The sequence below is a fragment of the Sycon ciliatum genome, chromosome 1, assembly GCF_964019385.1.
Source record: "Sycon ciliatum chromosome 1, ocSycCili1.1, whole genome shotgun sequence".
NCBI classification, from domain to species: domain Eukaryota; kingdom Metazoa; phylum Porifera; class Calcarea; order Leucosolenida; family Sycettidae; genus Sycon; species Sycon ciliatum.
In genome coordinates, this window is record NC_088643.1 from 81,251,127 (window position 1) to 81,395,006 (window position 143,880).

The 143,880-nt window shown below is 46.8% G+C and overlaps 9 protein-coding genes across 11 annotated transcripts; 5 read left to right on the forward strand and 4 right to left on the reverse strand.

Moving 5' to 3' along the window:
• The first annotated feature begins 8,427 nt into the window (after positions 1-8,427).
• On the forward strand, positions 8,428-10,269 carry LOC135805815 (uncharacterized). The gene has a single exon (XM_065319924.1). The coding sequence runs from the start codon at positions 8,700-8,702 to the stop codon at positions 10,119-10,121; it is 1,422 nt and encodes a 473-aa protein (XP_065175996.1). The 5' UTR covers positions 8,428-8,699; the 3' UTR covers positions 10,122-10,269.
• Positions 10,270-10,719: 450 nt separating this feature from the next.
• Positions 10,720-19,908, reverse strand: LOC135805816 (uncharacterized). 2 transcript variants are annotated; one of them, XM_065319925.1, is made up of 8 exons: positions 19,245-19,908; positions 18,457-18,506; positions 17,804-17,924; positions 16,956-17,001; positions 14,431-14,639; positions 13,027-13,285; positions 12,655-12,729; positions 10,720-11,583 (listed from the first exon to the last, which is right to left on the reverse strand). In XM_065319925.1, the coding sequence occupies exons 1-8, from the start codon at positions 19,535-19,537 to the stop codon at positions 11,326-11,328; spliced, it is 1,311 nt and encodes a 436-aa protein (XP_065175997.1). In that variant the 5' UTR covers positions 19,538-19,908; the 3' UTR covers positions 10,720-11,325. The 2 variants fall into 2 exon arrangements, with proteins under 2 accessions (XP_065175997.1, XP_065175998.1); XM_065319926.1 differs by having other exon boundaries at positions 18,457-18,501; positions 19,245-19,906.
• A 1,009-nt stretch (positions 19,909-20,917) lies between these two features.
• On the forward strand, positions 20,918-30,411 carry LOC135805817 (axin interactor, dorsalization-associated protein-like). Its single transcript, XM_065319928.1, has 10 exons — positions 20,918-21,436; positions 23,933-23,996; positions 24,897-24,956; positions 25,290-25,341; positions 25,637-25,703; positions 26,634-26,725; positions 27,825-27,953; positions 28,232-28,354; positions 28,786-28,903; positions 29,805-30,411. Exons 1-10 carry the CDS (start codon positions 21,309-21,311, stop codon positions 29,899-29,901), a joined length of 930 nt encoding a protein of 309 aa, XP_065176000.1. The 5' UTR covers positions 20,918-21,308; the 3' UTR covers positions 29,902-30,411.
• A 566-nt stretch (positions 30,412-30,977) lies between these two features.
• LOC135805813 (transmembrane protein 181-like) lies at positions 30,978-45,657 on the reverse strand. Its single transcript, XM_065319923.1, has 16 exons — positions 45,266-45,657; positions 42,166-42,340; positions 40,286-40,388; positions 39,514-39,650; positions 38,803-38,919; positions 38,475-38,555; positions 37,664-37,722; positions 36,831-36,871; positions 36,403-36,533; positions 35,684-35,775; positions 34,963-35,020; positions 34,559-34,652; positions 33,260-33,394; positions 32,376-32,465; positions 32,024-32,096; positions 30,978-31,771 (listed from the first exon to the last, which is right to left on the reverse strand). The coding sequence occupies exons 1-16, from the start codon at positions 45,271-45,273 to the stop codon at positions 31,711-31,713; spliced, it is 1,455 nt and encodes a 484-aa protein (XP_065175995.1). The 5' UTR covers positions 45,274-45,657; the 3' UTR covers positions 30,978-31,710.
• Positions 45,658-47,009: 1,352 nt separating this feature from the next.
• LOC135805818 (protein unc-50 homolog) lies at positions 47,010-58,621 on the reverse strand. Its single transcript, XM_065319929.1, has 7 exons — positions 58,153-58,621; positions 57,037-57,062; positions 56,577-56,642; positions 54,476-54,596; positions 52,660-52,796; positions 51,557-51,655; positions 47,010-47,573 (listed from the first exon to the last, which is right to left on the reverse strand). The coding sequence occupies exons 1-7, from the start codon at positions 58,326-58,328 to the stop codon at positions 47,434-47,436; spliced, it is 765 nt and encodes a 254-aa protein (XP_065176001.1). The 5' UTR covers positions 58,329-58,621; the 3' UTR covers positions 47,010-47,433.
• A 1,826-nt stretch (positions 58,622-60,447) lies between these two features.
• Positions 60,448-89,074, reverse strand: LOC135805819 (SWI/SNF complex subunit SMARCC1-like). Of its 2 annotated transcripts, none has more exons than XM_065319930.1 (34): positions 88,876-89,074; positions 88,644-88,715; positions 87,078-87,125; positions 85,915-86,000; positions 85,257-85,338; positions 84,797-84,889; positions 84,412-84,484; positions 83,861-83,927; positions 82,835-82,904; positions 81,384-81,498; positions 81,055-81,089; positions 80,111-80,138; positions 79,159-79,240; positions 78,192-78,281; positions 77,826-77,874; positions 77,247-77,274; positions 76,908-76,967; positions 76,649-76,686; positions 75,494-75,855; positions 74,943-75,014; positions 74,365-74,478; positions 73,933-74,089; positions 73,557-73,675; positions 72,974-73,064; positions 72,551-72,686; positions 72,211-72,336; positions 71,485-71,583; positions 71,130-71,152; positions 65,636-65,663; positions 64,643-64,737; positions 63,719-63,853; positions 62,514-62,643; positions 62,154-62,192; positions 60,448-61,796 (listed from the first exon to the last, which is right to left on the reverse strand). In XM_065319930.1, the coding sequence occupies exons 1-34, from the start codon at positions 88,984-88,986 to the stop codon at positions 61,381-61,383; spliced, it is 3,369 nt and encodes a 1,122-aa protein (XP_065176002.1). In that variant the 5' UTR covers positions 88,987-89,074; the 3' UTR covers positions 60,448-61,380. The 2 variants fall into 2 exon arrangements, with proteins under 2 accessions (XP_065176002.1, XP_065176003.1); XM_065319931.1 differs by lacking the exon at positions 88,876-89,074 and adding an exon at positions 88,809-88,827.
• Positions 89,075-95,551: 6,477 nt separating this feature from the next.
• On the forward strand, positions 95,552-98,693 carry LOC135805820 (putative sulfate transporter YbaR). The gene has a single exon (XM_065319932.1). The coding sequence runs from the start codon at positions 95,834-95,836 to the stop codon at positions 97,859-97,861; it is 2,028 nt and encodes a 675-aa protein (XP_065176004.1). The 5' UTR covers positions 95,552-95,833; the 3' UTR covers positions 97,862-98,693.
• A 7,497-nt stretch (positions 98,694-106,190) lies between these two features.
• LOC135807133 (putative sulfate transporter YbaR) lies at positions 106,191-109,103 on the forward strand. Its single transcript, XM_065321170.1, has one exon. The coding sequence runs from the start codon at positions 106,390-106,392 to the stop codon at positions 108,415-108,417; it is 2,028 nt and encodes a 675-aa protein (XP_065177242.1). The 5' UTR covers positions 106,191-106,389; the 3' UTR covers positions 108,418-109,103.
• Positions 109,104-134,759: 25,656 nt separating this feature from the next.
• LOC135805821 (sphingomyelin phosphodiesterase-like) lies at positions 134,760-139,281 on the forward strand. Its single transcript, XM_065319933.1, has 4 exons — positions 134,760-136,210; positions 137,148-137,314; positions 137,551-137,682; positions 138,496-139,281. The coding sequence occupies exons 1-4, from the start codon at positions 135,139-135,141 to the stop codon at positions 139,012-139,014; spliced, it is 1,890 nt and encodes a 629-aa protein (XP_065176005.1). The 5' UTR covers positions 134,760-135,138; the 3' UTR covers positions 139,015-139,281.
• Positions 139,282-143,880: the final 4,599 nt, after the last annotated feature.

Here is a 143,880-nt window from a genome sequence, read left to right on the forward strand (position 1 = left end):
ATCAAAAGAAGTGAGTCGGTCGCGGTCGTCTTTTTTGTTTGTTTTTCACAAGTAGATTCTACCAGTGGCAGTGCCAGTGGTCTACACACCACTTCCACGCTACAATGATGTGTTTTGTAGTGATTGTAGTTTGCAGTTTGTGATCTGTTGCATGTTGCTGTGGATCATGATGATCGATGGCAACAGTGGTCCAAGCTACGACTGTACTTGCATTTGACCTCAGATTTGTAGCTCTGGAGCCTTTTGTAGGTCACGGTATTGTAGGTGTGGTTTTGCGAGATCTTCAAAGTTTTGCTAGTTTTGACAGCTCTCAAGTTGTCATCAAGTTGACTATGCTAGTAGATTCCTTTCCACATGAGTCCACCATTCAATGCATTTTTGGCTGGGTTGGATACACTCCTTCCTTGAATACTTACCTGACATTGTGCTATCAAGAGTACAGCGGTGTACATAAGTATTATAATAGTTCCTGGAGCTCACTCATGATGATACATGTATACATGTACATTACTCTTGCTGCAATCCTATGAAAAGCTACTGTCCACGGCCACTGTGACGCTCCAAAGCAGCAGGGAATATTGTGCTTCTGTTTGCGTTCGACTTCCAGCAGGTCCGGAAGGGACTGATATGCACCTACCGCGGGCAGGGTTGGCATGTTGTACTCTCCTTGCATGTACAGCCGCCGTACAGCCGCCGTACAGCCGCCGTCTTGACAATGAGCCAGAACTCTAATATACCGGTACATGTATAAACATCCGTGATGTCAAAGGCAGGTGAACGTCTATGTACACGATAGTGAAAGCACCGCTTATTCTGAAGACCCAGACCAGGAACGACCCTGCACTGTCCACGGTGTGCCACTGCCATTTACTTTTTTGAAGTACTGTACCAATAGTTATGCAGTACTAATGACAATATGCCACAGTACCTACTGGTCACTACGAGTAGCACATTGTACGTGACTCCTGCATGAGGAGAAAACCGGAACATCTCGTTTTAATCCGGCATAAATGAGGTGAAACTCACAGTGACACATGTATGTATGCACATAACTGACACACACACACACACACACACACACACACACACACACACACACACACACACACAATAACATACACACACCGTCAATAACACACACACACACACACACACACCACACACACACACACACACACACACACACACACACACACACACACACACACACACACACACACACACAATAGCACACACACACCATACACACAATAACACACACACACTGGCACACACATGTCCACACTGCCAGGCAAAGCTACCATGCAAAGCTGCTCCGCCGCCCGGATAGTCCGCGATACACCATGTGACCTGAAGGGTCCAAGGATTCCGATTGGAAAGGCTTTATAAGTCTTTCCATAACGGCCAATATACGTGACTTCAGTCTACCTGAGGCCGGAGTTGTGGAATACTTTGGTGTACATGTATTACGCAGGCATGTAACAAGCGTGAGTGAGTCTAAATAACGATAGTCGATAGTTCATGATTTGGCTATTTCGAAGTGTTTCCAAGTACATTTGCAGCTATCTTGGAATCTAGAAGTGCAAACAACAATTGAGAAGCTGTATCATGACATGTTCACCAGTAATGGCAGTATCCTAAGTTTTGACCAACCAGCTCCCAGGTATTAGTCTACGCATGACTGACATCTTCCTTCCTGCTCGTCAACTAACTTGAGCGCGCTCACGGTTGCCTTGTGTGCGGGAGTATCTGGTTTATTCAAGACTGATGGCCTCCATCCGTGTATGGCTTACCTTACAAGTACAGGCTGGTGGACGGCTAGTGACGGTAGTGTGTGCACAGGAAGCGACCAGTACTAGTATATCACTGCGGTATACCGTTACTAACAATTATAGTTGTTATCAGAATAATTACTTGCAATGTTTGTCCAGATGTCTGCAATCACGAACTGCAACAAATCACTTGATATGCGTTGGAGCCAGACATGCAGCTTGTTCTTATAAAAGAAGCTTGACTACCAACTGCGATGAGACCAAACACTGTCGAAACAGCTACATATACATGTGGGTAGCTGTACGTAAACTGAGCAATTATTTGCTGCACATGTTAGTATGAGTGCACAAGTGCGAAGTGGGGGTTATGCACTCTTGATGCTAGAGAAGTGCAAGAACGGTGGTGGTAATTTGTCCTCATTACTTGACACAGTATCTCGCAATTTTTGGTCTAACCTGTGCTGTATAACTCTGACACATGATCCACGTCGCAGAATAGTATGCTTTACTATCACCTTTGCGAAGTCCCGTGCTTGTCTGAGCTGAACTCAGTCATAGTGCATTTTTCGTACTATAATTATGGTGGGGCTTGCCCCCGCACCCTTGCCGCTAGGCGCTGCATCTGCCACCGTTCTATATCAGACATGGTGCACCGGTGGTGGGCTGTCCCATGTGCAGGAGAAACTTCCCAAGCTGGTTGTATTTCCCAACACATTGTATATGACCGGTGGTAATCGTAGAAGTGCCAAGTAACAAGTTTACTTTCTTTAATTCTTTGTTGCCATCTTCAATAGCACTGTTCGTGCTGTGATCTGCAAGCGTCGTGTGGTCTCGTCGGGTCAAATGAAAAAACTATTTTACTTTCTTTGCCAGACAATAGCAGTACGAAATAGAGGTACCGGGTAGCAACTTCGGCGCTCACGGTTTGCGTCAGTGCAGGTGGATGTGTTGTTGGGACTTGTTGTGTCCGGTGGTACGCTCATTGCCGCTGTAGCATTTCAGCTTGGGTGGAATAGTTGAGCCGACCTAGGTCCAACTGATAACAAGACTCAAGAGTATATCAGCTCCTATACTCTTACTGATAAGTAGTGGAACCGACTACTCCTTCTGTTCATAGCTGAGATCCTTCCTGATTATAAAAGCATGTACGTGTCCGATCAATCAGTATTCCTGGGGAGCATCACAGTCAAAATTATGCATCACTGGGCAACCTGCATCCAGAGCCACACCCGGCCAACTGTCTTACCCAACTAATGTTACTTGACTCGACCAAGGGTTCTTTTTTAATATCAGCCTTGTAGTGCGCATAATTATGTGCAACACAATGTCCACTGTAGTACTGTACACGTGTGGCCATCTTCAAGTGGCAGTAGTAAATAGGAGCCTTGGTAAGCTACCGTTGAATCTGGAGTTCTATGAGCATCCGAACCTTGAAGCAATTAGCATCCAGGATCAGTCTGTCTGTGTATCTACAATACAGTTGTAAATGGAGTCCGGAAGCCAGCTCGGTGAACTAACTACATAATCATTGTACTTTTTTGGAGTTCTACGAACGAGCTTCCTGACCGCGAAGCATCCAGGTCCACTGTCACCAGTCTGTCTAGGTATGTGTACGTACAAGGCATGCGAAGAACAGTCGTTCCGGTATGACTGAGTCAGCACTGAGATACTACATGCATTGTACTTGTTGTACATGTATCTCACATGACGCAGTCTCCGAGACTCCGACTCATGACTCTGACTCATCATCATGTGTCATGCCTCTCCTATCCGGACAGCAGGCATCCCAAAGCTCTCCAGCGTTTCCTGGCTGGTGTACAGTATTCCTACCCATGCATCTTGTAGCTCTCCATAAGCTCAACGAATTGGCCCAGAAATAGAAGTAGTTAGTTAGTTGACAATTCCGGAAGGATCAGCTCCACCATTTCAGTAACGCAGGAAGTGTGCTTTATGAAACATGCACTTACCGGATCCTGGCCACATGACTTGTACTATTAAAGCAAGGATTAATGATAACTTGGCAAAAGCAGAATGCACAGGAGTGCCCGACACCGTCTCTAGTAGTTGCCATCTGGAGCCGCAAGGCCAAATACACTATAAAGCACTATACACGTACTAGTCTATAGTGCAATCATGATCTTGAGCCATTCCCTGCGGCAACCTTGATGAGAAGGGAACGAAAACGTTTGTTAGACTAATATAATAGTTGATACCATATCGCAAGTGTCCTTGACTGGATGTGTGGCTTTGCGTAGCTGCATGCGCTCTTTACGTAGTTACTCGAAGTACATGCTCAATCTCCGGACAGAGCTGTTTCGATCTTGATAAGGCAGTGCAGGAACGTTGGACCAGCTACTGGACTAGTGCTCAGTGTGCTGGGCGCAGACTGGCCTTCACTTCGGGCTTCACGTGGAAGACAAAAAAGGTGGAAGACCAAAACCATGCAAGGTTATCACTATTGTTGACTGCTACCATGTCCATGGCAATCAATCCCCAATCCTAAGTAGCTCGACGATTGCCATACCGTAACCCGGTATCCATAGTATCATAGGCATGAAACACTAAGTAGCAACATCTAGACGTCTCCTGTTCTTACCCGGTGTATTTCTTGGCTTCCATGTACCGGTAATATACCATAATTAATTATGTGTGTGTGTGTGTGTTTAAGGTGGCAGTCTGGGTTCGCGGCCCGACCGCATGAACACAGCCGTAACTTCCATAATAATTGATGAATTTTGCTCAAATCTTGACCACATACCCAGTGTATTTCACTAAGTCCAATGAAGTATAAATCAAGCTCACACATGGGAATCCGCAGGCACAATAGTCAAATCTGCGATTATGCCGTACCACCAATACCTTAGACGCAATATGCAAGCGCAGAAAGAAGCTGGGTAGAAACTGAGTGCTCCACAGGATTTCCTTCACATATACCTAGGTGCTAAGTGGAGCGGAATTTTGAAATCATATTCAGAACAAAGTACTCAAGCTGTCAAACAAAAATCATGCAATCGCGCAAAATTTAGGTCCTCGATCAGTAGCACTTTACTCAAAGCTACTACACAAATATAAAAATCCATGACACTTAGCACCTTGATAAATGCTCACAGTTTCCAAAAATGTATGGTTTATGGGGTCTGTGACTTACAGGTTCTTTGCTACGCTGTCTAAGAGGTACGGGACTCAGTGGAAAATGGAGAAAAAAAGTGCTCTGTGCAAGTACAGATGGAGGTATGTCTGTCCAACTAGAACTTACTAGAACTTAGTCGAAGCCACCAGCTTCATATGTCAAACCTTCTTCCTCTTGCTGCTCATCCTGGATGCCCTTCCTGATCCTCCTTCGCTTCTTTCGTGACCTCTTCCCTTCTTCTGACTTCTTTCTGGCAGCATGTGCCTGTCTCTCACGGTCTAGCAGCTTGATGAGACGTGTCGTATGGTATCCAGTAGGGAGGCCCATCTCGTCCAGAACGCGTTTCACTGCCACACCTCCATCATTGAACCAGGCCACGGCCAGGTAGACGCACATCTGGACAGTGGGAGCGGATGCAAAGCCTGTCTTTGGACACAACTGCCACACGAGTCCATTGAACGCTTCGTTGCGATTCTGCGTAGCACCCTTCTGGCAGCGCTCGAGCAAACTCCGGTCGGACAACCGAATGTAGACCGGCTTCAGTTCCTTCCATACTGCCTCTGGCAGGATATTGTGGTGGGCGTAGACATCACCACCTGCCTGTTGCTGCTGCCATCTACACCAGCTGTTAATTCCAGGCGGACAATACTGGTGCTGAGGTTTACTGTCGCTGGATGCACGATGCATGAGGGATGCCCATATGGCCCTGGCCATGGCTTGCAAGTCTCCGCTGTTGTTCCGCACAGCCATGCCATAGTAGGCTTGCAGCTTGTCGATCATGGCATCCGTGAGGCGACCACGTCCGCCTATAGTGCGCCCATCAGCAAGCTTCTTGCCCGCAAGGTTTTTCTTCAGCTTTCTTAGGCTGGTACCGATGCGTTTTTGAACGTGGCCGACACATTCCTCCTTGACTACAGGCACCTCGGGCCCATACGGACAAGCGTCACGCACAGCCTTAAAACTCTTGGTATCTCCATCACCAATGTAGGTGGTGTACCTCAGCTTGCGGCTCTCAAAGGACCTGGCCCACAGAGTCTTGGCGGCTGCACTCTCCATGGCAGGAGCTGATACAGTGGTGTTGACTGAGCAATCGTGTTCGGCAATCTGTCGATCATAGTCATCTTTGGTTAGCTCTCCCTTCTCTTTTCTAGACGCCAAGTGCGTGCACTTGTGGCAAAACTTTGAAAGCACTTCGCAGTCCACCACTTTGCCGACATCATATGCAATTATAGTGAAGGCTCCGAAGAGCGATGCGAATCCTCGGCGCATCCAGGTACCGTCATAGGAAGCAGCGATATCGCTACCCCCATCTGCTGCGGACACTGCTTTCTCAGCTGCCTCAGTCATGCTACGCTCAGCGACGCTCTTGGACGCGGAATGCAGGCCTTTAGCATGGCTGTAAAATGTCGACCGACTCATAGGTGATGGCATATTCAGTGCACCCGCCAGCTTTACCATTGATTGACGTCCACGGCCAATCAGTCGCATTCCGAATACTGCTCGTCTGTTCACCTCCCAGACCCGATTGAACTTCTTGGACATAAATTCGCTTGCTATGTCGCCGCAGTTAACACAGGAAAGCTCCAGGCATGATGCAAGGCCTCCCCGTTGCGATTCGCTGATCGTGACTGCGCCATTACAGCCACTGCAACAAACTGCAGCTGACAAAAGCTGCTGAAGGCACTCGAGATCAATCAGGCGAAATCCATGCGCCCCTTCCTCACACTCTTCATCCAAGTCACTGTCGGAGGAACTGCTGTCGACTTCACCGCCACTTCCATCACTATCGCTGCTTGAAGACGTGGCTTCAGCTGACACTTCAAGGTCGTCATCAGACAGTGGCAAGTCAGGAATTTGTTCTGCAGGCGAAATTTTACCAGAGGGAGCCTTCGGCGCCTGAGACACTCCATAGAACGTTCTTTTCCTTTTCTTAGATCGTCCGGGCTTTCCCTTGGCTCTAGACTTCCCCATAGTAGCCAACGAAGGGGTTAGCTCCAAGAAACAATTACTCCAAAACAATTACTCCAAAAGTTTCAAGAGCAGAGCGATCAGCTGAGATCATGAGAGTCGAAATTTGAATTTTTTTTGAATTTGCGCATGCGCAAAAGTTATCTTGGTTGCCATGGTGACAAACATCGTGCGCGGCTGTCAGTCTGCAGCGCAGAGGAGTACCAGGAGTCGCTCCAGAAAATTTTAATGAAATCGCTCAAAGATTGACGGTAAAAATCGGAATAGTGTGCAAACCTAAATTTTGTAGAAATTTGCTGATATTTCAGTATTTCAAAAACAATTGTGCAGACTTTGCGCGGCTATATCTCCGGAAGGAAGCACCCGATTACGCTCAAATTTTCAGGATAAACCCTTTGGACCATACACAAGACGGTGCCAGTGAAAAAATACAGAAAATCGAAACTTTGTTTTTTGACCCTCTGAACCCAGACTGCCACCTTAACTTTGCCGTCCGGAGAAGGATAGTATTACACATACTCTTACCACCACCACCATACCATGTATACGCCCGTCGCAAGAGAAACACGCAAATCTGCAAATCAATCGCGGCACTGGATGTGCACCCACAGATTGTCTCTTATACTCAGAGTCATACCATGGCATGAGTAGATCTACTAAGAGTAACCGCCCATATAGCCTAGGCATAGGTCCATACTTGAGTGTAGTTACGTGTGCACGCGGCTTCTTCAACCTTGGCTGAGGGTTGCGTCAAAGGAAGAGTCGTACACAACCTCGGGAGGGGGGGGGGGGGAGGTTTTATAATCTTGTGGAGATACCATGCAAGTAAGTTCATAACCTGGGGTTATGGACACTACACTTGATCTTGTTCAAAGGGTTTCCTGCCCAAGTGCAGAGCTCGCTGTATTTCTCCCAGTTCGAGCTCACTGCCTTTGCTTTGAACCATGGAGTCGCGCATGACTGTGCGGTTTCACCGCTTGATTTTTTCGGCGCTGAACACATTCGGCAAGTGCAACCTTTTTGAAGACGATACATTTTCACCACTGACTCCGCCGCCGAATGTTACTGAACATCTGTTAGCTCTGGATGCGAAATCAAATCCTTTCTCTTGGTGACTCAATCATGGACACTAATCCCGATTAAAATGGGCAAGCTTCGCGAGAAAACCCAACCTCGACCTCGTCAAGGAAGGCGCAGGGTTACGCGTAGATATACCGGCGTGCAAGACAAGCGAGGAAGAGACGAGACTGTTCATTGGAGATGTGAAAAGAGTCTGTCTCTGTGCACTGTCTGCATACTTACCGTAATAATATAATATAATTGTGTACTGCCTACTGGTCAGGGTGTCTACTACTGGTATCCGCACGGACCGCAGGTCGCGCGCAGCAGGCTCGCACTAGTCTACTGACGTGTAACGACGTAGATCTGCAGTGTTTTAGTAGACCTCCATCATTCACAGGACCCTGGCCCGACATGACAGTCATTACCGTTACGACATTTAGGACAGGAGTAGACCGTCCGCATACATGATTGTGTACAAGACTTGCCCTTCGCATTCTACTAATGACATTTCCATCGATGGTTTGATGGTCATTCCAAGCAACGCACATACATGTAGCTAATTTCTTGCTGACACGATATTGGAAGGACGGTGGAGGAATCATGGGAAGTTTTCAGAAGTGGTGAACCAATGCTGGTATTAAACAGATAGCTGAATCTTGGGTGAGACATTGCTGGGTGAGTCTCTCCTCCGAGTACCACCGGAAATACTATGGCAAAAGAATGAATGGAATGGTTCGTCTTGCCTTGTTCGAGGCAGAGCGTCGTTGATGGTGTTGATGGTGAATCTATATCATGTAGCTGCCTTGCTGGTTGCGACTGTGCTTGCTTGGTGCGAGTATGTAGGCCTACAGCGATCCTGCAAGTCGCCACCGGAATGGCCTTCAAGTCGACTTGCAGTCACACAACTCTCTCGTCTTTCCTCAAGTGGCCGCGCGCATCCGAATGCGAACAATGGCAGTGCAAAGCAAGGCAATAATGCTGTGCACGTGGTGGGCTGCGCGAACTTTTCCTCATTTCCGCCTTCTCATTCCCGCACGACGCGCTTTCTAACCTACCAACCGCCCGGGAATGGTTGGAACAACCAGAGGCAGGCCATGGAGTTGGCCTTGGCGATGGCATTGCTGCTGGATCGTACCCTGATTGTGCACCCGATGTCGCCACATGAGCTCGGCCTGTCGTTGAAGCGACCACGACCAGGACAGGATGGATCATTGACCAGTCTTTCAGGTTACCAGGCCTACAATGCCATCCAGGCCAAAGACCTCACCCCTATCAGCAGCCTGCTGGATCTTCAGCACATATCCCGAACAACTGGTGTGAGTATTGTTGAATGGTGTGATACACAGGCAGCACTGAGAAAGCACATGAATGCACTGCAGTGGCAGGAGGTCTGCCACAGCGGAGGACATGGATATTGGGTTGATCAAATGCCACGCCCGGGGTCAAAATCAATCGATTCCCAAAACGTACATGATCTGATGTACAGACAGCAATTCCAGCCAGTCGGGGGCTGGTTCTCTAAATGCGAAAGTGAGATAGTTGAGCAACAACGACATCTTTGGGATGAGCCGTTAGTACGTAGTGTCATGGGCCTGGCTTCCTCTAGTGCTGATGTCATCTATTTCTCCGAAGGCACGATGTTTGGAATTGACCTAAGGTTCATAGACAAGGATTCCGCTATGGCAGCACAGAATGCGCTGTTAGACGCAATTCGACTGGAGGAGTCGATCCGGATGAAAGCAAGAGAGGTTGCCAAGCGACTTAGCCCATTCAATGCGGTGCATGTTCGGCGCGGTGATCATCAGCTACGAAAAGCAGATGCTTCACTCTGGTTGGAAACAATGCAGGAGAGAGGATTTCTAAAGGCAACCAAAAACCTATACATTGCTACAGACGAGCAAAGCCGAGCCTGGTTTCAGCCATTTTCCGCGGCCGGCTACAATGTTGTGTTTGCTTCGGATGTCGAAGACATCCTGTTGGCCAAGTCTCTGCCAGCCGCTTCCTGCCAGGACATCACTGGTGTGTACGAGCAGGCAATTCTTATGGCTGCACAACAATTTGCCCCCTCACCACATTCAACGTTCAGCGCGTTTGTGCTGCGATCGCGCAACGAGACCGAGTTCTGGGACGGCATGTTGACGGCTGGGACTCGGATAAAGTGGGTTGGCCATACAATAAGGCATGTGTGACGGCGAAGGCGATCTGAGTTAAATGATTCTTTCTTGCTTTTTAAGACTAAATACATGGAGCAACCATTCTCATAATAATTATTATATTTTGTAAGTTTTTGGCAGATATGTAATAATTATAGAAAGAGCCAGATGGATATAAAATTCGTCTATGGAGTACTTTGCGAGGGGTATGCCGCTCACGTTGACTGGGCAGCAAACATTTCATTGTTCACACACCCAACATAATGCACTGAACAAAACTCCCCTGCACTCGTTTGCACACAGCTCAGGGCTCCAGCTAGGAAAATCTGCGGGAGAAAGGGTGCACTGGGAAGGCAGGATAGGCAGGATGTCAAACCTTGCCCAAAGACGTCCAACAACAAAAAAAGATTTGCCTGATGAGTCCAGCAGAGACAAAACGCAGAATCTACATCACAATCGAGCTAAGTTGTAGCTGTGTCATCATCTATGCATCAAGTGCTACCCGTTGTACCGTGACGCCCACTATGTCAGATACCACTAGCCACGCATCGACATGCTGCCATGCGCAAACTGATAATGGTGGTGATGAGAAGTAGAGCGCTATACCGGAGTGTAACTTTGCAGCTTGGAGAGCTTGTGCGGGCGGGGGTGTATTCATTTGCCAGCTTGTATACTGTCATATTATTCAACCATAAATACAGTTGCAGTGGAGTCTTCAACTTAATTCTCCAAAAAGGCACCATGCTTATAATTTAAAAGTGTTTGTCCATGCTCCAATGCTCTTACTGAGGACAAAGCATGCACAAACAATAAAATATAACTAAACATTCGATCCTGGGAAGCGCTAAGCCTACTTTATGACAATATGCGTTGCAAGAATGAGGGCAAGTACAGAGCATTCAGTTTTGTACTACTAATTCAGATGCACAGCCATATCCTCGTCCGTAAGTACTTCGAGTACTACGGTCTAAAATACACCTTGGGAGAAATGGAAATGTATATCACTGTAGTACATGAAGTCAATTTCTAATTGCATTCAGAACTAGCACGGACTTGCTTCTTGAGTTATGATAGATGGGAACAGATGCCACATCGAGGGCAGTTTCACGGCAAAGAGGGGCAGCATGCTGCCCATGACCTGAGCAATTATAGACCAACTTCCACAGCTACGTCAAAGACACTTTCAAACCTACTACAAACCCATTCACCGCTGCCCGGCGCTGCACGGTATGCTATCAGCTCAGCTGGACTCCTGGCACTCGCAGACAAAGAAGTCTTGATAGAAAGGCACCCTGTCTTGGGCACTAAGCTTTGCTGACAGCCCGCCCAGCAGCTGTAGATAGCGACCACCACAATCGGGCTTGGAAGGAGGATGCCGTGCGCAAAGGAGATTCCACATCGCAATACGGCCTCCAACGGAGCAACTTTTAGTCAAGCGGTTCATCAGGACATGCGCTGCCTCTATACTCATGTACTCAAAGATATCCGACAGGTTAGCCTGACATGGGGAAACAAACATGCATACACGCACACGCACGCGTATGCGTGCACACACACACAGAGAAAGAACTGCAGTTAGGATGGCTGGCACTTGTATGAGACTCCATTTCTACTTGACTTCCTTGAATCTCATTCGAGTATTCGAAAGACGGAGAAAAATCACCCACACGGTGGCTGGGGACTCCGAGTGCGCACACATGTCGGGGACAGGCCAAACACCTGCATGTAGTTGTGTGCATACATGTAATAGCATGATGTGAACATGAGAACCTAAATTTGTACTTTGTGATGACGCATCTGCATGCTATTGTGCATCGGCTGTGCATAACACTATGCCATGCAGCTTGAATAGATACCTGCTACATGTATATGATATGTGCACCATGCAGAGTCCCGATGCTGTTTCGGACATGTTACTACTTGTACTCATACATTGTATGGCTAACAGTATACGGCCAAAACATCGGGGTTCGGCGTATGAGCTTTAATTAAGTATCGCTTTTGAACGCAACTTTGCAGCACGTGCCTGACAACTGCATACCATCACCAATATCCCACACATGTACTAGCGTTCAGTCCGGACTAATATACTGTACACTGCTTAAACTCACAAGAAACCAGCCCAGTACATGCCAAGTCCAAAAAAATACTGTAATTTCACAAATTTTCGGTGTACTTTTATTTTCGGTACTTTCGGTGTGCCTGTTTCATACCTAAAATTTCAATACACCGAACAAACACTAACACACATAATCCAATAGGGAACTGCTTCTCTGTACCGAAAATTTCTGTTCACCTAATCTGGCATGTTGCCCTTATACCGAAAATATTGAGCACCGAAAATTACTGTCAGCTAAGTGACTAGCCCAGTTGAAGAACAAGAACAAGAACAACCACAACGACGACGACAACAACAACAACAACAACAACAACAACAACAACAACAACAACAACAACAACAACAACAACAACAACAACAACAACAACAACAACAACAACAACAACAACAACAACAACAACAACAACAACAACAACAACAACAACAACAACAGAAAGGAACAGGTCTTACCTTGTCGAAAACAAACTCGCCGCCAAGCTTGTCTTCAATAGAGCCGGAGTACACTTCTACACGATCAACTAGGTCCTGTGGATGGAAACAAATTGCGCAAGTATGCAATTAACGGCAACGTCTCACATGTTAGAGATCATGAGTGCAAGTATTGCTTGAATGTTTCCAACACGATGGTTGTACATTGAACAACACAGCCAGCAGTTGTTTAGACCACTACCCACAAATAGCAAGGCCCTGGTGGCATGGCTGATGGATGTTTTCTTTAGTTCTAACCTGGCCTCCAAGTGTTGGGTTTCTGAGAGAAAAGAGCAGCAGTGAAAGCTATGATTTTTCTTACACACACTTTGAAGTCCAAATTTTCGAGCTCACCTTCAATGCTTCGAAATTGCCTCGGTGTAGGTAGAATGGGAGGTGCTGGTCAATCTCTTCCATAGGTATCTCACAAATGCCCTCCAGTCCAAGCAGGAACGCGGAGAGGTAGTGGTTGTCACGGCACATGCTTGCCTCCTGGAGGAACCACTTGGAGAGGCGTGTAGCCAGTGCTACGCCGTACTGATTAGCACTGAGATGTACATACTTGAACTGGGCGCTGTCACGCCCGTGATCAGCCAAGGCATTGCATGTCTCCCTGAGACAACACCAAACATATCTCGGCTTGGGTAGCTGTTCAAGTGAGGACAGTGAATCACTTTGCATGCAACTTATTGTTTGAGACGGGCCCACCACATAAACTTGCCCAACTTAAAAACTTTACCAATGGAAGTGTCACTTTGCTGATGGTATGCTGTGGCAACGTGTCGAGGTAGGCGGGAGAGTGCAGTTGTGGTGTGGTGGTAGACGAGAAAACGACTTTAAAGCCGCACAAGAGGAAAACCTGTAAATTACCTTCCATGCAATCAGGGTCCATAATTCGACTCAATCCACTGTGGTTGTCAAATGGAGGCTAAAATGGTTTTCGCAGACCAGCAGCCATTGGCCAAAGTTCACATTCAAAGATTTAAATTGAAAAGCTAATTGCTGAGAGCAGAAAGTGCCCCACTATAGACTCTTTGAAGAAATTTACGCTTGTTCAAACCCTGTGGAATGTCTCCAATTTTCGAATTTTATAGCTCACCAAGTTCATGAACGACATGCTTGGTCATTGTCACCCGTAAGAGACTGTAACCGCGTGAGATTTTTCAACAATGAGAAACACTGGGTAGATATTGTTTCCTCTTATCTATGACTCCTGTCGATATTTCCCGGCACCCTGCGGTACAAAGCCACTTCCGGTTGCTGGTGGAAACGTGAGCTTTTTGAGGAACGCCCGCAAGACTGGCGTGTGAGCTAGCCACGCAACAAAACCCACATAAACACACTGTGTGTATCGCCGCAGCACTCCTAGTAGTTACACTGTCTGGTTTCTACACTGGTATAGTAACAAGAGCTGTAGTCTGTTGGCGGCTGTGATTCAAACCCGGAGTGGATCGTGAATCACCTAACGGATCCAAAGCATGCTAGAAGACTTTGTATCCGAAAGAACTTGTTTCAGATCATCCCTTACCTGTGCTGTCCAGAACCTCCCAGGGACCCAGCCTGGGGACCCTCATATTCCTTGTATGCAAAAAATAGTTGTGCACAGATATGAAGCAACACCAGCATGTGGGTGCCATATTTGACTTGGATCTACCATTCAGCATTAACTTTTGCTAACGTTTGTAGCCAAGTGACCATTCAAGTTTGATTGGGTTCAAACAAGCTTACGTGAACTATGCTATACACCCAATATCTTACCGATGCCCGTTGAATATCCGTTCCAGTGGCCAGGAATGGAGAATCTCAAGTCGAGCTTGTGGTGTGCTGGCGTTGAGAAAATCCTTCATGTTCTGCGTTCCTTTTCCATCTTGACAAGCCTGACGTAACTTTGCAATGGATCCTTCAAGCAAGCCATTCAGCGCAAGACCCTTAGCAATGCCATCAGCAAGTTGGGTCACTAGTATACCCTGTCAGCAGTGCACAGGACAAGGTGAAGGCACAAGCCTAGAAATCATTGATATGCACATCATTACATACCCTTCAACACCTTGATACTACCTTGGAGTAAATGTTCCACGGTACACCGTAAGACTCTGTGACGATCACAAGAAAACATTCTTGGACCCTGATGAAGTGTGATGAGCATCCAGTTTATTCTTTTCATAGCTATACCGTAAGGGATCGTCCACAAATATCGATATTTTTTTAGAGAAAATATTCGTTCGTTTGGGGGGGGGGGGGGGGTTGGACCCTGTTCGTCTCGTCTGAGAGAAAAAATATCGAACTCTATCTATGGACGGGCACTGTTCAAACATTTAGTTTATGACCTACACAAAGTGAAAGTCAACCTCGTGAACATAGCCATGGCAAGGTTGTGCGACCGTGGCAACGTTAACCTAGGTGTAGATCTATGGTGAAATCAGAGTTGCAGCTGGTCACGTTTCATGAGGAAATTGCACTTCATTAAAAAATATCGATTCTCTGCATAAACATGTGTATGTTCGTTTTGAGGGGGGAGGGTCTGGGGAGAAATGAACAAATGTCGTCTTGAAAAAAATATCGATATTTACGGACGGCCCCTAATGACGCGTATAAAAACAGGTGCTTACGGCTCTATAAGTCAGGGCTCAAGCCATGCTTCTACATAGTGCACGCTTTGTACCAGTTGCATGCAGTGATGCATTCCTGCACCGTCACGGAACTACAATCTACCTGTACACCGTACAGTGCGTGCTGTTACGCATGTCACAGTACTGTGCAAGGCTTCTATTCAAAGCGTGCTTCTATGTCATGGTTCGCTTTGAAAATCAACTCTATTCGAGTTATATTCTACAAGTATATGGGTCATGCTTTTACACGCGACATTACGGTATTTAAATTGCCACCCCCATGCATTATTATGATTCTTTATTTCACTCCAAACTGATAATAAATAAATCATTGAATTGGAGGTATTACATTAACTCACCGGAATTATCATAGCCAAAGGTAAACAGCACAAGATAATATAAGGGAAAAAGTAAGGTGGAGAGAGGGAGTAGGGGGTATAACATCACAGGCTTTTTAAAGCTCATAGGTATCATAACAACAGGTATTGCGGCAAACGGGGAGCATCAGAAGTTGGCAAAAATAATGAATCCATTATATGTGGTCTATTATTATTATTATATGCACGTACACATTGCTGGGGCTCCCATTGGATGGAGGTTGCCCAGGTTCGCATGTGCCAACCTGATTATGCCAACGCCTCATGACGAAAACATACAGAGAGAAACAAATCGTGGCGAAACGAAACAAGAACAGTATTCGTACAAGCAAAGCGGTCTATAATTATATTAACAATGTGCACCTGCTTGAAAATGTCCAAGGTGAACACATATTCTCTTTCTGAACTTCCCTTGTGCATGTTAAATCTGTCTGTAACATCCTTTAAAATATGGCAACAAGGAGGACGAGCTGAAGTGACATTTGGATTACTTTATTTAAAAAACAATGTAAGCGATGGAGACGATGCAAAAACAATCTAAAAGGTAAGGAAAATACATGTAAGAAGAAAAAAAGCGGCGATCACTTACAATGTTTAATAAAGTAATCCAAATGTCACTTCAGCTCGTCCTCCCTATTGCCATATTAATAAAAAAAAAACTGTTGTCTCCTCGTCGAATATTTAGTAACATCCTTGCGCAACTATTTTATTGCTACTCTGTATTCAGTTCGATGACATCAAGACTAGGGCTCAAACGGTCACGGTTTTACCCCTGACGGTTAACTGCTAAGCTAACGGTCGGTTAACCGGTTATAACCTATAAGCCACGGCAATCCTACGGGCTCTTTTTTAACCGTATATTTGACTATACTCATTCAAAAAATGTACCCTATTCAGTGCAACGCACACTTGTACATTCTCTTGCTTGCTCATTCATACATACTCTCACACCAAGAGACCAGATATGACCGAGTTGACAGCCCAGAAATTGCGTACGCGTGCGACTGCCCGCGAAAGTGCACACTTTGCAACGACCTGATACTTGAAAAATTGACTGAAAAGTTACTGCGTAACCGTTATCTTTATCGGTTAACCGTTAATTCTTCGTAACCGGTCTGCAACCGGTTAATCGGACTAATCGTTTGAGCCCTAATCAAGACCCAATCAAACAAACTGAACGATACATCCCATAGCACTATGTGACACTGTGCGCATGGTAACCTCGTGATACTGCTACGCTAGGGGTGAAATACACAACACAACGAAGAGGCAAGCAATCCAATGGTGAAAGAATTACCTTGGCATGGTCGGGAAGTGTCTTGAGCTTTTTCAGCAGAGCTAACCTGCAGTGACATATTTGCATGCATGGAAGCACCTAGTTCAAGGTTGGCACCAGCAACAAAATGGCCGACATGTCATTTATTAAAGGCCAAAGAAAGTGTCCTGCCGAATCCTTTTAAACACCCAAAACAGACCCGGGCACCTGTATCGGTGCCATCGGGTGTTTCGCCGTACCACTGGTGGTTTCAGCACCCTTGCCTCCCCCCCCCCCCCCCGACCTTTCTCCGTCAGGGTCTATGGCGGTGATGAACAATCTTGGCAGGCGACGTGCCCCACCGGAATCAGTATTGCCTCCAACATAGGAATTACCAAAAACAGTGTCTAAAGTTCCGCTTTAATACCATGCTACTGGTGATGATACAGCTTGACTCATAGTCTGTTTGTCGGAGCCCCAAGGAATTTACTACTTTCGTTGTTTTGACTCGCTTGCACTTCCAAATCAATGACAAGACATTGCACTGCGTGCGTTCAACAGTTAAATGTGTGCGTAATAGATTGAAATGCTTACATTGGAAATTCAAGTGAGCAAAACGTATTGAGTTTTCCTGGGCCCTGAATAGCGGAACAAACTTCACATGATGATCTTGACACACTCATGAACCTTTTCGAAATGAAATAAGCAGCAGTATGGAATGTGTAATGCTATGTGATCTCATTGAATGCATACTTTATGCAGTTATAACTGCATTTCTAGGCAGTCTGGAGGACAACGACCACAAGATCTGACTAGAAATCTGCACTCAAACGTGACCAGCTATACATTTACTCACAAACTTTGAAAATGGTGATATTACGCAATCTTACCGCTCGTCCGGTGTTCCCAAATAGCCCATCAGCTTGATAGCTTCTTCACGCGTCAGTTCTTTGATGGCTGCAATCTTCAAGTGCAATACGGCATTTTGTGTTGGACTAAAATCCACAGCAACTGGGCATGGGAAGAAACACAATGGTCATTAGCACTTTGGCCGGTGTTTTTCGGTAATTTGCTTGTATTACTAGCGCCAGACCTGCTCCCCCCCCCCCCCCCCCCCTGCCATATGCCTGTAAAAAGCCAGTCCACGGATCTCGCTTTTCTTTTACTCTTGAGAGAGAAAGACCACCACATTGAATGAGTTGTTAGATCTCATCCACCGATAACTTGATTGGGCCTGAAGGTTCTGCAACTCGGGACTTCTTGGTGCTTTTGTGTTGGCCTTTTTACTTGAGTGTCCGGGACAAGAAGAGCACATAAAACGTTGTGCAAGCAGACTTGGGGTACTTGATGAAGTGACGATTAGCAAGCCAGTACACACGCATACCGGCCAATTCATGGAAGCCCACGACGCCACCGAACTCCTACTGCAACGTGTCCAATTCAAGCCACAGCATGGCGGCATGCCTTCCAACAGTCTATTTGTTACATGTGTACTGGGCTTAGCATGTACTGTACTGGGCTTAGCATGCCACATCATACGTACAGATCTTCTTCGGCTTTCCCAAGAGCATGTGGAGGACGTTATCACCTGAACTGACATACACAGTACACACAGAACCAAGGTACACACGCCCAGCTAAAAGAATTATTTATAATTTCTCCTGCACTACTAAGCGGCAGCAGAGCCACTAGCTTGCAAGTTGCAACGGAATCAGTTCTTGCAACACCAGTAGCACTCGTCCTCCCATCCACGCTAGTAAACTATTGTGTTGTTCTTGTTGGTGTAGTTTCATTTAAAAGTCATGTCACAAACAGGCAGCTACACCTTCTTATGCCTGGCTCGCACTAGGCCGACTTTTCGGCCGATGCTCCAATGCCGACACCAACTTGAAATCGGCCGACTGTGTCGGACAGATTCGGACTACCTCTACACACACAAATTTGTCGGAAACATGTGCAACAACAACACCGTCCACAGCAGGCGGTTTTCATGCCGATCTTGAGGATTCTTTTGTACCATGGAGACGTATAAACCACTCCCTATTTTGTACGATTCATTATTGGCCAAAAATCGGGCTAGCGCGGCCCAGGCATTATTTCTTACATGTATGTACGACTATGACTGTAATTGTGGCTTGGTATGCAGCATAGCAGGGACACCCTGGCTAGACTTCCTGTGCCCCCCCCCCCCCCCACACTCAGGGTTTGACGTCCGTCTTAAGGCCCATATATGTACATAAGCATCATCCTGTCATGGTCTTGATCTTCTCCTAACCCGCAGGTGATGCACAATCATGTACACGTCGTACAATAATTACTTGTAGAGTATACCTGGTTATGGAGAGGATTGTATCCGTGTCTTTGATGTCCAGTGCTTCGCTCAGCATCACAGCATCCTCCCAGACCATGCTGTAACGGAGCTTGGACAGGTCTAGGTTTGCCTCAACTTCGCTCTTCATGTCCGAGGAGTTTGTGCAAGATCCACTCATTGTTGACCGCGTCGTGATACCTACACATGTAAAGCGTGGCAGTGTGCAAGCCGGAAATCTGACGCCACAGCGTTCTGCCAAGTGCAAATAACCTTTCCTAGTCAGATAGTGGACAACCGATGCCTGTCGAAGCATCTGAAGAAAAACGTTTCTGGTCCTCGTCCCGGTGAATGCCCGCCGGTGAATAGCTCCTGGCCAACGCTTTTATACTGGCGTGGACTCTGGCGCGGCGGACACCGGTACGCAAATACCGATCCACGACAGTATGCAGATGCAGAGCTAGAGAGACATGCACCAGTATTTTGTACCGTCTTGTTATCACTAAACTACTCACTAGTGCCTAGTAGTGGCGCTAGCGATCGATGAAGCGACAACGCACCACAATCTTCATGCGTGCAACTAGTACTAGTAAGTAATTACTTCAAGGACTAATAATTATTTGTACATCTACAAGGACTTCTTTAGCTTTGGGGGAAGTTTGGTGATCGTCCCGTGGATCGGTATGTAATGATGTAGTCGGCCAGTCATTCATTGCAAATCAATCATATTAAAACATGACGGTACGTATAGCCGTGTTTGTTACACTCGCCGGAACTACAGGCTCCGGCGGGCTACGAATGAGTCTATGTGACATGTATATGTCGACAGTGTGTTTGGCCTCAAATCTTCGCTTTTCAAATACACACACACAGCGACTTCTTCACTTCACTCTCTTGATGGAACGGTTTCTGGTCGCTTCTCCTCTAGAGTAGGCGCTGTCGTCATCCTTTGTATGCAGCTGAGTGCTACTACTAGTATTATGTCATGTACTTGTTACAAAAATAATTGAGAGGCTTTGAATCGTTTTTATCAAAATCTAAATATTTGCCGGGTTGGAAGGTGGGGCTAGTAGTAGTAGATCTACTACTAGTACGTGTGTGTCGGGCAGTATGCCTCTGCTGAGGAGACCTTATAAGGACTTAGGTTGTAACGATCATGTACTAGTAGTAGTACCATGTAATTTCTGTAAATGAAAATACATGTACTGCCATTCCGGCAACAGGCTCTCAGCTGCACCAAATAGAACTTTGCCAATACAGTATTTCGCCCATTGCCATTGGGCATCATCAGGGCATTGAGTACCATGTAAATCTAAGGAGAAATAAACTGAAGAGAAATAAACTGGGAAATAACGTGACTACGAGTACTAAGTAGTAGTATTGTTACTTTCTTCACAAAGCAGCGACCGATACTGTCTGGTACATGTATACCGGTACGCGGTGGTGATGTACAATGACTATGCAGTATGGTGATGTACAGACAGTACACGGACATCCAGATCCCCCAGATAGGCGTTAGCCGTAACGGTTTCGGGTACTACTAGTACTACTAGTACTAGTACTAGTACTAGCAAGACTGCCAAGAGTACATAAACTTTATGTACTCTTGGTACTAGTACTAGTAGTTAAATCCTGAAATAAAGACGAAAGATTTCGTAAACGAAAATAATAATATTTATTTTGTACTTCTACAGTGCAGTGTCAGTAGAGCTATCTTTGTCTAGCCTTCAGTAAGAATAAAAATACTAGTATAAATCAGTATTCCACTATTTTCCCACCAGCCCGCTGCACAGCGTCTGCATATCGCATGCAGGCATTCGGAGGAACAAGCACTTACTATTATTATAAATTCTAGCGTGTCATTTCACTAGAACAATCGCAGGAAATTGTTGTAGACGGCAGACTGGATTATCAACCGAGCACCACGTCCAGCACTACATGTAGATAATTCCAACATGCTACTGGTTCGGTGCTGATAAGTAAATGTGTACTGTAGCCACCTGCCTACGAGTACTAGCGCTAGCCTATAGCGTGCCAAAACATTGCGTAACGCCCCAGTGGTGCCTTTGGTCTGACGTCGAACAAGCATGGCTGGGCGCTCATCAACGGCGGAAGGACGACATGATCTGCTGGTGGCGTGGAAGAAGAAATTCAAGGAAGGCTGTGACTTTGACAACTGGGGACAAGCTGTTGAGGCTGGCGAGATCTATGCACTGTAAGGATTCATACCTCCTACATAATTACTAATTATTTACTATGCAGCATGCACAGTAATGAATACTAAGGATACCTACGATCTACTGCACTGTACACAGGATACGTACATCACAGTATGCAGTATGCACTACTAGTACTACCAATACTGCCAACAGTCCAGAACCCACAACTTACTTAGTGTGCGACTCTGATCTCCAAGTTATGGGTGCTCTGCACGATGCTCTGATCTCGAAGTCATGGGTGCTCTGCACGACGCTCTGATCTCGAAGTCATGGGTGCTCTGCACGACGCTCTGATCTCGAAGTTAAGGGTGCTCTGCACAACGCTCTGATCTCGAAGTCATGGGTGCTCTGCACGACGCTCTGATCTCGAAGTCATGGGTGCTCTGCACGACGCTCTGATCTCGAAGTCATGGGTGCTCTGCACGACGCTCTGATCTCGAAGTCATGGGTGCTCTGCACGACGCTCTGATCTCGAAGTCATGGGTGCTCTGCACGACGCTCTGATCTCGAAGTCATGGATGCTCTGCACGACGCTCTGATCTCGAAGTCATGGGTGCTCTGCACGACACTCTGATCTCAAAGTCATGGGTGCTCTGCACGACGCTCTGATCTCGAAGTCATGGGCGCTCTGCACAACGCTCTGATCTCGAAGTCATGGGTGCTCTGCACGACGCTCTGATCTCGAAGTCATGGGTGCTCTGCACGACGCTCTGATCTCAAAGTCATGGGTGCTCTGCACGACGCTCTGATCTCGAAGTCATGGGTGCTCTGCACGACGCTCTGATCTCGAAGTCATGGGTGCTCTGCACGACGCTCTGATCTCGAAGTCATGGGTGCTCTGCACGACACACTGCCTTCATGATGTACAGTGCTGTCGGGCGCCGAGGAAGGGGGGGGGGGGGTCAGACTCAGGGTTCTAGCCTAGCCCATTCTTATTTTTCGCGAACACATCCGTTTCAGGAGCACTCTCGCTTATAAGAACATGCACTTGTAAGTGAATGAAAATCACAAAACCACACGAGGTTCATCATGGTTCCATTGTACTGGCATTAACCAATAATATGTGTACTTGCACATGTACAGTCAATGCGATGTCTCTCGCATATAAGACCATGGTCTTATAATCTAACGAAAATGTAGTTGTGAAAGGACCGAAAACAGCGACATTTCGATTATAAGACCATGGTCTTATATGCGCGAGATTACAGTAATAGTTTACATATGGATCGTATGCATGTACATGTACCAGTACATGAATATTGCATGGTGACACACACTGCACACATTGCAGTTTACATGCTTTGACTTATGAAACTACGGAAATATTATCATCCAAACCTGCAGATTTTTTTACTTCTGAGTGTACATTATAGTGTAGATAATCATTACAGTGTCAGTTCTTATCTGCAACAATTCCAGCCTAGACCGTTCTTAAAAATTGGTAAAATTCTAGCCTGGCCCTTCTTGGGCACTCCGTACTTAGGAGCCCGACAGTACTGTAATGGGATGTCGATCAAGCTGACTGGATGACTGGATTTGCATTTACCTACAGTTTAGAAGCAACGATATCACGATAATATGGGAAATCAGGAGGTACAAAAAATGCCTGTGCCGTGACAGCGCATCATGTACAAAATTATCCGAAACCTCAGAGAAAACGTACTCCGAGGCTTGAAACCGTAGCAGGTCCATTATGATGCAATGCACCAGCTACTTCCCCCGTCCGTGGCTATGTAATGTGGGCAGTGCACCGCGCTGGACCGCATGTGCAAAGCTCTTGGGGTTATGGACTTTTGCTACTATTAGTAGCGACTTCAGTCCCAAAAATTAATTGTAGTCGGAAGTATGAGTCCTTTATGACCAACGAAATATGCAACTGGATAGAGGCATCATCGCAGAGCATACATAGAAAAATAACATGGGAATGCCTCGTCCCATACCAGATTATGAGGCCACAAAGTTGGTGTGCCGTCGGCGATCATAATTATACCATATGTATGCAGTTGTATGCAGAGTGATGGCACAAAAGTGGGTTTCTCCGACCTCATGGATATCACGCACACACAGTTACACAGTGAATGCACAAGTAGAAAGCTGAAGAGGGCTGCAGTGCCAAGCCTTCCGATTAGCTCCACCCCTGCTCCCTGTGTCCAGTCAAGCCGACATTGAGCATGTACATGCATGCTGGTCTTACTGTTATAAAATCAATTTTGTTCACACTCAAACTTCAGTACTAAAGTACCTTGGCGGATGTAACATACTATGGGTTGCAAAGTGCTATTGTGAGGACCCTTCATTGTGAATTATATACGAGTACACGTACCAGTCATTTAAAACCTTGGCTATAACTGAGCTTGTATAAAGTACAGATATTTACAGGCCTTGGAGGTTCATGTACATTATACTGAAGTTTCACTCTACTTACTATAATAAGACTAGTGTATCTGTTGTGCATGCTCTTCTCCTGTTTGCACTGGTGTTGAATATCTCAGGCTGAAAAGGAACATTGAGGCTGAAGTTCTCTCATCGCAACACCAGTTTGCACACAGCGATACGGTAATTCAAGTTTGGAACATTGTTTGGGGGGGGGGGGTACCGTTAATGCAGTGTTTGGAAAAGGCGAATTTGCTTCATCAAGGTTCATTGCCGAATCATTGGGTTTCCTTTCAATAGCTTGTGGCTGTGTTCTTTGAACTGTGTGAAAGGCACATTCCTGAGCATAATTAGGAGGATTAGCAAGACGAAATTCGCGTTCGCTCTCCAAGGAAAGTCGAACTCAGTGACGGAATTCGCGTTATGAGAAGGATTAGCAAACAGAACTCGCACATGCATGACGCTGACACGTCGTCCATTGTGTACAGACAGTACAGCGTAGTAAATTTATGACTGTCCTGACACGAATCCGCGATTCGTGTACCGACTACTTTTCGGAACGAAAAATGCGAAAGTTCGCAATCCAGTTCGGGAACTGAAAAATGTTTGCGAACGCGAACGCGAATTTCGTCTTGCTAATCCTCCATAATACCGGGGCGGCTCCGCTTCTATCGGATCGTGGGGTTGAACCGTTCTATAGGTGAGAGATTGAAGGCCCCTCCCCCCCCCCCCCCCCCGCCATGTAATGGTAGTCTAATTGAAACTTTTTCTTAAATTAATGTGCGCAAGCTCCACTGCAGCCACTTGAATTGAGGGTGGTGTGTGTAGGGTTTTTCATAGTCTTATTGAAGTGAAAACACTTATCCAAACCTGCTCAGTCCCTGTGTGTATCATAATCATACTACACCAGTAGTCCGGTATCTGTGTTATGCTTGCCACTCTCCACACTGATATTGAGTGAAACTAGAGTGAGGATCTGATTGTGTCACGCTGATGATTGACTTGCTCCCGCCTGGTCTCAGAATCTGTTTTACCCGCTGCCATCTGTCACTTTTATCTGCCTGTCCGTGCCGATCAATTCAGGTTGTTCTGAAAAATGTCTGCCGAATTATTGCATCACGGTATGCATACCTTGGAGCACCGGTAAGATTTGTGGCTGCTGCCTTGGTTTGCTTGTGGATGCTAGAGGAAATTCAACTTCGAATTGTAACAGTTGTTATTTGTAGTTGTGCTGGTAGCTGGTGCCTGAAAAGAAAGTCGCATCATCGGTCGTGAGAAAAAGATCGTTGGCCTGACAGTGTAGCCTCATGGTGTTGCTTTTGCCCCCCCCCCCCCCCTCTACGAGTTGCATGATCAGACTTGACTGCTATCACTTCCTACCGGCATTGGGTACTATGCATGAAAGCTACAGGTGACTGTGCCAGAGAATTTTCTTGTCATGTTCTCTGTCCTCTGTTGCATTTCTGTATCTCCAAGGACCTGAATGATGTGGGATTTGGCATGACAGAGCTGACCAAATTGGTTGAGGGTAAGCTTTTAGTTTTCTCAACATTACCTTCCTTTCTGATGCATATGCCTTTCTCCTTTGTCACTCACTAACTGCACACTTGGCACTTACCAACTACAGTAAAGGAAGCTATGTTTGAACTAGTGCCACACGGACACAAGGCGATGGAACTGATATGCTATCAGTATGTGTTATGAACACCCTGCCATCTCGGATGTGCCCATTGGTGAGGCATATACCTTTATCTGATGCAACTGAAAAACTAACAGGTCCAAGCCCTGCACTGATAACATGTCTGCTTGTCTGCACCGTGCAGCATTCTGCAGCTGGACAGAGGGCTGTGATCTGCCAGAAGCATCAAGAATCGCTCAGCGCTTGCCAAGGTTCGTGGAATCATTTATGTATGCAAGTGTAGTGAGGACACGTGTTTTCGGCGTTCTTGCATTTGATTGTGCACAGGGGGTATCCCGCAACTCACACCCTGACCAAAGAACACCACACCGCCGCAGTTCAGTGGTACTACTACTACACTGCACCTCAGCACATGCATGTACAGTGGTCACCGATTACCACAGGTTTCCAGCCTACTGCAGTCGTGCCGGTAGACAGCACTCGCTTGCTGTTGCCATGTAGTGTGTGTGTGTGTGTGTGTGTGTGTATGTGTGTGTGTGTGTGTGTGTGTGTGTGCGCGTGTGTGTGCGTGCCACGAGTACCACAACCACCTTTCCTATTTCGATTATACAATTTCTATCTCCACGTCGACTTTTTTTGCTGTACAAGAGGCTTTGGAAATCGTCATCTTTCAGTGGTGGGCAGCAAAAAATGTGTGTAAATCTGGTCCCATCTTGATGGCACATGCTTACCAGAGTTCTACCCAAAGGAGGGCAGAGGGGGGGGGGGGGGGGGAGTGCAGCCTCCCTCCCCCCCCCCCCCCTTGAAAATGCGGTGCCTCTACTCGTTTTCAGGAAATTCAACGAAAATACAGTCGATTGTCACTAGCAGAGGGGTCATAAAGGCACACTTGTCTGGGATTAAGTGGAGGGTTCGCTTCAGTACGTTGGGTTTTGCATGGGAAGACAATTTTGGAAAATGAGATACGGGGTAACTGTATCCCTGCCCCCCACCCCCTACTATTTTGACCTGGCTAGAACCCTGCTTACCAAGGCCAATACCTGTGAACTCAGTCCCGCCTTGGCGGTACATGCTTACCAAAAGGAGGATACATGTAATCACGAAACTGCAAGGTTGTTTTTGCTTTCCCTGCTTTGTTCACAACCGACCGAGCGTGTCTGCTATCTTGTTTTGTTCGCTAGCAATGGAGCGGAATCCAGCAGGCTAGGACATTCCTCCGCACCACATGGTGAAGATGACGATGATGACGAAGGATACGAGGCAGGACAAAGCGGTGCGTAACTAGGTCACTGTGCCCGTGGGATCTGTGCCCGTGAGATCTGTGCCCGTGAGATCTGTGCCCGTGGGATCTGTGCCCGTGGGATCTGTGCCCGTTGGATCTGTGCCCGTGGGATCTGTGCCCGTGGGATCTGTGCCCGTTGGATCTGTGCCCGTGGGATCTGTGCCCGTGGGATCTGTGCCTGTGGGATCTGTGCCCGTGGGATACATGCACGTACATGTGCACACCTAGCACATATTGCTAACACTTTGCTCATAGCAGGCCACACTACAGTCTACACAGGTACACATACACTCTAGTGCACCTGTGCAAGGTGGTGTTGGGGTCGAACCTTCGGCCCCACCAGTCTGTTTTGAAAAGCGTTTCTAGTACCTCTTCACCAGCATCCCTTACCACCTCCCCACAATGGACAAGATTGCACTCAGCGAAAACATGGCAACCACTCGGCTTCGGAACTCCTACCACCTCATTCTGCGCATTCTTCCCTGAACTCCTTTCCGTTTGCAGCCATTGATCATTGGGGAACCACCGCCCCGCCATAGCCTCTCTGAACCACCATCCCTAAAGCAGATCCAGTCGTTTCCAACAATACATGTATACGCACAAGTATATTGGGCCCAGCAACTGCCGTGGGCTAGTATTGACTAACTGTGATTATTAGCTCAGTGTCCTTCTCACACACTCACTCACGTTCTCTCTCTCTCTCTCTCTCTCTCTCTCTCTCTCTCTCTCTCTATCTCTCTCTCCTCTCTCTCTCTCTATCTATCTCTCTCTCTTTCTCTCTCTCTCTCTCTCTCTCTCTCTCTCTCTCTCTCTCTCTCTCTCTCTCTCTCTCTCTCTCTCTCTCCCTCTCCCTCTCTCTCTCTCTCTCTCTCTCTCTCTCTCTCTCTCTCTCTCTCTCTCTCTCTCTCTCTCTCTCTCTCTCTCTCCCTCTCCCTCTCTCTCGTTCTCTCTCTCTCTCTCTCTCTCTCTCTCTCTCTCTCTCTCTCTCTCTCTCTCTCTCTCTCTCTTTCCCCCCTTGCTCACGTGGCTGCCGGTCATGATTTTTCTGCCGTCTGCTTTGTGTACGATTGGTCCTATTACGACTCTGCAGACACGTACAAACTTGTTCAAAAGCCAACATTTGCATCTGGCAAGACTCTCCTAACAATCAGATTGGATCGGATCGGCCTGAAAGATGCACCCCAACACATTGACCCGTTCTTTTCAGTGCTGGTTAGAGGTATGTGTGAACGTGGCATGCACCGCGGCCTGCACCCGTAGGCTACCAAGTGTGATTGGGTTCCACTGTCCAGAATGGGTTGTGGGGTTGCTTGTAGTTTGTGGCGACGATGATCATTACTGGTAATAGTGCTGTCTGATAGGAGACTGGATTTCTAGCTCCTCGTATAACTTTCTGTGTGACAGTATCCATGCCAGATTGAATTAGAAGTTTGACACTTCGTACTGTTCCCTGTAGTCGTTGAAGGAATCCTGTCTATCCTGAATGTGTTTCTACAGATGTTACAGGTACTGACAGGGCAACACCGCAGCGTACCTCTGTAGCAATAGGCCGCAGTGATCTCTACCTTCGCTTTGAAATGGACATCTACATCGATATCCCACTGGAAGAGTTTCCTCAAGGTGCGTAGTAATACCGTATACTATAATCGGAACGTAACTTTGATTGGTGCCATGATGTGGCTTTACAGAAGAGCATGCAGCATGGCCTGCAAAGTCCAGGCTTAAATCAATGTGCTTGAGCCAGAGTTAAGGAGACTACACAAAAAAGCATTACAACATCATCAGTGTTTCATTCATCAGTAGCCAATTATTGCTGGTGTTGTATAGTACAGCTATCTGCCCTTACTGTAAACTCATATCTCTCTTATCTGGGCAGTCCACCGCCAGGCACTGCCCATAACTTTGAAATGTCCGTAACTCTGAATCACATACATTTTGATGGGGAAAGGCCAGAGATCTGGAATATGACGTTACGATGTCAACAGTAATTGTCGGAAGAGTATCAATTATAAAAAATTTGTTTGTGCCGCTGCGGCGTGCTGCCTTTGCAGACTGTGCCATCTTCTTCGAGCTGAACCACTACAAGCAGAAGAAGGGCAAGCACAGCACCAGGTGCTTTGCTTTCTTGGAACATGACGAGTTCAAGCCGGGTGAAAAGGCACTGGAGCTGTAAGTACAGATTGTCAGAAGCGCTCTGCACCGCCCCCACAAACTTTAAAATGTGCTGTGTTCCATCTGCGTGCTTCCGAAGTACATAATTGTTTATTTCCAGGCCAATAATTTTTTACTTCTGAAGTATTTATTTGACAAAGTCTCCTTTTTTCCACTAACCTGACTGACAGCATTTTTGAACCCCGACTGAAACCTTCTTTTCTCCAATGTGCATACTCACATGTACAAAAGCATGAAGCGTTGGGAAGCTTTCAAGTTTTCGGCAGGTCATCATTTTGCTGATACGTGTAGTTGTGTTAACAGGGCCTTTCACAAGGATCATGAAATGGGGCAGCAACACTTTCTATACTTCCAGCTGGTTGACCATGTGTTCAGTAGAACTGACGTAGACAGCCAATACTATGATATAATTATATTATGGCAATAGAGTCAGGAGTACAGGGGGTTAGCTATATGCTATAGAGATGATCTCTTCAAACTCATGCATGTGACTCATACATACGAATAGTGAAACCTGTCTAAGACGACCGCCGCTCAAGGGACCTTCTAGACGTGCTCTCTGTTACCAGGTGGTCTCCTTATCCAGGGTTATCTGACTGGAAATGGTATCCCCTGATCCTGATCCTGGTGTCAGTGGTCTTCTAGGACAGGTGGTCGCCCTATTCAAGTGGTCGCCTTCAATGACAGGTTTTACTGTACATCAGTGCTAGACCTAGATATGCATGTAGCACACATTTCTGCTGGCAGAAGTAGGACTACGGTATGCACAATTGCGATGGGCAATGCTGTCCAAATTGTCATGGGCATATCTCCAAAAGGCACACAGAAACTAATGTGAATGTACCGATACAACCGCTGTATCTTATCATTTCCTGTTCTGTTCACATCCCAACTATAGGTACAAGAAGCCAACCAATTTCAAGCGACGGAAACTGAGTTTGCTTACCGTCAAGCCGCTCTATCTTCATCTTGACCTCCAGCTTACCAAGTTCTAACTTTCTTCTTCCGATGCATTCATGTATGTTTCTCTCCGTGATGTTGTTGACCTCAATTGTGCTGTGCACACGACTTGAGTTCTTATAGGAGATTTGTTGATTTGAACTCTCTACAGCCCCCCCCCCCCCCCCCCCCCTCCCCTTGTCCTCCCCATGCACATTCTTGAGTTGGTGTGCAATTATACTCTTGATTTAAAGACTTTTTTAAAAGAGGGCTCTGTTGTGATAGGACATTTTTTCCTGTAGTATCCACTTGCTATGTTTTATTTTATTAGGTGTACATGTACTTGAGTGTTTAGTTTTGTGGCCGGTTCCATGCTGCTTCTCAGGTACCCCTCTTTTTTCTATCTGCTCAATGGTTTTCTATCCTATAGGCCTAGCTCGTTCAATGCTTCACACTGGTGCTAGAAACGGAATCGGATGTAAGCACGAGTGCCGTGACAATAGTGTCTAGCTGCAGTCGATGGGGTCTGTGCCCAACAGAATCGTTATTAAAATGTGTTCACATCACACGACCGATCGACCTGTACACATCTGGCTGCCTGTATCCTGCATGGTGCAAGTACAGATACATGCAGTAGCTACTGAGGTGGTCCACTGCACTGACCCTACTGAGGTGGTCCACTGCACTGACCCTACTGAGGTGGTCCACTGCACTGACCCTACTGCTTTGTCCACTGCACTGGCCCTACTGAGGTGGTCCACTGCACTGACCCTGCTGCTTTGTCCACTGCACTGACCCTACTGAGGTGGTCCACTGCACTGACCCTACTGCTTTGTCCACTGCACTGGCCCTACTGCTTTGTCCACTGCACTGACCCTACTGCTTGGTCCACTGCACTGGCCCTACTGAGGTGGCCCACTGCACTGGCCCTACTGAGGTGGTCCACTGCACTGGCCCTACTGCTTGGTCCACTGCACTGACCCTACTGCTTGGTCCACTGCACTGGCCCTACTGCTTTGTCCACTGCACTGGCCCTACTGCTTTGTCACACTTTGTCTACAACTCTCAGGTGATCACTTTACACCGTTTGCCAGCTTTTAACCCCATTTGAACAATATCACTCAAGTAACAGTTGATGTGAAACTCTGCCACCGCAGCACTGGGTAGAGAAAGTGCAGGCAGTTACACACTCTTGGGGTTATGTACAGCAATGCCTCACAATAGATAATAAAATTATCAGCCACATTTCACATCGTGATGTTTTATATGAGCTAGCCGGGATTCGTTTCACATGTGACAAGAGTTATAGTGTCAAACCGAAGCATTAGTATTCCTGCACTAGCATACACTTAGACTCAAGGTGGCTGGCAAGTAGCGAAAAATATAGTGTGTGTCAAAGCTGAATCAACTCTGCCGCAGCAGAGCACCAGTCCTTCAGAAAATGATGAAAATATCCACACATTTCTACCAAGGCTGCCGCGTCCTTGCACCGCACCTCAACAAATCATGAGCCAGCTGCATCCATGCTGCACACAATTATCATAATATTACTATTAGCATCCATGATAGCTTTCTAGTTCTGAGAAAATAGATAATCAACAGTTGTGTGTGTGTGCCAACTTGACAAGGACGTGTACATGACTGTATTGGACTAGTGCTGGCCACAGCTACTTAGTACTGTCAAGAACGGCAGTGATCAGGTACTGTCAAGACCGGCAGTGATCAGGTACTGTCAAGAACGGCAGTGATCAGGTACTGTCAAGACCGGCAGTGATCAGGTACTGTCAAGACCGGCAGTGATCAGGTACCGACAACGTAGGTGGCAGCTACAAAAAACCAAATGCTGCTGAAAAACAGGCCATTGCTCAACGATCACTTCTTTTCCACATGGTCTCGTCGTCGTCGTAGTCGACTAGCTGTTGATCCCTGAGGGGGAAAGTGGGACACGCGCACCAGGTAAACGTTGAGTATCTTGCCTAATACCATTCTTATTGAGAAGCGGCATGCAATCAAAATGCAGTAGACAGATGCCTTACCTGGCCAAAGCAGAAACGTGCATAGGTAGACATGGTATAGATTGTTACATGATTGTGCTGTTTGCTTTCATCTTCCAGTCACCATCAGAATCATGCCAGTCAATCACAAAGGCATCGTAGGCAGACTCTGCATAAATCTTACATGTAAGCTCCATCTTCATCCGCGTCCAGGTTGTATAGTCTTGAGAAGGAGTTCTTACCCTTCATCTCGGTATCTAAAGGGCAATACCAAAGTGATGACGACACCGCCGCCGCCAGCAACAACAATCATGACAAGAAAATATTAGCAAGAATACAAGTCTACACACGTCTATGTACGTTTTATGAAAACAAATTCATGCAAACAACAACAAATGTGATTCAGATAATTGCTGCAAATACTGCACGTTCCACTTGCCTACTCTATTATGATATACTACAAGTAGTAGGACTCAGTTGAATTTTGAAACTTTTTAGACTCAGTATTTTAGCACCTCAATAAGACAAGATCTTACCCTTGACGGCACCAGGTGATGGTGAGTAGACATATGCCATGGTATAGATGTAATAGTTGAAGACACCGATCAATACCAGGAACTCAGCAGGTGAACAAAATGACTAGTCAAGGAATGCACTCAGCCAACCGTACACACAGTACTTATATACAATACGCACACAGTTGAAACACATTCAGAATCATCCTGATTATGTCTATGCTCCACTATGCAGACCGATTTGAGAGGGATGGGGGGGGGGGGGGGAGCAAAAGCAAACTTGAAGCAGATTATTTTAAGTTATCATTATACATCTGACATACTATGACAGTCATCAAAAGAGAAGCCCTGACAGGACATATTTTATGCAGGCTAACTGAGGCTGAAACCAATGTTTGCTTTGTACCACTCACATCCAATTCATGTAATATTACTTGACAATTGCTGCATGCATATAAATACTTATAATAATTTTAGGATGGTGCCTGCTGATATGCTCAAAGTATTAGCGTTTTCCTGCCATAATATTCTGTGCACCAAGGGGCATGTGGACGCAAATTTAAACCACCCCTGCCCTGTCTTTATCAGGGTCTGATCCTTAGGTCGAAATATTTCCGCCGGTAAGTTAGTTAGTTCCTGGAAATCAGTCGGTAACTGCCGGCCTAGGAAACAACCTGAAGCATGCCCAGGTGTTGTGCTTTTCATCTAAATACTTCAAGTACAAGTATGAAAGTAGCATACAAACACAAAAGTATCGGTGTTTTAAGTGGGTAGATTGTAGGTCAGCCCAAGCCCTATCACAGTAGCCTCCTCACATTGGTACATACATGTAAATACACCATAAAATGGCGTAACGCATGCTAGCCGATTGAATGGTTGATCATTGCGTGTGTGAGAGAGGATATTATTCCGAATGTTTGGTGAATAGGACGACATGAAGTTAGGCTGCAGGGTTTCAGTGCCGAAGCGGACAAACATGATGGTGCAGCTGGTGATGACGACAATAGCCATCAGGCTGGTGAAGAACTTCAAGCGGATATCTGAGAATACAAACAATGCATCCATGCTCATCAGTCACAGGCTAATTAGTGTAGTACAGTCATGTGTCATCAGACCAACCGTTCGAGCTACACATACATGCATTGCATACCACACGAATAGCAGGGGTTTGAAAAAGAGGTCCAATCAGGTCAGGAATACAAGATCTAAAGACTGAAACAGCAGTAGTAATCACTGAAATGAATTGTCCTAGGGTACGCAAGAGGTACACAAAAGGAAGTATATAGGGCTGTTTTTTTGTTGTAACTCAGAGTTTCATGGCAAAAACCAATCATCAGACAACATAAGGAGATTAGAAAAACGCAGGTATATAATGGCAAGCAGAGGAGATAGAATAATTCAGTGCAGACGATATGATAATCATTCAACACCTCCCAGAGGCAGTACGCTCTGACCTAGGGTACATTGTTGCTGTCCTAGGCTAGGAGGCACTCGTCACCGTCCCGTCAGTCTGTTGCTATGGCACACAGGCATGTTTTAGCAGTGTGTAGAGTGCTCTGCCCAGGGACTAGTAAAACACCTACTCCCTGGATGTGCTCAAGTGCTGCACTCGAGTCTGTCATAGCATGCATCACCATGAGACAGCTTACTTGTGTGTGTGTGTGTGTGTGTGTGTGTGTGTGTGTGTGTGTGTGTATGTATGTGTGTGCTTTGCTGCGTGGAAATCAAGCCGCCATATCCCCCCCCCCCCTCTCTCTCTCTCTCTCTCTCTCTCTCTCTCTCCCTCTCTCTCTTCCCCAACTTCCCGGATCAGGACCATGTAAACCGTGTGGCAGTGGCTCAACAGGACAGGACAGGACAGGACAGGACAGGACCAGACAGGACAGGACGGGACAGGACAGGACAGGATGGGACGGGACAGGACGGGACAGGACAGGACAGGACAAGACGGGACAGGACGGGACAGGACGGGACAGGACGGGACAGGACGGGACAGGACGGGACAGGACAGGTGTGCGTGTGTGTCCACACGTGAGTGTGTGCGTTTATGTATGGTGTGTGTGTCTCTCCTCATACTAATACCTTAGCACACTATTAATCGGCACACACACACACACACACACACACACACACACACACACACACACACACACACACACACACACACAGTCAAGCCAGTATACTACAGTCAGAACAGTACTTACCGATCGGTGACTGTGCTCCAAACGCACGGAAAAGAGCATATGCCAAGTAGAATAAATAGGCACCTATTGAGACATAAAATACGATTTTCCATGCCTGCAAACAAGGCACAGTAGAAAACAACGACAATGGCAGTTCGTTGCAGTGGTATTCAAACAATAGCACTGGAATTCGCTAACTAAACTTATCAACATGTGTCAGACTCAACCACATGTACACACTCACACACACACACACACACACACACACACACACACACACACACACACACACACTCACACACTCACACACACGCGCGCGCGCGCACGTGCACACACACACACACACACACACACACACACACACACACTTACACACACTTACACACATGCAGTAAAAACGGCTAACGCAATGTGTTCTGTCTAACCTGGAAACTATCTGTGTCCAAGTGTAGTTGGTAGCTGGGGTCACTCAATAAATTGAACCTTCAGCACATACAGTGCACAGACAACATACAATACAGCCGCACATCGTGACAGTGCACAGACAACATACAATACAGCCGCACATCGTGACAGTGCACAGACAACACACAATACAGCCGCACATCGTGACAGTGCACAGACAACACACTATGCCAGAGTCATTGCGAGGGAGAGCATAAGCATAACGCAGATGACGGTGAATGAGTTAGCAACACTAACAGATAAAGCATGCAGTATTCGGTATAGGCTGATTGTCCAGTGCAGTAGGAGAAAGGTACGCAAACACCTAATTCTGCTACACACTACATGTGCAATACATGCAATTCAGCTAGACCGTAAATACCATTCTGAACTGGGGTTGGAGGGTTTTCTTGTGCGGAGAGCAGCTTTGTTCATTCACCATGAAGTACACTGTGTGGCAGGTCTATTTCATTCTGCCCCAGGTGCCGTGTATCCAGTGATGCATAGCCCTAATGGCATTGTAACCCTGTACTAAGTCCAGTAGCTCAGTCTATCTGGGCTGGTAATGAAGGATGGCGAACATATTATATTGATATTGTATTTTCAAAGATTCTCCAGAGGCAAGTGGATGCCCATCAAAGGGAAAGGGGGAAAGGAAGTGAACATGTAGCAACAGTCCCGGTGAGCTAACAGTTGACTTACTCCTCCCATGCCAGCAGTGTTAGTGACGCCAGCCACACCAGCCCAACTACAATGACTTTGGGCAAGTAGAATGTTGTCAGCTTCCTTGGACTCTGAGGGACAGAATAACCACAAATCGAAGAGAGAAACTTGACGCGGTGAACAATTGCCGTTGAGACGCCGACATGCAGGCTGCAATGTGTGCACAGCACTAAATAACCCGTTCAGGATAGCAGTGATGTGGACCGCGTGACTTGCCACGGTGTAACATGGTGCATGCTCAGTGACATGTCTCCGCATTCACGACAAAGAGAACAGGTATGTGTACTGCGATGGGACGAAACAAATCTGATGTTTTACAAGTGCAGTCTGCAATTCAAGCACAGGAATGAGGCATACTGGTATATGTAGTAGGGTAACTGCTCCCAAAAGACGCATGCTTAGCATGATCAGAGGAAAAGCAGTGTGCATGTGATCGCCTGGCACGGAGTTCATCTGGCTTCTTTCACAACAGTAAATACCAGTCATGAGAAAGCCAAACAACTGAGCTGGCTCAGCTATCTACTGTTGCCGGTACTCCACAAATCTTCTATGGTGTAGCTGAGAATTTGCTGGTGTGTCATTGCATGTACGGCCAAGCTCCTATACCGGTACCATCAGCACATGCCGCGGCTATGCTTTAGTAAGACAGACGGTAGAGTAGGCTTCAGTGTATTGACCAGCAATGGTGGGTGACTCACCACATTGACTGCATGCAGGTTGCACAGCCAGAAGAGCAACATTGCACACACAAACGTTGACCTGAACAGAACCTCAAAGAACCTCTCTCCCCACATCTGATTGACCAGGAAGTGCAGGGGGTACAGCGGGTCTATGAACACAACAGACGGAATGGAAGATTAGCCGTTGGCTTAGCAGCAAGCCAGTACATCACGGTACGGTGACATACACAGCTCAATGCAGCATCTTGTTGTACGCTCCTGTGGAGCACAGAAGACTCAGCGAAAGATGGATACTCCACACAGCATGGCACCAAAATGCATTGTAGATTGCTGGCGGCATGACTCAGTCCATTCGTCAAGTATATGCTGTGCCACATACAACACATCTACTTGTATCAACAGACCCATGTGCCACGCACCAGTACATGTCCTTCAAAGTGACTTACTGTTAAAGAGAATGAGCAAGACTAGAAGAACAGATATCCACCTGGAAATGAAACACCAGAGCGGGAAATGTAGTACATAAGTTCTAAACGTACAGTCAACTTGAAGAGCATTGAATGCACTATCGTAACAGTAGACTGATCACGGTCACCAAAGTACAACTGTAATCCGGCATTACAGCCTGTGCAACATACACACACACCTTTGACCTTTGACGCCCATCGCCGGAGGCGATGATAGCAATGCTACGGCAGAAGCCATAGCAACTTGTGCTGGGATTGCACCATTCAACAGCTTGCAAGGCTGAAGAATTGACCATCACTATTCAGCCTGGTCTACACCATACAGCTATTTGAAGTGACTTTTTCTGGCCAGTGAATCCCACACACACACACACACACACACACACACACACACACACACACACGCACGCACACACACGCACACACACACACGCACATACATATACACAAACGCAAACACACACACACACGCACACACACACACACTATTAACGGCTTAAATTTTAGGAATAGAGCAGAGCTGAGACCCGTTAACAACAGGTGCAGCAGGAGCAGTAACAGACCAGACCAGGCCATGACTATCTCTAAGTCTGCACTAAAGAATGTTTGGCTGTCTTGCACGCATGGTTAGACTGCCAGCGGGCTCCATACGACTGAGATAAAGTTATCACAAGTCTCCTCTTTGTTCACTTGCTCTGTTGCCTATTTTTTGAGAAACGCTTGGTAAGGATCAGACTCCATTGGCCCTTGGTAAGGATCAGACTGCATTGGCATAGTGTGGACATGCTGTGTGCATTCGCATCCAAACTCACTTCTGTTCCAGGCACCAATCCCTGATGCTGAAAGGACGCACAGATCGCATGAACTGAAACTGCACACACACACACACACACACACACACACACACACACACACACACACACACACACACACACACACACACACACACACATACACACACACACGCACCCATACACACACATACACACACACACACACACATACACACACACACACACACACACACACGCACACACACGCACACACACACACACGCACGCACACACACACACACACACACACACACACACACACACACACACACACACACACACACACAACCATACAGATAATGTTAAAAACAAATGAAATATCGCTACTGGCGAGGCCAGGGTGACAAAGAACCTTTTTTTTAAGGAATACACTGGGTGTTTCATCACCATGACATTTCACTCACAAATAATTCCTCAAATGTATATGTATGTATGTATGTATATTTTATTTGAATTCGCAAGTACACACGGGCTACAAGCCCAATTACATGGAAGCGAATGCCATAATGAGGCCAATTAAGAAAAAAAGGTGGAGGAAGGAGGAGGACGGTAGCAAAGCAACAGGGAGGACAATTCAGGACCAAAATCAACAATTGCACAAATGTGAGAGCACCTGAGACCGAGGGTACCTGTGGAGCGATAAAATGCCAAGCAAACATCGATTGCCTGCAGTCCATCGAGAACTTCTTGCTGAAAAATCTGAGTTATACATGTTTTGACCAGGTAGACTCCCTCTTCAATTTTCTAGACAATGTCATGGCAGTGACTCCTGACAACGAGAGTGACTTACGGCAGTAATGAATGTAAAAATGATGTAGACAAACTGGCACCAGATCTCCATCTGCGTGAACTCAGGGCTGAAGAACTGCCACTAGAACAACACAGAGAGACAACACAGGGCAACAGACAAATGATGTAACATAGAGTGATGAACTGACGAAACTTACCGAGCAATTCACACCCACCCATGCATGCATGCGTGCTTGACTAAACTCATGCATACGCAATTGCAAGTTATCCAGCACCAGTGGTAGAGCGGTGAAGCGCAGCCTACGCTGCCATCCAAACTCTTTCCATTCACTACCCGGCAGTTATAGTTGGCGCGATTGTGAACTAACCTCAAATGTCATGTTCTGAATGGATTCTGGGTGATTTGCTTCTTCAATCGCAAACTCCACCTCATAGCGCGTGTGATCCACACTGCCGACGTGCAGCAACACAAATGGCTCACAAGTCTGAAAGGAAACGGCAGCATCACATCCATATCATACAACGCAGATCAGCAGATCAGCAGATCAGCATGCTGAGCTCCGGGTTATGCTACTACTACTACTACTACTACAGTGAAAGCGGCTGCCGAAGCCGACCGTTCAAGTGACCTTGCAAACGTGATGCCCGTCACGGTACGGGACTGGTGGTCTTCTTATCCAGGATCAGCTCAGTGGCTGCCATCCCTTGGTCCCAGTTGTAGTGGTATCAGAGTGGTTGCCTTGACAGGTTTTACTGTAATATCAACTATAATCATACGAGTATAGTGGATTTACTCTGCATCAGCAATACCCCGGCAATGAATGCAGCCAAGTGGAATCCCCCCATCCTCTCCCACACATGCACCACTGTCTGCATAGGGCTATGGTTACAGATTTTCCGTGGCAGTACTGATCGCACGATGAAGAGCAGTGAAGCACACAAACATCACTGATTCAGTGAGTCACATGACTCTATTCACAAGCTGGTCACAGTGCGGCGTTGATAGGTATGGAGCATGTATGATCATGACCAGCAGCAGCCAGTTATTACTGGCAGAGTATGCATGACATGCGCCATACCTTCTCACAGTGCAGACTCTTGGTATGCTGAAACCGTTCGATCCCCAAGTAGATGCGACTCCACACCTGACTGCCGTCTTGGGCACGTATCTTGAGGACACGCATCTTGAACTTCAGTGAGTCCTGGTCGGCATCGCCTGTGAACAGAATAAGAATACACAACCCAATGGTCAGGACACGAGAACGTGTGTACAATCCGTGATGCAATGCACTGTGCACAATCCGTGATGTAATGCACTGTGTACAATCCGTGATGTAAGGCACTGTGTACAATCCGTGATGTAAGGCACTGTGTACAATCCGTGATGTAATGCACTGTGTACAATCCGTGATGTAATGCACTGTGTACAATCCGTGATGTAATGCACTAAGTGAGTTACACAGTACTACTGTACAAGCAAAGAGAGTGTTTACACAGGATACAGTGTAGGGGTATCGTGAAGATGTTGAATCATTCCTAGGGTACCGTAAAAGTCCGTAAATAAGTACGTATTTACTTTCGAATTTAGTGACCACACCCGTACTAACTTTCGGGCGGGTACTGACTTTCGGGCACGAACTAACTTTCGGACCTGACTAGTGTGTAGTGGAGAAGTCATTTTCATGTTGATGTACATGCTACGTGCTGCATGTGCGCATCGTACCGGTACTTATTTCGGGCAGTATGTTTATCGGGCTTGACTTGACTTCAACAGACAGAGCCAAAAGAATGAAGGGGGTATTTCTTTCGGGCAGGTACTTATTTACGGACTTTTACGGTACTTTCCCATACCTGATAACGGCTGCTTGACATGGATGATACACTTTAGCCAAAACTCCTGACTGAAGCGTGACCATCCCGGAGGTGAACGGCCAGAGTACACAAGCTCCGCATCCTTCAAAGCACAGGAACAAGGCAACAGCAATCATGACAACATTGAGTACATATGCATACACTGCAACATCCGGCTACGCCATCCGGCGCGTAGCCGGATGGGTCTGTGAGGGGGGGGGGGGGGGGTTCAAGATGGGGCTCCGGGGTGTCCCCCAGTAGGGGTGACGAGGGCAGAGCCCCGCCAAAACTGAGCTTCAGGGTAGCTTCAAATCAGTCAAAGCTTTTGAGAGGCCCAATCTGGGACCATTGTCAATGTGTTATGGTTCATTAAACACATCTGAGAATTGTGTATTCAGCATCTGTGCTGCACCCTCGGAGGGGAGGGGGTTTGTGAGCAACCTGGAAACAGCGATGGCTACGCGCCTGAATATAAAAGCTGACCGCACAGTGATGAACAGAATATCCAATTTAGCATACATAAATCTACATGTGGGCTTTGCGCAGCAAAGCCTAGTTAGCCCATGCACACGCATGGCATGATGCTGGTGGAGTGCTGCGAGTGCGTGTCATGTGACCACCTCGTGATTAAGCCGTGTGCGCCGTGTGTGGCCTGGCAAAATTTTATGGACAATCGTGGATCCGACGTCTAATTATTTGGAGACGTGTTTTGCTGAGCTGTCTTTGTGCGAAGGAGCGTTCTTTGCAGTTGCAGTTTCGGCGTCAAGTCAAAGTTTTTTCCCTCCCTCCCACCCCTTTTGAGGGGGCATTTTGTTTCTCCGGTTGGGGGGGGGGGCAAACGGGCCTCCTATTATGTCTGTATGTTGTGACGCCTGATGCCAGGCAGTCGTGTGAGCCCTCGGTGGGCGATTGGCTGGCCTCGGTGGCCGTTTGTGTGCCCTCGGCGGGCAAGATGATATCGGCCCACGGTGGGCAGTTTGCTTGCCTCGGTGGCAATTTGCGCACCCTCGATGGGTTGTCTGCTGGTTTAGCCCTCGACGGGCGGTTTGCTGGCCGCGGCGGCCATTTGAGCGCCCTCGGTGGGCAGTATACTAGTTTATCCCTCGGCGGGCGGTTTGCTGGCCTCAGCGGCCATGTGTGCGCCCTCGGTGGGCAGTATGCTAGTTTAGCCCTCGGCGGGCGGTTTGCTGGCCTCGGCGGCCATTTGCGCGCCCTCGGTGGGCAGTAGGCTAGTTTAGCCATTCGGGCGCCCTCGGTGGGCAGTATGCTAGTTTAGCCCGCGGCGGGCCGCGGTGGCCATTTGTGCGCCCTTGGCGGGCGGATGCTAGTTTCAGGCATGCATCTTTACTCAATCAATTATTATCAAAGAGCATATTCTTGAATATTTGAATTGTCCAAAAGAAATCATGGCAACCCCCAACCCAATGTGTCTATTGTATGTTTGTGCACGCCATTGTGAGCGGTACGTTGTGCAGGTGTCTGCGTGTCAGAGCATGGGTACACCAGTGGCGTGTGTGTGCATGTGTGCGCGTGCGTCTGTCTGCATGAGTGCACGAGTGCCCAAGCTGGGCGTGCGGGTGCACTTGGAGGTGCTTGCATGTTGACGGGTGCAGGGGCTAATAGCGTGTTAGTCAGATAGCTCTCATGGTACCGTGATGTGACTAGAATTTGATAGCAGTGCCCATGCATGTACCGGTACGAAGGACACCCCAAGGTGCACCACATCAAGCTACTTTATGCCGGTAAAATCCGGATACACTTGATGAGAATCACACAGCAAACAAGAACACAATCATGTACACGTACTATGCAATAGGCATTAGTTCGCTGCACATGGCTCATGCAACGGCATGAACAAGGCGTAGGGTGAGATTACGTACCGTTTCATTCAACCTCACTGCCGACCACTCCACGCCCAGGTGCTGTGTGGACGATGACAGAACCTTTGGCCCGGTCACCCCTATCGTGATAGTGATGATTAGCGCCACAAAGAACGCCGAGAAGACCAACAAGTACTGGCGCTTGGTTAGCGTGTGAAGGCGCAGCTGAATACATCTGTAAAGAGAACACCCAAACAGCACAGAGCACCCGTGTAACACACACGTGCAGTCACACTGATCATACTCAACAAACCGGCTCTGTAGACTCTGATGTTAGGGATTTCAGTCACGTGATCTGCGGGGGCAAAAGTACCTTGACACGCATGCATGCATTTTGAATGCCAGGCATGGCACAGCTCAGAGCAGGGTCTTCGGCGTAGATTTTAGGTAGGGAGAGTGAGTTTATCGCCATTTTTATTGGCGCACCGTTGAAGAGTAGGTTTCAAGCTTTCGTTTGGTGCCTCACACGGCGAATTCGTGCCGATATTACGCATCTCGATAGATTCTTGTAGATTTCAAAGTCGCTTTTGAGGTGTTTGCCTTGGTTCCACACTCAAGCATCAGTCAGAATCAGATTCTACGGCATCGATTTAGTCAAGGTAGGTTCCTTCAGACGGCATGAAGGGTCGCGATCGGTAGCGGAAATTGTTTTGAAGTTGAACGCCATTACACAGTATGGAGGTGGAGAAGAAAGACGATTGGCTTCCGCCTTCCTCTGTGTTCATGGTGTTGTCCCGGGCAGTAGTTGAACTCTCGTTGAGGGCGAGAAGCAAAAATTATACCAAGTAAGTTAGCATAATTTGATTTTGCTAGTTGCAGCCGTGGATGGAAAGGATTTCGAGACGATGTGAAAATTGCCAGGAACAAAATCGGGCGTATCAGACAGTGGAGAAAAATTTGCTGAAGAACAAGGCAAGTGACGACCTCAGTGAATTACTAAGTCATCCTTTTGAACTGCCTCTCAATCAAATTGTAAAGCAGATAACCACACACTGAACGAAAAATCGTATCTTGTGTCTGATTCTTGTCCAAGAAAGAAACATTGAACTGCAAGGACAATTGTGGGCTGCAGGGATTGCAAATTGCATGGATTGTATAAGTTTGGAAAATTATATCAGTGTTATCAAATTTCCACACCTGAGCAGTCGTACGTGCTGAGGTGTGGACATTTGCAACAGTTCATGTCCACGCTGGACCAGCCGTTGATGTCAGTGCTGAAGCAACAGTTGATGTTGATGCCGGCGCAGCAAATGATGGCGCTTTGGAGCCCGCACCCGGCATAGCAGGTCTTGACCCTGTGTGTGGCACCAGACTTGATCTTCCATGTGTCATACAAGTGCGTGGTTGTTCCAGGCTGGTATTTTACTGAACTTATCTCTTATAAATACTCACCGCTGGCTGGCTTCTGTGTACAATACTCAATACGACAATAGCCTCTAGTATGATCGTTGTGCGGCTAATGACATTTTTATGTGCGTCTCTGACACGTTGCAGCCGAAAACGGGCCCTGTGTGACATCAGAGCTTGCTGGCTACTCGTCTAGTTTCCCACATGCATACTATATAACTTAAATGTTGTGTTTGCCGTATTTCTGTCATATTCCACCTATTACCATGTTGAATTATGCGTGAAATATACTGTTGCTAGGGCCGTTGCTAAGGACGCCATTGCTGCGGTCATTTGGAATTTTGAAAAAAAACTTTTATCTTCCGTTCCGTCACAACCAGGGCCATCCTTGATCCAAGTTTGGCCACGATCGGATGAGGTTTATTTGTTGCTATGGTGTTGCTAGGGAGTATGGGAATTCCATTTTGTGCCATCCTGCAGATCCAATTTGTATGTGTGTTCATCAAGGTTGGTGCGCTATGTTTGAATGCTCATAACTTTGGAAATACTGCTTGGATTCCGTTCAAATTTTCTGTGGACAGTCCTTACACATAGATGCTTCAGGAAAACTTGTTAGTTGGAGCAAAGCGCTGCTCAGAAAAAACCGCCTGAAATCCCTACTGATGTTCTGATATGTGCTGCTGCTGCTGCTTCCATGGCTTAGACAATACCGGCCTATTCCCATCTGACCGTCCCCGGCACTGTGGCAACACTACCCCAGCATTATTACGCGCAAAACAGCGACCTCATTGGATCACGGTAACAAGGCAACTACATCGTTTCTTTATTCATTTTATTTTCTAATCCACCTCCCAGGCATGTACTGTTGTGGACATTGAAATCCGTTGAGAAATCGAGCAGCCACGGAGCGCTGGCCTTGCAGCCGTGAGCACTGCTGGTCCATTTTTTTAAACAGTGTTCAAGTGAACTAGAGTGAGTGTACACGCTATGGGAGTAAGGGTGCCGGCCCCGTTCATTCCACTGGATTTCAATGTCCACGACAGTAGTTGCCAATCAAAGGGGAGGGAGTGAAAATTAGCCACGGATGAAAAACCATAAGAAGTCGAAAAATGGGAAGTGAAGAAAAAATCATAATAGACAATTCACACATACACCCCTAAGGGGCCGGTCGCACTGAGGGAAAATTTGGAAAAAATCCGTGGTTACCATGGATATTTGCTGCTGAGCAGGAGATTTCAGAAATTTAATCCACGCAAAGAAAATTAGCTCGAGGCCCCGCTTTTCCGCCGAAGATTATAATCACCAGCGGCTTCCACTGGATTTCTTTGAGCTTCCTTGTTTTTTTATCGCGTCATGAATTGGAGCGATACTCGTAGAGGCTCTGCGGATGCAGCTCTGGCCCAGGAGCGGGGCTGACAGACTGCCAGAAGCGAATGGTGCCAAAACAAATAGATCGTGTGGGTGAGATTTTTTTCATCGTGCGTATCCAGTGTAGCCGTGATGAAAAGTAGAAAAAGATGTTCCCGGTTTATAATCTGAGGATTGTTCCCTCAATGTGACCGGCCCCTAAGCCTAAGGCTAAGGCTAGGCCCTGACACAGACCATGAAATATACCCTTACAGGTTGCTGCTGACTGTCTGTATGTGTGTGTCTAGCCAGCACAGGCACATTGTATTATGTAGCAGGTCCCCACACTGTAGTCTACCTACTAGTAACCGTTTTAGTTAGGTTAGAGAATGGTACATGTACTCACTGTTCCATGCTTGCACCGACCACCAGCTAGCAGCTACCAAGGGTAAGGGAAACAGTGACACTGCACCACAACACTCGACTGGCTAACGACTGAAGTCTGTGTTCGTATTCCCGAACCATGCACAATTCACATCTTGGCGACCCTGCGCCGGTCGTTACCGTGCGCACAGTCAAATGCGGACTGGACGTGGGTAAAGAACTACAAGTGCCGGTAGATATGGTGACAATGAAGACGGTAAGCAGGTCGCTGGTCGGCTCTTCGCCGTCTTCGCTAGCCTCACGGAAAACAGCAAAACCAAAATTAGAGCAGCAGACTTTTTTTAGTCTTGGTATCCAACAGACCTTTTCGACTTCGTTCGAATTTTCAGTTTTGCTTGGAAGGGCTGGCCGTGAAGTAGTAAGTCACAACATGATAAATCCGGTGCATGCATACGGCTATGCTTGCACGTGTGCTTGTCAGTTGTCATCGGTAGTTGAGTAGTCAGTAGTTGTGTCACTACTGACTCACTACTAGTACTACTACCTGCTAGTACTACTGGTGTAGCTGTAGATCAGCTCATTCTGCACAAACTGCACGGCCATGTGCGAATGGCAGACTAGCTGTTTCCGGGTTCAGACCCATCGCATCCAGTCACTATCCTGTTTGGTTTGGTAGAGCAGAATGTCACTACCGGATACGAACGGTCGACATCGATCATCAAGTCCCGCACTGACAAGTGACCGGCTCGTCGCCTACAAACACACTGCCGGTGTGCTGTGACACCGCGCCGGTAAATCTGTAATCATCGCCACACTGCACTGTCCAACGCCCAATACATGTCCATTGTATTGTTTTATGTCCACGGATTTGACGACACCATGAGGCAGTGGCTCATGCATGGGATACTAGTAGTAGTGATGCTATCATGAATTTCTAGAACAGAAAGTCTGTGACTTTGCACCGTATGTCCGCCCTTTTAAAGCCATGGAGGTATAATCATTCGATTAAAGCCAGTCTCAGTGAGTTGTAAAGCAATGGGCTTCATAAAATTAATGAAATGACATTTGAAGTATGTTTTGTAAAAATGAAGGACTACTATACTAACAAACTTACAGCACAGCAGGAAGGTTGAACAAGTGGATTTAGATTGAAATTTCTGTATGGACTTTGACTCTTATGGCATGGAGTAGCCGGTGAGCCATTTTGCATCTAAAATAGCTAGGAAAGCTGCGGTGTTTCGAATTATAAGAGTGACCATGGCGTTAAAGGAGCTGACATACGGCATGCACCATCCGTTCTGTGCCCCACTGTCAGTCTGTCACTACAGGCACCCAAGAGTACAACTTGCAACTGCGCTTTAGGGAGCTGCATAAGTCATTGCATATAATTATTACTAACTTATTGGCATAATCCGTACTAGCACAAAAGGACTACCCCTCGCCGCACACATTGTGACAAACAAAGACATCCAGCGTTATTCCAAGAGACTGTGATGCAATGCACGTTTGTGCGAGATAAGACCGTGGACCCCCCCCCCCCCCCCCAACTATTACTTCCCCATGGCCATGGATGCATGGTGGATTCGTATGAATTATTTCTGCTGCGACAGCACTTCAGTACAGGAGTTGTTGCACATGCTGTCGGGGTTGTGTTCTCTTGCCACCACCAGCAGGTAACAGCACTGCGCGACATGGTGTCCAAACTTATCACCAAACAATGCACACGGGCGCTGGAACCTGGACCACGGTAACACACTCATCGTGAGTTGAGAGCAGAGAATAAAATGATAATATTCAGCATAGGTTTCATGATACAACAGCAGACTGTCAGTGTGCACACTGTACAGTGTTGCATTGCGTAGAGTTATTATCGGTGTCAGTGAGAAGGAGATAATATCAAATAATTATGGCATCCCGATAAAGGCAAACGCTGGAGTCAAAGTCATGCAGACGTAAAATAAAATCCCAGTATGTACGGCCTAAGGCTGTGTACAGTGTAGTAGGTTTAGCCCACCGGTACTAGTAGTAGTATGTACAATCTGCAAACAGCAGTGTATAAAAGATAGCAATGAGAGTGTAGTCAAAGATCACGTGACCAGGGGAGGGGGATTTCGTGCCTATACTCAAGTGAAAGCATGGTACTTGCACAATCAGTGGACTGCAGGCAGAGAGACATTGTCACTGCCGCCGTCACGTTCTTACCCGATAGGTGACAAACACATGCAACGTCTTGCTGAAATGCCACTCGAAGACCAGCGAGAGAACAAAGATAATAGCAAATAGGCCGATCGGGTAGAGTATCGCGACTGTCCGATGTGTGAATGGCAATGCTGGAGAAGTAGAAAATAGGGAGAGAGCGAGGGAGAGAGAGAGAGAGAGAGAGAGAGAGAGAGAGAGAGAGAGAGAGAGAGCACAATCAATGCCCAGCACTGAAAAATACTCGTACAAGCCTCGGTACCCTTTCCAACGGCCAAAGAGAGTTATTGTGGTGGGTCTGATCTACTCACCTCCCACCGCTGAGGGAAATTTTGAAAAAAATTCGTGGTTACCATGGATATTTGCCGCTGTGCGGGAGATTTGAGAGATTTAATCCACGCGATGAAAATCAGCTCGAGGCCTCGCTTTCCCGCCGAAGATTATAATCATCCGCGGCTTCCACTGGATTTCTTTGAGTTTCCTTGTTTTTATTACATTATGAAGTGGAGCGATACTCTAGAGGCTGTGCTGATGTAGCTATGGCCCAGGATCGGGGCTGACAGACTGCCAGAAGCGAATGGTGACAAAAAAATAGCTCGTGTGGGTGAGATGTTTTTCATTGTGCGTATCCAGTGTGGCCGTGATGAAAAGTAGAAAAAAATTATATTTCCCGGTTTATAATCTGAGGATTGTTCTCTCAATGTGACCGGCCCCTTAGGAGCTACAACTGCACCTTGATCCTAGAGGGTGGTGGCGTTCCTATGGATGCGGAAAACTCGGCTTCCAGCCGAGTCTCACGCGAACCGTGATTTTTTTGTTTTTCTGTGGGTAGCTCCAATGTTTTTATTAGACTACATGCAAAATTGCAACCATTTTGGGACATTCCTCATATCATGATATAAAAAGTTTGTTTTCAGCAAAATGCGGTGCATCACCACATCCCTGCCGTTGCCAAGCTAGCATGCTCATACCAGTGTATAATAATAATAATGTTGGACTCAGTAGCCAGTCGTTATCCTATAAACAGTCGGAAGTCCAGTAGTAGGGAGTCGAAATCAAGATCAAGTAGTATAAGTAGGACTCCCCTGGACCTACACGATTTTCCCTGTATTAAGTAATAACGTATGAAAATCCGTATGTCGTATGAGCCGGGGAGCGAGGGCAACTTTGATACGTAAATCTCTCTACGGATTTCCATAGGAAAGCTCTTTCCTACGTTCGGTCCTCCGTAGGACTTTTTAAAATATTTTTTGCATTTTCCGGATTTATCCATGGCAACGGTCAAGCCGCGTGAAACACAAGGTACACACCCCGTGGAAAACAAAATGGAAAACACGGTTTCGGTTCGTGGTGCACGCGGTGGGCGCATGCAGCCAACGCGTCTCCAAAGCAACAAGGCATGCTGAAGTATGTTTTGTAAAAATGAAGGAATAAGTACTATGCCACCAAACTTACAGCCCAGCAGGAATGGTGAACAAGTGGATTTAGATAGAAATTTTTCTGTGGACATTGACTTTTATGGCATGGCGTAGTGGGTGAGTTATTAACTTATTTTGCATCTAAAATATCTAGGAAAGCAGCGGTGTTTCGAATATAAGGCCATGGCTTTAAAGGCACTGACGTCTGACGTCACAGCTTCTTGACAACGCGTAGTTACTTGGCCAAGTGATGACAAACAAAAGTCGCGTCACCTGCACGTGTCTTGCTTCCAGTGGCAGCAGCATGCAGTGAACACAGCTACAGCAGACCATCTGGTAAAAGGAGAGCGATCGCTCTCGCGCGCCTTCGCTCTCCTTATTTTATTTTGGGCGCACTTTTCGTCGCGCGCCTTGAGAATTTCGACCTTGTCCGTAGATTTGTACGGTAGCTGGTCGTCAGGTCGTCAGTTCATCCACAGTCCTTGATCTCGAGTGCACGGCATCAAGAGTGCATGGGTTTCATGTACTCTTGACGGCGCGGCATGCACTATCTGACTGACCGCTGCTTTTACTAGTTTTAGACCGCGCGCGGGGGTAGGATCTTTGATCTCGAGTGCACCATGGTGCACGCGTGCACGGCATCAAGAGTGCATGGGTTTCATGTACTCTTGGCGGCGCGGCATGCACTCTACTCGAGTAGATCTACTCTCTGACTGACTGCTGGTTTTAGTAGTTTTAGACCGAACGTGGGCGCAGGATTGTTTTTTTTGCCAGCCAGTCTACTCCCGGTCCGCGATCTGTTTAGTTCGCTTTCAGTTAGAGTGCTCGTCTTGTCCTGCCCATTAGCGACCACTTTGGGATTGAGGCCATGGATGTGGAGGCGCTGAAGCGCACTACTGTCCACGAGTCGGGAGAAGCCCTGCAGAAACGCTTCGACTCATTCTCCCTGCCTGTCTTCAAAGCCATGCATTGGGCCAATCCGGCAAATTGGCAGACAAATAGCAGCAATGAGTTACAGCAGATGGAGGTTCTGGCAAAGCATTTTGCCATGACTCTGGCAGTGCACCGGTTCGACGGTACGAAGCTAAAGACAGAGTGGCGGAGTGTCAAGCATTTTGTCAAGTCTTACTATGCCTCCGTGACGTCTGCCGTCGAGCTTTGGGAACGCCTCCTGCAATACCGCAGGAAGGAGTTTCCCAATGTCTGCCTGCTGGCCGAGGTAATAATTGCTGTTGGCGTCAGCAATGGCACAGTGGAGTCAACCTTCAGCTACCTGACGGCAATGCTCACTGACCGGCGCCTGTCATTGAGCCACGACACCATGTCTGATCTACTCCTGATCCGGGCCAATGACGCAGTGTGGACTGAAGCTGAGAAGTCTGCGATCATTGAGAGCGCCCTCACGGAGTACCTCCAGAAGAGACGGCGGCTGACGCTTCATTCCGTCAGTGCCTCAGCAGCTTTGGAACCGGCAGCCAAGCGCTTCCATGCAGCTTCCAGCAGCTCATCAGCCGAGAGTGACAGCGAGTCAGATGGAGCCAGCGAGGTGGACTCTGACGTCTTAACACGATTCCAAATCGCGGAGGACTCCGAGGATTCCAGTGATCAGGAATTAGAAGACTCGGACGTTATCGTCGTTCACCACTTGGGCAGCACTACGGACACGCCTTCCAGTTCTGATTGTGATTGAGCAGCTCCAGGATTCTAATACGCAGTCAGTGACTTGAACATATGTACATACTCATAGCATACAATAACGACACCCCATTAATTGATAATCCATCATGCATCCATCATGCTCAGCAGCTGTTTGCTGCAATTGCAAAATGGTATGTCATTGTCTGTGATCAATATCAATTGATGGTTTTGATGGAATTGATTGAGTCAAAGCAGATGTTGTAATTTGAATCCGATTGAGGTATAGCAACAATTGAACACGTTGGAAAAACCCAGATTGTAATTTGTATTGTGCTCGCCTTGGACAGATAAGGAGAGCGATATTTTGGGGGGGGGGGGGGGGGGGAGGGGACTGCTCTCCCACCACTCTCCTTGAGAGGAGAGCGATTGTTCACTCTCCTGGATTTTTCTTACACGAAGGTCTGCTACAGCATCATTTTGACTGAGGAGCGCGCGAGCGAGACTATTATTTTATTTCAAATAAAATGTCGCCGAGTTTGTAGTTTTCGCTTTGTAGAGAAGAAGAAGCCATAGCTGATTTTTTTGCTTGGCCGCTGCTGTGCCTGTACTGTCGTTCGGCTTTACATGTAGTCGCCGGCCAAGAAGCAATGATGGGTGTCTCTGTTATTTCTATCGCAGCGAACGCTGATTTCTTTTAGTTCTGAGACCAACCAACTCTGGGCTCGTTTCCTTGTCCAGCGGCAAGCGAAAATCAGAACTCCTATATCTCAGGTGCTGGTGAACACTCAGCAGGAAAACACTGCACGATGGCTTGAGAGCGAAAGAGAAACTTCTTGAAGTAAAACAAAATTTTAAGTCGCGATCTTGCACCAGCGCGCCCCAGTCAAAGTGATGCCGTGACCATTGGAAACACGACAAGTGCAGGTGACGCGATTTTTGTTTGTCACCACTTGGCCTTGTTACTACATGTAACTACGAGTGTTCAGGCAGCGTGACGTGGGCACTTTGACAGCCTATTACGTAGAGCGAAACCTCCCAAATAGCAAACATATGCTACTTACAGAAGTATCCCAAGAATGTGATGTAGAAATAGTAGCCAAAGGCAACCAGCCACAACGCGTTGCTCAGCAGCCGAACAAATCCAAACTGCTCAAGACCAGCTGTGCATGTGGGCACAAGGCACACAAACACACACATACACACACACACACACACACACACACACACACACACACACACACACACACACACACACACACACACACACACACATACGTGTACATACAAGTACAATCATAGACAGGGTACACAGTCAATGCACATACAGGTGAACACATGGATCTAGCAGTGGCTAAAGATATCACCAATGCAGAGTAGGAGTTGGCTTTAGGCAGCCATGGTGGGGAAAGAAAGGAAGAATACCAAACAAAATCCTATAATTAGAAAGGTTGCGCACAACGAAACTTCGTAAGATTTTGACCGTCAGGGTTCGAGTAACGAAAGTTGCTACGAAGATCCGTCCAAACGCGTCCGAAACAGAGCAGATCTACGAAAATATTGTTCATCACTTGGAGTACTAAAATGCTGATATTTAACAACTCCCTGTCTTGACTCTTCGCACCCGCCCGGCCGCCGCGTCGATCCACTACGAAAAAGTTCACACGTTGTGCGCAACCTCACATTTTACGAATATTCGTTAGCTTTTTTCGTTACAATTTTTCGTTACGACGCTACGAATTTTCGTTGTGCGCAACCTCTCTATTAATGATCCAACACAACTACATGACTGTACAAGGCATGAGAAAAATGAATTGGATCTGACAATGATGCTGGACGAAGGTCCTAATTTAGATCAAGAAGAAAGCAAAACTACAGAGCTTATTCGAACTCGAGCATTTTATAGACCTCCTTACATCAAGACCGGTAGACCAGCTACATACCCCCCCCCCCCCCCGCTAATACTAACTTGACAAGTCCACCCAGGATGAATCAATGCAGTCCACAGTAGGAGTGATGAGTTTCCACACTGAGATAGTTACTTTGTTGCAAACAAATGCTATGTGGTGTAGCGCTATGCATCGCGTCACTCCTGCACTAGTGCTAGGCAGGGACAAGGCGAAAAGTCACACAGCCAATTAAAACGCAACTCTAGAGACGCACTTACCATGCATCAACAGAACTTGAACGATGTGAAGAATGACTAGGAAAGGCAGGAAAGCATTGAGGTGGACGTCAAACGAGTATCTCCACTCCACCGTTGCATCACTCTCGGGCCGTCTCATAAACTTGTTCACACAAAACCTGGCCGCAATAAAGTGAAACGCCAAAAGGGTAGAACACAGGCATGAGCACGGAACGTCACGGCGTCGTCAGAACAGAGCAATACACAAGCACTACAGGAAAACTCAAGATGTAGGTATCAGATATGCTACAGATGATAAGCAGACGGTATTGTTAGCTTGGTCGCACATGTCGGCGCTCAGTCTAGTCTCCCTGCAGGATGCTGGTCTATGCCATGCCGTACACAAATCAGTCCACGCAACGGCTACATGTACACAAATCAGTCCACGCAACGGCTACATGTACACACGTACTGCCATGCCAGTACAACTAAAAATAATTCCAAGGCAACAAACAATACAGAGCCAGAGTCAACACTTGATTTCTAGAGTAGCAGATACTTAGGGCGTGTTTGGTTGGTGCGAACTAGAACAGGATTCACCAGAGCAGCGCGTTTGGTTGGGACTGCACCTGTTCTGGGTCGGCCAGAACATGTTCTGCTTGCTCCGGCCTCGAGCCGGAGCAGACCGAGCAGTTTCACTTTTTCACAGTGAAACCTGGCGGGAACATCGATTTTGGTCCCAAATGATCACGTGCATACGCTTTGGGGTTGGATTCGTTGTACCGTACAAAGTGACCATGGTGACCCATACGCATTTTGAAGAATGCACCAAGTTTGGCACATATTTCACAAAAATGTGCTCTGTTTCTGGAGTACCGTTTGGTTGACATGAGGCTGCTCCATGTGCACCAGCTGTTCGATCCTGTTCTAGATCGTACCAACCAAACGCACCCTTAGGCTGTGTTTACATGAGAAATTTCAACCCGGGTCGAGTTTAACCCGGGTTGAAAGTCTGTACGATAGACAAAATAGGTGAGCGTTTACATGAAGACAGTTGACCCGGGTCAAATACTGATATGCCGCCAAAAGTCCACTTCTAGAGTCCTGTATGGTTACGTGAATCCGTTCGCGCGAAATTATTTGCATGTGCAGTGCTGTTCAAACCTGGCGCGAGAAACGCACAGAAGTACGTTTGTACGATTTTCTTGACCCGGGTTGATTTCAACCCTCCCCTTGGGGGGGGGGGGGGGGGAGGGTTGAAATCAACCCGGGGCGAAATTTCAACCCGGGTCAAGCGCAATGCGTCATGTAAACACGCCATTCATTTTGTGTACATGGCGGGTTGAAATCTGACCCGGGTTGAAACGCCTTATGTAAACACAGCCTTAGGGCGCGTTCAAATTGTCACTCTTTGACTTTTCGAGGAGTTTCGTTTTTCTGAAGAGGTGGCCTTATTGGCCTCTTCAGAAAAACGAAGCTCCTCGAAACTCCACAACCTCATCCGATGGGAGAGGTGGATTAATTTCGAAGAGTTTGGAATAGCTACGTCATGTAGTACATGGAGATGGTCGATCTGATCGGACGTCATCATCGCCATGACAATTCCACTGAAGAACTCTAAAATGATAGAAACCGTTCTAGCGGGACACTTCAACTAATCTCTTTATAAAATTTGTTTGAGCAGTTGATGAAGACAATTCAAACACGCCCTTAGCATACTGTACTAGGAAGAGCCAATCAAAAGTTGGGAATACCAAAAATGCATGGGTGAAGAGTTTCAAGGTGTCCATTGCTTCTACTTCACAGCAATATAGAGTGTAACGCAATACGGATGCGGATGAGTGCCGGGCGGTCTTACCAGAATGCAGTAGCGATGGCACATGCCAAAATGATGTAATCAAACACAAGCACCCACACCAGATGCAGAATGAACTCGTGAAATGCCAGCTTCAGCACAATCGTGTACAGCACACAGGACACTGCATATAAGAGAAAGAACACAAGACACAGCGAATCCGGGGCTCATCAGAAGAGTCCATGTATGAATGAAAAATGAATGTAAGTGTTGTGTGATGACTGTACATGTGTTACTTTGAAGTGCAAACATGCACATGAAACATTGAGTAATAACGTACGGGGCATAAAAGCGATCTGACTTTTTGTTACCACACGCACAATATCCCTTTAACCATCTTGCCAGATAATAATGGCAGAAACTACACTGTGGCATTTGAGCACTTCCAGCACAATGTGACATGGTCTGCATCCCTTGTGTATCAATGAAATATGACTGAGTGAATCCAGGCGGCTGTCTTTGCACAAAGCTCACTGTGTTTTTCACAGTTAGAGCACTCCGACTTCGATCCTTTTGAGCTGGTTTTAAGTGCTTTGCCCACTAGACAGTTGATTACGATCGGCTAGGCCAGTCACTCTGAGCTGTGCTCATGGGACCTTACAAGGTGGAAACAGCTAGCTGTCCAGAAATTGAGTGAATCCAGAAGAGACAGACATATAGATAGATAGATACCGTATTTTCCGGAGTATAGTGCGCACTTTAGATGTGCTATTTTAGGCCCTAAGTCACAGGTGCGCACTATGCTCCGAATATGAAATGCATGTACTTCAATGAAGATTGAAGTGCCCACCCCCAATGAAGATTGGGGGTGCGGGTTATACAAAGATGCGCACTATACTCCGAAAAATACGGTAGATAGATAGATAGATACACCAAAGGCACAATGGAGTTTTACAGAGGTGTCGCAACTCGGAGTTTCTTGCTCAATGCAATCATCAGGCACCTCTGTAAAACTCCATTGTGCCTTTTGTGTGTACTAGTGCACCACTTTATTGTGTCGAGCCCTCTCCGCTGGCAGAAGGAAGTTTTCCTCCTTGTAGGTAGATAGATAGACAGATAGATAGATTGATTGATAGAGAGTGTGAGAAAGAGAGAGAGAGAGAGAGAGAGAGAGAGAGAGAGAGAGAGAGAGAGAGAGAGAGAGAGAGAGAGAGCAAGTGCCATCAGTATGAGCATCAATATACCCAAACTAATGTTCAACACTGCTGCAACGTGAGAAACCTCTCCAACAGATCATACTGCAGGGCATGCGCTAAGGATTAAAATATGCTCTGACACAATGTCCTGCCAGTTGCAAAAATGGCCGGACATGTCCGGACATGCAACTTTCACATCAAATCACACAATGTTCAGTGTAGAATTAATACCATCGAAATGTTATCACGACGATGCATTTCAGAAGCAGCATGATCTTTGAAGGCTGACGTTTTCAGGTTCCTTGAGCCAACGACGAAGGAGTCAGAAAAATTCTTGCTGCTGCGAATTTTATCAACAAAACGGGAACACATCTTACGCTTCAAATTTTCGACAACGCTACGATTTGAGGGACTGCGCTCATAGCTCAGCCAAACAGAATAAGTTGAAAGCTCCCTATCATAATCGGCGACCCACTTGTCACAAGTGGTCGTCTTGACTCCTCTGGGCTTCTTTCCAAGAGGAGGACCCGCATCAGCGGTGCTTGGCTTTCTCTTGCCAGACGACATCACTAATGACTATGAGACAAAGGATTGAAGTGCCTTTTCTTTTTTGTACTTTGCAAAAAGGTGCGCGGACACTTTGTCCGGATATGTACAAAACATCCGGAAATTGACCGTAAACGGTCGGAAATTGTCCGATGTCCGACCGTTATTTCGCGCCCTGATACTGTATACGTAGAAAGTTTCGTTTGGAATTAACTTTCGCTATATTCGTTAGGGGGCACGAAATAACTAAAGTGTGTACCAAACTGAAGTGACCCCTTCTGAACGTTCGGGGTGACAGACCTCGACCAAAAACGAAAACTAGTATGTAACGAACCTGCTGGAGGAGTGATCTAACGAAAGATTTCGTGAACGAAAATTTGTACTTCTACGGTATGCAGAAACATAGCACACTACTACTGTACCTAATACACATGCTGCTCCAAGAACCAAGAAAGCAGGGTCATCGCGAGCCCACTGGTGCTTTGTCTCTGCATGACACGAGAGGTAAGAATACAGACGTTACAACTTGGTGGGATAAGAACGGCAATGGAAACAGAAAAGATGAGTAAATGTAAATAAATTTCACTATAACGTACAGTTCTGGTCCATGAAACTCACCCTCAAAGAGTCATGGATGGAAAGCACTCTCATGAACACACCTTAGTATGTAAAAGAATCCACTGTAGCGACTCACTTCATCTTGCTCACAAATCAATGAAATCATACACTGCCACCAAATACGGTCATGCGGCTACAATCATTTGGGAAGAAACAGTTAAAATCCAAATTATTAACAGTGCAAATTCCATTGAAAGCACTATAGTAGCGCCAACTATCATACCCTAAAAGCAGAAGGCAATGGGACAGGAAAATGGAACTTACGACTGTGGTAGTGGAAGTTCTTGTACCTGGAGATACAGGGACAGTAAAGATGAACAAACGCTATGAACTACATGGTGAAAACTGCGCGTTTGAAAGTAGTCTTGTTGGATTTTTGTTGGATTTTGTTCGACAAACTAAACTAATAGCAGTACTACAGTGCTGGAAACCGAAATCCGACCCCCTGAGCCCCTGAGCAGTGCGCTGACATCGCAAAGACCCAACACAGGCTAGTAACACTACGAAATAGAGACCGCTAGAATGTGAAAGCACCGCTCAGGGGGTCAGGGGTCGGATTTCAGTTGCCAGTACTGTACTTTCTCCCTTTTGAACTTCCTCAAACTGAAGAATATTTGAATAGATAATACCTGAGCATCTCTTAAAACTGTTTTCAGGGCGCGCAAACTCCACTGCAGCCAACTCAATTGCCAACAGTTCTTTGAACTTCGTGCAGATTGTAATTTGCAAGTGCACCGTGTTTTTCCTACATGTACCATCAGTGTAGTCTTCTGGCCTGGCATAGTATCCGTATGTATATACATGTACTGGTACTAGTACCAGGTTCACCTCGCTGTTTGTTTCCAATCCTCATGACAGCCCAGGGCTGAAATATTGCTTGATGTTTCCCTTTCTTTTTCAAATGCAGTACAGAGCCCAGTTTTGTGGCGTGGATGATTGACTCAGCTAAAAGTGATGTTCCGCTCTACGTTACAGGAACGCGTCGCGAAGAATCCCGGGAACTCTCAGTGTTCATCACAGACTAACACAGTTGGCTACCGGTACATGTACTACGGGCCACTCATAGTAAGTACTGCACTGGATTGTGTTTCTGGTCTGCCCCCCCCCCCCCCCCCCCCGAGTCCAAGTACCGGCGGCACACACGGTGAACACACAGAACCGGGAAACACGGGACCGTGCCGGGAGGTACGGTGCAAGGGAGCAGGTGGCAAGTCCTAGGCTAGAGACAGGTCTAAGGTCACTCGGCAGGAACATCAAGCGCACGTATCCAGGCTGGAGGGAGTTGCACAGGGCCCAGGCGCTATTTTAATTAAAGAAGGGAACTTTTTACTCAAGATACGCACTATTGTGTTGTTCAATAGACACACTCATGTAACTCACACTTTTCGCGGAGCAATAAACAAGTAGAGCATCTGCCAAGCAGCAAATTCGAAATCCATGTGTTTGAACTTGTACAGGCGTCTGAGGAATTTCCAGGTCTGTTTGCTGGATGACATCCCCGAATCCTTTCTGCTGAGCCGGCCATTCGCAGAGGTAGGTGATGACACCGGCAACATCTTCCCGTTTTACAACACTGCTAGATACTAGTATGTCGGATATCGTATTGAAGACCTCAATTCAAACAAATCACTCGATGTCGATGACGAAGATACCACTGGATATCAGCGCGGGGACTAATGTTGATCGTCCACAAAACTGAACGTGCTCACAACTCAACAAGAGAACATCACATGAAGAGAAAAAGCAGCATCGGGTGTAGGGACGCTCTAGCAAGTTTAGAAATGTCTGTGTCTAATTCTTTCTGACGAAGGAGTATGCATAACACTCGCATAATACTAGTAGTAATACAGTCATGCAGAATTTCGTCAATTTTTGTTTGTTTTGTTCAACGTTGAACGCTTTGCGTAACTACGTCAGGGCTACGTCATCGTGGGACTAGTAGAAGAAGAGTAATGAATGAGTCTAAATGACTATCCGGTTTACCAAGAGTTCATAACCCCCATGAACTCTTGGGTTTACCTATGTCCTTCCCAATTAAATCATTTGGTGTGTGACTTCGAAAGTTTGTAATAAAAAGCAAAGTGAACAATGCAGTTTGTTTGCTGTTTGCATGCTGCTCGCACCAAGAGTTTAGTTTGTTCATGTACTTGCTCGCACTCACAAACAGGCAGTGGACTGGCAGTGGACTCCCTGCTCACAGACAGGCAGTGGACTGGCAGTGGACTCCCTGCTCACAGACAGGCAGTGGACTCCCTGCTCACAGACACAGAAAGATACCCTACTGACGATTGTGTACAGTAATCAGTTGTTGGCATTGGAGTGTTGGATCAGTGTGCGTGGTTGTACATCATGTGGATCTACAAGAAGCGTGTGTGGTATGTAGTCTACTCTTGTCTTGATATCATTACCCGTGCACCGCGTAATCTTTCTTCTTCTTTTTACAATGACATGCTTTCAACCCATGAACCAACACTACTGCAATCAGTTACATTTTTTCTTTCTTTTAACGCAAGATGTAGGCATGGATGGGGCAGGGGACTCACAGAACATGGTTGCATTTGCGGCTGAAATCATAGCGGCATCACAAAGCAAAATAAGTTATGTCTTGACCCAGACCCTTGATCATGTTGATCCCCTCTAAAAAGGAACCTTGGAAATGTCTATTTATGAACCGCCCAACGGCCAATGCCCCTGACCTCCCCAGACTCTGGCCCTATGGCTGAGTGGACTTGGTGATTCCACTTGGGGGCCGTGGCTCGCCACAATCCAATAAATGGATGAGGACAAAATGTGCAATGCAAAAAATCAAGAGATGTCAGGGTATTCCTCCCAGGAGCCGACTGCATTAACGGCAACCCAGTGAAGGCTCTGGTATATGCAATATCGGTAATAAGCAGTGTGGGTTGCCGCTAAATCAGGATGCATAGGTATTTGTGTGACAGGCTTCACTAGGCTAGCAACATTAAATCACTCACACACACGCGTGCACACACACGCGTTGTGTCCTCAACACCACCATTTCGCCTTGTAATTGTTGTAAAGTGTAAAGCCCTTGTTCTAACCAGGGAGTCGTAAAATACTTTATTTTACGACTCCCTGGTTCTAACGAACCGTATAAATAACAATTTCCTAAAATTGACCGGTTTACGTGTACCAAAGGTATCACTACTTCTCAATGCTCAATAGCAACAGAATTATGTATAGATTTCTGTATAACGTTTTCTATTTTAGCGACATATTTCTCCAATTAGCACTAGCACTTCTAGTAATGATACCTGTATAAGGCTTTTACAGTAAATACTGCATGTAGCGGGAAAGACAGTAGACTGGAACAATGGACAATCCTTAAATATAAATCAATCAATCAATGATCTATACTCTACTAGCAAGAGTAGATAAACTATAAACTATTCTATCTTCTCTTGCTACTAGCAATATACATCGATTTGTGACCGCATTCTCGTTGTGTAAACTGAAAAAATCCTCAAAATATGATTAGGGGCGGCACTTTTCGGCAGGGTGGGGTGTGTGCGCCATCAGAGTGGGTCAGGGGCTGTGCCCCCCCCCCCCCCCCCCCGGCTAGAACCCTGGTGAATAAGGCTAAGATGGAGCTTACTCTTGCCAGTATACTTTAAAAGTAAACGCAGACACCACACACTCAAACCATAGTTACAATCCAGCATGGCAAAGTGAAAGTCACTGAGACCAACATAAAGCAGGCAGAGATAGAACGGACAAGACAAATTGAACTGAGTTGAACAAGAATGTAACAGCCTGAACAGCCACAAAGCTATGCAGGTCAAAGCCTACGGAAATGTAACAATGCAAGAAGAGCAAGCAGGAGGCTCAGAATTCTAGCTAGAAACGAAGGACCCAAAGCTAGAAACACATACAATTTCAAGTACTTCAGAAACAGCGGCGCCGGTGAAGAGAGCATGGCAATAGTGTTTCACGTTAATGTGACACTGATATCGCCACCACATAGCACAACAGCAACAAAACACAATACATATTGGTGGTCTAGGAGCTGGAAAACACATAGATGACACACACACACACACACGCACACATCTGTTCTGAGTAAAGGAGAATAAAAACAAAACAAACAAAAACGGACAGCTACGGCTACACGGGAAGGAAGCAAGGGTATTATTCAAGAACGTGTTGGCAGGAAACACAAGCAACACAGTGCGAGAATGCAAACATGAGGAGGGCATATGAGAAGTACGTTGTCGGTGAACACGTGAAGCAAGCATGCATAAATACGGGGTGAGTTTTGTGAAATACGACACAGTGCCAATGGCTTACTACTTTACTATGAAACTAGCCATGATATGCAGAAAATTATCTACTGCTTCAGTTCACATGATTACGAGGTATGTCGGTGCCTGTCAGTCTTATATTTATAGTCTTGGTCCACTGCTTCAGTCTTATCACTGCACAGAGTCAGCAAGACAGCATGTGCAGGAATACGGAGTCAAATTGACTTTGGCATTCAAACAGCACACCTGAGCTACCGTCACAGGACACAGGCTAACGCTGCATCACAGCACCAGGCTGGTCTCACAGCCAGTATTCTGTTCGGCCGCTGTAATGAAAGCGCTCGATCTAGCTCTGCATTGCAGCGGGATCAAATGGCTGCTGCTGTTGCTGGGACATGGCTGCAGCGCCTCCTGCCGCCGATGCTGCTCCTGCTGGTGTAACAGCAGCAGCAGCAGCAGCAGCAACAGCAGGCATTTGCGGTTGAACCGCACCAGGCATCATACCCATGGCCGGGGGTATTGACGACTGACTGCCGCCCAGCGCAGACATCTGCTGCGATTGCGAGAGAAGTGCTGCCTTTTGCTGCTGCTGCTGTTGAAACTGACGCTGCTGCTGCTGCTGCTGTTGCTGCTGTTGATGCTGCTGCGCCTGTGTTAGGGCAGCTGATCGCTGTTGCAGCTGTTGCATGGGCGATGTTCCCTGCAGCTGGCCAGCACTGGACACCTGTGACGATGATGAGCCTATACGCAGCAGCGATCCACCTACCAAAAACACAGCACACATGCACAGGGCTGGTTTAAAGTTCTGGGCAACATGGAAACAGTACCAACAAAGTGGCATTCAAGAAGTTAAGATAGGATACAGGTGGCAGAAAGGTTTCGATAGTGACAACACTATCAAAAATAATAATTATAAAGCACGCATTTGTCAATATTTCTGAGTGTTTTGAACTGGTTTTACGCAAGACAAATGCGCTGCACTTGCACAGTGGTCCTTTACTGCTGAACAGGGAGTCACCAAATACAGATACTTTGCTACTCCCTGCTGCTAGCAATCCGAATATCCAGGTGCCTTTAACAACGGAGGCTGCCACCATAAGATCAGATTAGTCAGCTTACTTGTTGCTGGTGGGGCAGCTCCAGTGACAGGAATAGCACCTACAAGTAACAACACACACCCACATACATACACACATACATACACCCACACACACACACACACACACACACACACACACACACATACCCACGCACGCACGCACACACACACACACACACACACACACACACACACACACACACGGTCACACACACACGCACGCACACACACGCGCACATACGGTCACAAAACAGGTGAATTTAAACACATGGGCCACAGGTTAAAGTGGACATCAAGACCAATGCAGTGAAATACACCTACAGCAGCGGGAGGATAATACATATTTCTCTAAAACAGTAAATATTTCAAGAAGTACGTACATGCTGCTCCTGCAGTCACAGGAGTAGGTGTGGCAGTTGCAGATGCCGAAGCCGCTTGCTCCGTAGCCTGGAATTGCTGTTGCTGGAAGAGTTGCCGTTCAGAAAGAAGTTGCTGTCGCTGCACTTCCAACTATGACACAAAGATAGTAACAGCAGCAACGGAACAGAAAGTCACACAGTGGACTCAGTGTATCACGGCATAGCGAAACCAGCACATTGCTCAAGCACTGTCCGAATTCTGCCCTAATACACTTAGAGTGGAACGTGTCCAGCTAACACTGACAGCTTGACAGACATTGCATCAAGGAATCTGGCATGCTCCAAACATCAACTATTCTGCCCGAAGTCCTTATCGGTTTCCGAGATTAATGTCACCAAGAGCAAATAAGCTCCCAAGAGGGTTCAACTCTGCATATGGGGTCTCCGACGGCAAAACCCAACATTGCGAGTTTCAGGTACGTATTTTACCGGTTGTAAGTCGACCCCGGTTATAAATCGACCCCCCTATCTGGAGGTCTCAATTCTGCGTTTTAAAGTTTTCACCCAAAGAAGCACTACTAACCACCTCCTGCTACTAACACATCAACAAATCATGTAAACATTTCTCATTGGAGGATATAACGTCCCAATCCTTGAAAAAGGCCAATAAACTGGCAAAAATGTGTAAACATGGTGCACGCATGCAGTGCAGGTCATTTTGTGTAAGATACTGATAGTTCCGGTTATAAGTCGAATCCCGGTTATAAGTCGAATCCCGGTTGTAAGTCGACCCCCACCCTTTCTCCTTCTATTTTAAGTCGTAAAAGGTCGACTTACAACCGGAAAAATACGGTACGTTTCATAGTGCGTACCAGCATGCATGCAGTCCGGGTATCTGCCATGATCATGCTGATGACTCGCATGATCTGAGTGAGTTCCCGTCAAGGAGTGCCATTTTTACTAATCTGCTGCTCGCTAAAACAGGCTGGGAACGCACAACGTCAACATTAGATCACGTGATAAGAGTTTTCGCCAATGGCGGACCCCACCGGAAACCCATACAGATTTGCCCACTCTTATTTTACTTTTGCAGATACCCATGGCTGACCTGACAACAAGGCCATTTCAGAAGACAAAAGAGTGACTGCACATACTTGCACACGAACGCGCAGCCAATACAAATTCACCAATGGGATTATTCATTTCATACAGGGGCTTCAACTTACAGATTGACTTTCTTCCTCGAGTAACCTCTCCAGATCCTCAAAATGCTTCATCTTGATTTCCATCTTCTTGATTTGCAGGTCAATGAGTACCATAGTTAGCTGTTGCAGTTTTCTCTCCTCAATAAGTGCTAGTTGCTGTAGGGAAAACAATGACACACCAGCAAGGATGTACACAATGTCATGTACACAGGGACGGAGACTGAACAGGAAGAGAAGATGGTAAGATGCCAACACTGCAACAGAAAGATTTACTAGTATTCAGGATATTGTATCCATACTTGTAGTATTCCATACATATAAGGCTGTGATCGTTTCGTCGGATCCGGATCAAGATCCAGATCCCACATCTACCGGATCCCTCAGAATCAATCGATCACATTTGGAACATACTGCTACCGTGATCATGTTGAGGTAGAAAACGACAATCGAGAATCTTTTACTCCAGGATCGTACTCGTCGTACTCATCTGCTTGGTGCACCGCCTTTCAACTTGTATGTGTACTAAGTACGTATAACAATGACAGTTACCCGCCAGACACATACAAAAAGTATTGTTCGGCAAAAATGAATCTGTTGGGTCCAGTCAACCTTGCTCCCAGGGCAGGGTTGCTCGGATCCAAAAATCCGATGGATCTGATGATCACTACAGATCGAGTGGATCCTATGGATGTGGATCCGACCGAACGATCACGGCCTAATAAACACGTACATACATGGACGCCAACGTGCAAACTCAACTTCATTTATACATGCACACACCACTTGAATAAAATATGCACATTCAAAACACACGCACACGCACACTCACACACACACACACACACACACACACAAGCGCACACACACACACAAACACACACAAACACACACACACACACACACACACACTTACGAATTCAAGCAAAACCATCCTGGTATTCCTACCTTTGCCTTCACGGCTGACGCTGCCAGTGCAGCCGCGGATGCAGTTGCAATAGTTGCTTCATCAGCATGGGCATTGTTCAACTTCTCCTCCGCAGCTGTTAGAAACCAATGCAACAAGCCAACAAGATAGCATAAAAGATGTTGACAAAACAGCACCACACACCTTCTACAACCATGGGCCTTCACACACACAGACACACACAGACACACACACACAAGTAGGAAGCAACGAGCGGGTTCTGGTGCAAGGGCGCTCTGCCCACAAATAAAGGCGGTATTATGGTAAACATGCATTGTGGGTTTGAGTAAAAAAAAAAGTAAAGTTAGCCGAATTCGCGGCCGCATCAACTGACGTGTTGAGGAAAGAAAAAAGAAAGACATTCGCATCGGCGGGACACCATCATCTTTAACGGTTCGCGCTAAACTCGGCTGGAGGGCGAGTTTTCCGCATCCGTAGGGACGCCACCACCCTCTATGGATCAAGACGCAGATGCAGCTCCACTTCGCCCACATATCCTCAGTGCTGAGTATCACTTTGTTATCTTTTTTTATGGATGGGGTTGTGCCCTGCCCTAAACAATAAGGTATTATATTATTATCAAGAGCAAATAAGCTCCCACGAGTGTGCAACTCTGCATATGGGGTCTCCGATGGCAAAAACTCACATTATTTGTCTCAGGTACATATCATACTACGTACAAATTTAGGCAAGGGAACAACCACCCCCATCTCTAAAAAAAGATTTATTTTATTTTATTTGGGCAGCCCCCCCCCCCCCTGCGCCAGAACCCGCTCGTTGCTTCCTACTCAGGCACGAATGCATGCACCCACACACAGGCACAGATACATAGCAAGCACTGGCAGCCAGCCCAGAGTGGCTGGCCCATTAATATGGAGTATCAATATCACCAATACAGTCTGCAGGCTACAGTTTCGTCAAATACGCACATGAACAGCAGCTCTAGTCTAGGTTTCACTACAGTCGTCATTTACCTTTCAGCTGTGCCTCTGCAGCTTCTCTCTGTTGAGAATAAAACACAAACAGCACAACACAGGAATTTAAAGCCTATAACTACTAGTGTTAGGTCCCACTGTCTGTACATTGCTTCCAAGTACTTCCTGCACTCTAGTGATCCCGCGCATCTAACTCTCCCCGTACCCCTCCACCGCATGTACCCCGAACCCCGCGCATCTAACTCTCCCCGTACCCCTCCACCGCATGTACCCCGAACCCCGCGCATCTAACTCTCCCCGTACCCCTCCACCGCATGTACCCCGAACCCCGCGCATCTAACTCTCCCCGTACCCCTCCACCGCATGTACCCCGAACCCCGCGCATCTAACTCTCCCCGTACCCCTCCACCGCATGTACCCCGAACCCCGTACTCATAGCTTCCACATCCCCATCCCTGAGTGATACCTAGTCTAGATACCCCACACCAAGAGGTCTTCGGTTCCCGGGGTCCCGTGTTGCACCTTACCGTTAACGTCCGTAAATAAGTACCTGCCCGAAAGAAATACCCCCTTCATTCTTTTGGCTCTGTCTGTTGAAGTGTCAAGTCAAGCCCGATAAACATACTGCCCGAAATAAGTACCGGTACGGTGCGCACATGCAGCATGTAGCATGTACATCTGCATGAAAATGACTTCTCCACTACACACAAGTCAGGTCCGAGAGTTAGTTCGTGCCCGAAAGTCAGTACCCGCCCGAAAGTTAGTACGGGTGTGGTCACTAAATTCGAAAGTAAATACGTACTTATTTACAGACTTTTACGGTATATCCCGTTGGCCTGGGCAGCTGCTTTAATTCGCCATAGTAAGTTATCCAGGACCTATGTCTAGACTTGTTTTACACTCCCTCAAACTCTCTGTGCCCATAACAAGAATGATTCCCACTCTCGCAGTACTGTTGTACTTTGGTGAGCTTGACAGTTATTTAAGAGTGGTGCCCAACACTTAGGCCATGGTAAAAAATATCTTTGATTCTCAAGTACGCGCGCACCGATTTTTGGCGGCGCATCGACGATTTTTTTATTTCTATACATGCATACGCGCGCATGAAAACGGTCAATGCGAAAGGCATGAATCAGGGAGTAGTAAAATACCGGTATTTTCTACTCCCTGGCCTGAATAATAAAATTATAATTATGAACATGTGACCATGTACATACATGCATGTGTGACCCTATCTTTGGAAATAAAAAAATTAAGGGAAATAAAATAAAAAATCGCTCGCTCGCACCGATTTTCACAGGCTCATGACCTGAGAATAGGGGTGAAACGATTATAGTCTGTTTCAAAAAGAAATGCAATCAGGTTTGGGTCTTCACCCTCTTTAGTCGCCCAGAATGAGTATGGGTGTACAAATAAATTCGTATCTCCACTTCTACACACAGGAGAGTTACAAACGACCACTCTACGTGTTCAGGAAGACCTTGGCTATCGACTCATCACATCGCTTTGTGTCCGTGGGGATAGATATCGCCAGGGCGAAGCCTGAAGTGCGCGCGCTCGGACAAACAATGGTCGCGCGTAGAAAACATGACGTATGCGCATCGCGGGTTTCTCTATTTCTTTCGCGGCAACCCATGCGTATTGGGTATCAAAACATCGAGATTTTCAGTGGCTTTCGGGCCAACTTTGTCCGAATTTCGTGCGTTGAAAGTTGACTGCACTGCGATCGATCGCGCGCGTGAGAAAGTGCAGATGCTACGAAAATGCAGAAAACGGACTTCGCTCAGGCGCCCTAGCGAGGAAGACTATTTTCGCTGCATTTTCTCTTCACAGCTGTCTGCCTGGCCATGATATCTGTCCAGAGAGCCATCGTTTGTAAAGATCCGTGGATATACAGCTGAGCTATGAAAAATTTGAGTTCGCCTTAACTTAGAAAAATTTGAATTTTTCTGACCCCCTTGGCACTGAAAGGGTTAAAAAGTATGATAAGGGAAATTTGGACAACAAAGTACATAGAATGGCTTGTTAGGACACGGCAAATTGTTCTGTGAAGGTTTCGTTTTCGTCACACGGCGAGTAAATTGCATCGCAGCTCAAAGAAACTATTTTGGTCACAAAACGAATTGGGACCCATGCCGCTCGTCAACATTTACAACACTTTCGTTTCGACATGTCCTCTCTGACTCTATTTATCGATACGAGGAAGAACTCGTTTGTTGTAAACCAGACGTACATGACTGTATCAACGTGAGTGAGTTGTCATTTTTCCTGCTTTCGCGCGGAATATTTCTTCGAGTTCACAGTGAGTTTTTCCAGGCAGCGCTCGAGTGCTCATACGGTAAGACACCAAATTCCGCGGGCGATCGCCAGGATTGCAAATCTTTTTGAAACGGACTGTAGTTCGAATATTTCAAACGAGCGAGTATTCGAAATTTTGCACTCGATCGTTTTTTAAGTTTTGTTTTAAAGTTTTTTTAGTATTGGCATTCTATTTTTCAAAAACTTCTGTTGTACCGCTCGTCGACTGGTATGCATGCGTTATGCATGCCTTTGAGTCAGTATTTTATGACTTGGACGATGCGATCACCACGGCAAGTAAACGTTAGTTTGTTATGAGATAATGAAAGTACCGGTGAAAATCGTTACTCAACACGCTGTACAAGACGTTGGCGACTTTTGTTCTATGTTCACAAATAATTTCTTCCGAATTGGTCGAGAACTCACAAATCTAGCGCTTTTGAATTTTGATAAAATACTCGAAATAATCGGATACTTGATCGAATATTATGAATGAGTGATCGGTCGGTCAAAATAGATACTCGTTTCACCCCTACCTGAGAATCAACTTTATTTTTTACCATGGCCTTACCACCATCCTGAAAATCACAAGTACATGTACCCTTGTATTCTCTGATTACATGGGTACAATTTCACCACGTTTCACCTCATTTCTCGTTCGCACTCTTGCCCTGTAAATAATTCTCTGTACTTCAGCGGATTTTTCTAGTATCTCACTCAAAATGATGATCGGTCCTTGCCGTATTCCTGCCGGAGGTTTTCTGGGGCGCCTGAGGAAGCTCTCTGAAGGCTTCTTCCGCAAAACTGCACTTGCATGATTGTGACGCCTTACGATATTGTTTCCTGTGCAAGTCATGGACAACGGCGCCTTAAATTGCCAGTATTCGCCACCTCCATGCTTAAGGCCTGGAACATGTTCACTCTCTGTTTCTCATATGGAAGGACGGAACAGTTGCCTTGCCTGCCTCAATGGACCACTGAAGACTGAACAGCAGTGATGGAAGAAGATTTGCAGTGGATCTCGTTCCGCATAACCAGCCTGTTCAGTTGCTGCCCTAAGTAGTTGCTGTAACTGCTACCTGACACTGACAAGATTTGCACAGTTCTGAAGTAACCCCATATTTGCCAGATATAGAATTTCTCTGATAGCATTAAGAATATACATCACTACACGAGCGCTTGATAAAGCTCGCTACTGGCGTCCGCCCCGTGACTGCGCGAGCATATCCGACGGTGACAACGGACTTGTTGACGATATGCTTGATGCAGGTCAGCAAAGAGCTCTTGTCATAGAGATGAGCCTACAGAAATCAAGCACGGTCCTAGTGGTGTACGTAGTTTAGCTGCACGCTGTTCACACGCTGATTGCATGCTGTCTGCACGCTTTTTGCCTGGTTACTGCTAAGATTACGTGTCCGTGCCTGGCTCCGTTTGGGTTATAACTCGTGGCCCTGCGCCGTTTTCCTGGTCTTCCATTTTCTGTCGTCGTCGCAGCTCCTCGTGTTGGGTCCGTTTTATTCTCTCTCTCGTGGTTTTCTGCCCTTTTGTTACTCTTATCGTTTCCGTTGTCCTCCTGAGCCCTGCTCCTTTCCTTTGTCCCCTTATTCGTCGTTTGAGGCCAAGTAAACCGTATCAACCCGAACAATTCGTTGCTCTGTCTGACTGGTCGCGGTGGCGGCAGACAATATTTGGCGCCCAATTACAGCTCGAACCCTCGACAGTTCTCTTCTCTACCGTCTACGATGCAACGTGTTTATTACGAACCGATGCCAGCCACTCTCCAGCTCCTGTTCGAGTAAGTACCGTTTTAATGTTCCGAGTTTTGTTGTTTTTTTGCCGATTTTTTTGCGCCGTCAGACAACACTAGCAGCAGCTGCCGCTGCTGAGTTCGTATCAGTGCCATCACAGGATTGCTCGCCTCGGAAAGAAATGAACGAAGACGATCTGGTAGAGCCAGTCTCTCAGCGAGTAAGCAGGATTGCTATTAGAAAAACAGAGTGGTGGACACGGACAGACGAGACTCGCAACATCACTCTTCAGCCTTGCGCAGCCCGAACCATGAGCAAAGATCAAACCGTCAGATTTGGATTTCCGCCGCCATGTCCATCCCTCTGCGTAGTGTGGCACCGCCGGGAGGGCCTCGACCTCACACTGCCGCAATCCCTCACAAAGCGTCAGTTGTTCAGCTGGTGTGGCCGCCTGACAGGTCATGTTCCAGTAGCCGGGTGGCTGCGCCCGTTCTGCAGCTATCTGAAACGGCTCGCTAATCTGTCATGTCCAGGCTGGGATAAGCCCATCTCCGACCCTGCCATTCTTCGGTTCTGTGCCGAGCTCCAGGGGAAGCTTTCTGGTGATGGTGATCCAGCCCATGGTGTCTGGCAGTGTGCGTCATCGGAGGCCTGGTCATGTCACCTGGTTTTTTCTTCTCTGCCACTGTTTCTTTTCCTTGGTGTTGTGTGCAGTTTCTCCTGTTGTATTTGTTCGCTTGCCTGTTTGTTTGTCTCTTGTCCTTTTCTCCTTTGGTGTTTTGTGGGTCTTTGTCCATTTGTCTCCCAAGAATGTTTTCAGCATGATTACCAGGCTCTTGGAGCAGGGTATGTTTGTAATAGATGCTATGCCAAAAAACGTGCAACTAGACTTGAGAGGGCATCGCACACAAGTTGCATACACACTATACTACAATGTGTACACGGTAGGCTTTGCAGGAATACTAGTCACAGGTACCCGTACAACTTTGAACTTTGTATGCAACTACTCTGCAATGCCCTCCCAAGTCTAGTTGCACGTTATTTGGCATATCATCTATTGAGTTATGGAAGATTGAAGTGGGTGAAAAGGCTAGAACCTTTTTGTGCACAGACGTTGCTCTTTGCAGGAGGCCTAACTACAGGAACTAGAGCATTATATTGGGCTATGTAAAGCTCCCTTAGGACCCTAACAAAATAGGCCCTATGGAGAAGTCAGTGTAAGTCACCTGACATTTCCGCAAATCGCAAACTTCGACATTTTCCAGAGCAGCATACTAAAAGATGATGCCCAGATACCCCGCCAAAAAATGGTCATTTCTTGCTCCATACATCTGTAGAGAGTTGCTAAAGACAAGAAACAGACTAATCTTCGGGCGAATTATTTGGTATTGAGCTACCTCGAGGCAAGCGCACGTGCAGGCACAAGACAAATGCGAGCAAAAATGCTCCTAGCACATGCATCATGTCGTAGGACAAAGAGGTCTTACCTCCTCTGAGCTTGGACCAGTCTCTGTGAATCCAGCATGGCCCAGTCAGCACCACCGTCACAACAGGAAAGGACGAACAAGAACACACCAATGCACGGGTGAGCAACATGGTTTACAGCAATGACACAGTGAATAGAGACCTCGTATGTACATGCAAACAGGTACATGTGTACTAGGAATCCTACCAATGTCAATCAAACATGACCATCAGTGTGCCAATGGCTAACAATTAAAGTCACACGAATGATCACAACTCACCAACCAGCAGAGCTCGGCGATGGAACTAGACCAGAGCAGAACAAAAAACAACAGAAGAGCATGAACAGCCATGCTCCAATCCCAGAACAAAGCGTACCTTCACCATTCTCATTGCTAGATGACTTGGCTGTGGCAGATGCAGCTCCAGCAGCTTTCTTCTCTGTATCCACTTCATCTTTCATGTGAGAGAACTCAGCTGAAGGAAGACAAAGATACGGGTGAAAAATTCCAGACACGGTTAAAACAAGCGGAAACGCCTAACAAAATACATTAGTACGCCTGGTGCCCGGCAAGCTAACGCTGATGCCCTTCCCCGTATCGACATAGCTAAACCCGAAGGCGCAATTTTATTCATGGCAGATGAAATTCCTTCGGAGGCCCATGTTGGTGCAGTCACCGTGCGGTCGTATGGTTTCCCCTTTCCAGCCTCCACATGCGTTTTTCTCGAAGACTTCAGAAGGTATGTGTGTGTGTGCGTGTGTGTGAGAGAGATGAGATGCATCAACGGGGTACAGGCATTGCCTGCCTTTGAACCTACGGTGTTATGTAAAAAAGCCCTGTGCCTAGTTTGAATCAAGTCCGCTTAACCTCCATTTCACTAGGTAATGAAGGCAGAGCGCCAAGCACAGACCCCATAGCTCAGAGAGCAGAGGATTGGGGTAATCTACTCATGATGATAGCATACTACGTCAACCAGGCCGGCACTTTACACTGAAGGTTCACTGTGTGCAGCAAAACTTTGACATGAAGCTTTTCCCGCAAAAGAAGTTTATACCCATTGGATGTAGCATGTTTCAAAGACTAACATGTGATGGGTACGTACCTAAAGCTGCCTTTGCAGCAGCACTCGCTACACGCGGGTCGACAACCGAAGCCAGAAAAGCCACGGTCGACATGATTGGGTTACCGCTCTGACTGAATGGGATTGGCTGGTGGGCAGAGAGGCCACCTACATACATTCAAACACACGCACACACACGCGTACACACACACACACACACACACACATCAACCAAACAAATATCAATTCACTGATACAAGAATAAATCATATCAGCATATTCTGATTAGGATTAAAGTGGCAAGAACCATCTGGGTATGAGGATATAGAACATTCAGCTGAGAATCACAGAAATTGATCAGGTCTGCCAAGTTCAAACTCACCGACAAGTTTCGTGTCCTCATCCAAATATGGATCCTCGATGGGCAGCTGTAGAAAGTGCAGGATGCACTCATCCTGCGTTCGTGTTCCGACCCGCTCGGCGACCTTGTTCCAGTCATCCTTGTGCTCTTCCAGGGCCTGCAGCAAGGTAGAGGGGAAAGCCAAGGAGCATGGGTTGCAACTTAAACAGCAGCAACAGTGATCTCACTGGGGTACATGGAGAGAAAGGCCAATGGATGTTCACAATAGTTGGTCATTGCCATGCTGGCAACGGACTCAGCAGAATGTATTTACTACTTCCATGTAGCACACAATGACAAGCAACGACTAATAGGCCATACACGTGATTATGTACTCTTCAATACTGATACTACGAAGACATAATGACGAAGGAATGGAATAATGCAGCCACAACGGAAACGTACAGCGAGGAGGTCTTGTGTCTCTTTCGGCGTCCATGGTTTCGACGACGGTCTAGTCCTGCCATCCTTCTTGCCAAACACGTCTGTTCGTAGTCTACAGCAGCAGTCACACAAACACCACAGCACGCAGAGCACAATGATATCCTACCATGATACACTAGTAAATCATTAGTGCAGACATAGGGAGGTATGGTACTGACCAGAGACGTCCAACCGCGTGAATAAAACAGCGCCGGGTGATACGTAGCCCTAGCACCACACACACCCTGTTCTGTGCACTCAAAATACGGTGCTACTATAGTCATGAGGTTGAATTTCTCCAGTCACAACTGTAGGTGCTCTAGATCATGCTGGATTACGCTACATCTACGAGCACATGCACTTCAAAGTACAGCCAGTAACACAAGACACGACTACACAATGCACTGCACTGCACTAGGTGTCAGCTATCAACCATATTGACCCTATGGGTACCTTCAAAGATACGGTTAAAGACCCATCCTGTAATACACGACCAGGAGGGCAGCAATCAGAGCACAATCAATGTAACAAGAATCCATAACTCCAGACAAAAGCATGCCCTTACCCAAACGCCTGCACCGACGGAGCCTTGCCACTGTCACTGCCGCCAGTAGCGGCTGCAGCAGTTGCATTGTCCCCAGCACTGCTGGAGTTTGGCAAGTCCAAAACCTGCTGCATTGCACTCTACAAGGACAATGAACAAACAAATACACAGTATACAGTAGATGAAGGCAACATGGTATCCAATGAAAGACAGGTCACACACACACACACACACACGAAAATCACCAAACTTATCCGACAAGAAAAGACCACATCAGCACTGCTATCATTGGCAGTCTATGCAAAGCTCCATGAGATAATGAAATAAATATACCGGTACAAGACACTAGCAAAGACTCCAACAGGGGCCATCCAGCGGGCATTGCAATCAAACCCACCGTTGGCTTAGTGCCTATCTGCAACGGCTGAAGACCTGGCTGTGTGTCGGCCAAGAGCATGAAGTGGGATGTCGGAGGGGGGCCCATGGCAGACGGACGCGCATCGATGTTGACAGAGTAGTTGATCAAGCCCCATTGCTCCAAGAAACCATGCACCCTGCAGAATAGAACACAGTTACACACACAAGTGATTCAATTGAGCGAAAGCACGCAGACCGCATAACCCTGGTTACGGTAGAAAGAGCTACATGAGGAAAAGCACATCACACAACAGGAGGAGGAGACATCAAGGAAACTATCTACTAAATCAGAATAGCATGCAACAACTATCCAAAGCCTCATGAACAATCATAGCTATCACACTAACGATAAGTCTAACCTAATTCCTTAGCAAAGAAGCCATCTTCATATCCAAAGCGAACACTACCTCACCTTATAATGGCGCATACGTCACCGGAGAGATTCCGCCTGCATGCCGTGGCAGTCAGGTACTCGCTAGGGTTGAGTCGATGAGTGTCGACCATGAAGTTACGATAGGCATAATACCTATGAAGGGACAAAAAAACGACGAAACAAACTATCGAAATACTTCGCGTACACACACACACACAGCCTCACATATGGTTTGGTGGTGTACAGACTGGCAACCACTAGCCACCCTCCAGCCATCCTGCACGTGGCAAGTTGACGGGGAAAAACACCACAAGTACGACCATCACACATAATGAGCCAAAATTAAGTACACAGAGTATATATTATACTGCCTTACCCATGGCTATTTGGTCACAGCAGTATGTCGCTAATTCCTGGAAACACTTTGCTTAAGCTTTAGGTTGCGAACAACGGAATATGGTACCCATAAAACAGAGAGGTTGCATAAGTGCTAAATTACGGCTCATTGCATTGAAAACAGTAAATGCTGACCATTCTTAGCCAAGAAAAGGAGTACGGTGTAAAGACCAGGGGATATTCAAAGACTGAGAGTACAATACTTAGCAACTCATACTCACATCTCTGGTGTCTTTGACTTGTTCTTGCTACTGAAGAACTCTGGCAGGGCACGGCGTTCAATGGCATGAATGCTGCAGGCACGTATCCACCACACATACACGCGCGCGTGCACACGCACAAGGCAAATTCACAGAGTTACGAGCAGTCACCATGTCACCAGTATTCAACAAAGTGAACAAACTACACATAGCTAGGACCGAGCAACCCAGCAGTTCTTTAAGAAAAGGTTCTTTCAAAGGACCCCCAAGCAGGTCACCTCTCTGCTCCCTTCCGGAGCTTGCCTGCATAAGCACAGAGCTCCAGTGAGCTTGAAACTTGAATAAGTCGATACAAACAATGTAAACAATGTAATAGAGGTATTCAATCATGTAAATGTCTTGCCATACACTTGGTATGGACTCTTCATGTAATCATAGCTAGCCCGGGGAATGGTAAATACTATCATAGCTAGCCCGGGGAATGGTAAATACTAGCATAGCTAGCCCGGGGAATGGTAAATACTATCATAGCTAGCCTGGGGAATGGTAAATACTATAGCAATCAAACTCACCTGTGGTAGTCGAACCAGGCTGCATAGCTCGGAACAACAAGATGGTGGGTCTGTTCCACCACGAGGTCTTCGGCAGACTGTTCGTCGGACGGCTTCTCGTCGTCGTCATCACCATCGCCATCCTCCTCTCCCCCTTCTCCTTCCTTTTCAGCGGCAGATGCATTGCTGGCCACATCCTCCGGGCCGTCGTCAGACTTTGCCGCTGCCTTTCCGGATTCATCGTCTGCCGCCGCGGGTGCATCAGTTTCCGCAGTATCCATGGGTGACTCGGCAGTGCGGTCACTCTCAGCTCTACTCTGTTGAGATGAAGCAGCAGTGTCCGATGCCGTCTTGGATGCTGCCGGGCTAGGACTGCTTGGCTTCTGCAAGCGTGGCACAACACAAATGTCAACTTCTTCAGAACAAATGGCACAGGTCATACAAAGCAATAGCAAAGCATGCGCTGGCCACCAACGTTCAGTGCGAGTCTGTCTATTCGCCATTCTTAAAAGCGAAACTTATTTCATTTCCTTTTTCTCCCTCGGCTGTAGCATTTCATTGTAGTGCAAGCAGAAACCCTGCAACATTCACGCGGCCACGGACCCGAAATGCATGCCTCACACTGGCGTGACTCATGCTCTCCAGAAACCCCGACGTCAACAAAAAGTCTGCCGTGGGCCAAACCAAGCAGAGTTGCACACCCTAGTGTGTGTGTACTCTTTATTCCATGTTTATACAGTAAAGCTCCCCTAACCCTGGCAGGTCGGGGGCCGAGCAAGGAATTTCCAGTAACTCAGAACATACAGTACTTGCTGCATGCACAGAAACATTTGTGATGCCAATCAATATTTTTCGGGGGTGCTTTTCGTTGAAAAGGCAATTGTTGTGCCTCTAGGTGGGTCAGAAACGTGCCCGGTAGACGGATGTGCCCGAATTAGGGGCGTCCGGTTCAGGGGAGCGTTACCGTACAACAGTGTGTTCCTGTTGATCCATCCCTCATCAAGATGAGGACGATCATGATAACGGTGATGAATGATGATAATTCCTAGTGATAGGGATGATGGATATCACACAAGAACAGCACCTGAATTCGCACACTGAACCTACTCCTCTGCAGGCACGATACGACTGCATGCATTCAACAAAGAGACCAGCAGTATGCGTTCTAGAACATACCTCCACGGGTGGTTCCGGGAGTGCTTTTGGCGTATAATCTGAGCAAATCACCAAATACAAACAGCGACAGTAGTAAACCAAAATGCATGGAGGCAATACAAGGGTGCTTCAAGTTAAAACTGCGTATAGGAACAAGCCAGTTTCAGCCACCACATTGCAAACGTCTCAGTTAACAAGCATCGTTCAAGAAAACAAGTCTCATATTATACTAAAGCTGAAAAATGTCGAGAATGTACACGCATCCATCAGCAATACACACCTGAGATATCTTCCAGCTGTGCCCCTCGGATGGGAGCCATCTCTGATGAAGGTCTACCAGCTGTAAGAGAATACAAATTATACAGATAGGACGAACCTAACTTGAACAGACAGCGTGGGAAACATTGAAATTATTCGAAGGAAGCCAAAGATCGTATAGTACGAAACACACATATGCACAAAACAATGGCCCTGGACAGCGGATCAATTTCAAAAGAAAAGACAACCACCCAAGTACCAGTCGGTACTCACAAACAAAACAAGAGCTATCGTAGCAGCGCAACACCTACTAGTAGTCTTGCTGCAGCACAATCAATACCAAGAGCCCAACCTCACTTACTTGTGACTGGTATGTGTACAGGCGTCAGCTGATGGGACAAACGTTAATGCGCATGCACACACACACACGCACACACACACACACACACACACACACACACACACACACACACAAAGAGAAAGGAGAAAAGTCAGCCATGAGGGACAGGAGTAAATCGACGGACATGAAAGTGTACAAGTTGCAGTATTCCGGGAACTAAAGCAAAGCAAAAAAGAAGTTACCGTATGTTGTTGTTGTTAATACTTTATTTTACTTCACCAGAATAATTCTGAATTACAGGTAGTAGAATGCCTTCTCACTAGACCAGGTCCAGTTCTCACAAATGATGAACACAGTTTTCTTTCTTTTCTTCTAGCTCTTATCTCACTCTTACCCCCATTCTTTTTTTCTCTAGAAAGGTTGGTTTAGTTCCACTAAGCATGAATCATGGCTGGCGGTCACACTCTCACTCAATATCAGCCGATTCTACCCGCCAAGAGCTTCGATAAAAATAAATTCAATGCATAAAATACACCCGACGTGTTGCCAGAGCAATAAGATCTAAGCGTAACAGCACGGGGACAGTAGCTCAACACATACCTTCTGCACAGGGTCTGGGTCAGGCATACCCTTTGTCAGGTCTTCTTCCCTGAAAGCACACAAACACAAGCGCGCGGAATTACACGAACTCTTCACAGCACAACAGATGCCCACAACAAGTACAAGATACGGTCGGCTTCCTACTAATTTGCAAACTTGAATTGGACAAAGATGTTCACCTACATCTTGATCAAAGTCTCACAGTGTACAGAAAGATTGTTTCAAGCTCTTTCGAGTCTCTACAGCCGGGTATCAGAGTACCCAATGGAACGATCACAACAATCAACCAAGGCATTGTCAAAAGTCACAAAAATCAACCAAGGCTTTGTCAAAATAGCTCTGGAAAATCACATGAGTACAACATACTCAGGAACTTCAATCTTGGACTTTCTTTTCGAAGAGGTTGGAGTGGCAGTGGAAGGTGATGGTGGCACTGTGGCAGTAGATGAAGCTGTCCTACAAGGGACAAATGACAGAGGCAGTGCGAGTACAGAAATGACAGAGGCATTGCGGGCACACAAAGGACAAATGACAGAGGCAGTGCGAGTACAGAAATGACAGAGGCAGTGCGAGTACAGAAATGACAGAGGCAGTGCGGGTACAGAAATGACAGAGGCAGTGCGGGTACAGAAATGACAGAGGCAGTGCGAGTACAGAAATGACAGAGACAGTGCGGGTATAAAGTGACGGTGGAAGCAAAACATGACAAGACTGGGTTGTTGTTGTTTTTTCAACGAGAGAGAACATTTGCATTATAGCCTGCAACCAAACGCCAATCTGTACTCAGGACATGAGCCAAGACGTAGACACAGAGCAGTCTCCATGGCCAGGCATACTGGATTAATTGTGATGGATACAGAACTCACAGCATGCATGTGTTCACCCACTCTGCACCCTATACAATACATGCACCCATGCAGTGCGAATATCAATGACATGGACGAATTCGCCACAACACATATGTAGGGATCAGCAATTCAAAAATACACACGGGAGCAAGTCAATCTGTACCAATCCGTACAGTCAGAACTCGCTTAACCGCACACATCCGTTTCCACAAAAATATCCGGATAGGCGAGGGAACCGGATAATCGAACACACATACTGTATGTATGCATGGCATATGCGAGGGATGCTGATAAAAAAGGACCAGATAAGCGAGGTCTGACTGTATGTTCGCAGCAACAGTAATCAAAATCACTGGCACCGACTTACCCTCAAACGCCACAAACAAGTATACACACAAAAAATAAACTAAAGAAAGCCTGAAAAAATGACGAAACTAACAATGCTGTGAGTATTGACAATATGACTAGTGTTGACAGCCACTAACCTGGTCTTCTTTCTCCTAGGAGTGGTAGGTTCCGGATCTGGTGATTCATTCCTGCGTTTCTTCCCAGATTTGGACTTGCGAGCTGTAGTGGAGAGAGAGAGAGAGAGAGAGAGAGAGAGAGAGAGAGAGAGAGAGAGAGAGAGAGAGAGAGAGAGAGAGAGAGAGAGAGAGAGAGAGAGAGAGAGAGAGAGAGAGAGAGAGAGAGAGAGAGACATTGGACTACATCTCATAGAGAAAGTGATACCCCGATGACACCTTGGTGGGGAAGTGGTGCATGAATACTAGTAGTCAGTGCAGTAGTGTGGTGGAAGGCAAGAATGTTGCAGTGATTAGTGTGATGGGTGGTAGTATTGCGTGTTGCGTAGGGGACGTTGGGAAGGTGTAGTTTTCAACCTGTGTAGAAGTAGCTGAGTGGGGTGAATGACTGGTGATAAGTTCACTGACTCATCTGCTATTATCATTTGCTATGTACTGATGTGGACATCGAAATCCGGTCGAATGACCGGGGCTCGCGCCCTAAGTGCGCACAGAACGTTGCATGCAGTGCACATGTTGATCCGATGCGACCAGCGCTTCAGCGCATAAATGAATGTGTGTACTGTATGCGTACTCACGGCTCCATGGCCAGCGCCCTAAGGCCGCTTGACCGTCCGGATTTCCATGTCCACGACAGCATGTATGCTAATAATGCGTATGTTATGTAAGGCCCAATGTTCTGTCGATGAAAACTAAAATGTACCGTGTCAAGTTGTGCGGAAAGGCAAGCAGTGGTATGCATACGCACTGCATGTGAGTCCTGCAGCCGGCTGCCTCAGCAGATTGCTGTTCTCAGCTATGTCCTGGGGGAACGCGCTATAGCATTTTATTCTCTACTAGAGGGAGCGGGGGAAAGTGGGTGACAGAAGGATATGGTCTGGGTTATAATTTATAAAGTCCAGGGGCATAAACTTACAAGAACTTTGAGTTTCCAGAGAGGCATCCTAAACCACATAAACAAAACAAAGACAGCCAGCAGATACAGCAGAGAGCATGTACATTTGCATAGGGGAAATTCAGCAGAACACATTGGCTCAGCTTGTGGATATTCCACTTAGTTCGTCTCACATCTACCAGTCACACAACACAAAGAAGTGTTGATGGATCAGCACGCAGCCACAGTAAGTGGCAACATAGCCAAGCCGAAGTTCTCTTTTAATAGTCGGATTGGCTGGGCCGGGGACCATCAGGTTGACAAATTGCCACTTTGATTCATGATGTCCGTGAGCTTCACGACAATCAGTGAGATAGGACAATACAGGAAGTCGATGCACACAGCATGCACTGAGATTAATCCTAGTATAATGTACACATGTGCCATTAGGGAGGTTTCGCTCTACGTAATTACGTATGAAAATCCGTATGTCGTATGCGCCGGGGATCGAGGGCAACTTTCATACGTAAATCTCTCTACGGATTTCCGTAGGAAAGCTCTTTCCTACGTTGGGTCCTCCGTAGGACTTTTTGAAATATTTTTCGCATTTTCCGCATTTGTCCATGGCAACGTTCAAGCCGCGCGAAACACAAGGTACACACACCGTACACCACGTGCAAAATAAGATGGAAACGCGGTTTCGGTTCATGGTGCATGCGGTGGGCGCATGCAGCCAACGCGTCTCCAAAGCAACAACGCATGTTTAGCAGTCGTGGAGAAATCACGTAGAGCGAAACCCAACAGCTCTGATTTTGAGGTATGAAAATTCCGTGCAGTTCCTACGTTATTTTCATACGTAATTCCGTAGAGCGAAACCTCCCTAATGCCTAGTAATAGTAATCGTTCTGAGAGAGACAATAAGTGCTTATTTCAGCAGCCTGCCAATATTACCAGACTACTCCATACTGTAAAGCCGCCAAGCTTACCAAAGACTCTCCACGAGAACTCTTGCGATTCTTGGCTGGATATAGCAAGAAAGACAAGCAGCAGGGCAATGGTTACAGAGAGCACAGGTTCACATACAATGAAGGAGAATACTTTTCTTTCTCTACATCTGCAAGTGCCAGCACAATGGCATAACATCTGACACTCCCTGCCTGTACTTGTAAGGCAACCAAAGCATGTATGCCCTAGACACAAGAGCACTTTTGACTTGGAAGATGGCATCGGAAGTAAGGTACAGAGTACAGAGTCTTGTGCATACAGTACCAATTTGGAAGACCATCCCTGAAGTACTGAAGCACAATATACATACCAATGAGTGCAGATGAGGATGACTGGGTTGTCTTGCCAGAGCTGTCCACCGCGTAGTCCTCTTCATTCATCCACTCGTTGAACTGCTCCATGTCTAGTAGCCAGTTGGATGTGACCTGTAAGGAAAGCACATATCGCATGCATACACACATACACACACACACACACACACACACACACACACACACACACACACACACACACACACACACACACACACACACACCCAATGACAGCATAGCAACCTATTAGTTGTGATCTGTCTTGACAGCAAGCAAGCACTGCACACAACCAATCACTTACAACTTAGCAACCAATGGGCTGTGACCAGTCAAGACAGCACACTGTCTGCATAGCACAGTAGCTAGATTAGTAAGAATCTTATTTATCCCCAGCTAATAAAATCTAGTCTATCCGACTAAAAAGCCTGCACATGCATACTGTACTTTGCTGCCTGTACTAGGCTGTAGTGGGCCATGTATCGCACCTTAGCCTTAGGAAACATACATTCCAAATAAGCGCTCAAAATAGTTTCCAAACAAATATTCTTTAATGACATACATGCATGTATTCGTACACAGTACATTTCATACAACATCAAGGACATCGCAACAGCACACTCAGCAATACCAGCGATAAATGTAGGCTACTCAAAAAGGATTAGCTGGTGAGGATCACTCACTTCCCTGGATACTGTTACGTGTGTAAGCTGCCATGTACCAGTCCTATGCACTGCAACAATGATTGCATTGTAGATGATACATGGCAGTGCATGTAGTACGTGTAGAGGCACTGCTGCACTGCACACAGCCATGAGGTATAACTGTATACTATATGTGCAGCTACTTCAAGAAGTACCTACTAGTACATGTTTTCCACATTCTGCTCCAGGCACAAAATGTTGTCCTCAAGCACTGGGTCTTTTTTTGAGTGCTTGAAAGTCCTTGGAAACACAAGTAGGCTGAGGAAATTACCTGAGTTCCTGTCTCCGTGCCAGTAATCCTGTTCATGCACTTAGTTTTTAGTATGTGAACATTACTTTCAGCTATAGATCCTTTTCAGTAATTTGGTGATAAAATCGTCAGGACCGCACAGAGAATGTCAACTCGTTGAGCAGCGTTCAATTGGCAGATGCTAGAGGCAATCTCACTAGTGGATACCCGTATACAAATCGATGGCTGCCTGAGGCGGCAGTGGATACGTAATACTTGCAGTGCAATACTCGGCCATCTCTGGAGAACTACTACTTCGAAGTAACACACCTGCGCAACAGCACAATGTGTGGATATAGCAGATTGGAAGGCACGTCATTGTATTCCCCACGCCGGCATGCATAATGCCATCGCTCTCAACCGTCAACTGGTGCGGAAAATGCTCTGGTTGTAGATGTAAAAGCCTGTTATAGCTAAAACGAGTTACAAAGGCCGACAGAGCAAGCAAAACTGATCCTACCGTCCAAACTCCGGAATGCTTAGGCTGCCGATCTGGCACTTCGTTACTTCCAGGCAACCAGGTGTTGTAGCTGCACACAAACAGAGGAGGATTCAGGAAATTAGACAGTCAGCTAGCCGCGACTCAGACAGCGTTCACCATGAGTGGCAAGGCAGTTCGATAGCTGAATAAGTATTTACTTTATGTCAGCGTTCTGGTATGTAGAGTTTCCCCGTACACACATAAGGCCACACGTTTTTATTTCTATGTTTCTCGTCACCCGCGCGCATACGATTCAGGAGTCTGGAAGAAAAAAGTAAAAAAACTGTGCTGCACTGACTGTGCATGTGGGGACCAGCACACGCATGCACATGTACATAATGTGGCCTGGCCTGCGCGACACATGATGCAAGGACGGCATTTTTTGTGAGCAATCTAGCTGCACATGCACAGATTGTGACAGAAGCTCCTACCACATACTAGTTGCTAACTATGGATGCTATTTTTCATGGTGTATTGGTGGATTTTAGTGTGAACAAAGGTCTAATAAATTTTTCGGTCATTTTTTTTTTTTTTCCACCTCTCGCATACGTTTTTAGATTTTCAGGTGACGAGAAACATAGAAATAAAAACGTGCGGCCTAATACTACAAAGAAAATTGCCAAAAAAAGCTGCCAAGCAGAGTTCAATGTAATGTTGACAGGGCCAGAGTTCTGGTGGTGGCAGTGATTTTTTTCAGACTTTTTCAAGTTTGCATTCCCTCAAACTGATGAACAAAAAAACAGGCTCAGATGCCTGGATTTCTTGCTTTGACCAAAGAAAGGACAGGAGGAAAACCTGAGAGATGAGCCCAGAATAGGCGAGAAAATAGGAAAGGCACATAAAAATTAAAATCAATGAAGGAAAGGAGAGTAAAACAAGGATGAAAGTCACACCAACCACGCAGCAGTAATGCAGACGATAAATGACCAACTCAACGAGGCAGGACACACAAATACAAAAGATACGAGAATGGTGCAGCACTGCTACAAGTGCAGCCACTAGTACCTGTCAGGGTAGTACCACCAATGCACCAGCACCTCGGAGCCGCGCTTCTCTATCGGGCGATACCAGTCTGCACAGGAACAACCGAAATATGCGAATGTCAACAAAAGAATTCGCGACATCTAGTGTTCAGGTAGTAGTAGTAGTAGTATTCTTTTATTTTCCATCGGAAGCCTCAACAGTGATGAACACAACTCTTAAGAGGGCCGATCACAGAGTAGAGGGGTGTACACGTTATAGTGTGAGGTATCTTGCCATTAGCTCTGAAAAGGCTAATAACTATGCGCCAGGTGCGCAATATGAAACCCATATGTCCCTTCCCTTCTACAACTATGTTCCAGTTTAAACTATTTACGTCGGTATTATGCAATGCTGAAAAAACTCCATTTATTGCGTGCATTTAATTCTATGTTGTCACATCTGCAAATCAGTCAGCAGGCGCACCGCTAACAAGGTACATGTACGCAAGCACATGACATGTAACGCCTATCACAGAGATAAATAAGGTAAGCCACTCGATGCCCACGCTTCCGAAAACAACAAGACAAACTCACCGCCAACAGTGTTGGGAACGTTAGCGGACACGATAACGTGCGACGCGTCCTCGCTGGCATCAACTTCAACACCCTGACAAGCAGCAAGAGTAAAGATCAACTTCAACACCCTGACAAGCAGCAAGAGTAAAGATCAACTTCAACACCCTGACAAGCAGCAAGAGTAAAGATGAAGCGTGAACAGGAAGTACATCAGTCCACTGAAAGGAAACTTGGCGCCATCACATGCAAGCTGCACCTACCACTGTAGTGAAGACAAAGTAAATAATAGGGGGGCAAAGACACGGAATGCAGAGGGAGAAGAAAGAAGCAAGTGTTGGCCCAGCACCGTTTTCAAAGTTCAGGCATTGACTACACCCAAGTTTGCACAAGATAAAGCACTGACCTCGCTACGTTCAAGGATTCCTCTCAGCGTAGCTAAGGTGTCCTTGTTGAAACCTTTCTCAAAGAACACCCTTGGTGGAGTCCAAAGTTGATTCTGGTCAAAGGAGACACACCAAACAGCAGACAAAGGAAGCTCAGGATTTCACTAACACATGTACTCACATATGCATGTACGTGCAAGCACACACTCATGCACACACACACACATGCACACATGAACGCAGGCACACACGCACACAAAAAATAATGCTTATTACCTGAGTGACATGCATATGCATCTACATGTACGTGCAAGCACACACTCATGCACACACACATGCGCACACACATACATCCACACACACACACACACACGCACGCACACGCACACACACACACACACACACACACACACACAGGAACGCAGGCACACACTCAGGCAAACACACACACACACACGCACAAAAAATAATGCTTAGTACCTGAGTGAGACCACGTTGAATATTGAGCAGAAGCTCAAGATTGGCGTCACCACGGGACGGTGATTGAAAATCAAATCTTCTCCTTTGAACAGAAACAAAAAGAGAGAAGAAAACTGCTAATATTACTGCACGCCCCAAAATGAACCACTCAAATTCATGGGCGAACGCAAGTGAGCACATGCACATGCACACACACACACCTTTTTGACGCCCATCGCCGAACGCGATGATAGCAATGCTACAGCAGAAGCCATAGCAACTTGTGCTGGGATTGCACCGTTCAACAGCTTGCAGAGCTGAAGAATCGACCGCCACACACACACACATAGGCTAATTTCCATAGAACACAGAGCAGTTTAGTGCAATCTGTGCTAATAAGCCCCAGGATCTGGTGATTTTAAATGGACTGAGTTGTCCTTTAGAGTTGGGGTGAGACTGCACAGCAATTCACATACATGTACCAATCTGACAGACGTACGCATGGAACACTTCTGCAGGTTCACACGTTCACATTTCGAAATGCATACTGGGTATCCATGGAGCGCTTATATCACTGTAACAACCTTGGTGCTTCCACTGCTTGCATGTTGCTGGCAATTGGGCAGACCACTTCACGTGTGACCATATCAACAATAAACCTCGACTGGTGTATACTTACCAGGACTGGCTGGCTTTAGTCTTGTACGCTGCAAGGAGGATATGGCACAGCGAGCCTCCTTCCGAGTAGTCCAAGAACAACTTCACCTGTCGAGAGAGAGAGAGAGAGAGAGAGAGAGAGAGAGAGAGAGAGAGAGAGAGAGAGAGAGAGAGAGAGAGAGAGAGAGAGAGAGAGAGAGAGAGCACAAAATGATACATCACTTCAATAAATAATCCCTGAGAACACGAGTTCAAAGTACATGTACAGTAATTCTGATTGAAAGAAGGCTAAAAAAGGTTTCCCATAAACCCCTCTGGAGCAAATTCAAACAAGCTTTAATGAACCCTGGCACAACGTGTGCAGCTCAGTGAAAAATGGCAGTGCTCATTATGTTTAATAGTACTTGTACCAAGAGTACATACCCCCCCCCCCAAGAGTGTGCAACGCCTGATCCAGCTCTACATAGGGTCTTGGTCGAGCATGATCGGATCTTTGCGTCATAATACCGTACACATCTGAGGGAAACCTGGGGAGTCGCGGGTACTCTCGGATCAAAAACAACGGTGCCCTGCCTCGAGACCGGCCTTGCACTGGTGTGGAGTGTACGCATGACATCAGAAGATCCGATTACGCTCGACCAAGACCTGAGCAGAGTTGGATCAGGAGTTGCACACTCTGGGGGGTTATGTACTCTTGGTAGCACTGTAGAGTGTACCATATTCTAATCGATAAATCCAGAGCGATGGCATTGAAATCCAACCCCTGATTCACACTGCAGTGCGAGCACACGTTTGCCTGGATTAAGTGTGCTTTCCACCACGTGTATGCAACACATGTGCATTTATTTGGATGCAATGAAGTAAACACACACCACACACACACACACACACACACACACACACACACACACACACACTCGCGTGCGCGCACAAAACATACACTAAAATCCAGAGCGATGGCATTGAAATCCAACCCCTGATTCACACTGCAGTGCGAGCACACGTTTGCCTGCTCCAAGTGTGCTTTCAACCACGTGTATGCAACACATGTGCATTTATTTGGATGCAATGAAGTAAACACACCACACACACACACACACACTCGCGTGCGCGCACAAAAACATACACGCACGTTGAACCGCAGCAGGGTGTCCACGCTTTTGTGTAGTCGCAGTCTAAACTTACCGGAATCTTGATAAGAGGTGTGTTGGAGGCAGCGCGACCCAAAGTTTCCTATTCGATAAACACACAATGCACATAAAGCAAAGCAAGAAGACAGCTATGAATGTTGTGACTGACTGTATCCTTTACTCCTAATAGGTTTTGTTCTGCTGATTGTTACCTTGAAGTTGAAGACTCCACTGCAGCTGTACTTATGGTTGATTCATATGCTGCAAAGCTTTGCACACCGCACACAACGTGGCTATCTACTGGTACTAGTAGATAACGCTTGGAGATTGAACAAGGGCTGACCCAGAACAATTTACACATATCAAAACTATGATGACGTTAGCTCCCGCAGGCCTTACACGACAGTACAAAGTCATGTAGTCCTGAAATACTTCATTCCGTACTGACTTATTTCATGGTGTTGGTTGATAGCATGTAACAGGGCGGAGACCACCGTGTTCGGAAACAGTGACCTTTCTACAACCATCCACGTTTGGATGTTTCAACAAAAACTAGGTTTATCTACAGTGCTGGAAACTGAAATCCGACCCCTGAGCAATGTGCTCACATTGCAAAGACCCAACACGGGATGGTAAAACTGCGAAACAGAGACCGCTAGAATGTGAATGCACCGCTAAGAGGTCAGATTTCAATTACCAGCACTGTACTACCTGGTTTATTTCATGTATCGAGACTCAACCAACCGTATTCGGGCATTCATATGCAATGCCAGCATAATTTTAAGGGTGCACAAACTCCACTGCAGCCACTTCGTTTCATTCACAAACCATCAAACATCCCCAGGCACCATCTGTACTGCACTCTTGAAGAAATAAAAATCAATCCACATTTCAGTCTAAGGGCCGGGCCATGTTCAGGACTGACGAGAAACAATGAGGTGGACACTAAATTAATATCGACACGATCTCAGGCGCGTAGCCATCATTGTTTCCAGGTTGCCCCCCCCCCCCCCCCTTCGGGGTGCAGTGCTGACACACCGTGCCTCACAGACGCTTGAAATTTGAAGATACCATAGAGCCCTTGGCGGGGCTCTTCTCACCGACACCCCCTGACCCCCATCTGGAACCCCCCTCACAGACCCTTCCGGCATACGCGTCTGGATCTACAATAAAATTGCGCAGACAAATATTAATTAGATGAAGGGTGGAGGCGCACTACCAGGATCACAGACAAAAAACGATAAAAACAAGTCACAAACATGTGTTATCCTTCCCCTGTGCAACAGCTATGAGAGAACTAAACTCGTGTTCAAATTACATGTACAACAACAATTCGGTACGACAAGGCCTCAACTTGCAATCCGGTCACAGCAAACACACAGAGCAAAGACACAGACAAGGACAATATGTGCCAATGTGTCTTTTCTCGTGAACCACTCAAATTGCAAAGTCAGGTAAACATTAGGATGTAATTCTGCTGAAGAAAAAAATCATGAGAAAAATTCAAATTCCTACAACACTCGAACGATGAGGCCATTCAAATTATTCATTCAATTTTTATCCCGCTGGGCATCCCCTTACGATCAGAGATAGTACGAATACTAGCAGTATCTGGACTTACCTCTTGGAAAAGCAAAATGGAATATACCAACGAGGCAAGTGTCTTCGAGTTGGGCGAGTCAGACTGAATATACTGAGACAAGAAATTTCGTCAAGCCGGTCGCAGATATCGATGATCAAGGGATGCATAAAAAATAAAGGAGAGAAACCGGGTTTTATTGCTCACCATCAAACAATAACATCGGACTGACTCCAGAAAACTAGAAAGCAAATGAAGAAAACAAAGTCTGTACCTTTTTCCAGTTTCTGCACAGCCATGTACTCACGACATCAAACTGGCTGATCGTCTCGACGCTTTCGTAGTATTTTTGATCAGGTGCGCCGTCTTTCTTTCTTGCCGCCATTTTGCCGTCGCGAGACCGACCACCACACTAGCGACTATCCCACACCGCTACCAGAGCTAGAGCTGCGATGACACAGTCAGTGAGATCAGTCAAGTCTCAAGACAAGTCTAAAAAAATCTGGCGATCACTGGTTTTGGTGCGCTTCACTCTGCAGATCTGACTGGCATGTACTGAGTCTGTGTCGACTGTACAGTCATGTACTCAGTCATACCAAGAGTACATAACCCATAATTTTCTCTGTGCTGCGCTGATGAGTTCAAAAAGAACGAAACAGCATGCTGTCCGCAGATTGAGTAACCTATATGTAGATCTAATCTTGGTCATACTCATACAGTCATAGACATAGTAGCAAGAGTACATAAACCATTTATGTACTCTTGATAGTAGTAGTAGTACTTCATCATGGCTTCACATTATGCATGTCTTTGGCAAAATTAATAATAATTATTATTATGCATGATCGATGAATGTGCTGTACATGTACTGTATACAATCATGTACTGATGATCAGATCTGGGCCGGATCATGATGACTGTACATATTATAGTCTGTACTGACTGACTCTTGCCTTGGCCAATTGGTAAGAACAAGATACATAATTATTATAATTATAAATGTACTCTGAGCTCATGAGTCTTGCCGTCTTGGTAGCCATTTCAAACTCCAAAAGGACCAACAGGTGCTCGCCCTTTTTTTGGCCCTTTTCCCAGTTTTTGGCCCTTTTCGAAAAGCCCGTTTTATTTCTTTCGCCCTTTATTGCGTTTTTTGGTGAATATCGCCCTTTTTGAGCTTTTTTAGCTGAAAAAGTGCTAAAATCCGAGAGTTCAGCTGTATTTCACTTCCGCAGTCCGTGTTTGATAGTATTATTTCTTTCATCACTCTGTATTCCAGCAAATTTCATTTCCCTGATCAGTCGTCGTCATCCTCTCCATTCTACAATACTTTTGATTATCCGCTTTATGGGCACTGTACACTTGCAGCCGATCAGTCGGCAGCCAATTTATTTTTTTAACCACTGCAGTCCAGCAACTGTCATTTTGAAAAAGCACTTTTTGCCTGCTTTCACTGAAAAACGAGCACTTTTTCCGAGTATATTTTGAGGGACGCGAAAAGCACCTAAGTGCGAATTAAAAGAGCATCTTTGGGAAAGGGCTAACTCTTGGTAAGACCAAGTACATGTAGATCTACAGTGGAACCTGTCTAAGACGACCGCTCATGGGACGGCTTCACGTGCCGTGGTCTCTGTTACCAGGTGGTCTCTTTATCCAGGGTCATTTGACTGGGATGGGGGGGGGGGGGGGATAGCATCCCTTGGTCTTGGTTTCAGTGGTCTTCTAGGACAGGTGGTCGCCTTATCCGAGTGGTCGCCTCGACAGGTCTTACTGTACATGTACATGTAATCAAGCAGTACATAACCCCATGGGGTTATGTACTGCTTGATGTAATCTATCAGGGTCCAGGGATAAGCATGCAGTGACTGACTTGTCAATTATTTAGTACTCCGTGGGCCCTGGCCTGGTACGAACTATGCATAATATGGACCATTAACATAGTTTTTCCACCACGTTGAATAAAATTTGCAGCGTCAACAACCTTTGGCTTTGTGTAGTGACTGATCACAATAATAATTATAATATGAATTGGCTGCAGTGGAGCCTCCGTGTTCTAAAAAACGTTAAAATGTTCTCGTGATAAAAAATACAGGTGGACTGTCATTAAAACAGAAACAGAACAAAAGTAAGGCACCCATTTTTGATAGTCCAGGGGATGGCCCGCGCCTGGTAAAGAGAATAAATAGAGAAAAGAAAAGACGAATATTTCACAGGAAGTACATGTACAATGGACCATAGTACCAGGCCAGGGCCCAGGGAGTACTAAATCAGTAATTGAAAAGTAATTTAAAATGTATGGTAGATGTACATCAGGTACTGACGTGGGGTGGATTTGTTTGACCACTAGTGACTTGGCAAGAATCACTGTCTGTGCACAATCATAATAATGGTGCATGTGACAATCATCACTGATGTCACATACTACAGTGGTATCTGTATACAGTAAACTAATAATATTATGAGCGTGTGTTCTAAGCCTAAGGTGAATGTAAACTTGACAGTGAAACAAAACCCGCCGCGTCTGCCGGGTGAATGAGCTTCAAGACTGGGGACAAGTCCAAACTTGCAAGTGATAATGATTAACCTCGGAGTCCTTGCACAGCTTTCTCCCCTGACTCTCTCTCTCTCTCTCTCTCTCTCTCTCTCTCTCTCTCTCTCTCTCTCTCTCTCTCTCTCTCTCTCTCAACGGTCCTTGCCGCGTGTGAGTTAAAGCGGGCCGCTGAGACTCACAACAAAAAAACGGGACAAAAGAATAGAAAGCAAAGAAAACTTAGTAGAAAGAAAAACAAACGTGCAGAAGATAAACGGCAACGGGAACCAAAACAGGAGATAGAAAACCCATACCATGCATTCATGCATGGACCAGAGGCCCCTCCCATTGACATCCAGTCTGGCCTGAGGGTCAGTGTTGGCGGCCCGCCATTAGAAGAGGCTTCACCAGCAAGGGGTCACGTTGAGGGACAGGCTCCTGTATTGAACACACTCTCCCAAGAAGCCGGCATTGATGGAGCCTCCCGGGCATGATGCCGGGTTGTGGCGGATGACGGGGAAGCCACATCACCGTGGCTGCAGATCATGGCATGGCTGGTGGTAAAAGGCACACCTCACAAGCATGTGTCAGGGATACCAAGAACCGGCCATCCGTAGCAGGCAGCATGAACTACAAATACTATATCTACAATATAATTACTCAAGTCTGTGGACAGCAACTGTTTCGCTCTGTTAGAGCTCCTCAGCACAGCTCAGAGGACCGAAGCGCAGCTCTTCGCAATGAAATACGTTTCCGTCACTGTGAAGCAAAGCATTTTTATAAAGAGCTGCAAACCCCGCCAAGAGTGCTACAATATAATTATATTATTGCCTTTGAGTAGTCTTCAAGTTTTCATCCTTCCCCGAGAAGGGAACGAACACGTTCGGCAACAACATTGTACTGGTCGGACCGGCCAGGGAGTGCTGTTTTCGGATCCTCCTGCTGCTTGGTTCTGCTGCCTCGGTGGATGTGTGAGTGTGACATTGACAAAAAAGACTTAGTGTACACTGACGCATGTAGAGTCAAACTCGTATATAAATACCTCAGCCCATGATAATAACAACTACTCCCGAATAACGACACAACCTTCAGACCTATAAATACCATTTAATAATAATAATAACTTTATTAGGATGACCCAAAGGCTGACCGCCTATCGTGGGGTCCGTCGCATTTAAGGATGATGGTACAAGAGAGTACAGATTGGGAAAGGGGTGGGGATGGGGCTATGATGAACAGTGTAGCGGCATGCCAGCGAGTAGACCTGAATACCTACAGGAATGTTTGCGCAGCTCTTTCTTGAATACACGGACAGAAGATTCCGAAGTCAATGTGGGTGGGAGAGTGACAATTCCATAAAAGGGAGGTTTTGAATAAGAAAAGTGATTTGGATGTCACGTTGTCTGGGCTAGGCATTTCCCAAATTGGCCAGCCGAAAAATTTGCCGACGACAGTGGTTTTGAAGAAATCACCGTTCTTTTCACCGAATACGCAACTTTCGCATTGCATTCGCCGAAAATCGATGTGTTACACACAACAACATGCAAATACAATTTCTGTAGCCATAATCTGCGAAAGGTGACTGCGACTTTAGGCAATTCCGAAAACGGTCAGCAGGAAAAGATACCAAAATCAATGGCTGTCAAGAAATCGCCAATAATTGCGCCGAATTTACAAATTTCGTGCTGAATTCGCCGAAAATGGATGGTTTAGTGCCTCTACAGCGTGCATGTACTCAGTAAATGTACATCTATACTGCGAGAGGTGACTTCATGATGTTCAAGTACCGCTTTGAGCCGAATTCTGACCGTTTGGGGCTAATAATATGGCCGAATTTGGACATTCTCTTAGCCGATTAGGCGAAAAAATCGGGCCGATTTGGGAAATGCCTAGTCTGGGCTTTCATGGGGAGGATAATTTTATTGGGGCGTCTCTCACTACGGAAACTATTAAACCTGAACTGAGCCAAGGTGTTCCGATATTTGAAAATAAACTTGTGGCTGTGCAATGTAACCAGGCTAATTGTCTACGGTACTGCAGTGATTCTAGCTTGGCGAATGCGTTAAATGGTCTTGGTCCGAGAAAGCTGAGACGCTCCCTTCCTACCTGAATCCCAATCGAACTCGCGCACTTCCACCGAAACTGGGTGACTGCGCCCTACTAGATGGGGATTTGTATGCAAAATGTCACTAAAAGCGCCATTTCGTTCTTATAAAAGCACGGATGACTGCGATTGGCCCATATTTTGTAGTCTTTTGGACGCTGAGTCGACTGGTTTTGGTCCGAAAAGGCTGCGATGCAGCGTTCCTCCTTTATTCCCAATCGAACATGGTTGAACAAGCGGTCACGTGCTCCTGGGTGCCCAAATCACCTGGTCACCACGCCAGCAGGCGACAACTTTCACACCAAGGTTCAACTCGAGTGACAGGACTGCACCCAAAAAAGGTCAAACAGGCTAGTAAGTTGTACCCTGCACTGGGCCTGCAGGCACGGTGACCAGGTGACTGGTGTACGCAGGAGCACGTGACCGCTTGTTCATCCATGTTCAAGTAGGAAGGGAGCGTCTCAGCTTTCTCGGACCAAGACCATTCGACTCAGCACCCCGAAGACTACAACTGGTGAAATTTTGATTTTTGCCTTAACTTCCCCTTTAAGATCTTGCTTTGGTGTGTCGAAGGCAAATCGAAACTTACGCCGTCGCAAGTATGACCTGATGAATCTTGCTTGGAGTTTGTCTAGCTCACACAAATCAGATGCAGGTAGCCGGTACACCCATACCACTACACCATTATTATTTTATTCCAAGCAATACATGGCTGGGGTAGCCAATGACCACTTTGCGTGGCGATTGCAGGGTTTTTATAGCCAACCATACTCTATGATGGGTCGAACATAGCTCTTGTAAAGGAGCATCATGGCTTTGGGAGTAAGGCGCTGGGCCATGGAACACAGCAACATGATTCTCTGTTTGAATTTTCCACTCATATCTAGGGGCATGTTCGATTGTACGAATCCATCAGCCCTGGACCCGGATTCGCCAAATTCGTACATGTTCGATTGTACGAATCCAGATCCCGAGAGCACGGATTCGGATCCAGTCAACCCACCTCCCAGAGACGGATTCGACGGATTCATTTCCATGGTACGACTCGTATCTACTCAAAACTCCCAATATGCGTACACTAGGTCAAGGGTTCACCATATTGCGTACAGATACTACGGGATGAGCTGTAGCAACACGGTTGCTAAGGCCTTGAAACGGATTATCGGCTGTACACATTCGATTGTATCCGTCCGATCGAAGTGATCTGGTCGGCGGGGATCGGGATCCAGTTTCTACAATCGAATGCAGCCAAGGTAATGCTGGTGGAAGTTCAGATTAGCGGTGAAGCGGATTCCCCGGTGTTTCAACACATCAGTACCGTTGAGAGGAGCCCCATCTATTTTGTATGCTGCAGCTGTTATTTGACCGTTCAATCTCATGAATAAAGATCGAGCTCGCGAATAGTGGAATACGCTCGTAGATCTGCCTTAGGCCTGTGGGGATTGCCCTATCAAAAATTTAATAATAATAATAATAGATCTACGGACACTTCTTTTCTCATGCACGATCGAGGATCTACTAATACAATGTACATGACTGTAGTACTATTTGTAGGGTCACTATTCGCAAGGTTGACTGTAGTGTAGTGTAGACCTCGCAGCTACACTATACCTGATAAGGTCGATCGAAGAAGGCTCTGGTCTAATGCTTGACTGGACAGCGAGTACTAGTACTGTAGTAGCCTTGCTTCAGCTTGTCGATCGAGTGCACCCAGTCAGCTGCTTTCACCATGCTGCCCAAGCGCACAGCATGCACGGCAATCCAGTTTTTCTCTGTACGTAGCTACGTAGACGTGTGGGAACATAGCCATTAAAAAATCATCTGGAGCTTGGGCTAGCCAGAGAACTGATCTATCTCCACTACAACGTAATGTCGTTACTTTGTTTGTAAGCACTAGGCAGTCGTTAGCATGTGACCAGACGACTCCCTGCTCTAACCTGCAGGCTGCACGATCACAATCTGGTTGAATCTGCTCAAACAAAAAGTAACCAACTTTTTACCGTTTATTGTATCATTGGACCGGTAGATGTACAAACCCCGGTCGACAGCCGGCCTGCAGGTTCGTTCAAAACGATGTGCATGATGACACCTGTCGACAGTCGTGCAGACGCGTCGACGGCATGGTCGACGGGCCGACGACGGCCCGACGCGGGCCGACGGGCTATCCGCTACGTAGATCTACAGTAGTAGACGAGCACTTGGCGGTACTGCGCGCCTGCGATCTGCAGTCTAGTCTGTGCAGAGTGCATTCAGTCATGTACCATGTGTACTGTACTTCCTGCTTGAACCAAAGCCAGGCCAAGGGAGTCGTAGGAACCCGGGTTGATCACAAGTCGAGTCCCGGCCCTGGTCTGACTCTGATCTGCCCGTGATCGGGTGATCGGCTTTTTCATGCAGACCAGCATAAATGGTGAGGTGTATCCTCGTGACACGAGTTTGAAAGTCAGTCTGGTTTGTGCATGTGCTCAGTACACACCCTATTTTCTTTCTCTGTGACCCACTTGCAAAATAGAGAGAGAATAGTTTTGTGCTTCCATGGTGGAACGTCGAATGATCTGTACTTTGGCAATACTACTACTAGTATAGGTGGACAGCAGAAAAATGGAATCGTCAGTTAGTGCTGACGAGCTGGAAGCAGTGGAGTCCAAAAAATCTCAGTCACCATCTAGGGATTCTGGAGTGGATGATGAGGCCAGTGGCAGTAGCTGTAACGATGGAGATAACACGGGTGGAATATTCTTCAACTTTCTTCTGGGTGGTGCTCTGGGATACAAGCAGATGAACAGGGGTGACAAATTAGCCCTATTCAAAAATGAATTGATCCTTGGATTCATTATTGCGTTCGCCCAGATCCCAGAGTCGGTTGCTTTCGCATTTCTAGCAGGGCTAGAACCGTCTATTGCCATTCATTCAGCTTGGATAATGGGATTGATCTGTGCAATATTTGGTGGACGGCCTGCAATGATTAACGGTGCAACTGGAGCGTTTGCTTCGATCATTGGAACGTTTATTACGCAGCCAGCCGTGTCGGGGCGCTCTGGTGAGGGAGTTGAGACACTCTTTATTTCTGTGGTACTGGCGGGAGTCCTGATGCTCGTTGCGTTTGCTCTTGACTTGGGCAGATTTGTAAGCGTCATTTCGTTCCCAATCATGCTGGGTTTCGCCAACGGCTTGGCTATTGTCATTGCTAGAGCTCAGCTGCATCCTTTCTCCTATGACTGCCCTGGAAACTACCGCTGCCCATTTGTGAATGAATCAGTGGACAACTTTACCATGCCGGATAAATCTCATCACTATGTGGGTGGTGCTGAGCTGGGCTGGATGATTGGAATTGTCCTTGTCTCAATGATCGTCATGGAATTTGTGCCCAAAATTCCACACAAGGCAGCCAAGTTCGTGCCATCTTCACTGCTGGCAATTCTGGCCGCTATCTTCCTTGAGTTTGTCGTTGTTCGCAATGCTGGAAGTAAGACCGACACCATTGGTGATGTTGCACCGTTCTCAAAAGACACGGCCTTCCCGATTCCGTTTTTCATCGACAAGTCTCGCTACCCGTCTAATGGCACGTTGAATGCTGACAACAGTACAGTGCTTGGCCCGCTCAAGTATGACTTTGACAACCTAGAGGGAAAGGCCGGGCAAATTGTTTTGCAGGCGTTCTTCCTCGCCATAGTTGGTCTGATTGAGTCCCTGCTGACCCAGGAGATTGTCGATAAGTTCACCAAGACCAAAGGCAACCGATCGAGGACCATCGCGGCCATGGGTGCTGGTAACATCATCTCTGGTCTCTTAGGAGGCATGGGTGGAAACGCTATGATCGGTCTGTCGACTATCAACTGCTTGAACGGTGGCCGTGGGCGCTTAGCACCAATCATTACTGCTTTAGTTGTGATGGTGATGGTCATGGGTGCCTATCCAGTCCTCAACTTTGTTCCAGTTGCAGCTCTAGTTGGTATCATGCTGGTTGTTGTCGGACATACATTCAAGTGGCAGTCACTGCCGGCAATCTTTGTTGCCTTCTTGCCGGAAAGGTGGCGGCTGGCGGGAAAACTACAATTCAAGATTGAGCGCACCGACGTGGTCATCGTAGTGCTGGTGACCGCTCTGACCAACGTACCAGGTCTCAACTTGTTCTACTCCATTGCTGCTGGCGTTGCCCTGTCAGCCGTGATATATACGTGGAGAAGTGCCCAAGAAATTTCTGTGAAATCTGACCACGTGTCTTCGGAACTCAAAGTTTACTTTGTTTCTGGACCATTGTTCTTTGGGAATGCATCCTCCTTCCCTGACCACTTTGATCCTGAGGGAGACCCAGCCACTGTGGAAGCCCATTTTTCAGACACAACTCTTTTTGATTCTGCAGCACTGAAAACCCTCAACACAATCACCAAGCAGTACAGCAAGGCGGAGAAGTCCTTCATTATACGACACCTAGACCCTGTGAGTGTACGCAGTGTGTCCAAAGCATCACGTCTTCTCCACTACATTGAACTGGCTGCCGGGGAGGACATACCGATGGGTGTCAGCGGCGAGGAAGATCCATCGCCACAGCCGCTTGTTACCAACGACGACGATCCTGTGGTGCGCAAGCGTTCAAAGGACGTTGTTAATAATGAATCATGTGTGTAGTTCTCACCTGCCCTACTCCCCCCCCCCCCCCCTCTCTCTCTCTCTCTCTCTCTCTCGGTCTCTCTTCTTTAGTGTTTTATCTGCAATCAACTCTGGCTGGGCCAGGTAGCACAATGTTCTTGAAACTTCCACAGTCTTCCATATTTGGGTGTGGATCAGTTGAACTCTGATAATTGTTTATTTTTTACGTTCAAGCATATTCTAGGTATTGACTTATTTTTCTACAGTTTGTACAATTTCCTTGAGCTGATAATTGCCATTTCATGATACAGCACCAGTTACTTCAACTAGGACTTTGCGGAATAGATCTTGTAACAAGTTAGAAAACATTTTTAACCCTATATACTTCTACAACCCTAGGAATTATATGGGCTTTTGGGGGTGTGTCAGTGTCCAATTTTTTCAACTATAATTATATTAATATATTCATTCAATGTTCATAAAACCTATTCATGATAATTCTGGCGTATTATGCATGTATTTTCCTTTCAGCATGAAACTCGACAATGTGGAATTATTATTTGCACAATTTGTGTGAAGATTTTTATTTCTATAACCTTGTTCTATCCCCAGAATCTAATGCCTCTATCTCTCTTTCTTCCTTTTTCTTTCCCACTCCATCTTCCACACGCACACACACACACACACACACACACACACACACACACACACACACACACACACACACACACACACACATACATACACACACACTCTCTCTCTCTCTCATTCCTGTCTTCAGGTGTGCTCTCTTGCTTACTAGCACGCACGCTTTCTCTGCCTCCCACTGTCTGAAGAGGAAATCCCGTAATGACCAATATTCTGTTCTTGAGTTGCGATGTGAAATGAGTGAGTTGCTTGATTGGGGCGGGGAACAACGAGCCTGTGTTTGCCTGTATTTTATTTCTGCTCGGCTCCCTTTCAATGACATGCTTTGAATCTCCGTGCGAGCCTGCAAAGTGCAAACAAACGGTCGCAGTGTGTTAGAGCTGCCCAGGCATTAGCTTTGGTATTGGCAGCGCCATGCGGTGAAGCTATAGTCTATACGAATGATTTCATGGTGGATTTTCTAGGGCTGAAACAATTACACCGATAACTCGCATATCGATCGTTTTAAAAGAGTGCAATCGATAATCGTTAGTGTTCAACTTCAAAACGAGTGCTAACGATTTTTTATGCATGCATATCAGCAAGAGTACATGTACTCTTGATATCAGTGACAGTATTCTAGCCCTTGCACTCCATCCGATAGTGGATACGAGTACAATCATGTACCGTAGTTTCAAGTGCAGTCAAATTGATTTGTGTCTTTGAAAGAGATCGGGAGAGAAGACTTTGCCTTTTCGGTTCATTCGTGGGAGAAGTCGGAGATGAGAACAGTTGCCAGAGGGTGATGACAAGATTCTTCGCTCTAATTGTAGAAACAACATGAAGCTCTCTACTTGAATACTAGTAGCTCATGTTGATAAAACCAGCCAGATATCTACTGATGTCAACAGTGCGGTGCCACAAATTTCTAACGTAGCAAAGGCATCATGGAATTTCTTCATAAACTGGTGTTCGATAGAGCTGACAAGAAAAGATAAATCCAATAATATCGATCATTAATGATATTGGTTGATCATTAGGAGTTATTGAATGATCGTTTCAGCCCTAGGATTTTCCAATGCCATGGGCGCTAAGACTTACTTCGAGTAGTATACCGTAACCGTGAGTCAGCGGATTTTCTAATGGGCATTTAAAGTACAGTATGCAGCGTGAGTCGCTAGTGCAAATGCACTGTTTTTTTAATTTTTTTTGCTTCTAAATAATTATATGTTGGAGTGATCAGCGCAACTACAATGTCCTGTAGTGTAGTTGTACATGTAGGTCTACTATACATGATTGTACAGCAATCATCATACATGTCATGTACATGTCCCTGTAGATGGCTCCAAAACTTGCAAAAGACTAGTTTTTTCATTTCCCTTCCAGTTCCATATCGACTGTATAGTTCCTTTCAATTGTAATATGAAAATGGGGTACACGTTGGCATAGAGCATGAAAAAAGCTTCAGTTTGATATGCGTGTCATACTATACAAAAATATGGGTTCACATACATTCAAATGGGACTTCGGGTATAAGGACACTTCGCGAATAAGGACATTTTTCCGATGCCCCGCCGAATGTTATATTAAAGCGAAGTTGACTGTAATCGCATAACCTCTATAGGATAGTAAAGGGACCGTTGTCCCTCCTCCTCACCAGGGACCTGAGGGGTCGTAGCCAGAGTTAACCAGGGCGATTGCGGTGTGCCTTGACCGGCTATCTGACCGAAACGCAACCGTCCAGACTAGCAATGCCATAATAATTATGCGAGCGTGCGAAAAATCAACTGTTACTTGAAAGCCCTGCACGAAGCCAAGGGCAACTGGAACGAACAGGCCAGGAACGAAAGTTGAAAACCCAATCTGAAGATACCAGCCTACTCCACTAGTGCCACACCATTGTAATGTGGAAGGCACTCATGGTGCTGTGGGCCCATCAGGCTTAGACGCGGACACATGGAGATGGATGGCAACCAGCTTTGCAGAGGCATCGGACTCTCTTTGTGATGCACTTTTTTTAAACTAGTCCTACTACAGTATGTGCTCGTCGTTTGGCTACCAAGGATGTGGATCCGATGGCCTTGGAGGCCTATCTTGCCTCCCGTTTGGTCCCTATGCCTATGGACAAAACACAGCGGTGAGACCATTAATTTTGGGATCGGTTAGGTAGTGTGCTGCATCATCGGTAGGAGCATCCTGTTCATCATCGCGAGGACATCCAGATAAGATTAGTAAGAAAGCAGCGGGAAGTTTGCAGTTCTGCGGTGGCCAAGACTTCGGCATAGAGCCAGTTAGTTATGCCATCCAGCAAGTCTATGGACGAGAGGAAACCGATGGTGGTCACTGTAAATGCATTCAAGCGCAATGCGGCAATCGGAAACATTCACCACCAGTGCTCTTCTCCTGCAGCAGTTGTCATCGTACCGGCACCCCATGCAGCAACTATTACTTGTATGTGGCAGGCGCGTGTATTCTCTCCCAGTCCCAGGAAGGCACCGCCCAGGGGATCCACTGACTAGTGACTGGTAATGCCGTGACGCCATCGGAGTTCTCCCGCTAGTGAGAGCAGTGGTAACTGGTAACCCCAGACACCTGCCAGTACTGCAGTAGCAAGAGTACATAACCCCCCAGAGTGTGCAACGCCGATCCAGCTCTGTGTAGGGTCTTGGTCGAGCGGAATCGGATCTTCTGATGTCATGCGTACACTTCACACCAGCGCAAGGCCGGTCTCGAGGCAGGGCACCATTGTTTTTGATCCAAGAGTACTCGTACCCGCGACTCCCCGGGTTCCCCTCAGATGTGTACGGTATTATGACGCAAAGATCCGATTCCGCTCGACCAAGACCCTATGCAGAGCTGGATCAGGCGTTGCACACTCTGGGGGGTTATGTACTCTTGGCAGTAGGCATCAGCGAGCACATGTGTGTGTGGAGCAGTACTGTCTTTGGATCACGCAGCGACGTGTCCTACACTGGCTACAGGGGGCTATCCCACCCTGAGGCACAACGCGCTGCGTGATCCTCTGGCTGATGCCATGGGCGCTGCTCTACCGGATGTCCGGATTGAGCCTCCTCTTCTGCCGCTGGAGGGTGAGTCGCTCTCTGGAGCCTCGGCCAATAGAAGAGGCGAAGCCAGGTTGGACATCTGTGCAAGAGGTTTCTGGTCTCGACAGCAGGATGCATTTTTTGATGTTAGGCCTACTTAGGGTGACTCACCCATCAGCATCCGTGTTGTCGAGGGGGCAACTTCTTGCACAGATCTCTAGGAATGAAAGCCAGAAGAAAAGAGCATATCTGCAGCGTGTAGTGAATGTTGAGAGAGGTGCATTCACACTTTTGGTCTTCAGTACCAATGGCCTGTGTGGACGCGAATGTCTGCGATTTGGTCGGCTTGATTGTTATCCATCATTCTGGCTTGCAATATTCTTTGGTCATGAATCACTTAAGATGCAAGATCTCTTTCGTTTTGGTCAGGTGGTTCGTCACCTGTTTCCGCGGTTGCCGGGCCTCATATTTGCGTAGGCGATCCGGGGCTTTGTCATTCCTGGATGAGTGCCGTCTACGGTCTTTGTAGACGCACCTTCCGGTTAATATCGACCTCCTTTACAAGTAGGGATGGTCTGTAATTTTGGCCGGCTTTCCTCTCCCCTTTTCACTGCGTACTCTGCGTGGCTGGCACTTCCCCAAGAAGCTAAGGACCTTTCTTCCCTCCGCCTTTTTAAGCCTTGTCGCACCTTGACTTTGATTTTGTGTTTCTCATTTTGTTGCAATCACTGCTTATCCATGCCGGTTCTTTTTTTCTTCTCCTCCCCTTCTCCCTTCCTTGCCGTGGTTGGCTAACACCCTCTCTCCTTGTATTGGCCGGTGTTCTCACTGTGCTATTAGCTGCTGTAATAAATAAATAAATAAATAAATATGAAGTTGATTGTTCCAACTAGGAACACACGCTTCTTGCCGAACTTGACACTTGACTGACTCAGGACTGCCATCCGGAGCACACGAGGAGCACGCCGCACCTTCCACTCGGCAAACCTGCAAGAAAGCACCACTCCCTGCTCAATACACAGTGTTTCGGGGAATTCACCCCTCATCAGTTGAGCTTGAGTAGGCTGAGGAAGATTGTGCCTGAAAAGCACCACTTATATACTGCTCTCCAGGCCAAACCATCACCAGGGATACAAACTTACAGAAGCTTACAGAAACTTACAGAAACACTGTGTATTGAGCAGGGAGGGGTGCTTTCTTGCAGGTTTGCCGAGTGGAAGGTGCGGCGTGGTCCTCGTGTGCTCCGGATGGCAGTCGTGAGTCAGTCAAGTGTCAAGTTCGGCAAGAAGCGTGTGTTCCTAGTTGGAACAATCAACTTCATGACTATTACCGCCGAAGTCGCAACTAACTTTACTTCTAAGTTCGTATTGTTGTCCCTCACGCGGACGTGCGACTAGTTGTTGGAGGTGACAGCGTTGCGAATAGCTATACTGGCTCTCAACGTCTGTTTAGCACAACTCCATGAGCGACTCTGACTCACGCTGCTACCTGGAGCTTCACGAGGTGTTTGTCGCGCTGGAAACAAAGCGTCTCTGTAATTAGTTTGTATCCCTGGTGATGGTTTGGCCTGGAGAGCAGTATATAAGTGGTGCTTTTCAGGCACAATCTTCCTCAGCCTACTCAAGCTCAACTGATGAGGGGTGAATTCCCCGAAACACTGTGTATTGAGCAGGGAGTGGTGCTTTCTTGCAGGTTTGCCGAGTGGAAGGTGCGGCGTGCTCCTCGTGTGCTCCGGATGGCAGTCGTGAGTCAGTCAAGTGTCAAGTTCGGCAAGAAGCGTGTGTTCCTAGTTGGAACAATCAACTTCATGATATTACCGCCGAAGTCGCAACTTCTAAGTTAATAAATAAATAAATAAGTTGCGCTATTGCAAATAATGATCTGCTTTGATAGCAGTGACTGCTAATAATTGCCTGTGTTTGACTTTGGATTTTTCTTCAATCATCTTTCCGATCACATTATCATGGATTTTCAATAAAGTTCTTTGAGTAGCGGGTACGACTCTGCCATGAGATGCTGAAAATCGCGAATTATGCCCCCCTCCCCAAAAAAATGCCTCATTATGCCGGGACAATGCCCCCCTCTGCGAACACCCCCAATATGCTAGTTTTTTTTGTACTTGAAGTAGTACTCCCTGATCAACCTGATCAACCGCCATTGCGTACAACGATGTTGCCTTTGTTCGAGTAGAAGTAGTCTACCACCGATCAATCAATTTTGCGCGCATATCTTTATACCTACTTTGGAAACAGACTTTTTCGCGTACTCTTCTGCGATTTGTTTGCTGTATTTGGTCATAATTATATTGCTACAAGTAGCATAAAACGCCCTAAACTAGCATAAAAAGCATTAAAACGAGCATAATATCCTGTTTTTGCTGGCATTCTGAAAAGCATAATCGGCTGAGTTTACTAGCATTACCCGCTGATGCCTACCTGCCAGCTCTGGGACCCGGACGATTCATCTGCCGGAGGTCGCCTTGCAACATACCATGGATCTTAGCGAATTGTCTCAATTTCCCATTGCGTGTGTCATTGTCCCTGATGAAGGGAAACTAAAGTTGTGGTCCGAACAGTATACGATTGTGGTGGGACAAGCTGCAGGCTGGCTGAAAGTCCGTCCTACGGCTACGGGTATCACATGATTGAACGCCCCCCCCCCCCCCCCCCCCCCCGAGTCTGTACTTGTCGTCAAGCCACATGCCTATGACGATGCTGTGCGCGTCTTTGCTGATACTGGCGTCCAGGTAACGCATCTGAAGATTGAGGCACTCTCATTTTCGCTCCAGGCAGTGTACACTGATTTCGTTCGTGCTACGGGCATCACATCTCATGCCGCTGGAAACTTCTGTGTCATGTTCTGCACTGCAGGATACATCCAGTGGTCTTGATGTGTTGGAATACGCCATTGTTGCCAAGCAGCTGCCAGCCCTGACTCCAGAGGACGTCAGTCTGGAGCTGCAGCGACTGTTTGCCTTCCCTGGTCTGGGCATCGTCAATCCAACATCTCTGACAAGTGAGTGACAACCCAACACACCTCATCCCGAGTGATCACAGTGGCGCTCACCAGGAACATCCTCAATCAAGGCTTCAGTGTGCCTGAAGACCTTCCCAGCGTCGCTTCAGCCAAAGCATGTGACACAGCGTGTAGATCACCGCCAGAAAGCCAAGGCCGACATCCGGGCCGTGGTCGGCCTTGCAGTCTTTTTTTTGTAGTTGCAGTCTTCGCCGGCGGGGTGCTGAGTCTGGTCTTGGTCCGAGGAAGCGGAGGCGCTCCTTTCCATCGTTGTTCCCAATCAAACTCGCGCACTTCCACCGAAACTGGGTGACTGTGCCCTACTTCTCCTTACGTCAGTCGTGTAGTCTTTGATCGCTCCTGGAGGTCGTCCTGATAGTCATGTAGCTACTTTAACCTGAATTGTTTTTCTTAATCTTTTTTTCTTCCAACTTCTGCCCATGGCGTCCCTCTCTCAGCTCGTCAGCTGACAACAGTCACTGTCACCACCATGACACTGTCGCGAGAAGGTGCTCTCTGTAGACGAGGTTGGTGATGTCCCGACGTGGCGACGTGGTGATCCATGACCACGTCGGGACATCACCAACCCCGTCTACAGAGAGCACCTTCTCGCGACAGTGTCATGGTGGTGACAGTGACTGTTGACAGCTGACGAGCTGAGGTGCTCAATAACAAGGAAGCCAATGAAGGTGCCAAGACGCACGAGGGGACTTAAAAGCAGAAAATATTAGATAATGGGGATTCGAAGGGGTAGGTGGAATCTGGTCCGAGATGGACAATGAGAGCTCTGATGCCGAGGGGCAAACATTTAGGAGAGAAATATTTCAGACACCGGGGGATCATCGAGTGCCATGGATGGAAAGCAGCTGCCACCAGTAAGAAAGCTCAGAGTCTTTTATAAAATAATGCTCACATGAGAGGCTGGCTTTCAGGTATGGGAGCAGAAGGCAGAGAGACAGACAGCCCAGCTAACAGACTGAGAGTAACGGGCAGACCAGTGAAAATACAGATACATGCATGAGAGGGAGGGCTTCAAGGCTAGAACACAAGCCAGGGGAAGGAGACAAACAGTACGATGCCGCGGAGAGACAGTCCGACAAGGAACAAGAGAGTTGGGTCAAGTCACTCAAGTGTCAACATTTTTACAACGTGTCGACAAAGTGTCAACAACGTGTCGACAAAGTGTCAACAACTTGTCGACCAAGTGTCTCTAGCAGTACACTACTGTAATTTTGGTGTCACAAAACCGAAACAGAAACTTCAAAGCCTTTCGGAAAATTATTATGTACTCTTGTGTACAGTAGACAGTGATCGCAGTTGCCTGGAAGTTGGAACCGTTTTCGCGGGTGGTCGACCGATCCTACACCTAATACCTTCCTTATCAAAATAATAAATTCTTCTACTACACTACTCGTAGACTACTACCAGAAATATTCCCTGATTATGCATAGTGGGCTGTGGATTCCAGGGGGTTACCGGTGTATGCCTGAAACCGTGTTCGCGGAGGAACCGTTTTCGGTTTTCGCGGTTACCATGCCGGCCACCACCTTGTACCTACCTGTTATCAAAGGTTTTGTCAGTGCAGTGGTCACCACCTGGTCTGATCAGCTGAGCTCATCCGCACGCACGTAGATTCTACGCAGTACGTGGTTGGCTTTTTCATCCAAACTACATGTAGCATGACACGCGTTTGAAAGTCAGTCTGGTTTGTGCTCAGCACACACCCTATTTTCTTTTTCTGTGACCCAATCCTCAGCCAATACAAGGGTAAACCAGCACTTGTAAAATAGAGTTTTAGTTTTGTGCTTCCATAGTCGAACGTCGAATGATCTGTACTGACTACTGTGGCAATACTAATACTGGTAGGTGGACAGCAGAAAAATGGAATCGTCAGTTAGTGCTGACGAGCTGGAAGCAGTGGAGTCCAAAAAGTCTCAGTCATCATCTAGGGATTCTGGAGTGGATGATGAGGCCAGTGGCAGTAGCTGCAACGATGGAGATAACACGGGTGGAATATTCTTCAACTTTCTTCTGGGTGATGCTCTGGGATACAAGCAGATGAACAGGGGTGACAAATTAGCCCTATTCAAAAATGAATTGATCCTTGGATTCATTATTGCGTTCGCCCAGATCCCACTGTCGGTTGCTTACGCATTTCTAGCAGGGCTAGAACCATCCATTGCCATTCATACGGCTTGGATAATAGGATTGATCTGTGCAATATTTGGTGGACGGCCTGCAATGATTAACGGTGCGACTGGAGGGTTTTCTTCAATCATTGGAACATTTATTACGCAGCCAACCGTGTCAGGGCGCTCTGGTGAGGGAGTTGAGACACTCTTTATTTCTGTGGTACTGGCGGGAGTCCTGATGCTCGTTGCATTTGCTCTTGACTTGGGAAGATTTCTAAGCATCATTTCGTTCCCAATCATGCTGGGTTTCGCCAACGGCTTGGCTATTGTCATTGCTAGAGCTCAGCTGCATCCTTTCTCCTATGACTGCCCTGGAAACTACCGCTGCCCATTTGTGAATGAATCAGTGGACAACTTTACCATGCCGGATAAATCCATTCACTATGTGGCTGGTGCCGAGCTGGGCTGGATGATTGGAATTGTCCTTGTCTCAATGATCGTCATGGAGTTTGTACCGAAAATTCCGCATAAGGCAGCCAAGATAGTGCCATCTTCACTGCTGGCGATTCTGGCCGCTGTCTTCCTTGAGTTTGTCGTTGTTCGCAATGCTGGAAGTAAGACCGACACCATTGGTGATGTTGCACCGTTCTCAAAGGACACCGCCTTCCCTATTCCGTTTTTCATCGACAAGTCTCGCTACCCGTCTAATGGCACGCTGAATGCTGACAACAGTACTGTGCTTGGCCCACTCAAATATGACTTGGACAAGCTGCAGGGAAAGGCCGGGCGAATTATTTTGCAGGCATTCTTCCTCGCCGTAGTTGGTCTGATTGAGTCCTTGCTGACCCAGGAGATTGTCGACAAGCTCACCAAGACCAAAGGCAACCGATCGAGGACCATCGCGGCCATGGGTGCTGGTAACATCGTCTCTGGTCTCTTAGGAGGCATGGGTGGAAACGCTGTGATCGGTCTGTCGACTATCAACTCCTTGAACGGGGGTCGTGGGCGCCTAGCACCGATCATTACTGCTTTAGTTGTGATGGTGATGGTCATGGGTGGCTATCCAGTCCTCAACTTTGTTCCAGTTTCAGCTCTAGTCGGTATCATGCTGGTTGTTGCCGCACATACATTCAAGTGGCAGTCACTGCCGGCGATCTTTGTTGCCTTCTTGCCGGAAAGGTGGCGACTGGCGGGTAAACTACAATTCAAGATTGAGCGCACCGACGTGGTCATCGTAGTGCTGGTGACCGCTCTGACCAACGTACCAGGTTTCAACTTGTTCTACTCCATTGCTGCTGGCGTTGCCCTGTCAGCCGTGATATATACGTGGAGAAGTGCCCAAGAAATTTCTGTGAAATCTGACCACGTGTCTTCGGAACTCAAAGTTTACTTTGTTTCTGGACCATTGTTCTTTGGGAATGCATCCTCCTTCCCTGACCACTTTGATCCTGAGGGAGACCCAGCCACTGTGGAAGCCCATTTTTCAGACACAACTCTTTTCGATTCTGCAGCACTTAAAACCCTCAACACAATCACCAAGCAGTACAGCAAGGCGGAGAAGTCCTTCATTATACGACACCTAGACCCTGTGAGTGTCCGCAGTGTGTCCAAAGCATCACGTCTTCTCCACTACATTGAACTGGCTGCCGGGGAGGACATACCGATGGGTGTCAGCGGCGAAGAAGATCCATCGCCGCAGCCGCTTGTTACCAACGACGACGATCCTGTGGTGCGCAAGCGTTCAAATGATGTTGTTAATAATGAATCAGGTGTGTAGTTCTCACCAGTTCTGCTCTCTCTCTCTCTCTCTCTCTCTCTCTCTCTCTCTCTCTCTCTCTCTCTCTCTCTCTCTCTCTCTCTTCTTTAGTGTTTTATCTGTAATCTACTCTGGCTGGGCCAAGTAGCAAAATGTTCTTGAAACTTCCACAGTCTTCCATATTTGGGTGTGGATCTGTTGAACTCTGATAATTGTTTATTTTTACCTTCGTGCTATTCTAGATATTAACTTATTTTTTTCTACATTTTGTACAATTTCCCTGAGCTGATAATTACCATGTCATGATACAGCACCAGTTGCTTTCATCGAGGACTTTGCGGAATAGATCTTGTAACAAGTTACAAAACATGTTTAACCCTAGGAATTCTATGGGCTTTTGGTGGTGTGTCAGTGTCCAATTTTTTCAACAATATAATATATCAATAAACTGTTAGTTAGTTTCTTGTAATACTTATAATATATCCATCCAATAAAACCTATTGATAACTCTGGCGTATTATATTTTCCTTTCAGCATGAAACTCCACAATGTGGAATTATTCGCGCAATTTGTCTATCTCTCTCTCTCTCTCTCTCTCTCTCCCTCTCTCTCGCTCGCTCCGGTCTTCAGGTGTGCTCCCTTGCTTACTAGCACACACGCTTTCTCTGCCTTCCACTGTCTGAAAAGAAACTCCGTAATGACCAATGTCCTGTTCTTCAGTGCAGTTACGATATGAAATGACAAATGAGTGAGTTGCTTGATTGGGGAACAACGGGCCTGTATTTTCTTTCTGCTCATCTCTCTTTCAATGCCATGCTTTGAATCTCCGTGTGAGCCTGCAAAGTGCAAACAAATGGCCGCAGAGTGTTAGAGTTACCCAGGCATTAGCTTTGGTACTGGTGGCGGTATGTAGTCAAGTTATAGAGATCATGCGAATGATTTCATGGTGGATTTTCTAATGGGCGCTAAGTACAGTATACCGTGAGCGTGAGTCAGCGGATTTCTAATGGGCGTTTGGTACAGTATGCAGCGTGAGTCGCTAGTAAGACACATCAAACATGATTATGGAATATGACATTCAAAAGATACGCAGAATCGTAATAAAAATTCTAAATCACCGATTTCCGTTACGTACATCTTAGGGCATGTTCGTTTGGTAGGATCGGGATCCCGATCCACCAGATCCACTGGATTCGCACCCTTTCGATTGGTCGAATCCGGATCCGGATCCTTCGGATTTGGATCCGGTGTAAACGCGAAAACGGTTCCTCCGCGAAAATGGTTCCAGGCATACACCGGTTACCCCCTGGAACCGTTTTCGCTAGCGAAAACGGTTCCACCCTAGCCGCGAAAACAGTTCCTCCGCGAAAACGGTTCTTCCACACATTTCCTGCATCTATGGCCCTCTTGGAACCGTTTTCGCGGATGGGGTCTCACCGCGAAAACGGTTCCTCCGCGAAAGCGGTTCCACACATTTCCTGCATCTATGGACCGTTTTCGCGGATCGATATGCATCCGCGAAATCAGTTCCCAATCATGAGTTGTGCTTTCGGGTTTTTTTCTTCAAAACGTCCTGAAGATGTCTTCTCTTGGTGGTAATCGGGCGTGTTACGACGAAGTCTTGCAAGCGTTGCTTGCAAACGCCTGCCTCGTTTCCTGCGGACGCGAAGAGGCGTAGAGCAATAAAACACTTTGCAGTCAACTTCGTCTTGGATCGTGGGGTCCTTTTTCGCCAAACAGATGAAGGCCTACCACAATGGATCACAGACGACGGCCAACAAAAGGAGATCTTGCATCCATGCCACTCGCATGATATGTCTGGCCACCTTGGCCGTGATAAGAGAGGAGGAAGGTCTGTGAGAGGTGAGTAAATATTACTTGGATTTATTTATTTTCAGTCTCAAATCAGTGAAAGTCGAGAGGATGGTAGTGTGTGGTGTAAGTAAGGGAGTTAGTGCACCGCATTTAATTATTATTACTTTCAACCGTCTTCATGAAGGCCCACACACAAAACTGACCACAACTGACAAGGCTTCTGTTGGCATATCAGTACAGTAATTGACCCGGATTAACTCACTTCATATACATGTACATGTAAGCACGCACCTAATTTTCCACCATACATGACTGTACAGACTTTCAACCCGGGTTGAAAATTCTCATGTTAACACACCCTAAGGCCCGGGTTCCACTGCGGCTCCGCTGCTCCGCGGTACATTATTATTATTATTATTTATTCATATTTTGATAGGGCAATCCCCACAGACTCAAGGTCTTCTTACGGGGTACCCTAAGAATGAAAGTAATGCATGGCGAAATAGGGATGGCGATGCAGCAGTGCGGTACATGCAGCGGAGCAGCGCGGTTCCACTGACACTCGCCATTCGCGGTACCGCGGTCGTGCTCCACACTTTTTGATGACGTTTCATTTGCCTGCAAGTGCAGTGCTTGAACAAAGGAAAATTCAAAATTTAACATTTCCTGGCATTTTCAGGAGGTCACTATGGATACATTGACGGTAGCAAAGCTTGTCCAGCGCTGTGTGAACTGGATCACGGTTTGCCAGTGTTATCTTGCTGCAGAGTGTTGGAGTGTTTTGAGTCTGTCTTGTTCGTTCTGCCGTTATGTCACGCAAGTACTGTTCTCTATCTGACCTTTTTTTTTGCAAATTATCTGTATGTGCCCAATTAGGCTTATACAGACGCTGATAGATAGCTTCCAACACTTTTAACTGTAGTCCATAACCATGACGACCACGGCACAATACAGTGAACGAAGAGTCGGAATACGAATTGCAACAATCAGGACTAGCTAGCAGATGATTGTACACTGAAGACTTGCTACCACGAAACCTACGCACAACACTAACACTCTCACCGGCACTCTCACCATCACTTCCATCACTGCTCTCCGACTCACTGACTCCGACTCACTGACAGACTCAGCGTCTGTATAAGCCTAATTTGTGTGTACAGAAAGATAGTATAATTGGGTTGAAATTGTTCAAGTAACGTGTCGTGTTTAGTGCGGCCAAGCTTGGCCGTTAATGTTCTAGGTGTAATGTACTGCTGTTATGTGTTATCACGTTGTCTTTCCTTCCTTTCTCCTTTGTTCATTTCTCGCTTTGATTGTTAAAATTCACACTTGTAAATTTCACTGCTGTTGCTCTTAATAATAATAATATTAATAATAACTCTAATGAGTTAACGAGGAGAAATCTGTCGTTAAAATAGAAATCGTTATACAGAAATCGATACATAATATACTGTCCTATTGAGCGTTGAGAATAAGTGAGAATCGTTACCTTTGGTACACGTAAACCAGTAATTTTTTGGGAAATCGTTATATATGCGCCTCGTTAGAATAATGGCTTTTACAGTAGTCTTTGTAGCAAGCCCAAAAGTAGTTTGTTGTTTGTGTTTCCATTTAGCCGACTTGTCCTTCCTCCGATGTGGATGGTGTGGTAGTTTCGGCAGACTCCGTTCAGCAAGGAGCGGAAAAAAGCTGATGTTAGTTGACCTTGCCCAGTGCGTATTTTATGCACTTTTCATGAGTGCGTCGTGAGCTTTCAACCGAATCTTTGTAGCATGCCCAAAAAGTAGTTTGTTTGTTTGTGTTTTCCTTTAGCCTACTTGTCCTTCCTCCGATGTGGATTGCATGGTAACTGGCGCCAAAAAAATGGGTACAATTGGTGGGTACCTCCTCGTGGTTGTACCTGGTAACCATTGTAGCACGCCATAGAAGTCTTGAATGCATCTATCGTGTGTTACATTGGGCTAAATCCCACCACTTTCTTAGGCTTTCACTTTCAGACAGTGATGTGTATTTAGGACCTAGCATTTGCTTTGTTCATATTGTAGTTATATGATTCTTAGGTATGTGTATGGGATTGAGACCTTTGGCCTCTGGTTGGTGGATCTAATCTATCCTCCCCACCGTTTAGGAGCCGCATCTGACGCCTGATCATGGAGTGGTGGCGTCCCACGGAAGCGGAAAGGTGGTTCTTGACCAGGGAGTTAAACGACTCCTTGTTCTTGACCTGCCCGGTACGCGAACCCGTCGAATTTTTTATTTTTTTTATTTAAGGTATGTGTATGATGTGCTTCTGTGTCTTCTGACTGTAACTTTATTTTAACTCTGAAAGAGCAGATTTGATCCTTTATGACTCCTTCATTTTCGACACATTCTCTGTACTGGACACATTGTTGCAATTATTCTATGTAAAATAGAAGAAAACCACTAGGGAGCGAGTTATGAAGCAATTATCCACGACTGTAACAAGATATTAAATAGGCAGAAAGTGCGATAACAGGGCACACAACTGACAGGCTACTGAGACATTCAGTTTTGTGCCCTGTTAGCGCACTTTCTGACTGCTTATTATCTTGTTACAGCCATGGATAGTTGCTTCATCACTCGTTCCGTAGTGTTTTCTTCTATTTTACATTTGTATCCGAGTAATTATTGTACACTTCCTTTATATTTAAACTCGGATACTGAGCCAGTTATAAATGTAAAAAAGAGAAGAAATACATGAGAACGAGTTATGCAGCAACTATCCACGACTATAATATTCTTATTCTTTGTAATAAAATGGTGTCTTTCTTTATTGTCAAAGTACGGTTTTCTACTTCTATACGTTTGAATGTCGTTGTGACATGCATAGTCATGTATATCTGGTGTGGATGCATGTACATTTTACAGAAGGGTGTATGCATGTACCATAATGTCGTGTATTGTGTATCAGGCTTATAATGGCCAGGAGCCATCATCAGGATTGAGGAGAAAAAACAAGTGAGGTGGACCTATAACAGGCAACCCAAAGTGGAACGAAACTACAGCATACGTGATAACATTGCACCATCCTTTCGGCACAGGCACACACACATACCCATGCACATGCCAAAACACTGAGACGCCCACTCATACTCACACTCGCAGCAACACTCACTCACACAAGCTCACACTCCAAATCACACCCAAACACGTGTAACTAAAGACACACACAAAAAATACCAATGTGCCTGAAAACAAGGTGTGAATAGTGGTGGGACTATGACAAAAGAAAAGAAAAGGAGATGAGATTCCGTCGCCAAACTGCACTTACACTACAACATTGTGCTGAACTACCGGTACAATGGCGTGAACAAGCACACATGACAACAGGACAGGATAGTGGCAACAGAAACAATGATCATCATCCAATTTTTCACATTGTCAATTGTCAAGCAACACCCAGCCACGATCACGGTTCACCTTAGGATGGTGTCTGGAGATGTGGATTGCCTCCCTTATCCGGCGGTTCACGTATGACACTTCCGTTGCGAGTATGGATGGTGATGTGGGCGCTGTGGATGGATGTTGTAGTGGTTGGTGCAATGCGCAGTGCTCTCCCCAGGGCTTCTGCGGTGCACAGGCTCTCGCTTCTCGGTAATGTTCCTGGACTCGCTCCCTGACACACTCGTGTCGGGATGTCATTCGGACAGCGAAAGTCACAGCCGCAGACACACACCCTCACACACACACAAAGCAGGTAGCGTGATTACAAAGCTATGCATGTGTTGCCGACAAAGTTACGAAGGTAGAACTTGTTCTCATGACGACACTTGGACACCAGCTCTGACCTCTTGTAGAGGGAGCGGGTCCCAGGCAATCTCTAGCTTTCTGGCCAGACACAGACACAGCCAAGATGTTAGAGTATGGTGCAGCTCCACTAAGTTCTTCACGTAGGCGTACAACATACATGACTTGAGGAGTTCTTCACGTAGGTGTACTGCATGGATGGCTTGATAAGTGCTGACGGTGATTCACATCGAGAAATCAAATCCAGATCTCCATAATCTCCATACTTCAGCTAGCCATGTACTGAAGTACTAGCTGTACAGGTTAATATCTCACAAATTATGCTAAATGTCTTGGCCATCTGTATTGACTCTCTATTGTATAAGCGATACGAACGCTGTCGATGATTTGCATCTACAAACCAAATCGAGATGTCCATCAATGTTCAGGTAGCCATGTACTGAAGTACCAGCTGTATAGGTTCTCACAAATCCTGCTAAATGTCTCCAAGCCAAGTGCCAGCAGTACAGCTACTGAAAAATTGTAAGGTCTGAGAGGAAAGCCATAAAATAAGAATTCTCACAAACTCTCATTTATTATCTCGGCCATCGCGAGTGATTCTCTACAAAGGCAATGGAAAGCAACAGTCACAAACTCTCATAAATACCTCGGCCATCGCGAGTGATTCTCTACATAGGCAATGGAAAGCAACAGTCACAAAAGTCTTCGAATAGTTTCTAAGTACTGGAGCAGTCAAGGATGTACAGACTGGAGCCTGGAACTGTTTTCGCGGATGATCCCAGTTGCTGCAGTCCGCGAAAGCGGTTCCACAGAGTCAGTAGACCAGGTAGACGTACTCAGTAATCCCTGAAACCGTTTTCGCGGCTAGCCCGGCTAGTCATACATCAGAAATTAGTGGGCTGTGGATTCCAGGGGGAAACCGGTGTATGCCTGGAACCATTTTCGCGGAGGAACCGTTTTCGCGTTTACACCGGTCAACCCACCTCGGGGAGCGCTCGAGCAGGGTTGACCGGATCCAATGTAACAGGTTTAATCAAACTTGAAAAGTAAGAGGCCTGGTTGAGCGCGCCTCGACCAGTTATATGCAAAATGTGATAGTATACATGTGGCAATGGCGCCAATGAAGGTGCTAATAGACAGGCGTAAGACGCATGAGGTGCGAGGGAGTGTAAAGTTATAGAGAACAGGGGAAAACTGTTACATCATCCCCCTCCTATGGAGAGGAAGGAGCTTATAACCCAAATGCTCAAGTGGAATAGAGTACAATAAGCGCAAACACGTGCGAGACGAAAAAGGCTTCGCACTGAAGTAACACAATAAGACGACTGAAACTCCATGCAAATAAAGTGTAATAAGCTCAACAAATGTGTAAGGTGAAACTAGAAGTTCAACTGCAAAACTCAGCGGGCAGAAGCCAAGGTTTTGTACTTCTGAAGTGGAACAATGTCATTACCAGATTCATCCAACAAATAATGTTCAGGCTCCCAAGTGGCATCAGAGTAGCCTTGCCACTTGACTAGGTACTGAAGCTGATTCTGCCGGCGGCGGTGACTGAGAATGTTCTCCACCACATAGCGGGCATGACCATCAAGGTCCGTGATAGGCGGAGGCGTAGGCTGTCTCCTATTAGGAATAGCGTTCTTCTCGTAGGCACGGAGTGCCGACACATTAAATACCGGGTGACAGCGGCTGGTATGAGGCAACTTGAGCTTGTAGGCATTCGGGCCGACCACATGGGTTATAGGAAAGGGGCCAAACCACTTGGGGCGTAATTTATGGGATGGTCGGTCCCGAGCTTCAGGAGTCAGGAGGAAATCCCGGTAGACCATTACCAAATCTCCCACCTTCAGCTTTCCCTCGACCCTTGTCCGATCTGCATAGAAGGCCTGACGAGCTTGAGCTGCCACTAGCGCATCTTGTGAGATCTTGACCGCGTCTTGTCTTGCTTGCAACCAATCAGCTGAATCTCTGCCTCCCTGAATAGGGTTGAGGAAGTCGGGTGGTGCTCTGGGATTTAGACCGTAATTTAAGAAGAACGGTGTGTTTCCTGTAGATGATTGAGTAGCGCTGTTGATAGAAAACTCACAGAGAGGTAGGAGCATATCCCAGTTATCTTGTTTATGATTTACAAAAGCCCTCAGCACATCCTCTACTATTCTGTTTACTCGTTCAGTTAGGCCATCTGTCTGAGGGTGATTGGCAGTACTAAATGCTAGTTTCGTTCCTAAGCGATCAAACAATTCCTGAAAAAATGCTGCCGTAAATCTTGGATCACGATCACATACAATACTAGAACTCAAACCATGAAGTCGAAATACATGTTGAATATACAGATCAGCACTTCCTTTAGCGTCAATAGTAGAGGAAGTAGGTGCTAAATGTACACACTTTGTCAAGCGGTCTACAAATACATATATAGCATCATGACCTGTGTCGGTCCTAGGCAAACCCATGATAAAATCCATCGAGATATCCGCCCACGGCTGACTGGGCACTGGTAAATTCTGCAAGAGACCAGTTTTTAGCTGGCCACCTTTAACTCGTTGGCAGACGTCACATGACTTGACAAACGCCTTTACATCCAGTCCCATTCTGGGCCAATAGAAATATCTAGCGAGCCTGAAGTAGGTGCGATCTCGACCGGGATGCCCCGCAGTCACACAGTCATGGTATTCTTGAAGCAGGGCGAGTCGGAGTTTGCTACTCTTTGGAATGCATAACCTGTTCTGTGGTGAAGATCTGAGATAAAGATAACCGGGTGTTTCATTTAGAAGGTAACGGTCGTGCAGATTGTCATGGCTTGAATTTTTCAGTCTCCTGATAATGGGAGCAAGATCCTTGTCGCACTTGTAACCGCTGACAATTAACTGCGCTAAGTCTGGATTAATCTCTAGGGTATGCTCTATGGCATTCAACTGAATGTTAGGAGGATAGGATGACCCGCCTATTTCAGAATCACTGAACAGATCTGGACGGCGTGAAAGCGGGTCGGCAATGTTTTTCTTTCCTGGTTTGTGAAAGACCGTAAAGTCATAGTCAGCTAAAAACTCTACCCATCTTGCCTCACGCTTGGTGAGAGTCGGTTTGGTTCGTAAATAGACAACACCCATATTATCAGTCATCAGGTCAAAGTGGCGGAATAGATAGATTCTCCAGCACTTTAATGCAAATACCACAGCCAACGTTTCCCTCTCGGCCGCAGTATAGTTGCGTTCTGCAGCTGACAGTTTCCGACTGCAATAGGCTACGGGATGCAAATCCATATCTTCTCCCTGCTGCAGGAGCACACCCGCCACGGCAAAGTCACTTGCGTCAGTTTCTACCGTGAAGCTTTTCTCAACATCGGCCAGTTGCAACACTGGCGCCTCGAGTAATGCTGATTTTAGAGACTCGAATGCCTTCTGTCTAGCAGCGCTCCATTCAAAGCGTGAATTTTTTCCGGTGATTTCTTCTAATGGACGAGAGATGGTCGAGTGTCGATCTATGAACCTTCGGAAATAGTTTGCAAAGCCAAGAAACTTCCTCACATCAGTTACTGACGACGGAGTTGGCCATGTTTCCACAGCACTTATCTTCTTGGGATCAGGGGAAATTGATGTGCCGTTGATTTTATGCCCCAAGAAGAGAACTTCTCTCACGCCGAATTCGCATTTAGACTGTTTGCAATACAGCTCACTATTTCTAAGTGTTTCTAGAACTGTTTGAAGATGATGCTGATGATCTTCCCAGGTCTTGCTGAAAACTAGAATGTCATCCAAGAATACTACAACGAATTTTCGGAGATGCGGTTGCAGAATAGAGTTCATGAGTGACTGAAAAGTGGCCGGGGCATTAGTCAGCCCGAATCCCATGACTCTAAATTGGAAGTGGCCGAACGGCGTATTAATGGCCGTCTTAGAAACATCCGAGTCTTGAATTCTGATTTGATTGTACCCCGACCGCAAGTCCAACTTGGAGAAATATGCACTGCCCTGGATCGTGTCGAATAAGTCATCAATATTAGGAAGACAAGCTTTGTTTTTGATCGTAATTCTATTCAATTCTCGCCAATCGCACACCATTCTCAGAGTACCATCCGACTTTTTCACAAAAAACACAGGTGCACCGTATGGCGACTTACTTGGCTCAATGAATCCCTTCTCAAGTAATTCTGACAGCTGTGACTGGAGCTCGTCCATCTCTGGTTTCGGCAGGCGGTAGGCGGGTCGAGACGGTGGTCTGGCTCCATCTTCTATCTGGATTTCATGGTCGACTGGTCTCTTCGGTGGAAGCTCATTCGGCAGCTCGTCTGGAAATAAATCCTGGTACCTCTTGAGCAGGTTCTGGATGTCTTGTTGCTCTGATTCCTGGAGTTGTGGCCCGGAACGATTCTCCTCGTTTGCAGCAGTGACCCATGCAAGAAACCCCTCAGCTCCACTCCTCAGGGCATGACGAGCTTGTCGGCCACTGATAAACATGCTTTCCACAGATGGCCGGTCGGCTGTCGGCGGGTTAGCTGAAGGCAATTTGGCAACAAAGGGCTCACCGTCCAACTGAACTTCGTTCGTACGGAAGTTGATGCTGGGGTTGTTCCTTGTAAGCCACGGCTTGCCAAGAATAGCGTCGTAGCGAGTCAGGGGGTACACAGTAAAGTGCTGTTCCTCACTGAAGCCCCCGACTGTCACCCTTAGCGTGCGTGTGGAAATCTGCGGGACCTCGCTGGTCGAGCCGTCCGCCAATGTTACGCTCAGCACTGCTGAGCTTGCATCCGTGTCAAGATGATGCTTTCGAACAAAACTGTCTGCAATGAAGTCATGCGTCGAACCGGAATCTATCAGCATCACTGCACGGCGACCGCCGATCTTTCCCTGTATGCGCAGTAGGTCGTGTTCAGGTTCATTGCCGACGCTGACGTTGCTGACATGACACCTTTCTGCAACGGGACAATTTCCTACAGCTATGGGTGTCTCCGGCTCCGTAGGTTCCTGGAGAGCAACGTCTTCAACCTCCAGAGCTCCGAACCGGTTAGCGACTGGTACCGGCGTGGGTGCTTGGGTCGTCGCCAGTAAGCGCACCCCCTTTCTTACTGGCGACCAGCGTTTGGGTAGCGCTGTCCACCCTCAGTACAGTCTTTAGCGAGGTGGCCTGGCTTCCTGCAAGCAAAGCAGTGTCCCATTGCTCGCAGTTGGACACGCTCTTGGTCCGTCAGCTTGCGGAGGCCCTGAGTCTGACCACGGAAGCTGGGCACGGAACGCGACTCTCTACTGGCTGGTGGCCCCGACGCCGGTGGCCCTGATGACTGCTCCACGGTGTTTGCTGCCATGACAGCTTGCTCCAGGGTACGTGGATGCTCACGCATGACCTGTCGCTGGATGTGCGGCACTAGACCCCTGACGAACAGCAGCGCTCTGGTGTGGTGGTCGATTTCCGGCACTTGCAGGCTGAGGCGAGTGAAAGCAGCAATGTATGCGTCCAGCGACCCGCGCTGCGCTGCGGAAATTAGTCCCATACGCGATGTTTCCTCGTTGTGCCGTGGTCCGTACACATCGCCAAGTGTCGCTTTCAGAGCAGGCCAGTCGGAAAACACTTGGTTAGCTTCCAATGCCGCTATCAACCAAAGACGAGCGTTTCCAGTCAAAAATCCTGCCGCGTAGTCGACCCTCTGTGCCGCATTTGGGAGCGCCAACGACCGTAGGGCCATGTCCATTGCAAACGTCCATTCTTTGAATGTAGCGGAATCTCCTCCAAACACAGGCGGCTCTTTCGTAAGGCGGGGTGTTGGCTCCCACGGTTCCGAGTTCGGATGTATCGTTCGGTTTCCTTGGCTAACGCGCTGAGCGGTCTTGATATCGTTTATCAGCCGAACGACGAGTACGAGGAGCGTAAGCAGAGCGACCAGAACACCTGCCAAAAGCAGAGTAGGAACCATCCTCTGCTACCAGTGTAACAGGTTTAATCAAACTTGAAAAGTAAGAGGCCTGGTTGAGCGCGCCTCGACCAGTTATATGCAAAATGTGATAGTATACATGTGGCAATGGCGCCAATGAAGGTGCTAATAGACAGGCGTAAGACGCATGAGGTGCGAGGGAGTGTAAAGTTATAGAGAACAGGGGAAAACTGTTACATCCAACGGATCCAAATGTGACCTTTGTGCGTATATGGCGGGTAAAACTCGTTTTTGTTTTTTTGTTGTTTTTTTTGCTTTGACGCACTCCTAGATCCTTTTGTCAGTTTTGACCTAGCTTATTAGTGAGGAAAATGTTATCAACTCCAAAGCACGAAAAAGGCCAAAAACTAAACCAAGAACATATGCAATAACATGTTATTTATAAAGACAGGACAAGTGAATAATTAGTCAGTCCATTGTTCATGATGATCTCCGACGGTTACGTCGGCAAGCGAGCCTCCGCCACTGCCAAAGCAGCGTGGGCTCCGCAGGAGGGTGCAAATTTCAAACCAAAATTTAAACGCCTACAACCGCGAATGCACATGATATTGATACAGGATTTCAGAAGGCTGAAGGAACTCGTTTTTGTACACATTGTGGTACGCACACGTGGATCGAGATAGGCTGTGTTTACATGAGAAATTTCAACCCGGGTCGAGTTCAGCCCGGGTTGAAAGTCTGTACGATAGACAAAAGAGGTGAGCGTTTACATAAAGACAGTTGACCCGGGTCAAATACTGATATGCCGCCAAAAGTCCACTTCTACAGTCCTGCATGGTCACGTGAATCCGCGAAATTTGCATCTGCAGTGCTGTTCAAACCTGGCGCGAGATACGCACAGAAGTACGTTTGTACGATTTTCTTGACCCGGGTTGGTTTCAACCCTCCCCTTGGGGGGAGGGTTGAAATCAACCCGGGGCGAAATTCGACGTCCTGACACCTAGCTTCAACACCTAGCTTCAACACATCTCCGTAGCGCTAACCGACAGCCTTCCAACTTGGAAGGTTCAAGGTTATGGAAAAGACCAAAGAGGGGAAGGCAAGCGCAACGAAAACGAGCAAAAGCTACAGTCCCAACGGAACAAAGAATGTCGATTGTTACTGTACCGGATGACGAGACCAGTACGATATCTGACAAAGCGGTCTAACTACAATTCGAAGCAGCACTCAGTACTCTGTCAGTTTTGTGACTAGTTATTGCACTTTCTGACTGTATAAAGTATCATGTTACAGTGATGGAGAGTTACTCTTAACTCGTATCCATAATGTCTTTTTCCTTTCTACAATTATTATTATTATTATTTAAATTTTGAATAGGGCAATCCCCACAGGCCTAAGGCCTTTTTACAGGGTACCCTATGTGATCACGTACAGATCACATAGGGATAGTTAGTAAGACACATCAAACATGATTATGGAACATGACATTCAAAAGATACCCGAAATCGAAATAAAAATAATAATTGTAAACGTATTCTGGTGCAGTTACGTAGGAGCATTACAGTCACGCAGGGATAATGCCAGGGAGTCGTCAAATATTTGTCGACTCCCTGGATAATGCCCTGTTGTAGTATCTGCCAACCTGTTCGTGTCTGAAGCACTTTGGACTTATACCAGAAAGTGTAACAGGCTGACAGCACTAGCCGGAGGAACTTGCAAGCTCTGAGGCTTCAGAACTCTTTACTCTCGAAATCAATTCCACACAGCAATGAGAAAGAATGATGGGTTTATATAGGCCAGAGGGAGAGAGCAGCTGGGAGCGAGGGCAAAAGATTACTAGGAAGACAACTGTTGAAAGATCTAAGGAAAAGCCATTTGAATGTGTGTGAGCTAGGGCTGAACAATAACATGGATTCGGGGAAGAAAGCTGTTGGATGCCTAGAATCTCGCAAGGGATCAAGAGGGTCAGTGATGGGGAACAGACTATACAGGAATCAATGAAATGTATTAGTACAGCATGAGCGCAATAGGTCATGCGGCCGTACCGGTCTTGCAAGCAGGGCTATCTAGTCCTAAGTGGTTGCGCGTGAGAAGCACTTAGCTAGAATGTTCCTGTAACTACTGGTAGAGACTTGGCTGTGTGATCACTGACAGTCAGGGATACTACATCCGCCCCTCCTCCGTTGAGACACGTCCTCGTGTCTACGGGACGGGTGTTCGTGAAAAGACAGACACATGCATTTAAAATGTGTGAAGAATTTGTCTCTCTGTGGAGCGGGAAAATGTACATGTATGTGTTCGCGTCTCAATACATGTATTGGACGGTAAAAGGGATGTGGGCCATCGCGTCACTCATTGTGGACGGTAATAATTCTTGACTCTCGTCTCTCTGGGACGGGACAACTGGAAAGGACTCGCTCACCATGTGGCGGTGTAATCATTGTTACTTGTACACGTACATGGACTGGTTAGTTGAGTGCGTGCTTGCAGGGTATACAGTATTTTGGGTCTGAAACGGATTGCGTGGTCGGAACGGGGTGGACATGATCGGGATGGGTAACGAAAAGGCTAGGAAACTTTGTGGTCAGACCTGGGAGAAAGCGGTTGTAGGGGAGTGTCAGTGGGACGGAATGGTGGGCGATCTAGAACTGTGTACTGCATGGATCTGGACGGACATGAAGGTATATGGAGGGTTGTGAGTCCTAGGCTGTTGATCGAATGGTGGGACGGGGACTGGGAGTGGGATTGTCTGTGGGATGGAGTGGCTGAAGGAACGTGGAGGGCCTTGTGTATCGCGTGTAGTGTAGCAAACACACTAAATGTGAGAGATGTTAGCAGGGGAACAACTTTGGCAGCAGAACGAGTTAGTGATAGGGATATGGCAGCAAGGAGCATAAGAACAGAATGGAAACTACTGCTGGATGGGGGAGCTTGCATAATACGCGGCGTAGCTTGCACGATAGGGGTGGCATGTGTACTAGCAACAGTTGCATTTGAGCGGGTTGATGATTGAGTAGGGATACAGCAGGAATGGTGACATACCTGGGTTGAAGGGAAGATGTGCCGTGTATCGCGACGACGATAGCAATACGCTATGGCATGGCCAATCTGCTTGCAAAATCGGCAATATGGGCGAAGACGAAAGGGCCGACGTCGCTTGGGTCGTACATATATCGGTGGCTGTAGTCCAGGGACATACCGGAGGGCATGGGAACTCGCTGAAGAATGATGGTGATCCATTTTGCCGAAATGCGTACGTGACAGCATCGATCTGCTGTATGGATGGACTGACAAACCGGGATTCTGCATCGTTCTCAGGTCGTCATGGGTTCAGAAACGAGGAGCAGCCGGGGCAGGAGCAGCCGGGGCAGCCTGAGCGGGTTGTTGTTGTTGCTGAGCCATACTAATGATACTCGAGAACTACGTAACGGATGAGAGGTCAGGAAACAAAGGAAAGGACGGGGACTACGAAATACAGAGAATATAACAAAGCACGTAAGGTACGAATCACTTCTGACACCAATGTAGTGTCTACTGGTAGAGACTTGGCTGTGTGATCACTGACAGTCAGGGATACTACACTGTAATGCCTCGAAATTAATTTTAATTAATTTCGATAAAAAAATCCCATAGAATGCTCAATATAATGCCAGCATTACCCGCTGACCCCTATTCGCTGGTGCAAGTGCAACGCTGCGACGTGACTTCGTTGAGGCATCTCAACAAAAATTTATGATGTGATCGTATAACCTCTATAGGATAGTAAAGGGACCGTTGTCCCTCCTCCTCACCAGGGACCTGAGGGTTGTAGCCAGAGTTAAAGGGGAAGTTAAGGCAAAAATTAAAATTTCACCAGTTGTAGTCTTCGGGATGCTGAGTCGAATGGTCTTGGTCCGAGAAAGCTGAGACGCTCCCTTCCTACTTGAATCCCAATCGAACTCGCGCACTTCCACCGAAACTGGGTGACTGTGCCCTACTATAATAATATAATTATTATTATTGTAGATGGGGATTTGTATGCAAAATGTCACTAAAAGCGCCATTTCGTTCTTATAAAAGCACGGATGACCGCGATTGGCCCATAAAAAATAAGAGCCATATGTTGTAGTCTTTTGGACGCTGAGTCGACTGGTTTTGGTCCGAAAAGGCTGCGATGCAGCGTTCCTCCTATATTCTCAATCGAACATGGTTGAACAAGTGGTCACGTGCTCCTGGGTGCCCAAAATCCCCCAATCACCTGGTCACCACGCCAGCATGCAGGCGACAACTTTCACACCAAGGTTCAATTCGAGTGACAGGACTGCACCCAAAAAAGGTCAAACAGGCTAGTAAGTTGTACCCTGCAGGCACGGTGACCAGGTGACTGGCGTACGCAGGAGCACGTGACCACTTGTTCAACCGTGTTCGATTGGGAATAAAGGAGGAACGCTGCATCACCAGTCGACTCAGCGTCCAAAAGACTACAACATATGGGCCAATCGCGGTCATCCGTGCTTTTATAAGAACGAAATGGCGCTTTTAGTGACATTTTGCATACACATCCCCATCTAGTAGGGCGCAGTCACCTAGTTTCGGTGGAAGTGCGCGAGTTCGATTGGGATTCAAGTAGGAAGGGAGCGTCTCAGCTTCCTCGGACCACGACCATTCGACTCAGCACCCCGAAGACTACAACTGGTGAAATTTTAATTTTTGCCTTAACTTCCCCTTTAACCAGGGCGATTGCGGTGTGCCTTGACCAGCTAGCTGGCCCAAACGCAGCCGCCCAGACTAGCAATGCCATGATATGCGAGCATGCACAAATCAAAATGGTCCTGCCGCTGATCCCTAGACCCATGGCCATGGTCGGGGGAGGTAGGCCCAATTCACCAGCACGCTGCTCCGGCTTCCCGCTGTATTGTCATGTCTCCTCTTTGGTTCTGTCTTCCCATTCCGTTCTCTGCTGGACTGTATTTCAGAATTAAAAAAATAAAAAGCCCTGCCCCAAGGGCGACTGGAACGAACAGGCCGCGAACAAAAGTTGAAAACCCAATCTGTAGATCTCCCAATCCGTAGATACCGTACCAGCCTACTCCACTAGTGCCACACCATCCAGCAACAGTTGGAAGACTTTCGCACCCGACCACATCCGGGCAGCCAGAATGAGAGGCAGGCCAAGGAATTTGATGGTTTGGCATTGTGCTATGGCTGCCAGCTCCTACTCGTCTACCCTCAACCTGTGTCTGCCAACGGTGGAGCCCGGCAGCCTCACAATACATGAAGAGCTTGAGAACAAAACGCTGTATGCGCCAAATCTTCAAAATCGAGATTTTTGACCCAACTGAAAGATGACATCGAGCTGAATTTGATGGCGAGGTCATTTTTGGCGAAAACGCAGTACATCCTACAGAAAACCCCATTCAAACAGTTGCTTTCAGAGCAAAACGCTGTATATCCGGCTAGGATTTTTTTTCAAAACGCAGTATACGCCAGTTGTCATAGTTATACAGTCGTGGGCAGCGCGCGTGGTGTTCAGAACGCGCAGAACACTGCTTTTTGTCATTTTTTCAAACTAGTTCAAATTATTTTTTTGAACGAGCGCTTGACTCGACTTATGGCTGTCAAATTAGCTTTCTCTTCTTCCTGACGCTGTCAAAGCTCTTGTCTTAGACATCAGCGTGGCGGAGGTGACATTAGATGGTATGAGTGAGCCAGTTGTTTTGTCTCCTGCTGGGAGAGGGCGTCTTGTGCCTATATTCTCACCCGGATATACTGCGTTTTGCCAAAAAGAAGGTGAAAAATTCAAAAAATATCAAAATCTGAGAGGTGTGGATTTTTGATGACATGGTGTTTGGGGTCCAGTATTCCTTCTGGTACTAAATCCAAATTTCCATTGGGATGGGATGTAAGACAATGTCAGAACAGAATTTTGACTTTACCCGAAAAGTGCCAAAATGGATATACCGTGTTTTGTTCTCAAGCTCTTCACATGTTCTAGCTCAAGGCTGACGTGCAGCACCAGAGGCTTCCCGTCATTTCGCCACAACGAGGTGCGGGACATCACTACTGCCTCCCTATTGAAACGTGTCGCGATTAGTGTCGCCATCGAGCCACACTGTCTTTCAACCGCTATCTGGTGAACAGCTCCACTACCTGTACAAGACTGCCTACACAGAGGGCCATGCTCGACTCCATGTTGCAGCAAGTGGTGTTTGGGGGGGGGGGGGGGTCGATCGATTTGAGAGAGTCCTTCTCGGTACTCGGGTTTTCTCTTTGCTCCCTCAAATCGATCCTCTTCCATCACCTCACCCCAGTGTCTGGGGATATGTAGATTTTGTGGAAAAAAGAAAACAACCTCGTATTACTTACCAGCGTCACGAACGGGATAAGCGAAGGCGGTATTCGGGTTTTCAACCCCTTTGCTCCCTCAAATCGATTCTCTTCCATCACCTCTTGTTAGCACCATGAACGGGAAAAGCGAAGGCGGTATGAACAGCGCGTCAAGGAGGTCTACAATGTAGCGCGAACCTTTGTCTCTGTGGTTTTCGCAGCAACCTGTGGTACTGGTCGAGCTGCCTCCGCCCTCCTCAGGAGAATAGCGTCAATAGTGCCCGACAAGTCTGGCGGGCCATACTCTGCCGTGATGATGGCGTGGATTCGCTAGACCTCGATTCGCTGCAGGTTCAGCCTTCAGCTCCTTCGTGCCTGGGTGGTGCACGACGGCTGCATTCTCACCCAGGCCAGAGCTAGTTAGAGCCGTAGTATAGAGGTGGCTGAGTCAGAAAGTGAAAACTGCCATGCATGTTGTTGTTGATGTTTCCCTCACCATCCAGTCACCATCCAGCCTCGACAAGTGCTCGGAAATGGTGTCCAAGTGCCTACAGGAGAACAAGTATCTCCTCAAATACCACGGTGTCGCCTAAATATGTCTCCACAGCCGCCTGCCTACACCATCCACTCACCTTGCTCATAACACCCTGCCGACACCAGCCATATACATGTACACTGCGCTAACATCACACTGCTACTAGTACTAGTGCTAGCTCTGTCCTACATCCTGTCCACACCAGCCACACATTCTGCACCAGGGAGTCGTGGAACGCGATAGGAGCGGCATAGCAACTTTAGACCCCATAGTAATTATTATTATAATGAGAGTGGCACGTGACGAGTTGCAGATGTCTAACTCCAAGCCGGGCAGTACAGTGTGAACGCGCAATGACCATCACAAGATTACTGCTCTGCTTTCAGGGTGGCATGTGAGGGCTAGATCCCCTAGTGCCCTCCTAAGTACAAGACCACGATACGCGATGGGAGGAGAGTAAACCAATACTAGCAGCAGCGGGTATGCACTGCACTGCTTTCAAAAGTGCTAGAATGTAGTGTTGTCAGGACTTGTGGTGTCAAAGTGCTGCAGGTTGTCAGGACTAGACAACCACGCAGTAGATATCAGATGCAGAGTGCACGTTTGTATAGACATATCCATCATGTTGGTCGAGTTGAAAATGTGAAGAAAGATAATTGCTTAGGAGGCCCCGCCCCGAGAATGTTGCAGCCCACTGGTGCATGTTCCAAGCCAGTCTAGTCTCTGCCCAGTACATATGGGCCAGTGAGAGGAGCAGTGGTAGCACTGCGGCAGAGAACTGCTGGAGCTACGTGTACTAGGTAGCGATGTACAGTATGCTCCTCGCAGAACACGTAGGGCTAGGCCCGGCGCCGCAGATAGGCCCAGTGACGGTTGTGAGTGAGGTGACTTGGCTCATGAAACCGATAATCGTACTGTCATATTGATTCCACAGTAATCAGTAGTAGTAGCAAGTCATGACGGGTGCTGTCGGCGAAGGACTGCCTGAGACGCAGGTAGCGCATCCAAAGATCAGTCTTCTTCAGCGCACCTCACCTGGATCCAGAGCGACTCCCCGTTCTGCACTAACATAGCACTGCATGCAGCCCAGTCCTCTCCACCATAAACTCTTGGTACCGGTACCATCCCGGTGATCTACTGTCCAGCTCTACTGTCCAGCTCCCTTCTATATTTTATACAGCCGATCTCCTACGGGGAAACATTATTTTTAATATTTATTTTACAGAACAACAAGGACAATAATCAAGGCTTGTTTGCTGCTACTTCATTATTCAAGTACAGTGAAACCTCGTTAAGAAGAACACCGATAAGACAAACTTTCGCTTTAGAAGAACTAGCATTCATAACTTTATTGGATAAAACACTGTGTATTCACTGGGTATAAAATATGGATAAGAAGAACTCCCGTTATTGCAAACAAATACCACAGGTCCCTTAGTGTTCGTCCTAAAGAGGTTTGACTGTAGTTTCATGCTCTAGCTCTCGCAATCATCAGGCAATACAACATGAGGATGGGGTGCCGACCATGTCGGTATATGCCAGGAGAGGGTGGGTCTTGTAGCGCTGTATGAAAAGCTGTGTGAGAGTGTCTACATCATGTACATACAGCCCCCACGGTGGGGGCTGTATGTTTCAGGGCTAGCGGTGTGCAGGAGGCTGTGTGCAGAGTGCGTGGTTGTTGAAGGCAGGGCCAGGGGGCTGAAGTGTAGAGGCCGGCTATGCTATAGTGACAGGGCTAGCAGTTTTTTTTTTGCAAAATGGTGGAGAGGACTGGGCTGCATGCAGTGCTATGTTAGTGCAGAACATAAACTCTTGATGGTACGAAAGGCCTCATCAGTTTCACCAAGAGTCTATGCTCTCCATCCACAGGCTTTGGCTTCACTTGATGATATGTTTCCCTCCGACGCGACCTAGTGTATATTAGTACCTCGGCGTCGACGATGAGTTCAATAAATCACCTGGGTTTTGCTACAAATGATGATATCATTTGTAGCAAAACCCAGGTGGTATATAGGGCAACAAAACGCCCAAATATTATTTGGACGTTTTGTTGCCCTATATACCAGTCCGTGCGCCAGTTAAGAAAAAGTCGTTTAAAAGTTGCACTTTTATTTTCCAGATTTTCCAGATTTCGCAGTTTTCTCAAGATATCGCGAGACGAATACTCAATGGCGTCACCTTCGTCGTCCTTTGGTTTTCGTCTCCCGTGAGTTCTTCGTCTCAGATCGTTGTCGAAATCCAAACCAATAGTTGTTCTCTGCCCTAAGTTTTGTCCGTGGCGATAACAAATAACGAGAAGTTGAGTTCTCGCTCGTCGCTTGCGTTTTCGTTATGTCGCCGATATTTTGGTTGAACATGCTATAATTTCGTGCCGTTGGTTTGTACCAGGGAGTAGTACAATACCATACAGACCCAATCGTCACCGTCACTGTACTACTCCCTGGTTTGTACAAGGCCTTAAGGCTTTCGCTATTTCCTGCTTGAAAGTGCTACGTCACAGCATAGCAACAATTTCAAAAATTCAAAAACTGGATCCACTTGGATCCAGTTTTTGTATGGATCCAAGCACATTTCAAGCGGTCTTACCCACAGCATGGTGATGTAGCCAGTGAAACTGACTGATTTGGCTAGTACTGGGGGCGGGGTTACAACTGGTGGCGAAATAAAAGTCACACCTGCATGCGACATGAGTGGGTTGCTATGCTATGTCCATTCATAAAAAGATGGGTCCTGGCTCTGGCGAGCTCCCGTATTTGGAGATTTTTCGTGATTTCATCGTACACAGTGCAGTGCTGCGAACTTTGAAATTTGAAAAAGGGTCCAAAAAGGGTGCCTGAACTGGGGTTCGAACCGCAGAATGCACTGTTGCAGGCGGGGTCAAACGGCCTGGATTTTGATGGTTTTTCCCAATTCAGTGCTTTTGGGGCAAAACCTGGCCGAAATCCTATTCTTGCTATGGCTTGCTTTTTGGACAAAAAAACTTCAGAAACATAATTGGAAGAGGATTCCATATGGGATTGCAGAAAAAATTCTAAAAAAACTCAACGTTTGACCCATTTATGGCCAAAAGCTAGAAGTTCATTTTTTCTGAATGGACTAGGCAAAGCCACACCTTAGTGGATCCAAAAATAGAAATCTGATGTCAACTTACTACTCCCTGGCCGTTTTGACGTCATCACTTTCAAGCCCTATTAGAAAGAGATATTAGCCACCAGTTCATCCTCCAATTTTGGCTTGTGCAAAATATCTGACAGCGGTGCACCGGTGATACCAACCGTTTTGTCAACACAGTATTTTTGACACATTTTGACACACACATGTCTTCAATTGGTGGACTTAGGAACGACCGACAGAATCGTTCAAGGGGTCCTGGTATTCTGCGATGTACCAGGCAGACCATTGTATCCGTAGACCACGAATTTATAAACAACACGTACCCCAACAGGTTGCTGGAGTTCCAAACACAAACCCTCGCAGATCAATGCATGTACCTATACTTGTAAGTTGTATGTAGAACAGCAACAATATCATGCCAAATACAGTACATGTACTGAGGTGGGAAAGAAATATAAATAATTCATGCAGAGAGGATGACACTACAAACACAGCACCTGAGCCAATGCAGAATTGAAGTGAAAAAATGGCATCTGCGAATGGCCAAATAAGGCACAGTGCTGGCAACTGAAATCCGACCCCCTTGCCGGGGCGGCGCGCCGGCCAGGGGGTAGGATTTCAGTTGCCAGCACTGTATTACTGTTTACAGCACAACCGCCATGCCACAAGCTACAACACATAAAGGACACATGCCCGTACCTTAATGCACGGTGGACGCATAGAGCAAAGAATATGCTTACCCACACACCCGTACATACATGCACACGGGAATTGACATGTGTTCATGCGGTTTTAAACAGACCCACACACGTCTGCATGACCGATCGTACATGTAAACGCACACATACATGTACATGTAGGTGCACGAACATACACACCCATACCTGACCACACGCACGCACATGCACTAAAGTATGGGAGCATATGTACACAAAGCGTCACATGATTGCATTCATATGTTTACACAAGCCAGCCAGGAAATGAATGCATACTTGTAGTGGGGTGGTAGCTGCTACAACAACTGGAGTATTGGCTAAATATTGCAATAAGGAGAGTGTTATGACAGTCATGCAAAGGTTCTGCTGTTATCAACGACGTGGATGCCTCTCATGCTAAGTCCAAGATACATGTACATGATTGTACTCTTATTTGAAACATACTTGGAGCAGCTTGTATCCAATCGTAGGTATCACGAGTCAAGGGCCAAGGCAGCAGCCATCAATCTGTAAGGTTCACTGATATTGAGGATTCGGACCAGGGCGGTGTACTGATCAAACTTGCAAGAACACCTTGTTGAGCTGGATCTTCCCCAAGGCACAGCCACCTCATGACTCCACCATTCGTTGTCTCTGCTCTCCTGCCTCGTTGTCTTCATTTCATTGGTAGGGTTGTGTTTGACGAAAAACCCATTTGACTGCCTTCCAGCAGATGGCTTTCAAATGTAAGCAAATATTTTTTGTTTGTTTGTTTGTTTATTTAGAGTCGAAGAACAAACAGGCAAATTTGCCTAATTACATGATATCGACTAAAAAGGAGAATAAATTATAAAAGGCCAATGAAGGTAATGACACTGAGTAGAGTGGGTAGTAAAGTATTACTTTGTTAAAGCCAGTTAGGCCAGTAAAGGAAATAATAGTACAGCGGGCAGTGGCATTACTGAAAAGCAGCATGTGCTGGGAGGGATCGCATGAATCGGTGGTAAATATTAGGGCCGAAACGATTATACCGATTACTCGTATATCACTCGTTATGGATGAAATCGATAATCGTTATGATCGATAACGATTATGACTGTACAGTGCGAGAGCGGTCATGACGTCAGTACATGCAGACGATGCATGACATCATGCACGCGCCATGCGCACAAGTACATGGACGTCGAAGTACACGTGCATGAAGCCGTAGGTCCGTACAATCAATGCGCGCTAGCGCTTGATCCTTTTGGGTACTGTACTCGTAGTCGTACATTCCGCGCATTCACTGCACTAGTCAGCGTAGCCGGAAAGTGTAACAACCGGAAAGCTTCACAATTTTAGGTCATAGCGAAACTGTGAGTGTGGCTGCCGGCCTTCTAATTTGTTCAGTTCTTGTCAAAAACTTCGTTAGTTTTGGTTTTTTGGCGAGGAGAGCAGTGACAATGCTGCCGCCTGTAAAAGCGAAAGTTAGTTGGACCAAGAGATCGCCAGCTTGGGCATATTTCGAGGAAGCTGATAGCGTAGTGAGATGCAATTTGTGCAGCCGCAAGTTCGTCCGCCAAAGCGGAACAACCAACTTGTTCTAGCGCTTGATTTCTGCTCATAAAGACCTGTACGCCGCTGCGGTAGGGAAAGGACCAGCAACCCAGTCGACAGCAACGACGACTACCAGCAATGTTGAGTGCAGTGACAATGCGACGACCAGTGCTGGAACGAAGCCTGTCATGTCGTTCTTCAGCACAGGTAACTTGCGAACGTGCGACAGCAGGCGCTCAGGCATGTTGACGGAGTCGATCATCGACTGGACTGTCGATTCCAGTCGACCCTTCTCCATTGTAGAAGACAGAGGACTGATCGTTGATGCCTAATGGCAGAGGAACACTGCTATACTGTCACGTTGCAAATTTCATTTTGGTCTTTTTGGGCCTGTGTGGATCTTTCACCCGTACGTACCTGTACATAGTTGAACAAATTTTGTTTTTGCCGTATACAGATGTCCAATATGACATGTATAAAACTTGTTCGGAAAATCTGTAAAACCAATAAATCGATCGTTAGTGTTATTGGTTAATCGTTAAGGCAAAATGGGCAATCGTTTCGGCCCTAGTAAATATCATACATCACTTCAAGCTAGGACCACCCCAGTGGGAGAAATGAGGTAATCCACTGTTGGCAGCTGGAAGCGTTTGACCTTGTTGACCATGGTGATATCTACATAGGCATCAATACACAGAGAGTGCAGTGTACACACACACCATTGGACCATTGGACGCCCATCGCCAGAGGCGATGATAGCGATGCTACAGCAGAAGCCATAGGAGCTTGTGCTGGGATTGCACCATTCAACAGCTTGCAAGGCTGAAGAATAGACCGCCACTATTCAGCCTGGTCTACACCACACAGCTATGAAGTGGCTTTTTCTGGCCTGTGAATCCCTACTTTTAGGTCTTTTTCATTTTTTCCCCCCACACACACATCACACCACATACTCCGGCATGCACTGGCTGTTGGTAGCCACCCAGGAGTATGAAAGAAAAGTCAGCAGGAGTCTGAGAAAGAGAAGAAAGACGTGTGTGACCATAATCGTCGGGAATCGAACCCGCAACCTCTCGATTGGAAATCGCTGCACACACACACACGCGCACACACACACATACCAAGGAGCATGGCGCCACTAGATTTTTACCATGTACAGTAGCAAATATCACCGCTCAAGCATGTGAATGCATGGAGTGCATGATTATGCCACAGGGAATTTTTGTATACAATGTCACACACAATGTAATTGCACAGACCCTTCAGCATTGCGCAGACCCTTCATCATTGGGCTATTGGCATTGGTCATGGGTTTCATATTCACGTCTTAACTTTAAATTGACAAGTCAACATTATTATGCTCTTCTGCTTCATGCATTGTGTTCAAATACCAATATACAGGCAAATTGTACCAAAGTACCATACAGCTCTGCATTATTTTTGCCAATGCTGTTGATTGTACATTGTTCACAATCACTGCAATCGCTGCCATTTCTCATAAATAATATTGTCATGCAGTATAGTTACGAAATACACCGCCAGGATGCCACAATACAAAGATGGCTACATTTTTTCAACAAACATGCAATTATTGCGAAAAAATAAATATTTCCATAATTTCGTGCCGTTGGTTTGTACACAATTTCAGGGCTAAAACAACCTTACCCTGTCATGGCGATATCTCTGAGGAGTTGAATTCACCTAGTCTCCCTTGTGCAAAAATTCCGTCGTGGTGCTGCCAGCTGCAATGTAATGGCAACCAAGAATAGGGTGAAAATCGAAAACGATAAATTCCTCGCCTCCCGTCCATCCAACTGCGCTGGTTGCATCAAGTACGATGTTTAGAAGACGAGTGGCATCCGACTAACGACTGGCAACATATTTCTTGAAGAAGGAAGCCCTCATTTCACCGACTGGCCTCGAGGTAGGCAACAAATCGGCCAACAATTAACCGGCGTCGTCATCTTTCCCTGCATAACGTCTGCACGTATGGTTCCCGCGCAGAAAATAAAAATCGGGCCAAAACAGGGTCTGGCGCACGGACTGACGTCATGACACGGCCTTGCGCATAGCTAGCTAGCTAGTATAGTAGCTAGCGCGGCCTTGTTATATAGGAAGTATCACGGTAATTTTAGTTAGGCGTACACATTAATTTTTTGAAATGCGTAGCGCTAGCGCGAGCGTTTAGTCGTACACCGGCTGCACCGTTTTTAATTTTCTGCAGATCTCGTGATCTGTGCGCGTTCATGCTGTGCATGTGGCGCCGTGCTGCGTACATACAGTTGTACGCACGTACACGGTGTACGCGTATACGCACGATGCCTTTCTGGGGAACGTGACTGATTGGTCGTTTCCTAGACTACGAGACTGACCTCATTATTAATTTTTTTCTTCACGTTGCTGCTCGGGTACCATGGGTACGGGTCATACAAACTTTACTCCTTTTTCGAAATTTCTTGCAAGCTTGGTTCACACAAAAATAACAATATTTTTATACTAGTACTACTACTACTGTAAGACATGTATATATAACGAGGAAGCAAATCTAACGTTTTAACGGATGACATTTCTTCGTTATAATAAGATCCGTTGAGGCCGTACTGCTTCATGTATGCTGTGTGTGGATATGGCAGAATAGTGCAAGATCGTTAACATATTTTCTCGTTAACCTATGAATTTTGGACAATCGTTAAATTTGCGACTCGTTATAATAACATGTCTTACAGTACTTACTAGTATTCAAACTGCGCAGCTAGCTGTCCCGTGAAACCTCAGTAGACAGATCAATCTTGAGGCTGGATCGGAAGGAAGACAGCTAGCTCTGACCGTAGAGTGTTGTGTACATGGTGTAGGGCCAGCGACAGGTTTGCCTCCAGCCAGTCCAGGGCCACGGAACTAATACAGTGTACCCACACTCGCTCGATTTACGGCTGGCTTCTCTCTCCTTCTCAGTACAGTATTCTGTGTGCCCTTCTGCATTCGCTTTGTTGTGAGAAGTTTGGAGCAGGAGCGAGACCAAGTAGCCGCGGAGCGCATCTCTTAGGTACTGAGAGTGGGAACCGCCAAAATCGGGAGTGGAGCATCATCACCTCAGACAGTGCATCACAATGCCAGGTGAATATATAATACTCAGTCTGCTAGTCGCTGTTTGTCTCCTTTCCGGACTCCACTGCGGCACCGAGGCATATCCCACGGGGGACTTGCAAGCTCGCTACGAGGCAACGAACAGCCGCTCGGCTGCAGCCCACTACATGAAAGAAGGTCAGAGCAAGACTGCATACAGTCAGGAGCGAACCAATCAGCTCATCAAGCGCATAGAAAAGGCCAATGCATCAGGAGCCAAGGTGTTGGGTGGACTCACCTGTGTGGCATGCGAGGTGGCTGCCACAACCCTGCAGGGTCTCATCCAAACAAATGCTTCTGAGGAGTTGATTGTGAAGGTAGCCCTTGACATCTGTATTGGCCTGGACGAAGCCGACAGCAGAGTGTGCCATGGCATCATTCCCGAGTTCAAGGACGAGTTTATTGGCGTCGTTGCTGAAGTGGGCCTTGGTCCCAAAGAACTGTGCGGTGCTTTGCTGGGCAATAGCTGCGCACAGTTCCATAACCCGTGGAACGAGAACTGGACCATACCGCTTCTCAGTACGCCAAAACCAAAGTATGTGCCACCCCAGCCGCCAAAGAGCGGCTCGCCGGAAACGGTAATCTTGCACCTGTCGGACATTCACACGGACAGCAAGTACGCGCCCGGCTCTCTGAACACGTGCAATGAGCCGCTGTGCTGCCGTGCTTGGTTTGGGCCCGGCACTGCCGGAGACTACGGGGCGTTTAACTGCGACAGCCCGCGCCTGCTCGTCGAGAATCTGATGGAGCACGTCAGCAAGACACACACTGATATCAAGTACATTATCTTCACGGGCGACGTACCCGCTCACAACGTCTGGAACCAGAGCCGCAGCGACATTGTGGCAGCAATCGACTTGCTGAGCAGCCTCTTCACGAAGTACTTTCCGAACGTCAAAGTCTACCCAGCCGTCGGAAATCACGAAAGCGCTCCGGTCAATAGTTTTCCACCGCCGTACGTCACTGGACATAACAATCACAAGTGGCTCCTGGATACGCTGGCAAAGGACTGGGCAAGATGGCTTCCAGAGTCAACTCAGGAAACTATCCGGCTAGGTAAGCACCTTCCTCCTTGGCTTAGTATCCACGCTCGTCCAAAAAGAGGATACTAGTACAGTAGTATGCTGAGCTAGCTGGCATGGCCGGGTGCTTAATTTGTCTGGGTACCAGCAGCCTGAACAATCAGGCGCGTAGCACCGGGATTTCAGGTAGTCCGGCGAGAACGCCTACTCGACCATAGATGAATATTATAGCAGTGCCTGGTTTTCAATGTCCGGACCTGCTAGTGCGTGTGCCAACAGTTTCAAAAGAATTTGCCAAGCCTCCCAGTAAGACCGATTTGGTCCTCCCACTGAGCGACCGTCTGGATAGCGGAACACCCGCAAATGCTGAAGAGAACTGATGTGGGGAGGGCCGCATGTAAACGAATTGCACTCATACTGTCATGGGCCACATGCAAGTCATAATGTGTTGCTTGTATTTTGTGACTGCATTTCTGTTGTGAAGAACGTCGTCTATGAGGAACTCCTGCACAATGGCGTTATTAGAGAGGTTCCGCATAACGTAATTACGTTAGTAAAAAACGTAGTCGATCTACGGAAAGTCTTACGTTAACTGCATGCGCATCTGGGTTCCGCCATACGGAGTTTTCAAATCACGTAGCTGCCCTTGGCAACTCCGAATGCGGCAGTGTACGACCAGATCGACATGGGGAGAGAGTCATAAATTTGTACCCCAATCCACTTACGGACCAGCTACGTTATCAGAGCCCTATCTACGTACTCTCCGTAGACAACTTTCCGTAAGTGGAGTGTAAACTCGCGAATTCATGGGTTTTTCCCGCCCACTAACGTAAAGTTGTTCAACTTTACGTAGTGCAGAACCTCTCTATTTTACTTCGAAGTAATTTTACTTTGAAGTAATAATTATAGTATCCGCAGTCAACTGTATGTGTAGTTGATTCATTTGTGTTGCTGTGTACTGTCGCATACAGGTGGTTTCTACTCGGTGGAACTAGAGACGGGCCTTCGCTTGTTGTCACTGAATGTGAACTACTGCAATCCGCTGAATTGGTGGCTTCTCATAAATAACACAGACCCTGTGGGCCAGTTGGCATGGATGAGAGATCAGCTACAAGATGCCGAGGACAAGAATGAGAAGGTACAGCATGCACTTTGGTCGTGTAGGATGAAAACTAAGAACGAATTTGGCAGGTATTGAGAGACATGTACAGTCCAGGTCCAGCATGGATGCCAAGGAATGCCGGGTATCGCTAGTGTATGCCTGCTCTTCTATTGAACTGATAGGTTGCTTTTGTCACACCACTTCGATGCACATGCACCCAATTTAACACCGGTTGCAATTCTAACAGATGTGTGTGCTCATATTGTGCTCAGGTTTATATCATCGGACACATCCCACCACGAGGTGGCTGCCTTCATGCATGGAGTTGGACGTATCATAAAATCGTGAACAGGTACTCCAACACAATCCGCAGCCACTTTTTTGGCCACACCCATACTGATGAGGTGAGAAAATTAGAGAATGAGAGCTCTAGCACTCTTGTGAGCCCACTGAAGCGTCTTGTTGAACAAAACCTTGTCGGAACAAGTACACACCCGATTGGGAAGACCTAAGTCCTGCCCGGTTCTCCTGAAACTGCACTGTGGATCACAGTCATTCGCTTTGTTTCCCTGCCTCTTGTCAAATTGTAACTGGTATGTGGTGAAAACTACGTCACGGAGCTTTTCGAAAACGGTAACATTTTTTAGCCACATCTCTATGTAGGTGTGGCTTCAACCTCGATACGGAAGCTAAGACACACGCAACAACCCACAGCACTGCAAATGCTAGATAGCAGCTAGGCAGCTTGGAATAGAAGAACCTTATGAGTAATGAATTGAAGCCAGCATTCGGATGACTTGACTCAGCTCCAACACTGGAGCAAAATTTTAGAAGTGCAAAGTCAGGGCTCAGGAGGTAGTGGAGTGCATGCTCCACCATAGGATTGGAGTCAAGTCACGTGAATGCTAGATGACTATTTTATTCTAAACAACCTAGCTATCTGGCATTTGCAATGTTGTGAGTTGTCGTGCCTTGGTTTCCGAATCGGCGAGGTTGCACACAGCGTGATGATCGCCTCCATACTATGGTAAGACACACGCTTCCTAAACCCCAAACTTGAAAATTAATAACATTGAAATTTGCAAGCATGACAGCCCACTGGTGTGCATACGATGGGTGATGGCAGCTCGTGGAGTTTTATTCCAGAGGTGTTCGAACAAATGTGGCAACGGAGTGTGCACTGTTTGTTACTGCTTTACTCTTTGCACACATAATAGGTGGCGGTTCTGTACGATGATGAGAACAATAACCCCACGGAGGCAATCGGCACATGGTATATTGGACCAAGCGTGACACCGTACCTGGGCAGCGGTACGTATCCGTCATACAGGATCTACCAGAAGGATGGAGAGTACACGGGGAGCAGCCATGCTGTCTTGGACCATGCCACGTACATCCTCAACCTGACCGAAGTCGACATCACCAAACAGCCCGTTTGGAAGCTCGAGTACACGGCCAAGGAGGCATACGGCATGAGCGCGCTGAACCCAGCGGACTGGGATGCACTCGCCGAGCGCGTGTTGAAGAACGCATCCGTCGCTCAGCAGTACAACACGTACAGCGTGCACTCGACGCGTAGTGAGCCGTGCGATGCCGGCTGCCAGAGAGCCACGGCGTGCAGGATGCGGTCAACGCGGGATGGCAGCCCGCACTGCGCCGCCGCTGGCATGCTTCTCACAGACGAGGAGCAAAGACGTTACAAGGAACACGAGGAGGCCACCTTGCGTAATTGCTGACCTCCAAACAACGTCTGCCCATCTATACAATGATGAATCTGTCATGATAGTACTATTATAACAGAGATTATAATTATTTCATGGATAGTAACCATGGTAACTAAGTAAGTGTTCCAGTCAAATATTCAATGGTAATGGGTTAACAATATTAAAATACATGTAGAACTACATTTCTTTTGAGACTTTCCTCATACCTTTTCATTTGCGACTTTGCGCGTTTTGCATCTTTTGTATTTCCCGCGGCGATGAAGAAAAACCAGAAAACACTCATGCAAAACTCACGGCTGTCGTGCGCTACAGTACGTATGGCTCGTACGTATGAGTTCACGCGTCTATAGTTTTGAAATGGACTGTAGAAGGGATGGACAGGTACTAACACGGAACACCTTGTATTGTCTAGACGTAGGGTGCATCCCGGATCTAATTTTTCAGTTGAATACTGTAAAACATGTAATTTTACAAGTAGGTGCATTGAAATTTCGGTGGCAGGGACCTGCCAGGTTTCAGGTGTAATTTAGAATAGACCCTTTGCACAATAAGCGAGAGGGGTCGAGACGGGGCATGCTGTGCACGCGCTGCACACTTGGCATGCATGGTTTGCTGCAGGACGTGATCAAGTTTCCTGTGACAGGCTGTGTTTTCACGGTCCTGACGCGATGTTCATGTATGTACTTACCAGCCTTTTTCATTTGAAGTTTTTTTTAGTTCTGAAGGAAGAAGTTCCGAAACCAGTGCTTTCCAAGGACCACTGTTGGGTTCTTGTTTGCAGCAACCGTCATCCCTAGTGGCTAGTCTAAGAAACCCACTTGTCTTTCCATGCATTCCCTGGCTATGCTGGCATTCCACACTCTTGAATCAGCACCCCGAAGACTACAACTGGTGAAATTTTAATTTTTGCCTTAACTTCCCCTTTAACCCTTTATGGACCAATTAAATTAGCTAGCTGGTCAAGGCACACCGCAATCGCCCTGGTTAAAGGGGAAGTTAAGGCAAAAATTAAAATTTCACCAGTTGTAGTCTTCGGGGTGCTGAGTCGAATGGTCGTGGTCCGAGGAAGCTGAGACGCTCCCTTCCTACTTGAATCCCAATCGAACTCGCGCACTTCCACCGAAACTGGGTGACTGCGCCCTACTAGATGGGGATTTGTATGCAAAATGTCACTAAAAGCGCCATTTCGTTCTTATAAAAGCACGGATGACCGCGATTGGCCCATATGTTGTAGTCTTTTGGACGCTGAGTCGACTGGTTTTGGTCCGAAAAGGCTGCGATGCAGCGTTCCTCCTTTATTCCCAATCGAACATGGTTGAACAAGTGGTCACGTGCTCCTGGGTGCCCAAATCACCTGGTCACCACGCCAGCAGGCGACAACTTTCACACCAAGGTTCAACTCGAGTGACAGGACTGCACCCAAAAAAGGTCAAACAGGCTAGTAAGTTGTACCCTGCAGGCACGGTGACCAGGTGACTGGTGTACGCAGGAGCACGTGACCGCATGTTCAACCATGTTCGATTGGGAATAAAGGAGGAACGCTGCATCGCAGCCTTTTCGGACCAAAACTAATCGACTCAGCGTCCAAAAGACTACAACATATGGGCCAATCGCGGTCATCCGTGCTTTTATAAGAACGAAATGGCGCTTTTAGTGACATTTTGCATGCACATCCCCATCTAGTAGGGCGCAGTCACCTAGTTTCGGTGGAAGTGCGCGAGTTCGATTGGGATTCAAGTAGGAAGGGAGCGTCTCAGCTTCCTCGGACCACGACCATTCGACTCAGCACCCCGAAGACTACAACTGGTGAAATTTTAATTTTTGCCTTAACTTCCCCTTTAACGGACCAGCTACGTTATCAGAGCCCTATCTACGTACTCTCCGTAGACAACTTTCCGTAAGTGGAGTGCAAACTCGCGAATTCACGGGTTTTTCCCGCCCACTAACGTAAAGTTGCTCAACTATTACTTTACGTAGTGCGGAACCTCTCTATTACTACTCGTTTGTTACGTTCAGGGGCGTTTGTTTTCATCTACAGGTTTGGGTAGAAACTACTTCATTCGGTACATGTTCACTGGTTTGAGGGAAAGACGCAAAAGGGAAACGTCTGAAGAAAAAATTGACTGTCACCACCAGGACTCTAACCAGGGACTCTCGCTTGTAGCCAGCGGTGCTCTAACCACTGTGCTATGGTGTCATCATACCAGCAGAGACCGGTCGACCGTTCAACATTTTGTTCAGACTTTTTTGTAACTCACACATCCCGTGAATCCACACAGGCGGGTGGGACCAGGGAGCCCTACACATGGTATCAAGAGTATAACTTACTTATATATTCTTGATGGTATGCGTAGAGCTCCCTGGGTGGGCCGCAGCCCTCACTGCATAACCAACACACTTCACGTACAAACTAGCACGAGGTAGATGTGTTCGTTTTTTTCCCCTACCCCAAACAGTAGGTTCTACTTTCCGCTACCGGCTCTATCAGGTGCGAGGCTGGTAGAAGTCTGTAGAAGTTGGTAGAGGCACGGCATTTCTGTACTTGTGTGATCATGAAAGCTGGTTTCCAAAGAAATTATCATACATCGTGCGGTAAAATCGAAGTTCTACCAAAACGAGCAGATGTGCATTCGTAAACTACCATCTACCGGCTCAACATCCGCTCACTCTACTCTAAGTAGACATAGCGACATCACATGCCATATCTCTGGCTTTTCACCATCAAAACGTGTGCGATTCAGAGTTCTGGACAATTCAAAGTTTAATACGGACATTTCAAATAGTCATGGGCAGTGCCCAGTTCCGGACTGCCCGGATAATAGGTACGAGTACGAGTGTAGTACATTTTCCACCATCATCTACATTCTCTTGTACATTCCCCTGGATTATGTATGCGGGTTCAGGCAAATTTTCCTGAAAACACGGGTGCAAGCCAAGAACGCGGAATTTTGCGGGTCCGCGGGAGTTGGGTTGTCCTGTGGGGACAGCACAATGCGAATAACAGTTACTAGTATTAACCAACGCGAAATCAAACGTCAACAGTGGGTATGTGCGTGGCCACCGTGCTCTGCGAACATTTGCCATCGTGAACTGTAGAGCAAGCCGTGGGAAATAGTGTTGAGGCCGCCTTTGGTCACAATCATAGCATGGTGAAGCTGCATGCATGATACAGGAGTACTAGTACATGACTGTACACAATACCATGCAACTACAGACACACAGCTATCACAGCTATCACAGCTATACGAAACCCAAGAACAAAACAGCTTCATAGCCCGAGCTTCGAATCATAACCTCTTTGTCCAGAGGCTCCTACCAACGAAATAAGTTATAGATAAGCTTGCATCATGAAGAAGAAATGCCATGAATGGGTTATTGTTCTGATCCTATGGGCAATGACCAGCGGCTAAGTAGAGTGAAAAGCCTGATTACAGTCAGCCTTGTTTGAGCAATATTGTAGACATTTTCCGAAACAATCTCCGCCTAAAAAAAGCAAGATTAGAAGTGAACTCTGCAACATTCCATGGCTAAATGCCTGGAGGTATACAGCAGGACAACTAGGGGCAGCAGGCACCAGCTGCCTACACAGAGCTCAACTTTCCCACTAGACATGGAGGTCAGTTTCTAGCAGGTCGAGGAGAGCCTGGATTCAATTAAATAAATTGTCAACTGGCAAGCAGCCAGATACCGCCATAGACAGATCCGTTTAACTGTCAAAAATTTGTAGCCATAGAATCTGGCCGGTCTCGGACCTGTCTCCTCATTATCTAGCATCAACAGCATATGCTTGATGCACTTCATCCGCCTCGAGTTGAGAAATTGGAAGACTCAAAAAAGCAAGTGGCCATTGAAGGAGCCACGATCTCATATCTCATTCTTCATTAGTTTTCGGCGGAAGTTTGATCCCCAGAAGTTTGTCAGATTGCCGTTTCTTCTTTGCCGCCGCTTCATCAGTAAGCTGCTTCACGTTATGTAGGCGCTGCAGAAAAGAATATGAGAAAAGATTTGTTTAGAGAAATGACCGCTTCTCACAGCATTCATCACAGCTGTGATGAGCGCACCTGGGCTGCAAGACCACCATTCTTTGGTGCTACTTTTTTGGTACATGTATTGGATGTGCAAAGTGCAGCCTGGTTTCAGAGACTACCTGTGATCAGAGACTGTGATATTCTTTTTCTCACGTCCTGAGAAGTACTCAGCGAAAAAAACAAAACAATTCACGGGTGGCTTGAGCATGGGGCGAGGCACACGCTGCCCACGGAAATCAGTGCCGTGTCCTCTCCTAGGTCTATACAACTCCCTGCTCGGCACCAATTCTCACCAGCATTCATACTTGTACTCGTACACGGAACCACTCAGCAGCGGGTCTTTTTCATGAACATGCCGGTGTTCCAAAGCATTCTAAGTATAACCAAAAGATAAGCATAAAACCAGTACTAGAAAACCCATGTTCGGACTCATTTTCTCTGTGCTGCGCTGACAAGTCCACAAAGGACGAAACAGTTCTGTTCGCAGATTGAGTACTACTTGAGTAGAAACCCCGTATGTGCTTTAATTAAATCAGGTTTCGCAGGAACTAGTTCGCACGAAAGACATCCCCCAATTCAAGCCCTTCAAGATGCCATCTTCTGAGTAGAGAAACGGCATTAAGAAGGCGCTGCTGCTTGTGCTGCTGTCGGAGAACCAGCTGTACATGTAGATGAGGATTGTGTGGACAAAGCAATAGCAGCAACACTAGAAGAGAACTGAAATACTACCTACTGTTAAACGGCTAGCGTAAGCGCCGGTGATAGTTTGGCGACTTTATCGAGATCGAGAGGAGTGTTTTCGCTAAAGTTATGCCGCGCCAATCGCAATTTTACATGTACAGTGCAGTAG

Excerpts from the sequence above, each read along its gene's own strand:
- LOC135805815 (XM_065319924.1), top strand. The coding sequence starts at position 8,700 with ATGGTGTTGATGGTGAATCTATATCATGTAGCTGCCTTGCTGGTTGCG.
- LOC135805816 (XM_065319925.1), bottom strand. The coding sequence starts at position 19,537 with ATGCTTCGACAGGCATCGGTTGTCCACTATCTGACTAGGAAAGGTTAT. Across the intron at positions 17,002-17,803 it reads TTGGGAACACCGGACGAGCG|GTTAGCTCTGCTGAAAAAGC; the intron begins GTAAGATTGCGT and ends ATGTCACTGCAG. Across the intron at positions 14,640-16,955 it reads CACTTCCCGACCATGCCAAG|GGTATACTAGTGACCCAACT; the intron begins GTAATTCTTTCA and ends CACTGCTGACAG.
- LOC135805817 (XM_065319928.1), top strand. The coding sequence starts at position 21,309 with ATGGCTGGGCGCTCATCAACGGCGGAAGGACGACATGATCTGCTGGTG. Across the intron at positions 28,355-28,785 it reads ACTGGAAGAGTTTCCTCAAG|ACTGTGCCATCTTCTTCGAG; the intron begins GTGCGTAGTAAT and ends CTGCCTTTGCAG. Across the intron at positions 28,904-29,804 it reads GGTGAAAAGGCACTGGAGCT|GTACAAGAAGCCAACCAATT; the intron begins GTAAGTACAGAT and ends TCCCAACTATAG.
- LOC135805813 (XM_065319923.1), bottom strand. Across the intron at positions 36,534-36,830 it reads CTTGCTCATTCTCTTTAACA|ACCCGCTGTACCCCCTGCAC; the intron begins GTAAGTCACTTT and ends TTGTGTTCATAG. Across the intron at positions 34,653-34,962 it reads TGGACACAGATAGTTTCCAG|GCATGGAAAATCGTATTTTA; the intron begins GTTAGACAGAAC and ends CCTTGTTTGCAG.
- LOC135805818 (XM_065319929.1), bottom strand. The coding sequence starts at position 58,328 with ATGTTGCCGGTGTCATCACCTACCTCTGCGAATGGCCGGCTCAGCAGA. Across the intron at positions 56,643-57,036 it reads GAACTTCCACTACCACAGTC|AGACAAAGCACCAGTGGGCT; the intron begins GTAAGTTCCATT and ends CGTGTCATGCAG. Across the intron at positions 54,597-56,576 it reads TGGAGCAGCATGTGTATTAG|TGTCCTGTGTGCTGTACACG; the intron begins GTACAGTAGTAG and ends TCTTATATGCAG.
- LOC135805819 (XM_065319930.1), bottom strand. The coding sequence starts at position 88,986 with ATGGCGGCAAGAAAGAAAGACGGCGCACCTGATCAAAAATACTACGAA. Across the intron at positions 71,153-71,484 it reads TAGCAATGAGAATGGTGAAG|AGACTGGTCCAAGCTCAGAG; the intron begins GTACGCTTTGTT and ends CTGGATTCACAG. Across the intron at positions 63,854-64,642 it reads CGTCAGCCGTGAAGGCAAAG|CAACTAGCACTTATTGAGGA; the intron begins GTAGGAATACCA and ends TTTTCCCTACAG.
- LOC135805820 (XM_065319932.1), top strand. The coding sequence starts at position 95,834 with ATGGAATCGTCAGTTAGTGCTGACGAGCTGGAAGCAGTGGAGTCCAAA.
- LOC135807133 (XM_065321170.1), top strand. The coding sequence starts at position 106,390 with ATGGAATCGTCAGTTAGTGCTGACGAGCTGGAAGCAGTGGAGTCCAAA.
- LOC135805821 (XM_065319933.1), top strand. The coding sequence starts at position 135,139 with ATGCCAGGTGAATATATAATACTCAGTCTGCTAGTCGCTGTTTGTCTC. Across the intron at positions 136,211-137,147 it reads TCAGGAAACTATCCGGCTAG|GTGGTTTCTACTCGGTGGAA; the intron begins GTAAGCACCTTC and ends TGTCGCATACAG. Across the intron at positions 137,315-137,550 it reads CCGAGGACAAGAATGAGAAG|GTTTATATCATCGGACACAT; the intron begins GTACAGCATGCA and ends TATTGTGCTCAG.